Source organism: Lathamus discolor, chromosome 1 (assembly GCF_037157495.1).
Source record: "Lathamus discolor isolate bLatDis1 chromosome 1, bLatDis1.hap1, whole genome shotgun sequence".
NCBI lineage: Eukaryota > Metazoa > Chordata > Aves > Psittaciformes > Psittacidae > Lathamus > Lathamus discolor.
The window spans coordinates 58083269-58227447 of NC_088884.1; the positions used below are offsets into that span (position 1 = coordinate 58083269).

The 144179-nt window shown below is 41.4% G+C and overlaps 1 protein-coding gene and 1 long non-coding RNA gene across 3 annotated transcripts; one reads left to right on the plus strand and one right to left on the minus strand.

Annotated features, from left to right (window-relative positions):
* The first annotated feature begins 9277 nt into the window (after window positions 1-9277).
* On the plus strand, window positions 9278-106933 carry WNT7B (Wnt family member 7B). 2 transcript variants are annotated; one of them, XM_065672761.1, is made up of 4 exons: window positions 9278-9348; window positions 63310-63536; window positions 94255-94526; window positions 105644-106933. In XM_065672761.1, exons 1-4 carry the CDS (start codon window positions 9278-9280, stop codon window positions 106121-106123), a joined length of 1050 nt encoding a protein of 349 aa, XP_065528833.1. In that variant the 3' UTR covers window positions 106124-106933. The 2 variants fall into 2 exon arrangements, with proteins under 2 accessions (XP_065528833.1, XP_065528828.1); XM_065672756.1 differs by lacking the exon at window positions 9278-9348 and adding an exon at window positions 16181-16263.
* LOC136011111 (uncharacterized) lies at window positions 74351-78308 on the minus strand. Its single transcript, XR_010611212.1, has 4 exons — window positions 78245-78308; window positions 77512-77676; window positions 75629-75770; window positions 74351-74452 (listed from the first exon to the last, which is right to left on the minus strand). It is a non-coding gene; the product is annotated as an uncharacterized LOC136011111 (long non-coding RNA).
* Window positions 106934-144179: the final 37246 nt, after the last annotated feature.

Consider the following 144179-nt stretch of genomic DNA (forward strand, 5'->3'; position numbering starts at 1 on the left):
TCTGTATTAGGTCTGGCATGCACACAAACAAGCCCATAATGATTCTGTGAAAAAAGCTATTTATCACTTTCGAAGGAGTAACTTACTCAGCATAAAACTCCCCCGCATCCAGAAGCCCTGAAGACACAACAGGAAGTGGTGAGGAATATCCCCCTCACAAGATTTCAGGGCTCTACTCTGGATTTGGGAGGATATTGGGGACTAATCATTTAAGCTTGGTAACCAGCAATTCTGTGTTGTGATGCCGGCTTGGGAAGGACGAAGAGGATGTCTCTTGTCTAAACAAGAGACAATCGAGCAGTCAAGATTCCCAGATTCTTGACCACATTTATTCTCTACCTAGACCAGACCATAGCCAGTAAAAAAGGAAGAATTATCATTGGCTTACATGCATTGTCATGTGTATAGAGAACATGTCAAAATATTTCCTGGTGAGAACTATGTTACATTTATATTGAAGCATTTTCTTCATTCAGGATCCTATGAGTGAACATAGCTACTTCATAGCTACTCTTTAGATAAAAAATCTCAATTGATAGATTATGTTGTCCCACCATTTCCTACTAGCACAAGTAGCATTCATTATTAACGTTACCCTCCAGTTTGCTAACCCTTGTAGGAAAATGTAGAAAAAAGTCACTGTCTGAACCCAAAGAGGACTGAAAGACTTTAATGTATAGCCTGGTGTGAAACCTGTCCATCCTACAGGAACTGTTTATACTTCCTCCAAAGATGCTCCAGTTCTTCACTTTTTTGGAGGCACAGGTGTGGGTGCATAGGTACAAGCACAGTGGCACCTATACTTGTTTCCCTCCTTCTTTTAAAAAGGCAGAAAGATAAACTGATTCTAGAAGCTTCAAAGAATTGAAGATTTTGTACTAAGGCAGGATCGTGGAGATTTCATTTGCCGAATTCATTAAATAACTGATCTCTGCTCTTTGATTTACACGTTTTGCCATCATGGATGGTAGGTATCACAGAAGCACAGTACCTGCCAGCCCAGTGTCTTACAGGATTTGTTTTATATGCTTTCTTGGGTAACCTGTCCTTATTCTTTGCAGCTTTCAGGGAGCACACTGTATGGGGGGAGAGACAAGGGCTATGGTGGCCGTGTGATGATTTCAGCATAGTCACAGGATCTTAGAATGGTTTGGATTCGAAGGAACCTTTAAAGGTCATCACTCCAGTACAGGTGTCATGCCAGAAAGGCACACTGGGGAAGCTTCTGCCCTTTTGGGCCCTTGCTCAGTAAGCCTGTGTTTGGTTTGGGAAGAATTTTTTTAATATCTTTTATAATGCATGTAAGGTTTGGTAGGGCTGCACCCCAAAAAAAATGCTGAGAACCTTAAGGTCCAATGAAGGTGATGAAAGAGCAGAGGTAGTCAATACCACTTAAGATTTAGACCCTGGTCCCTACAGAACTCTTGCAGTGAGATTAATCAGACACTGGGTTCAGGCAAAGAGTTAAATCTGAAAAGTAAAGTATGCACTTTTAAACATCTCATAAATTGCTTATAACTGCACAAAATACCGCAGGGTGCATGTGAGCACCCCCACATGAAGCTGAATTGCAGCCAGATAAAATATCCTGCAGCTTTCGCTGATAATCCTGATGAAAGACAGGCTTATTGTAATAGAAAGAAAATGTAGGAAAGATTTGTAGATAAGTGCCCGTTATAATTCAGTGACCTGGGGGAGGACATGACACAAACAACATAATTTGATGAATCGTTGAAAATTGTAAAGGAAAGAGGGGCAAACCTTTCTGGATTATTTCCAAAGTCTGGCCATTTCTGTATAACTAAGCTAATATATCCAATGCAATTATATCATATAACTGCCGTGCAGCAACATAGCTAGGTTAGTCAAAACCTGATACACAGAGGCAAAGATTACAATATCACTGTAAAAGAGACAAATGTTTTGTAGAACAGATGAAGTGTGAACGAGGGTTAAACTTTGCTGGACACAGCCTTATAAAACTACTCACTAGGCATCATCTTCACCTGAAAACCTCTTTAATAGAGCAGGTTTTTTTAGATTTAGGACACTAGAAATAGATAAAACTCTTAAGAAGTAGGTTAATGAATGGACATGTATCTCAGTACTGTTGTTACTGTACCTTTAAATGAAATGCTGTCCCTCCTAGGTAAGAGCAGTAGATGGTCCTTGATGATGGCTGGGTGGAAGAGACAGGAAGCTAAACAAACCAATGTCCTCATGTTTGGCTTGGCAACATTAGTATCATCAATCCTATGCTTTCAAAACCAATGCCTGAACTCTCTCTCCTCCCACTCCCATTATTAGATTTACTTAAAAAATCAGGATAATTTAAAAAATAGCAATTCTAGATGTGTTTTCTTTTCTTAGAAGGACATAGTTTCTGGGAGGAGAGGAAAAAAAAAATCACATTTAAGAGTTTTTCTTGGCATCTCACGCATACGGAAAAAAAAAAATCCAGAGGTTTTCATCTCATTTGTTATTTAAAAACATCAGGCATTGGAAGGCATGCAATTAGCTTTTGAAATCTTGCAATGATGTACGGTCAAGTGTATATAAATATGAATCATCAGAGTAATTTTTAAAAATTACATACAAAAAATTGACAGATTATACTTTGATTCCAAGCAGGAGGGCACATATTCATACAGATTTATCTCAAAATGGTAAGCAGTATACAATAAAACAAATTAATAACTTCAGTGCAAACAAGGCCTATAAAGTCCTGTATTTTTATGCAGAGATGGTTGTCAAGTCTTTTAATGAGTTATTCTGAGGAAAAAAAAAATGAATGTTTAAAAGCTCAATTAGAATATACATATGACCCAAACATATTGCTGCTGTTATAGTTTCTTACTGGTTGCTGAAATCTGTTGAATATTTTCTTGATATGTAAGGAAAAAAATATGCTATTACATGGTTTTCTGCACTTACTCCTCATCTTTCAGGACGTTTCCCTAACAGAGGATGGCACCAGATAGCTAGAGCTGTTACAGCAAGAGACGGATGTGCACTTTGACTCAAGACCTGAGATTTCTGGGAAATGTAGTTCAGAAAGCAGAAAGGGAAAAAACCCACGGTTGTGATCTGTGATTTTTCAATGTCTTCTAGAAAAAGAGAATAGAAGAGATTAAAGAAATTCCTTTTTAAATAGCACAAAACCAACAGTAGAAGATGGTGCTGATTACAGATTAAATTTCTAAACTAAATTTATTTTATCTTAATTCCAGTATGAACCTTGCTGAACTCAATATTTAGTTTGCATTCATTTGGGTTACCTTATGCAAGCAGCAGACTTGGGTTCAATGAGGTTGTCTCACTGTGCTACCTGAAGGGTGGAATGAAAGCTGTTCACTGGGTTCAGTCTCTGAATTGCTGAGCTTTAGCAATGTGCTAAGACTCCTTTCATCAGGCATTTGCTTTGTGAGGACCAGTGAGAGCACTTGTTACTGCAAGATGGAATGGGTCACTTCATGAAATCATATCTAAAAGGAACCTTGGTGCTTGTAGCCTGCAGTAGGATCCTGTGCTACTAAATTTCTATAGATGTTTTTTTAACCTGATCTTAAATCTGAGGAAGATTTTGCTAATTCTTAAACTATTTTTTTCTAAATGCTGCTCAAATTCATTTATCCCCTGTGCCTGTGTACATCAGTTCCTTACCTTGCTATCTTCACAATGTGTTTTTGCACACTTGAAGACTGTTACCCTCCCTGCTCAGTCTATGTTTCTGTAAAATGAACAACTGATTCAACTTTTCTGCATGGATCATGTTTCTACTCAGCTTCCTGTTGTTCACCTCTGGGTTGCCTCCAGTTGATCTATATCCTTCTTGGAGCATACTGCCCACAAGACACAGTTAATCCATCATTCTAGATTTCCTACCGCTGCGGAGTAAAAGGATTAGTTCTCATACAACGTGTACATTCAACGTGCTAATTTATTTGGAGTAGTTAACCTTTTTGCCACTATATATCTGAGTCATGTTCCATTTTAACTGCTGAACCTTCTTCTGCAGAAAATCTTTCAGACTAACATAGTCAGTTGAGTAAGAAGCCAGTTCATCAAGAATAAAGAATTTAAAACTATATTAAGTCCAGTGCAACAAAGCTAGTAAAGATCTATTTAGCAAAGGGGGCATTAGTTAGAAAGTCTGTTAATTCCATCTCATGCTGATACTGCAGACATGTATAATATATACAATTATACATTTCTGTGGCTTGAACAATTCCTCTCAGCTTTGATGAAGCAAAGAGTAAACAAAAATTTCCAACCCAGGATTAACCTGAAAAATGTGAAACACGTGAAGCAACTGAGCCTGGACATCTATGTTACTTATTAAACTAATTTGGTGTTAAACTGATGAAATGTTAGCAGGCTTAGGAATTGCAGGAAGACAGATACCCTGAGAAGTAGAAAATATTCCAGGGAATGAGATGTAAAAGAGAGGGGGAAAAAGAGGGAGAGAAACAGGGAGGGAATGAAAAATGGGAAAGGAACTGAAATGAAAGCCAGTGGTAATCAAAGGTGTAGACAAATGCTGTTGTGCATAATACTGAGCAATGGAAAATTCAGTTGCTAAATAAGACCAGATTCAGACCTTGACATTGGTGCAAAGTTTTTATTGCCATTGATCAGTGCTGTGCTGAACACCTTGCCAGATATGTATCTCAAGAACATAATCACCTATGAGATAAGTTTCATGCCCTTCTGCAAAATCACAGCTCAAAGACCAGATGATTGAGAACAGGGTCTGGGATCAGCACCCTGAAGGACATCATGAGTCTTAAAAAAAGCTCTAGAGGCAGAGGGTGGGTTTGATAGTCTCTCAGAAAGAATGGACATCTTAGGCCTAGGAAGCAGCTGGGTAAATGAGAGGAAGTAATTTAAGAAAAGACTTCATGTGCAAAGGCCTGGTGACATACATACAAAATATTAAAGACTAGTAAGTGTATATACTTAGCATAGACATTTGTTAAGAACACATGTAAATTGTGTGTAAGTTCCTAGTCAGCTATGAGATATTTCTCTTGGTATGCTTCTTATAGTCATTCTTCTTCTTTTGATTCTTTCCTTTCTTTCTCAGCCACTATGCTCTCCATATTTTCCCTGAAGAACATTTTCTCACTTCGTGTTAGATGAAGCCTTCATCTACAATTGCGTGGAGCAACAGTGCCAGACAGTGGCTGGCTGTAATAAATGCAGCTGGATTTTACCTATAATTAAGATTTCTGGGACCTGTAACAAGCCTACTAGTTACCTGTGATTGACCTGAGCAGTACAAAAAGAAGAGAAAGGATTGTAAAGTAGCCTGTGGCAGAGGAATTATCCCTGTTGTCTGCATTCCTCAGAAATTTCATGGTATTTGTTCTGATTTTTAACACTACGCTTGGAAATAAGCTCTAGGGAAGATGATGTGAGCTGTGACCAACAGTTTAAAATTCCTTTCCCCTTCAGCACTGCTTATACTTCCATTTACAGAGCTTTACAGTGGGCTGCAAAACTCTCCTCATACTGTCAGGATTGCTCCTCCTGCTGGGACAGAGTCCCTGGTCTGTAAGGCCTTACAAGCTGTGGTAGGTCTGGTCAGGCTAACAGCGCTGTGTCCCTTGCAGCACAGTATGGGTGACATGCAGTCTGGAATAAAACAGTACTCATGGCTTGGCCAGAGAATCTCATTCCTGGCGTCTCCTTTTTTTGAGGAACTGACACCATAGTTACCCTTGAGTTACTGCACCCAGGAGTTACCTCCTGTTGGCTAAGCTGTCGGAAAAAGTCACAGCACACTGGTGACTTCTCAAGGTCTTCTCCTCCCTTGGTGCAGGTAAAACCTCTCCACTTGGAGTGGGAATAAATGCATTTGTGGTGGATTGGGGAAGATCAAGTCCAACAGGCCTTTGAAATATCTTGCCACAGGAGCCATTTTACCAAAAGGCTGTGGGGACCAGGCAGCAGTGTGGTTTAGATGAACTTTCCTTCGTTGGGTTTAGAGGAGCGAATGTTAAGCTTTGTCAGCAGAAGGCCAATGGGTGCAAAAATGAATTACTTGAATTTTCAATTGAGTATATCACCTGCCATGACAATTATTTTTGATGAGTAATAAATAATGGTTGTGTACTACAAGAGCATTCAGCAGATGGTTTCAACTCCCAATGCTTTTGTACTTATGGATATTAATTACAGTTAAACCAATATTTGAAGGAAAGAAATTTTCTCATTTTCCCCCAATCCAGCATCTGCAAATCAATTAGCTGCAGATAACAGTGGAGTAGGCGCCAAAACCACAAAAATATTATGCCCTGTAAACGATGCTATTTCCAAGCTAGTTTAGATGCAAACTAGCTTAGTTTCTATTGTCAAAAATTCTTGGGTTTGCATGGTGGCACGAGGAATACTCACTAGTTAGAAGAGGCAAGTAGGACACACTAGCATGATGGTTAGCGTGCAGTCACTGAGGAGGTGGAGGCAGTCTGCGGTCCTACTTCCACGGGTTTTGTGAGAAAAAAAAGCAAACAAACAAACACATCTAAGTGACCTTTGGAGAAAAATTCTCACAACTAATAGGCGTGTTGCTGAGCCCCTCACTCTTAATCTCCGTGGCCAGCCAGTGTCCAGTGCCTATACAGAAACCGGCACAGCTTCACAGGGAGGGGAAGTGTGCCCCTCCACGCCGGTTTCCACACCGGAACCCGGGTCCAGGCCGGGGCTCGGGAGCTGCGGCTCCATCACAGCCCGGCAGGAAGGAGGACTCCGCCATCGTTTCCCCCCACCCCTCCACCCGGCGCCGTTCCTCCCCACCAGTCCTCGCTGCTGCCCCTCGCCCCGGTCGCCGCCGCCGGCAGCCCCTGGGTGGCGGTGTTACCCCGCGGGACGCGGCCGCGCCCGGAGCCGGGGCCGCCCCGGCCCCTCTCTCCGCTGCCGTTTGCGGGGCCTGCGGCAGACCCTCCCGCGACCGAGGCCGCCTCAGCCCTGCCGCCGCCCGCCCAGGCCGGAGGGAAGCCGTGACTGCCCCGAGTCCGCCATGGCCGCGGGCAGCTCCCGCTCCTGGGCTTCTGGGGCTCTCAGGATGGATGGGGGACTTCGCCTTCAAAAGGCTTTAAAAAAGCTTGGAAAAACATAAGGGAGTGAGTGCTGCATCATGAGTGCACTTCTGGATGTTGGTCGAAGAGTTTGGATGGCAGCTCCGGGTGAAGTTATGAGGCTCTTGGAAAAATGGTTTTGCAAAAGGGAAACACGGCCTCATCCCACATGAAAATCCTTCAAATATGGTGGGATGGAGCGAGGGGGGATTGGAATTGGGTCAGTAGGGACGAAAGTGAGGGAAAAGGCCGTTTAGATACAAGAGTGTGAAGGGAAGCCCCAGCATTTTGAAAGGACAGTTTGTTCATAGTTAAGTATTAGGGAAGATGTAGCAGATGCAGTCTGGACAGGGGCTGGTTGCCTGCTGCAAGAGCCAGAGTGTTGAGTGTTAAGGAATAAGCTGTGAGGAATGCGGGGGGAAGGCAGAGTGAACCCCATCAGCAGGGATGGGGTGTGAAGAGGGCGGCAGGAGGAGGGCAGGCTCGGCCCTCTCCCTCCGGCCCAGGGGACTCGGCATGCACACTACAGCGGGGCCTTTTTCTGTCCTTCTGCTCCCCCTTTCCAGGGACAGGCTTGGTGCCCCGAGGAGCCCCTGTTTTCGGGAGCTGGATGGGTGATGGCAAGGTGCGGGCAGCCTTGGCTGTGGGAGTCGTCTGAAAATGACCTGCGATTTCACACTGCGTCTCTTCAACCACGGCAGCCTGGCCGGGCTTTCAAAAATCCTTTGTTTTCTCCGTCAGGATAGATACTTTACGATGAAGTTCTGTGCTCAGCCTCTTTTGCTTGCTTGTCACTGCCTGCTTTCTTTTCAGCCTTTGCTGGTGTGTGTTTAGCCTATTCTCTTTGAGAGATGCCTAGAGCTATCTATGCTTACTGTTACTACATGCATATAAATGTATGTGTATGAGAGGGCATAGGTGCACGGGTCTATCCATTTCTGTATAACTTACCACAGCCCACAAACCTGTATTTGAGTGCTATTTAAGCGTGCATATGCATGCATGCATATACCTCCAGACAGGCACATATTGTGTAGTAGAATGAAATAGATAACTCCACAGAATGCAGGAATAAACTGAGCAGCTCAGAAATCAGTGAGAAAGAAAGAAAAGACAGAGAGAAAGAAGTAAAAGGCAGAGAGAGAGAAAGGAAAAGCAGAAAGGAAGCCTTGCTTGACTTAGTGTCTGAACACAAAGTAAGGTTTTGTCTTGCCGATTAATCTCTGTAGGAGCAGCAAACTGAATATCCTAAACTCGTGTTAAAAGCCAAGCATATCTGTGTCTGAAAGGAGAAAGAATGCTTTCTTGCTGTGGAAAATGAAATCGAATTTAGTGACAGGAGTTTGCGTACAGCAGCAGGGTCAGACGGCCAAAGAGCCTGGACACACACCCCCGCCTGTTAGGCTATGGCGCTGTAAGCAAACAGGGGTTAATGCTGCCTCTTTTTTATTAGAAAGGAAAAAAGAAAAAGAGAAAGAAAATGAAAAAAAAAAAGAAGAAAGAAAAAAAAAGATTTTAACAATCTCTTTTTCGAAGTCCATACATTGCAAATCCAGCCGTGTTACCATGCTAGAGGAAATGAAAAAATGCTTCGGTTTGAGAGGACGAGTCCTTTATTTCCCTTACTGGATACGTTTCATGTGTTTTCCCCAACACTCCGGCTTAAGGACATGCCTTCTGAAACCCAAACACACGCATAGCTCGCACCCGCACATGCACACGGACAGATAAGATATGTATTAGATCCTGACACATACGGGGTGGGGGGAAGAGCAGGGGAGAGAGAGAGAGAGGGAGAGAGAGAGATCCTCCTACCTGGAGCCATAGATTGCAAGATACGTAGTGTTACCTGGGGAAGTCAGAACAAGTAAAAACACATTGAACTTCAGGGCTCTATGAGGCAGTTGATCAAGATCAGTGCTTGCTCATTTTCTCCCTCAGACTGTCTGTCTTGGGTTTTTGTTTTACCATTTTGAGCAGCTCTTTCTATTTTTGCCTCCCTCTGGAGCCTTCACATTGGAGCCGGTTTCGCTCACCATGGCTCTGGGAAGAGCTGCTTATCTGCACGGTGTTGATTTTTTACAGTTCGGCCGGCTCTGCTCCCGGGTAGCTTCAGTAATGCTCCTGACTGGGATTTAATCGACAAGATCAGTTCGGCTTTTCGTGCACTTTTTATGGCTCAGTCCATTCTCTAGATCATGCACAGAAACTTTCGCAAGTGGATTTTCTACGTGTTTCTATGCTTTGGAGTCATCTATGTCAAATTAGGGTAAGTCCTTCTGCACGACAAATCTCCTTGGCTTTTGGGTCACGTTGTGACGGAGTTGTGGACAAAATATTGCAAAGAAAAGGAAAAACAAAAGAAAGAAAGGAAGGAAGGAAGGAAGGAAAGAGAGAAGGTGACTGTTCCTCTCTGTCTGTCTGTCTCCCCCCTTTCCCGGGTGCCCAGGTGGTGGCAGCCCCCGGAGCTCGGCCGTGCTCCCCACCCCGGCCCCGGGGCAGCGCGATGCCCGGCGGCAGGGCGCTCCGGCAGCGCCGAGCCTGGAGAGAGCCGGTGGCGGATGATGACGGATCCTTTTCTTTTGTACTGCTTAAGCGAACTTAAATATTATCTCTGGCGTACAGTACCCTCCGTTAAAAAAAAAAAAAAATAAAAAAGGCAGCCTGACAGAGTTAACTCAGCCGCTGCTGCTGGGACAATAGAGCAGAGCTTAAGTATTAAAAAGGCGAAAGGGGCGGGAGGAGGGGAATCCCTGCTCTGAACCTGCACTCGGGGATTTGGTTTATGCAGGCCTAGACACAATTTGCGTTTCTATCCATCACGCGGACGTGTTGAAATTAACTTGACAACTGGTCCGGCTGCCTCCGCGCTGGCGCGCCCGGGAGGCCGGGCGGGCTCCGCCGAAGGCCCCCCCGCCCCCGGGCCCGGGGCCGGCTGGCAGCGGGGCTCCCCGGGAGCCCGAGGCTCTCTCCTCGGCCTTCGATCGCAGCAACCGAGCTCACTCTGTTATTTCAGTTACCAAGTTTCTCCCTCTCTGCCTCTCCCCCCGTACCTGTATGCCCTTATTAATATTGCTCGTCGCAGTAGGCTGACTTGAGTTGAATTTCCACATTCCTGAGCCCCAGCCGAGTCCTTACCTGTCGAGCTACAAACTCTTTAAAGCTCTTGTCTTTGCATAGCTGCGGGATTTTTTTTTTTTTTTTTTTTTTAATGATCAAGAATGCATAAGGTGAGTTGCAATCCAAAGAAACGCACCCTTCCCTCCTTGAAATCAATAAGTGGAGGAGGGGGGAGCAGAAGGGCAGCCCCCAAAAGGCGGGAGAGCAGGGGGGGCAATTCCCAGAGGGACAGGCCAGCCGACACCACGGCACAGAGTCCCATCCCGTCCCGTCCCGGAGCGGGACGGCAGCAGCAAGCGAGGAGCTGCCCGCCTGGCCCTACACGCCCCGCCGCCGCCGCGGGCGCTGCTCCGGGCACGATCGATGCGCAGCGGGGACGGCCCCGGAACAGTCCCGTCCCCGCTGTCAGCAGCCCCAGCAGAGGCGGAGAGGAGGAGGCTGCAGGGGGAGGGAAGCTGTGAGAGGGAGCACGCCAGAGCTCGGGATTAAGGTTACACCGAGGGGCGATTAAATCAGGCTCCTCGGGGATGAGCAGAAAGGGTCTATGCATTCCCCACCCCCGGAGCTCTCCCAGCTGTGGGCAGCAAGGGCAGGGCTACCGCGGTTGCAGGCACCAGTGAAAGGCACGGGCTGCCTAGCGGAGGGTCCGCAGCAGGTTGCTCGGCGGGAAGCAGCCGGGTGCATCCCTGCGCGTGTTTGCCTATTTATTTATTTGTTTGTTTGTTTGATTGATTATTTATTTTATGTCCCGGATCTCGGCCCGCCCCACAGCCGCAGGTGCAACCGCGGAGAACCCGCGGAAGATGAGCGGAGGGAAGGCGGAGGACGCCCTCCGCGCTGCCCCCTGCCCTGCCCCGGTGCGGGGCCCGAGACCACCCTGCCCCTGCCGTCGAGCATGACCGGGGGTAGCCCCAGATCCTGCCTGCTAGAGGCAGGAGGGTGCTTTCCGTGCTCTGATCCCCGCGGGGCCGAATACCTGCACCGCCCTTTGTCGGAGCTGTAGTCGGCAGCGATGGGATCTGGCGTCCTCTAGGCTCAGATTGACAGGGGTTTAGATGAGAAGTGAATCTGGTGAGCCTGTGTATCCATAAACGAAGCGATGACGGGGCACCCCATCTGCTTCAATAGCTGGAGGACTTCGTACAACACATCCCTCACAGTGAGGCAGGCGAGCTCAAAGAAAACGCTTTCCAAAATCAGGGTAATGATATTGCTATTGGCTTTCAGTGCGGTTTTATTTTCAAAGGGAACAGAATATTGGGCACATGTTAGAGTCTGGAAGGCAGATCTCTTTTCGAAATTACTTGTAGCTATTTTAGAAGGGGATTCAGAGCAAAAATCGCAAGAATGCCGTTGGTCTGAGCCTGGAAGTAAAACTGAGTGGACAGCAGAAGCAATAAAAGCCCTTACAGAAACCCTATCAGATCCATCACCATGGCTGTAAGGCGATGAGGATACTTCACTTTCTCTGAACAATAGGAGAGAAATTTGCTCTGAGATCCAGGGCTACTTCTAGGCTAGGCATGTGGGATGCAATTATTTCCTCTTTCATCAGCCACTGGAAGTACCATTTTGTTGAAACCATATCCTTTGAATGTAATGATACCTTTTCTAGTGAGCTCTTTGCATAGAAAAGAGAGGGGAGAGATGAAGTCAGATAAAACGTAGTTTGTCTTCCAGTGCATTAGGTTTATTTTGCAGCGTGAAGGAGAGAGCCGCTGTGCCCGCGGTAGCAAGGAGCTTACACTTGGAAGATCTTTTTTGTTTTTTTTTTTCTTTTTCTTTGCTGCTTAGCACGTGTTCGTATCTTAATAAAACGTGCTAAAAGCTCCATTTCCAGTGGCAAACATGAGACCGAGAGGAGAGAAAGTAACGCAGTGCATAAGAATTCACCCAGTTGTCGGACGGGGCGGGGGTGTCCCATGGGGTGACATAGCAGGGGACCATATAGCGGCTTCCGCTACATCCAGTTAGCAGGAGAGAGCAAGATCCCGCTCAGGTAGTCCTTCCTTTCAGGGAATTCCCGTTGTTCCCATTTCTACTTCCTATCCCAAGTTTGCTGGAGAGAGAGGCGTGAGGTGAAGCATCCCTTGACGTTTCTGTCGATGACGTTTACGTCCAGGCACCGAAGCGTAAAGCTGCTGCAACACTTACGGCTCCATGTATTCCCTCGCGAAAATAGATCACATCAAATACTGACCTCGGCTAGCAGCAGGATCGAAACAGAAATGTTCCCTGCGAACATCGCAGAGCCTTCGTCTCCTATTTACTTAATAAATACGTCTGAAGTTAAAAACCACAGCTGTACACAGATGCAAATCACAGCGGAAGGTCTGAGGATAAGTGATGTGACCTTCGGCGAGACGGAGCCACGGGCAGTGCCCAGGTCTGGGCTGTTGGGGCAAACCCCACACTTTTCCTCTTCATCGTTTTTGGAGGGGAAGAAGGGAGACAGCCGGGCCGGGGAGCCGGATTGACCCCCATCCCTGTCGGGCGGGAGTTCAAGGTGCGATTCGAGAGATGCAAGCGGCGGGAGCTGGCTCTGCCCAAAGGGAGCAAAGAAAGGTGCCGGCACCCCTTTGGGCGTTCCGGCCCAGGTTGGCCGCAGCACACTGCTCCCTCCCAGGACTCCCAGGGAAGCTGCAACGGGGAACGGCCCAGCCGACCCAGCTTCTCTCCCCTACGGCGAAGCTCGCCTTGGCTTTGCGGCGTTTGCAGCAAACGCCAACGAAATCCTGTGCCCCCCTTGCCCATCTCCAGGGCTGTCCGGTCGCAGGGAGCCCGTGAGCTCGTCCCCTCCGGTTACCCCGGCCCAGCGGCCGGCAGCGGCTGGGGAGCATCCTCGACGGCGGACACCACGTGCAGCACCAGGAGCTCCGGCGAGGCCCCCGCGAGGAAACCAGCGGGATTTACGTTCGGAGCCCCGTATGGAGCAGCTGAGGTACCAGGGCTGCCTGGCACTGTCCCTATGGCGGAACGACATGCTCCCCGGCCCTTCCACGGGCACTCTCCTTTGTGCTGCTACAGTCGTCACTCCTCGCCGCCAAGCAGACCTCCGCTCATGTTAGGAAACTCATCGTTCCCCTCCTTCTTTACGCCGGCACTAGACTTGCTGCTTGGTGAGGTACAAGAAATACCCGATTTAAAGCAGAACGGAGGCCGGTGGGTTGCCAACCGGGCAGACTTTCAAAACCCTTACCGGCTTCCGACGTGCTCTTGTGCCGAACACTCTCCAGATTTGGGGTAAAAAGGAAACCGCAGCTGGGAATGGACAGATAAAAGAGAGAGGAACAAAAAAAAAAAAGAAATTCTTTATTCGTGCCTGTTCTGCTTCATCTGCCGACTGTGGTGTCAGCAACCATTCTAGTGCCGTTCTGCCCCTATTTTGTTCCAAATACACGTGTTTGTGGAAGAAGGAACGACAGCTGCCGAAACGACAGGAAAGGGAGCTGCCATATTAGGTGTCACCGACAACACCCCCTCCTCCAGTGCCACATCATTTTGTTGACAGGAATATATTCGGCTTTAATCAACAAAACAAGTGCACTTCTCACTATCCCCGGCTGACATACATATAGAACCCGTTTGGATGGAATTTATCAGGTTATTTCTATCATCATCATCATTAATAATTTTTCGACGTAATAACTGGCCCGTGGTTTTAGAATGAAATTTAACTTCCCGAAAAGAAACAGCGCAATTTGTTTTGTATTTACGAATTTCCTGTCTCTACACAGCTAAGCTGTGGATAAAACCAGCTTCGATCCCAGAGCTGTGAAGATGGGTAAATTGTCTTTGTTTCAACTCGACTGGGTCTAACTCTGGTAGCACCGGTTCGAAGATTTCCAGCTCCAGCATCTACTTTGTATTTTGACGATTACCTTTTTTTGGACTTCTTTCCCCCAGACACCTCTTTAAAAGCAGATGTATATTTAAATACATATCCGAAGCCGAACAAATGCTAGAAATAAAACATTAAAAGGGGCTACGCCGTTATCGTAGTTCCCGTTCAGAGCAGATGCCCCAGCCCCAAGCCTGCACGCCTGAGAGGGAGAACGGGCATTACAGGACATTTCAATTTACGTATACATGCACACATACACTTACAGAAGTATAAATACGACGATTTTAGAATCTTGAAGAATTATAAGACGATTCTGTGATGACAATGATTTTTAAAGGCTTAATCTGCCGTCCCTTGTTAATCGACATTAGCAGTTTTCTAAAGGACTTTGACTGCTCCAGCGCCTGTGCTGGACTCGTAGATGAGGGTGGTTAAATGACACCAAACCCCGAGAAGATTTTTATCTCGTGCTGGGAGGCAGACAACGTTTTTACGCCGGTTCTGCAATTCCCGTTCCATCTGAGGGAGTATTTCGTTGTGTCACGGAGGCAGCTGCACCCCTGTGCTGGGACTGGCTAACAGAGGAGGTGTTCCCAGGATATTTGGAAGAGCACTTGGCCAGGAAAACTCCTTCAGTCATTAGGCAATTAACCTGAGACGAACATTTACGAACGCTACGGACCGAGGAGAACTCGGAGCCTGGTTCTCGCTGATGTCGGCTGCATTTGTGTTAAATTATCTGCGGCGCACGTTTCTCTTTCGGGGTTCGCTTTCAAGCCCTAACCCTGGACCCCCGCAGGGCACGTCTTTCTACCGTCTCCCCCACCTCTAAACCGTCTATTTTTTGTTTTTCCTCCGAAAAAAAAAAAGAAAAAGAAAAAGAAAAAGAAAAAGGACAATCGCCCGACGAAGCAAAGAGTAAGAGCGACTGTCTCATGCACGGTTGGGCTACACGGGGCTAAGGGATTCCGCCCGCCGAAGCGGGGAGGGTCGAGCATCCCTTGGCCTCGAGGAGCGGCGGGGCGAGGCAACTGACCTGCCGGGAAGCGGCTCTTCGAACCGGCATCTTCTCAGGAAGCAGAGAGGGAGAGGGAAGAGAACAGACGAAAGCTCTTCTTGCGGGAGCAGTGAGAAGTGCCGGGAGCCGAGAGCCCCCCGTTCCCCTCCTACCCCTGCTGCTTCACACCAGTCCTTTCCCTCCCCTTCTCTCACGCGAAATCCAACCTCGCCAGGAAGCTACGAGTGTGCATGTTTTTATTTCTCACTCAGGCGGAATACGACAACATATGAGCCTTTTGGGTTTGATTTTTTGGTTGTTTTTTTTTTTTTTTTGGAATGATTCCCCCTAAATCGGAGTTTAATTTTCACCAGCGGGGACAAGGAGAAGCAGATCACTGCCAAGGCTGAAGGGACTGTGGAACTCTTCAGGGGACCTGGGGCAGCCCCCCATAATAAAATAATTCAGCAAGAGCGGAGCTGGGAGAGAACTGCCAACTCCTTCGGGATCTACCCCTCACGGCGGACGCGGGAGCGAACTTAAAAATGCCCTGTGGTGCGGGAGAGGAGAGCTTGGGGAGCGAGGTGTGCAGCGAGAGCTCAGCCAGGGAGCGTGGACCCATGGCAGCCCGGGCAGGATCAGTGTCTCTCCATTGTCATCCTCCCCTTTAAAAAAAAAGAGAGGGAGAGAAAAAAGTAGGCGGATTGCAGTGTCTGACTGCCCAATGGCAGCCCCGAGTCTCAGGAGAGTTGCAGAGAGAGGGAGAGAGAGAGAGAGAGGCACTTTCTGCCATCCAAATCCCTTAAACCATCCTCATTCCAACACGAGAACCCACTGTAACAACTTCCAACCACTGAGACATGACAGGCAGGAGCCCAGAGGCAGCAGCAGCAGCGAGAGCCGCAGCAGCAGCACACACTCTGCACAGGGAGCAGCATTAGCACCAGGGGAATACTAGACACATCAATACAAACAAACAAACAAACAAACAGACAAAGCCCCCCCAAGCCCAAGGGACTGGATTCCAACTCAGATTCAAGCCACAGCAGACACCAAAAAGGGTGGGGAATTACGACCAGGGGGGGCCCAGGAAGGAATAACCAAGGAAGCGAACTCCAAGAGTGTAAACGGGATTCAGCCATGATCCTTTTTTCATCTCGCAGTGTGTTACTCTCAGTGTATTACCCTCAGATTTTCCTCATCCTTACCAGTGGGAGTTACCTGTAAGTGATCCAGATTTTTTTTTTTTTTTTTTTTTTTAACAAAATACTGTTTGCAATGACCCCGCTAGCAGCTACCTAAGGGCAATGCGCAAAACGAGCAAGAGGGAGCTGGGAGAAGCCAGCACGGGCGGCAGCTCCGTGCAGTGCGTGGTGGTGAGGATGGTGGTGGCTGTGGCGGCGGAGGAGGAGGTGCTGCTGCTGTTGTGCTGGCGGCGGTGCTGGCGCTGCCGGTCGGAGGCTGCAGGGGGAAGGTGCACAGCGCCAGGTAACTCCCGGGGCTGCCCCGCCGGCGCGGCCGGGGCGGCGCACCTTGGAGGGCGGCGGGGCGGCGGGGCACGGAGCGGCCGGCGTCTCCCCTGGGGACTCCGACCCCGACTCCTCCTCCTGCCAAACCGGAGATGGGCATCGCTTCGCGCTCGTCGGGGGGGAAGTGTGTTTCTGCGCGGAGATCCCGAGGAGCGCGGGGCCGCTGCAGCCGGCGGCGGGCGAGCCCCCGGCCGCGGAGGCGCTTTGCTAGCCGGCTGCTTTCGCTCCGGAGGGATCTTCAGTCCCGCAGTTAGAGCTGGCTCCAGGACCTTTTCCTTGTGAGGAAGGGGGTGGAGGTAGGGGTGGGGGAAATGAGAGTCGGTGGGTGGGACTGCAAGGAGTTTCGCTCTCTTTTTTTTTAATATCTGTATCTGTATGTAACATTGCGGTGGATAAGGAGCGGCTGGGCTAATCTGTGCGGGCTGCGGAGAGAGTGCTCGCCGCCCTGCTCCTGCCGGTCCCCCGGCATGTCTCTGTCTCCGCTGGGCGTCGCGTTAGGGGGTAGGGAGGTAGCGGGCCGGAGTCACCGCCATCGGCCAGCCGCGGTGCCGGGGGAAGCCGGGCCCGGCCGGGGATGCTCACTGAAGCCCGCAGGGGCTGGCAAGCAGCTTTCCCGGTTTTCTGCTCTTCCTCACCCTGAGAGAGACCTGCTCGCGCTTCGGGACAGGCGTGGGAAGAGGATAGCGAGGGGGGCGACAGGTCCTGCGGCCGGTGGAGGCGGTTTAACAGGGGAACCTTCTCCCTCCTTTGGGAATCTCCCCAGCGCCGGGGCACGCCGTGCTCCTCCGGTCAGGGACTCGGGGATCGGGTGCGGGGAAACTCTGGTGGGGGGGCAGCGGGATGGTCGGGTCTGGGTCGGACTGCCCTGGGGCCGTGGCCGAGGGGCTCCCCTCGGCCCGGGAGGGCTTTGGTTGAGAACGAGGAAAACCCGCCTCTGTATCCCCAGGCGGATCTCCCTTGTCCTCCACCCCCGTGCCGAGGTCAGGCTTCATTGCACCCCGGAGGGTGTAAAATTTCAGCTCCTGCCCCTAAACTGTATGTGCATCTATGTATATGTATATGTATATATATTATAGATATAATACCTTTTACACCTGTATGCATGCACGGAGCACATGCACATAAACAAGCACGTGTGCATGTGTTCCTGTGTGTGTATTTTCCGTGGGCTACGGAAAAATATAACTCACCGCTATGGGAGAAAAGTAGGAATAAACACACCCGTGAAAAGAAACTAAAAGCCTATTTTTACATTCTTAATTCTTAATGAAATGCACATGCCTTGGCTACCGATTTTTGAAGGCTCTTGGTTTATGGAAGCCCGTTAGATTTAATTCAGCCAGAGCTGCCTGTTTCTATTCACAGGCTGGATTATGTCTGCTGGTAGGTGACCAACAGCTTGTAAAAAATTGCAGTGCTATCTTATTTTTTTTTTTAACAGGAGGAAGAAGTCGTAATAAATAAATAAATACACCCTTTTAATATAAGCGTAGCCATATTTTTCTCAAACCCGTAGGAAATTACTATCCTACCAAGTTTTCCTTCTATAAATAGTGCAAATCTTAAAACAAAAGTTTTAAACCGCACACCAGATGCTGGGATGCTAGCGGTTTCCCTTGCTGTGTGACATAATTATAAGGTCCGAAAGCAAAAGCTATAGAAGTATAATAATAATACTAAGGCGACTGCTGAGGGGAAATACAAGGGAAGCAATGCCTGCTTTATTTAGAGCGAGCTGCTTGGGGATCTTCTGAGCGCTGCCGCGCGACAATGAGAAGTCGTTGCGGATAAATAACGCTCCCTCGCCTTTCCCGGTGCTATCCCCGGTTCATCATCCCCTCAGCGGCGGGTCACTTGGAGCTGGACCCACGGAGCCGGAGCCGAGGCAGCTATTGCAGTCCAGCAGAGCAGAAGGGAAAGGGATCAGGAGGTGAAACACAACAAAGCGGAGCCCCAAAGCAACGCGCACCTCCCTCTCTCCATCCATCCCTCCCTCCATCCATCACCCCAGAGGGAGGGAGCTGGCTGCCTCCCCAGGGAGAGACTGCCCGGCCTCCCTCTCCCTGCTCCCAGCTCCCCCTCCATGCCACCCCCTGCCCTGCTTGTTGCATCTCAGCCGTGACCCCCCTTTTCTCCCTTGCAAGCGGGGAGCAGCTGAAGGGAGAGCCTGACGAGCCGCGATGCTTAGCCTTGCTCCCGGTTGAAAGTTAAAAGAGGAGTTATTTCAGTGCTTAATGGATAGTAGCCTAGCGAACTTGTGGTGTTTATCTTGTGGGTAAATATACTTCTCTGGCTTACTAATGGTAGCTTTTGAAGATTAAAGCCTGTTCGAGCATTATCTTCTGGTGTCTGTTTCTGCTACCCGCGCTCTCTCTGGAGGGGAGGATGCTTCCCAAGCTGCTATTTAGTGAGCTCTCGTGGACTGTCAATGGTTATGTTAATTTTGCCCGAGATCTCTATCGTCTTCTGGCTGTGGGAACAAATCCTCGGCTTCGGAGCTGTTGGTCCTTTAGGGATAAAGACGCAACTACCAGGGGCAGTAAGTAGAGCAGGAGCGAACAGAGAGCGGAGTGTCCGTACGTGTTCGGTCTCGCCCGATGTGTGTGCGGTGGGGCGAGCACGATGCAGCTCAGCTATTACACTAGAAAAGCTGGAAAGCATAAGTCCTCTCGTGATGAAAAAGGATTTTCATGGCGAAAAAGACAATGATGAAATGAAATTTCATTTTCAGAATGAAAAAGGCTCTGGGGCCTTAGTGTTTTGTGTGGGGAAGAAAGTCAAGTTATTGTAGACTGTATTCAAAATTATTTTAAAGAACCAACTACTTTATAAAGTTTATTTCTATATTGTAAGTTTGCTATCTAATGAAGTGATCTTCTTTGGCTTGCCTACTAACATCTGCAAAAATGTAAAAGCCTTTGCAACCAGGAAAAATTGGTGTCTGACTTTCTGAAACAGAGCACTGATTGCAGCTAGAAGGGCTGGTAGTGGGATGACTGATGCATTTTAATGCTCTGGACATATTTTGGTAATCCAATTACATATTTAAAATATAAAACTGACATTCAATAGTATCAGTGTAATTAGTATAAATGTCTAAAACCCAGGATTATATCTAATATTGTCTGACACCATTTCTTCAGTGCATCTTTTGAGTATGCATGTGTCTGTACACACAGACAGATTTAGCTTCTTCTAAAGAAGATGGTGCTAGTCTAACTTTTCATTTGTGTACTGCTTTCACTGTTCATCTTTAGGGTTAGATGTATTCAACAGCAACGTGAGAGTTGGTTTTTAAGAAGCTTATTTGAGGGATTATCTGTGGGTACACAATCAGAGTTAATTCAGTTATTTGCTATAATGCAATCAGGAATAACTCATAAGAGAGTGTGTGTATGTAGGAATAGCAGCATAAATCTTTAAAGCAGCTACATATTCTAACATCACAATGCAGCAAATAGTTTGTATTAGTGAGAATATATTACTGGCTGGTTAGGAAATGTAGAGGGAGAAAAATCGCCTGCATGTTTTGCATCCGTCCTTGTTGATGCTCCCATGTGCTTACAATTCCACATCGTTTACAACAGGTCTTCTTCACGCTCGTGGAAAATGGCTTAGAAGGAACCCTTGTTTTTCTTATGTTTTAGGAAAGTACTCTTTCCTAATCCCTAAAGATTAGGACTGCTGGAGACTGTCCCTGAAGTTTGTCTCTTAATCTGTGCAGTGCAGAAGGGAGATGCCCAAGCAGAGAGCAGCCAGACTGCTCTGTGGTGAAGATTCTTCAAGGGGATAGTGGGCACAGCTTCACCATTAACATCAATGCTTCCCCGTTAGCTGATACAGTCAGGGCTACACAGGTTGGCCCACTTTTCCCATCCCAGTTAGATCAGCTGCTGTGATAAACCTGTCTGTTGTGGGAACAGGATTATCTCTGACTCAGTCAGTGGACTACAGCATAAATCCATTGTTTCCCTGCTTTTGCACCTCCTTCCTCTTATAAGTGAGACTGTGTACACTTTAGGGCAAGCTTACCCTCTTGACCTCTATTTGTACAATGTCCCATGCGTGGGAAGAGCTCAGTTAAGATCCTTAGATACTCCTTTTACATGGTACTGTAATACTAGCCATCTATAAGAGGTTTTGGAATATGACTTCAACTCTACTGTCTCCCAGAGATGTGCTGGCTTAAAGACAGAACAGGTGAACCTCCAAAGGCTTTTCAGGATCAGCTAAAGCCAAATGCTTTTCATCAGCAGAAATAAGAAAGATAAAGAATATTTTCATGCTGGGCTACCATAATCACTGTGAACTTGGCTTACCTGCCTGATACAGCCTATTTCCATATATTGAAGCAGCCACACAAAGATGGGAAAGGGATTGCGGTATGACTTCTTGACAGCTCTAGAAGATAAAGTCCACAATTTCTCTGAGAGACTCAGATTAAAATTCCCTGTCTAAGCTCAAGGGGCTCTGGTAAATCTGTGACTGGCCACCACTATCCCTGCCATGGTCTATGTCAAGCACTCAAGTTCTGAATATCCTTGAATCTAAATGCATGTGAGTGTAGACAACTCTCTTGATCCTTTGGGACAAGTAGGCTCTGGGAATTGAATGTCAACTATACCTTAAAATCGAGAAAAAAGTAACAACTTCAGTAATTATAAAAAAAAGTGGCTGCATCCATATTTTGTAGGATGACCACATGATATTATTACATATGTTGCATTACTAACATAATATAACAAGTGACTATAAAGCAACATGAAATATTCAGATGGGTAGGTAAGATTAAATGCAGATATGCTTGCCTATTAAACAAAGAACAAGGCTAATCCCTCAGAAGACAATCTTTCAAAGGAGGTGGTAAAGAGCTAAACAAAGTCAGCTGCAATTATACAGTTAGACTGACAAATACATTTTATGTAATGGAAAAAAGTGCACCATATGTACCTGGCAACATAGCATGCTAAAGGTAGAATGGTGCCAAGTGTTTTCTCAGTGTATGAGACTTCGCAATTTGGGCTGAAATGCTGCCAGAGAGATTCCTAACCCCCTAAACAATGCAGTTTAACACACTAGTCCTCCCAAGCTACCACAAGCAACAGAAAGCTGGGACCAGCTATAGATCAAAGGAGTTCTGCAGACTTGCTGACACCATGCGTTACAGAACTGGTTAATGTTGCAAGCTCGATTTCTTCAGCCCATAATCTTTGTATGGTGTTTACCCGCAGTGGACTTTCACTGGTGCCTTTCATGCATGTTGGCAAAACACCTCTACCTGTTAACTACTGGACAGGTGGATATTTGCAGCTTGACATTCACCTGTCTGCTCAATTCCTCTCATTATTTTTGCTCCTTCCTCCTTGATGCTTCACTGCCCTCCTGTATGGCATTACCACAACCTGCTTCAGGTTGGTATAGTATTTATATAGTATTACAGCAGCACTCTACATGGGAGAATTGCATGAGGGCCAGCCAGGCCTCTAGTCATGAGAACCATGAGCAAAATACCAATGCACAAAAGCAAAATCTCCATGTGTTCTAGGATTATGCAACACACGTGTGAATAACCTGGCAATGAATTGAACAAACTTGCCACTGAAAGCTTCAGGTTTACAAGCCCAGAATTACTTGGAAGGCTAAGAAAGACAAGGGGCTCGGGCACAGCAGTGCTCAGAAAGAAAAGCCAAGGAAGGCAGGTTCCTGGAGAATGTCTTTCAGTCCTTTAACGGTTGTTAGCACCCTCTCCTTCTCTTTTACCCTCCCTTCAGTCCTCCCCCAAAGATAAAAGGATTCATATTCCCTCCATTGTGGAGAGCTGCATAGGACTTACTGGCTACTTCTTGCCAAGACAACACCTATATGTTTGCTAATGCATAAGGAGCATTGTGCATGCTTCGATGTACAGCAAATGTGAAGTTCTAGATATGGAGATTTGAAGTATTTTCTCAGTAAGCTTTTCTGTCTATATGCAATATATTTTTATGACTTCTCTCCTACTATTGTTAGGACAAACCTATCATAAAGCACTGAGTTTTCTTTTTCACACTTTCAGGCTTTCTTTCTAAAAGGTGGTTTTCTTGATAGTGCAATGGAGCTGAAAGTTAGCTACTTCTTTCAGCTCTAATGGAGTATAGGCAGCTTTTCTAAAGATAGTTAAGGCCAAATAGTTGTTCTTGTCGTAAAAAAAATTTTCTTCCATGAGGAACTGACAGCAAGACGATTATCACCTATTATATATTTTACAGTGAATCATGCCTTCTTTAGACAATACGAAAACAGGCTAAATTAGGGAATTATTGTATCTTTTGTTGGACATAATTTTAATAGTGCATACAGTTTGTACCCATGTCAGAGTTACAGTTTTAAAATTTATTTTCTTTTTGGCCTATGCTTGTGGATCAGATTTCCCTCATGGCAGGAACCCACAAAGGATAAAATTCACGTTTATGCAAAAATCCTGCTTAATCATCATGGTGACATAGTCTTTGTTCCAGCTCTTTGTCCAAGGTCAAATTTCACCCTGAGTTCCTAAGTAATAAGAAAAAAAGGCCATCCAGTGGTACAGCAAGTGTGCAAATTAAGGCAAAAGCTAGCCTTGGATGTTTAACATGGGGCAGTAGAATTTTCCCCTGTGAAGTAGCACCAAATACACTTACCATAGTACTGCATGTCCCCAAATTTTTATCTGAAGTAGAGCCACCCTGTTGCTAATGAGTGGCACCACATTCAAAATTGATTGAACTCCAGGGACATTACTGGCTGATTTGTGGTGCAAAGGTAATGCTGATGAGTTGCATCTTCCACCAGCTAGTACCTGGACTGCACAGCAAAGGCATTTTAAAGCTATAAATCTGTGCAACATTTGGGGAAGCTCCTGTATCTTGTCTTTTCATCTCTGAGGGCCTAAGGCTTCTCTTCCTTGGAGTTATATCCACAGCTCAGTAGGTTAATAAAGCAGGAGAGACTCTGCTGCAGTCAACAAGAGTGATTCTGGTACAAGTGAGAGGAGAACCAAACAGAAAGCCAGGGCAAGCCTTGTTCTTCCGGTATCCAGTTGAATACAGACTTGGCACAGTCTGCCATATTACGCAAGTTAAAGGGAATGTGGCCATAGTTCCCGAGAATATATGGTGAAAACAATATTAATAGGAGACCATGTCAGACAAAACCCAAAATCAGTTCTATGTGCTATGGAAAGAATCATTACGGGCTCTGATGCCAGTTAGAGCTGACATAAAAACAAATGTTATCTTTTGAGGGGAAAAGCACTTCAAAAGCACTGCGGCATTTGCTTGTTATATGCAAGGCGTAGTGGGGCAGCCCAGCTTTCAAAGCTGGAAGTAAGCATAAGCCATAAAGATGCAAACCACTCTCTCCCTGCAAGTAGGGCCTGGAAAACAATTTGAGGTGTATCTAATTTAAAATTGTGTAAGTAAGTGCTGCAGTACTGGGCCTGGATATCATATCTACCCTCCTAATCTGGCTGAAGTTAGACATAATTATGAAATGTGATTACTATTTAATAATAGTTTCTTTCATTCAAGGATCATAAGTGAATTAATCCTCCCAGGATTTAAGTGAATTGGGCAAGGATCATTGCACTCACCTCTGGGGTGGAATGCAGCAGCTGCAATGTAGCACCCAGCAGAGCTGTATGGACATGCAGGACTAGCACTGGTCCTGTCATCCCTGGCAGCAAGGCAAGAAAGCATCTGAAAAAGTCCCTCTAAAGGTTATGCTTTTTCATGGCAGGTTTCACTCTATGGTGAAGACAAGCAAGGTTTAAGACTGGACCGATACTTGAGATGCTGAATAGCAGTATCCTGGCTTGTGCCTGCCTCCGTTTCCCACAGCTTTAATAGGCAATAACAATGCTGGCATGGCTTGGAGGTAGGGGAGCGGCAGGAGAGTGAAAGCTGCCACAGCACTTTGAAAACACAACACGTGGTGTAAATGTCACGTCATTACTTTCAGTGACTCTTTTCAAACCACAAGCAGCTGCAACAGCATGATTGTGTCTCATCTGAAACAGGGCATCCCTACCATCTACTTCACCACCATGCCCAGCATGGCCTTGGGGAGAAGGCAGGGGGAAAGCACTGCTTACCAGAGTCATGAGCATCACTTCTGACAATGCCTCCTCCTTCCACAGGAGCAAGCCAAACAGACACCATGGGCACAGCAGGGCCAAGGACTGCTGCTGGCCTTGGGGAGCAAGGTGGCCTGTGGCAGGCTGGGTAGCAGGCAGGACATGGTTAAGGGAGTGCTGAGGGGAATGGCAGCATCTCTCATGACTCCTTTGGCTGCTCGCCAGGGAGCCATGTGACTCCTTGGTTAAAAGAGTCCTCTCAACCATGAGACACTTCCCCCCCCCCCCCCCCCCCCAGTCATACCTTTTCTTCTCTAAAGTTAAAAGAAAACAAAACGTACCCACAAAACTTTCCACATTAAAGTTATATTGTAGTCTGATGACTCAGGGTGAGAAATTCAAGGGGAATGAAGAGGAAGGGGAACATTTCTGAATCAGACCCGTTGTCCTGAGCCTTAAAGGAGAGGAGGATTCTGCTGGATGGAGAGCAGCACTGCTGTACAGCACAGTGAGCAAGGAGCAAAGGATGGGGCTTAAATCTATTCCCTACTGCTGTGGACTATTGCTAACTCTGACAGAGCCTAAATCCAGTGGACTTTGATGATATCAAAATGGCTAAGGGTGGCAGTGCAAACAAGTATGGTTTCTTCTGATTCCTAGCACATTCCATTTTCTCCACTCCCATGACTTAGCTTTACAGTTTTTGGTAGTTTTTCTATTATTGGCACCTCTCATCACAGTATCTGAGCACTGCCCATAATAATTAGACTTGCACATCCCTAGCAGACTTCCTGGAGTCTTTTGTTCTTCTCCTTTCTCTGTCTCCAGGGAAGCTCTGCCCAGGGTAGGTGCTTCTGAGGGGAGGGATGGGGTCAGATTATTGTTGTTAGTGTCACTCTGGTTATGTTGTAAAAGATGTATCAAAGAGGAAGTTCTTGCACTGCGACCTAAAGGTCATCAGAGCCTGGATTAGTCTAATCTCTGAATGTTTGTTCCCTAGACAGATCCTTTCGACCGAGAGTAACTTACCTCTGGGCTTAGAGCTTTGTCTTGTGTTTTATGATCTTCGTTGTTCCAGAGGAGCCCAACAGCCCTAAGCAGAGGTCTGTTTGGTCTGTCTTTTCTTGCTGGGCAGTGATCCACTAATTTCTGTGTGGAGGTTAGGCTTCACACCTTGAACTGGAGATGAAAGGGAATAGGAGAGGTGAGGAGGACTTGCATGCAGAGGCAACATCCATAGCGTAACCACTCCTGGACACATGCAATCTACTTTGAAGTTGGTGTGCTGTTTTCATGGTCAGAACACTTTGGAAGTCATAAAGCCTGTGTGTCTCACTTTGGCTTTGTTCTGTTTTGGGGAGCAAAAGGGCAAAACATTTTGAAATTGCCATCGAAGTGGTTTTCCAGCCTCACCCATCTGTTTGGGTCTCTTGTAGGCTGCACTGAGGAGTTGCAAAAGCTGTGGCTGGTTCAGGGATGTCCATTCACCAGTAACTCATAATGCAAACTGTGCTGAGGGCAGGGGGGTTCTGGACTGGATTTAGAAACTATCTTTGTACCCTCCAAACACAGATATGCTTCTGAGCAGAACCAAGGCATCATCTTGGTGTAAATGCTCATTTTTAAGGAATTTGTTCAAGATAAAAATGTGTGCCTGCCCATGTGTGCTCCTCTCCCCACCTCAGCCAAGCAGTGTGCCAAAGCCAGTTCCTCAGCAACAAGACTTGGCAGGTGGCACCTGATGAGATAATCATGCCCCTGGGATATTAGGAGGCATGAGGTGCAGCTAGGTTCTCCTGATCTGTCCATGGGTGTGATTTTCTGTGGTAACCACACCTTCAAGTGTTGTCTTACTGCAATTAGGAAATTTGTTCAGTTTAGGTCAAGTACTTCTATTAGGGTGCTCTTCACATCTAACACGTGTTGGCATGGCAGGAGCATGTGGATGTCCAGGGTCACGCAGTGCATGGCACTGAGTGGTGTTCCTTCAACTAGCAGAGAGGAAAGGATCCTACTTCTCACTACTTTGCTATCTGCTTATTCCTGAACTCAGACCTTCCCTTTATGAAGACCCACTAATCGGAGCACTAATTCAAGTGCATATAAATCCGAATGGAAGCTGTTCTTGTGGTCTAGTGGAAGGTGTCCCTGCCCATGGCAGGGCAGTTGGAACTAGATAATCTTAAGGTCCTTTCCAGCCCTAACCATTCTGTGATACAATGATTTTATTTCTTATGTGTCACCAACAAGGAACCTTTAAAGGAACCTTTAAAGAGTTGGTCACTTTCACTTCCTGGGATTTCCATTTAGTGAGAAGTTCTATAAAACCATAACATATGAGGGCCTTACTGCAGCAAAGATCAAATAACAGTTTCTTCGAGCTAGGTGTTAAATCAGTCTCGTAGTGAAAAATACCAGGCAGACACCCATGTTCCTACCTTCTTTATTAAAGACTTGATGTAATAAGGTCCAACAGACAATGAGGTGCTCTGGCTATCAGAGAGGTAAATAGGAAGGGGAGGCCTCCAGCTGCTTGCAGAATTCATTCCCCATGTCTCCACTTGGGCAGAGCTGCCATTGCTTGTCATGTCTGCGGCAATACTGTAAGGGGTATGAAACAAAACATACAGAAGTGGCTTCAAGTACTGCCAGGGTCTTGGTGTGACTTTGGGGAAGCCTTTCCCACCTTTGTGCCATTGTTCCTCTTCTGTCATTGCCTGCTTGGGCTGCAAGCAGGGGAAGATCTTTCTGTGTCTTCACACAGGGAAGCACATGCAACGTCTCAGGAATTGGCCCATCACTCAGGCAGCCTAGATGCTGCCTCATTCAAAGTTTAAGTTTAAATTTTGGCTCCATCCAAACTTTGCCTGAATAACTGCAGGATTTAGCTTGCAGTATTTTGGTGGGATAGTGCTGTTTATTGGAAAGAGGGACTGGTGTATTTTACCTCTCTGAAAATGAAAAACACTTTTGGTGCTAACAAAAGTCCTGCTTTTCTTCCTATTGCAGAGATATGTTTTTTGAGCTGTATGAGGTCTTTGCTTACATGGTAGTTGCCATTGTATACCTAATTAGAAATCAGCTTTAGCTTTCTGACAATAGCTGGCACGAGTCATATTTCACTCTAAGACATCTTGTGAGATAATTAAAGCGATGACTGACAACATAGCACAGCAAAATGAATGTTTCTCAAAAGTAGAGCCACATTACAGGTTGTAACTGTACATATTTTGTTAAATGCAGCCCTGGTAGTAGTATAACTACTCTGACTTTAATGTATTCCCCAGAAGTTAATTTGGACCATTAGTTTTTGAGAGCAAATCCTGCAGTTCTCTCAGTTTCTGACTTCTTTTTAAATTCATGTTTAAATGCATGGGCATGGATATACTGCTTATGAAGGGTGCCTGAATCACAGCCCTGGAAAATGAATTCCTCTCCTTACCCACAAAACCAGTGCAGCACAAGCAGAGGGTGTGTGAGCTTCCCCACTCCACCCCATCCTTGTGTCTCATCCATGACCTAGAGGGGCAACCTCTAGCTAGGCATAAGCGGGTGGCTCAGTCTCTGTACTTATTTAATCCTTGGCCAACCTGCTAAGGCTGCCAATAAGGGTGCCAATTGTGGTGGTGGTTTCTGTGATGTGGATAGTCGTCCACTGGGAACTGGATTAAGATCATCAACTCATTTCAAATACTCTAGGCCACAAAGCATCTGCCAAACAGTAACCAGTTTTTTGGTCACTACTGACTTGGGTCATGTTTGGATCAGCGATGAAAGGCTCCATATCCCAGCACCAATCCCCTGAGCCGTAGAGTTTCCCAGAATACTTTTTTTAAAGAGGGAAAACATTATTTATTGTCCTGGATTCTACTTTGATCTGCTGATCCACTGTACATATTGACCCTTTAAGGTGCATAATTTTCCTTATTTGATTGTAGAGGGTTCAGATGCTGGAAAAGATTTTGGAAGATGACAGGTGGCAGATCCATGTGGTGTGATCCAAAATGAGCTCCCAGAGGCAGTGGTTACACACTCTGGCACCTCAGCTGGTATTGTATTTGGATCTAAAACTGATCTTACACCTTCAAACTTACCACACTGTCCCCCAGCATGGAAACTGCCATTAAATTGAAGAAGATCACATTGCTTCATTTGCTCTTGTACTTTCAGAGATACCTAGACATCTGTGTCAGATCTGTAACAGCAACCAGCTTTGCTGGTAGCTCTCCCAGCAACAATTGTATTGTCAGTGGTCCCTGCTGAACCCACCGTAAACTTTTGTGTATGCCCATGAGCAAGCCCATGTTGTTGTTGAGGCATGACCTATTTCACAGATGCTGCAGAACTGCAGGAGGCAGAGGCTAAATCGTTTGGCTCAAATCACACAGGCCAGCAGGGCAGAGAGCTGGAGTGGAATTTTCCTGATCTCAGCCTTGCCCCCACATTATTAGCACACCTGAGAGTGGAGCTGGGGCCAGCTGAAATTCTTAGTTTAGCTGGCAATGAATAATACTACTTGTTGTGGCAGTGTCTCTTTCCCAGAAGAGACCCAGTCTCAGAGAATGCCTGGGATGAGAAGCACATTGTCAGCAGGCTGAGGAAATGTCTCCCTGGTTTTTGCTTGGAAATACAAAGCTGTGCAATATTGCCATCAGCTCTCCCTCAAGCTGATGCAAATCCTAAGAGGTGATTGGATTTTTCTTTCCTAGGGGTAATTTGCATTTACGCCAGCAAAAAGGCACTACTTTGCTTGCAATAGTTCCTCAGAATAGTGAGTCACCTACCTTGTTCTCTATTACACGTGGAAGTGAAGCATGCTGTGATATCAAAGGAGTGACTGTTAAGATGATAGAAAATTCTGAGCAGATCCATTACAGCTATGGATGTTCAGAAGCAACAGATAGAGTTAAAAATTATATTAGAGTTGATGGTATTTGTGAGGCTGTGGTAGAATCTGCTTTCTATCACACAAGAAATGTGCCAGCAGCAACTTGTCAGTAGATACCTCCAGTGGTTTATTGGTGTTAGACTGGGAAACATATTTGGATTTCCTTTTATTTTGTTTAAAATAATAAAAAAAAATTGTTTTAGTCAATGTATCTGAAGGGGGGCTATAAGGATGCTGGGGAGGGACTCTTCATTAGGGACTGTAGTGATAGGACAAGGGGTAATGGGTTAAAACTTAAACAGGGGAAGTTTAGATTGGATATGAAGAAGAAGTTCTTTACTGTAAGGGTGGTGAGACATTGGAATGGGTTGCCCAAGCAAGCTGTGAATGCTTCATCCCTGGCGGTGCTCAAGGCCAGGTTGGACAGAACCTTGGGTGGCATGGCTTAGTGTGAGGTGTCTTGTTGGCCCAAGTCATGGCTCCATCACTTGGACAGAAATTTAATCACCTGAGAGCAGCTTTTTTGCAACTTGGCAAACTCAGCATGAGGACCACAGTCTGGACAGGAGCATAGCCAGGAACCAGGAGACAAGCATGAAAAGAAAGCACGAACAGAGCAACTCAGGAGAGCTCAGCCCAGAGGCCCCCGCTGTGCTGCTGAGGTTTATTTGATCCCAGAAAGGATGTGACTGACCATTGCTGGTCAGGAAGGGAGACACCAAAGGGCAGAGCACAACGCATAGCTGGCTAGTTTCAGCTAGCAGAGGATGATCCCCCTTTTGAGGAAGGGGGAGAAGTGCAGGAGAAGGAATGTAAAAGAGGTAAGAGACAAAGAGCAATTTACATCAATAAGAGAATTTGGCTCTGGAAGTAGATTTTCTGCATGGCTGCTCCACATAAATTGTGCTTAGCTCTACAGCTGCAGGATTTTGGGGTGTCTGGTGAGGGTCTTTAACCCATAAAGACAATTTTACTATTTAACTACCATCCATGAAACCAAAAGCCTTATATGGGTGCAATTTTAAGTTTAGAGATTTGGAAATGCTGTAATACCAATGGTTAAAAAGGACACGAATTAAAGTCTCTGTTTACAGGATTTAATCTGTGAATATTGGGGCAAATGTACTCTTTCACCTGAGAGTCCCCAAATGGAAGGCTTAACTGCAATACATAATGCTACAATTCTTCAGTCACAGCAGATGCTGTGTAACACTGGTGTAAAGCTGAACTGGGACAGTCATTACTGAGGAGATGCTCAGCCTTTCCTTCCTGTAGAGCATGAATTCGTTTCAAAACCCAAGATTTCAGGGGCTATAGCATTGTTTGTGTGCAGCCAAACCATGAAGGATTTTCTTCTCAAATTAAATTCAGCTCTTTTCTTCCAAACTCTAGAGCTAACTCTTTATATCAGCTGACAGGGATCCAGTTTTTAAAATATATATAGCAGCTATTGCTTGGAACAGAATAGAGTCATTGTTTTTTATAGCATCCATGCACTATCATGGTCTAGTTTATTACTTTGTAAACTATTTTGGGGATATATCTTTGTTTATATAAAACCAGGTCCAGTACCATGCATATTTCACATCATTTCTGTTGTTTTCTTCATGGACATAAATGTGTATAAAGGGTTTACAAGATTCAGAAAGACTCTGGAGAAGGTCCTTCATGACTAACTGTGAGTGGTTTGGAGATCTTCTTTTTAGCTTTGTTCAGAGTTCTTTTTCCAAAGTTGCACACAGTTTTACCTGAAATTGGTGCCTGATATACACATATGATTACAATCTACGTCTCACAAGCCTAATTCTCGAAGTTTCACTCAGCAGTTTTCACTAAGGACATATATGTGTGGACTTAAGACAAGAAAAATGTTAACTCAGGCTGACTATTGTATCTTATCCTTCTGAGGAGCTCAAATTAAACTTCCTGAGATGAACAGAGCAAGACTGTAATTTGAAGTAAACTATTTCATCAAATCTAATATCAGTGTAGTTGTGCCGGTTTCAGTCTTACAATCACAGAACCACATTTTTCTTTTTCTCCCACACCTCTATTCTCTCTGTTATTATTTCTAAAACAAAATTATTAAGGAAAGAGATAACTGCTAGACAAACGTATGAAACTGAAAGGAGTCTCAGGAGCCACTCATGGTCCCTGTCGTAGGATTCTGCCCTTTGGAATAAACCTCAAGTCAGCCACTTTTACCTGAGATGTGAACCCCAAAACATGCTTCCCAAGGACCAGGAAGTATCTGGCAAATACCTGGAGAGAGATTTGCTTGCACGTTCAGCAACACACCCTGACACACACGTGTAGTCACCCAGGCAGAAGAGTAAATGCTAGCTCCAGTGCTTCCAAGTTGAGAACACATATCTGGGCAAACATAGGTTATTATAGCTCTGGACAGCAAACCACAAAGGCATTCAAAGAATCACCACCACAACATTTTACAGAATATTATTACAACTGTCACCAGCAGTTCTGTCAGAAATCCGAAAATTGCAAAGGACAAAATTTAACTACTGAGGAGCAGGGAATTCTCAAAATTTGTCTGGCAGTATGCTGGCACGTTTCAGACCTGATAGAGAAATGCTGGACTTTCCTGCTAACGATCCTGCAGAGCACAGGGGAAAAACTAGTATCAGAACAATACTCATCTACATCTCTTCCTTTAAGATCAGTATTGCATTACCTCTGAGCTGGACTGTCTCCAAGGACTAACTCAAACACTGTTCTTTATTGAAATCTCATTAGAGCTGTGACTTTGGAAATCATAAGAGAGAGAAAATGGAGCTGTGCTCAATTGGCTTATACCTGCATCACCTGCCCTAGCAAAATATGTTGCAGTAACGCTTCAGTTCAGTTAATACCTCTGAGTTCACGTAAGTCATCTGGTTGGGCATTACTTTTCTCCATGCCTCCTTGATGCAAGAGGTTGTCAGAGGAGAAGTAGAGATTTGGATATAAGGATCTGGGAGTTGGCACTTCTGGAGCTTGGGAAGCTTCCACAGGAATGGTTTTGGTGGCTTGAACCCTTGGGATATCTCCTAGACCTTCCTTCTTCTAGGAAAGCTGCAGAGCTTGAATTCCTTCCTTAAGTCCCACAGCCAACAGCAGCTTCAAGTAACCTTTATCCGTACTGCAACCCTTTTAGCTGCTACTTTAGCAAAAAGTTATTTATGAGCACATTGCCTTAAAAGTTCTGGTTACACTACTAGGAGTGAAATGTTTAATCACACTAACTGCCATTTTTACCAGATTTTTGGAAAAGCAGTTTTTGTAGCATGAACTGTGCAGCTCACAGTTCTCTCAGAGCTGTAGTTTCAGGCTCCTTGCAAACTGAGTGGAACAGCAAGGTTACTGTAGGTTGTGTGTTGAAGGGCTAATGAACTAGTGAAGAAATTACTCAGGATCAAAATGGTGCCGCAGCTTCCAAATAGCTAACAAAGACACCTTAATGTCATTGGCCCCAATTACTCTGTGTGAGAGCCTCCTAATATATGTGTTAAGTGTTTCTGTGTGTGTGTAAACTGCCAGCAAAACACTGTTGCCTCTATCATTGTATGTTCAAGGATGTTTTCCTGAACACCCACGCATGGCACAAACAGATGCTGTGGGTGCTCCCCAATGCTGGGATGTGATTACAGCCAGACAGTGCTCAGAGTGATGCCAGCAGTGCCTACCTTTCGTGTTCCTGTGTGATGCCCTGTATGGAAAAAGGATTTACCCTAGAAATACCTGAGAGTTATGAAACATATTGTTTTTACTACTGCCCATTTCTCTCTAAATCCATGTGGTTTTAATACTGAGTTCAGGGACTTGTCTGTAATACAGTATACACATTATGGAGTTGTGAAAGTGTCCAGCTGTGCAAAATTCCTTCAGCTGGTGCTGCCCTAATGATGTGTCAGTTGGTGTAGATCTGGAAACTGAAGTTCAGCATCATGTCCTCTCTTTTTGGTTCCCATGCTGGATGGGATATTTGGCTATCTAGCATAGTAATTTATAACCAGAAGAAAATGCAGTTGTACTTTTGTAAGTATGAAAAAGTCTCCTAACCTACAGTCCAGAGGGCAAAGGAGATCGTGTCATTACAGGAGAGCTTTTCAGGCAACCTAACGCAACTACCTACAGAAAAGTGTGGATTGCCCCAGAGTCAATAAGTATGATTGTGTAAGGCCTAGAAATGGACAGAAGACAATTCCTAGCTCCTCAGTGGTACAGCACAATCCTTTCCAGCGGTAATGGCTTACAAGATGTTACACATGAAGCCTGTCAATAATCCAAAGCTGACTGCTGCACCTCTGACGTAGGAAATACCAATTGTGGGGAAATATGTTTATTTATGTACTAGTGGTTTTATAACTGCTGCTTAGGTTTGGAGCTTCAGAAGTAGCTCCAGCAAGCCCGGGTTAATGGACTGAGAGGTAGAGAGGTGCAGGATAAGTAATGTAGGAGGCATTTCCGCAGCATACCAGCTGATATCACCACAATGTAAGTGATATCAATGTATGTGCTGAACAAAGCAATCTGTTGTATTGGGCTCCCGCCTAGCTCAGTTCAGCAAGAAGCTGATGTTTTGTGGCCTAATCTCACCAAAGTACTTAAGGCTGGGAGTATCCCACTGGCTCTGGTTCGAACACAGTGGGAACATATGTGCGTTTAAAACTTTCCACATGCTCTTAAAAGCATGTCTAAAGCCCATGCCCGGTGTGCTCAATGGGACGAACACCAAAAGGCTGAGTGTCATCAGTAGGCACTGGTGACGTGTGTGCTTTGGTCACAGCATGCTCCCTCGGGTGGGCAGTTGCTTCACCAGACTGTTTTCAGTTACATATTTTTCCTGACCAAGGTTGTTTAGTTTGTCTCTTTGCTCTCAGAGAGACCTTTGCTTGGACAGCTTGAGTCACTTTTTAAGAGCTGCCTTTAATGCAGGAGCTGAAGCCGATTTGGGAAATCAGCCTGCAATCATCAAAATCAACAAATCTGCATATTGAACATGCTGAATGTGTAACATCACGTAGATACCTAAAGGAGATATGAGCTCTTTAGGAAATCAGACTGCTCCTGTGCTGGAAATCTGACTTTCAATTCTTTGGAAAGTCGGGATGCTGGACAGATTTCCTTTTAGTTATGTGTCTCTGCTGTCATCCCTAGCACTGTTAAAATCTCACTGAAAAGATATCTTCTTCCCTGAAAGCCTGGAGAGCATTCATTCATTCACTCACACTTGTGTGCTACTGTCCATACACCCAGCTGAAGATGTACACATCCCCCAGCTATGCATATAGCACTGGGTCCCCTCTCAGTACCTCTTCTCACAGAGCTGCACCTCCAGCTGCCTCACCATCCTATATGCCGAGATGTGTCATGACCCTTTATTTTTGGTTTCTTCAGCTCTGCTCCAGCGATGGTCACTCCTCCCCCAGCATTGTCCTTTCCCATTGCCATTCTAACATTTGCTATTTATTTATTTTTAACCTGGACCTCTGCTCTACAGCTGCCCATACAAAGTAGTTTCTGGCAGGGCCAATCACCACCACCAGTGGAGTTCCTCATCTACCACTATCTCCTGGTCTAGCAGGGAAGGGAAGGGGAAAACATGTGCGCAGGCAAGGTCTTGTGCAGGACAGCAACACTAAGGCAACAATAGTGAGCTCTGATACTGACCCTGGTTTCCTATACACATATTAACACCGAGGACAGTCACTTCTTTGGAGTCCCCAGAGACTCTTGTAGACTTAAAAGGACTTTGGCTCAGGCCACCTTCATCTGATACAGTCATTTGCTTTAATGGGATAAATTAAATTACTTCAATTCCTTCTCAGATTGAGGAACAGCTGATTGAAGGAGAGGGTGTGGAGGTTGCAGTGGGAGGGAGAAAGAGGGAATAGTCTTCTTTGAAAGCAAATAAATGCTACTACTTCTGCTAATCGCATAAAAGTCAAAAGCTAAGACATAAACAGGAGTGCATGTCTGAGATTACTTGATAGCCCTGTTATTCAAATACAGAATGCTCTATGAAGCAGGTACAGAAGAGCTTAGTGTTAGAAAAGGCTCTTATCTTCACTCGTTAAACCACTCAAGTGTTACAACAAGTCATCCCCAACCTAACAAAGATTAGTGCACCACAAGCAGCATGAAAAACTATAGATACTAGAAACTGTAACAGTGGACCCAAACGTCCCCTGGTCTTTGGAGAACTAACATCTCAACCCAGTCATATTTCAGACCCCTTTCTCATGAAACGTCTGAAACCTACCTGTCTGTATATACCTGTGAACACGTAAAGTACTCTTTTTGTTGTGAGAACTGACTTTCCAGTCCAATTAATCTAGTGAAGACTCCTGCTGTTTTCAATAGGCTTTGGATCAAGCTGAGATGTGGCTGATAATGCACATCGAGCATTAACATGTGGCCCAGAAGGATGGCAGATACTGCATCTTCTGCTTGTATTTTGTAGCTCCTATTATAGCCAAGGCATACCAGAGTGCCTCCTCAGAGATTACTTGCTGTGGAATGGCAGAAAATTGGCATCAGTGATAACATCCAGAATTGGTTTCAAAGTCAACTGGAATACATATTTGTGTGTAGGATTTTTCCTTTGAAAAATTCAATATGCGGAAACCGCAGTTGCTCCATGATAAGAGGTAAACAAAGAGAAGAACAAAAGGAGCTGTGAAAGGCAGCAGCATGTTGCAATCTATTTGAATGTTTATCTGCAGCAACATGCAGAGGTAGATTCATACAACCAAATTTAGGCAATGAGGAGAGACTGTCAAGTTAGGAGTCTGGTCTCCCTGGGTGCCTCCTATAGTTAATGGAGAAACAGGCATGTCCATGGGGTAATTCAATCCACCTCCTTTCTGAATCATCCTGGGAGGTGGCTGGCTCTTTCCTTGATGGTAGAGGGAACCTGGGGTGCCTGGTTGCCTAATGCAGGCACCTCTGGTGGCACTGTGAATGGCACAGAAAATGGGCCCCAGTGAAGAAGGCTACCAAACATCTTTAATTCCCATTAAAATGAATTAGACCTAGTCTGGCTGTCACAGAGTAACAGAATGGTTTGGGTTGGAAAGGACCTTAAAGCTCATTCAGTTCCAACCCCCTGCCATGGGCAGGGACGCTTTCCACTAGATCACGTTGCTCCAAGCCCCGTCCAAGCTGGCCTTGAACACTGCCAAGGACGGAGCAGCCACAGCTTCTCTAGATAAATTGGGCCAGTGCCTCCCTACCCCTATAGTGAAAAATATCTTCCTAATGTCTAATCTAAATCTCCCCTCTGTCAGTTTAAAGCCATTCCCCCTTGTCTTGTCATTACATGCCCTTGCAAAAAGTCCCTCTCCAAATTTCTTGTAGGCCCTTTTGGTACTGGAACAGTGTTATAAGGTCTCCCTGGAGCCTTCTCTTCTCCAGGATGAACAAGCCCAACTCTCTCAGCCTGTCTCCATAGGAGAGGTGGTCCAGCCCTCTGATCATCTTTGTAGCCCTCCTCTGGACTGGCTCAAGCAGATATACAACCCTCTTGTGTTTGGGGCCCAAGAGATGGACACAGGACTGCAGATGGGGATTCATGAGAGTGGAACAGAGTGGGAGAATCACCTCCCTTGACCTGCTGGTTATGCTCCTTTTGATGCAGCCCAGGATACTGAGATGTAGGAGATTTAGAAGGCAGCAAATGGGATGCTAAAGAGGCAGAGGGCCAAACTCTGCTCTGTGCCCATAATAACATGATATGCATGGATCCCAAGTACTGTAAAGGAAAATGAAGCACTGGCAGTCTTTGTACTCTACGGACTTTCAGATTGATGAATTGGAGCTGTAAAAGCCCCTCATAAATTAAAATAGTTGTGAGGTGCTGCAGCAGTAGCATCCTTAAGGCTGTTGGACCAAGTAGGGTGATAGCAACATTTTGTGGAAGGTGGGGTAGTGAAGGCTTATACCAACCCACTGCTGTTCAAGAAACAAAACAAACTTCTTAGCCTTTGTTATGGGTTGTCAGTGCCATGGTCAATGTACATGTAGGAAGGAGGCAGGGCAAACCCATTTTAATTCAGGAAAGGGACGCAGCAGCAGTTTGGGGAGAGGCAGCACAATCTCTAGAGCTGCTGAAGTGAGCTTGGGACTTCCAGGCAGTGAGGGTGAGTCACAGGGAGGGACAGAGAAATTGAAGCAAGCTCAAATCTGGGAAGGTAGAGAGTGTGGGTGGAAGGTGAATACCATGAAAGAGCAGAGGGCTGCTTTGTGAGTCAATTGAATCCTACAGACACTAATATTTATCATAAATACCAAAGAGGCTTTAGCAACCGCAAACTCTCAGAAAGTAGTAAACGAAAACTTTTTCCTGTGGTTAGAAGGACCAGAGAAGACGTGAGCAGAGGAAAAAGAGATAACAGGACTGTGAACGCAAGGAAAGGGGTATTAGGGAACATGACATAATGGAATAAGGATTAGCAGCAATTATGTGGCATGGACAATGAGATCAGATGATTAGCTTCTCCACAAAGATGGTGTGTTGTTTTTCCCAGTAATCTCTTACTAAAAGAGTGCTAGAACGCATGAACAATACAAGAAAACCCTGTCTTATTTTAGTGGCTTTTCTTTCCGTAACTCCGTGAGTTTTGGCCATAAAGCAGTGCAAGATATGTTCTGTTTTTTTTAAGTGCTACTTCATTTCAGTTTTATGTGTCTTGCTTGCTTTGATTTTCAGATGGCAGTGAATGCAAGGCTTACAATCTATGCAGAAGTATTTTTAACTCTGAAAGTTTCTTTTGGGGAGCGCCATCAATGTGGAGACCAGCATTTGACCCTTTAAATTTGCAACATAGTCTTTAACTTTGTGGGGTGCAATAGCCTGCCAATGATTAATTTCTCTTCTTTCTTCAGAGAATGCACTGGAAGGTGAGGGAAATTATAAGCATTCTAACAGTTTTCTTACATAGCTTTTTCATTTTAATAACAAAACAGACGTGAAAAAAAAAATGCATCTTTGAAGGTAAGGTAGCAGTATGATGCCTAGGACAACACAGATATTTTGCTCTGGCCCTTTCAGAATGTTATAAAATAAAGCCCAAACTTTGGGCATTCCCAATATACAATCATAGAAAATCACAGAATGGTTTGGGTTGGAAAGTGCCTTGAGATAATCTTGTTCCAACCCCTTGCCACGGGCAAGGACATCTCCTATTAGACAATGTTGCCCAAGACTTTGTCCAACCTCGCCTTGAGCACTATATGTTGCGGAAGATCAACGGACAGCACACTGATTAATGTAATCAGAAACTGACCTTTATTCACTTCAGAGCACTGCCTTTTATAGCTTCCAAGCTTGGTCCCGTGCTTAAGCTTTATAATGATTGGTTTCTACACATAATGCAAAGACAGCTGATTGGTCTCTACACATAATGCAAAGGCAGCTGATTGGTTCCTTCTTCAGCATCCGGGAGCAACACTAGCTGATTGGTCCCTTCTTCAGCATCCGGGAGTTGTTTCTCTCCTGCAGAACTTCCGCATACGTGGCCACAACTTTGCTCTGAAGTAATCTGTGAACTAGGCCGTTAATCCTTACTACAAACTCTAACCAGTGGCAAGAGTCCTGGATCGCTCACATGCCCGTTGTTTGTTAAAAAGCTCTCTAAAGTATGTAGAAGTGATATTCTCCACCTCACCCGCCATTTTCCGAAGGACAGTTTACAGTGAATTTCAAATATAATTGTCAATGCTGGACTCTAAACCTTCTCACATGATTCCTGAGGTTAAGTAGAGCACTATTGAGAATGGACGTAAGGGTGACAAATGGCCACAGCTGACATAACTTAGGACAACACATACAAGGCAAAGCAGGGAAGGGAGATTTTTATCTGAAATTATAGGAGGGATCATTATGCATTTAATTTGGTGTCAAGACTTTTCTGTGACTGCCTCACTAATTTCAGACAAGACAGTTCAGAAGACCTTTAGAGATGCTACAGAAAGGGATACTACCCTGACCTGCGTGACTGTTTCTCTCGTAATCTCTAGAGTGCTCTTGAACAGGAATTTGCAGTTGTGTCTGAATTTGGCATTTGATAGCTCCAAGTCTGGGTTAAAATTTCAGTTTTGAAATTATTTCTTTTTTTAACTGGAAACTGCCAAAGAATCCTGAATGTGGCTTCTGCCTAAGTGCGCACTGGTGTGTGATCTTTAATTCACGGTCACATTTTGCTACAGGATCCCTGCCTCAGGAGTGCATGCTCTTGGGCGTTTACTTCAAGGGACTTTGGGGTGGTTGGCTTTTCTGCAGGGCTGTGATAGTCTGGTGGGGAGTGGGAGGAGCCTTAGGTCAAGTGTTTGAGTGTTGCTGTTGGGACTGTCTTCTGTTCTTTCCCTGGCCCAACTGCCTGTGTATTACTAGATGAGTAATTTAAACTTCCTTCTCTCCCCGACAACCCTTAAAGTTAATAGTAGCAGTTCCTTGTATCTGACTGCTTGATTCAGGTCCCAGGATGTGATTTGCTGTGTTTCAGACAAAAAAAATTATTTTGAAGGCTGGGGTCCTCAGAACTGTCCAACTGAACTCACTGGATCAGTGAATACTTTATAGCTAAATCCTGCTACATTTCTAAGGTGGGAAGAATCATGTCTCCTCTCCTTAGAGGGATATTATGAAATGATTTTTCTGTCATTCTCTTGCACATCATGTTGATCAGCACTACGTAAAAGCCAAAGTCAAGCCCAGAATTCATCAGTAAAATAGAGCTTGAAACACTAATAAAGCCTGACGTGAGCATAGCAAACAAGGAGAAAGCAAGACAGAGTAATTCCTCATCAAGGAAATGCATCCACCCTGTGCACTAAGTGGACAGACCTATGGGAAAAGAGGTTGTGTTGTCATTGAACTGCAGGCTGTATCACTGTGCAGACACAGAAGACAGATGAATTAAAGTTTTACTGTCAGTTTTCATTCTGGCATTTCCTAACTTACGTGTGCTTGACCTTATGACCTTAAAATGTTAGTGTAGAGTCACTTTCTATCAGTTAATATTATGTATGCTTACGGTGGTTTAACCGGAGAGACTGATAGAATGAACTAGGATATGAAACCCTGATGCAAGTTGTCTTATTTATTTATCTATCTATCTTATTTTAGGGAACAATTCTTTCCATGTTTGATTTTCTGAGGCTTCTTCTATGACATATTATAATATATTGTCTCACTCTCGTTTATATTAGCAAGTTAATTGAAGCCTGTTAAATCCTAAAATTTAACAGTTTGGGATTTTAGAGGCATTGCCCAAATTCATCCCTCTTATTCCTCTAATGACTAATGACTAAGTGGTATTTAGCTTATTGCACACCTTTCATTTTGGAAGGTTAATCCTGCTAGCCTTACTCACAATGAAGAGATACATTGACTTGGCTTATTACACTGGACTCCTTTGTGTCGACAACTCAGTAAACGAAGAGACATATTTGGATGCCTTCGCAGGAAAAAAAAAAAAAGAAGAACTTCTTTGTGCTTGCCAAAGAAACAGAAGCATTCACAGGGCAAATTAAAACTTTGCCGCAAAGCTTATGGAAAACTCCTAAGCGATAATTTCACATGGCAGTTTGCTGAGTGCTGCAACCTGCTTATAAGCTCTTGGTTATATCCACCCTAACTCTTGAATTCTAGGTCTTATTAAAACAAGGTGTATTTTTAGATAAAGATGTTAGAATACACTGTGATTTTTAGAGCTGATTGCATTTTGCAAGAGAAGGAAAGCAAGGTGTATGGCTGGGTGGGTGTGAGCATAGGTACGTGTGCATGTGTGTGCAGGAGCCTGTAACACAGGTGAAGTTAACGATTATTTGAAAGAAAAGGAATCAATCCTGGCAATTTGTGGTTTGGCTTTGGTTTTGTCCTATGTTTTATTTTTATGAAAAAAAGACAACTTGTAAACTTGCAGCCTGCAAAGCAGTTGGCTGCATTAGGCCGGGGTAAATCACAGAATCACAGAATCACAGAATCCCAAGGGTTGGAAGGGACCTAAAAAGATCATCTAGTCCAACCCCCCTGCAAGAGCAGGGTAACCTACAGTACATCACACAGGAACTTGTCCAGGCGGGCCTTGAATATCTCCAGTGTAGGAGACTCCACAACCCCCCTGGGCAGCCTGTTCCAGTGCTCTGTCACTCTTACAGTAAAGAAGTTCTTCCTGATGAAGAAGGGTGGTAGTAAAAGCAGGATATCATGGAATACTTTTGAACAAAAGAGTGGGGTGACCTGAGTTTGACCAAAGCTCATGGAACAGAGATAACCCAGCTTCAAGGTGATCAGCCCAAATTCTGCTTAGGGCAGTGTTAGTTGGAAGACATAATCATACAGTGGCTGCTGGAGGCTTGAGGGGAAAATGGATGTTGTGACTTGGCAGCAGCTCCCGCATGGGTCCCACCAGGCCACTTGTGTAACTTGCAGCAATTACACCGCTGTTTCTGACATTAGCTCCAAGGCCAAGTGGCAGGCCAGGAAAGGTGTCCCTCTGAGAGGCCCTTAGGCTGTAGAGCTGAACTTAAACAGTTTGGGATTTTACAGGCATTGCCCAAATTCATCCCTAGTTCATCACTCGTAGTGAATGTACGACTCACTGGAGTACCCTCCAGCCTTTGAACACCCAAAGAGAGTAGGCAGCTGGGAAGAATATAAGCCACAAGAAACAAGGGGTTAAATTTACTATCTCATCATTTAACCATCCTGAGGAAAAGCACTGAGAATTTTTAGTGAAGAAAGAAGAGACAACTATGTCAGTGTCAAAGGGCAGAACTAATTTAATACTGCAGAGGTTTCAGTTTTCTTTTTGGCTGTCGTTTGCTCTTCTGTGACAAACGTTAGTGTCTGAATCAATGACTGGAAGCTCAAAACAAAATCACTCAGATTTGTGACAACAAATGTTGCAGCAGGAGTCACCTGAGCAAACCACTAAGGGGGAGTGATGGGCTGTTCACCTTGAGAAGTGTTAATGTAAAGTCTGGATCCTTTCTGGCATGTGCTTTAGTTCTGGGTTTCTCAGATGAAAAATTTGTGATTTCTTCAGGGATCAAAAGAGGATTTGGGTGATGCTACAAAATTCTAGATGGCAGCATGCAGCCACTCAGTTCTTCCAAAGAGAAGGAGTGAGAGGCAGTGCAGAATATGGGTGTCCCATGTCTGACTAGCTAAGGCACAGTGGTGTGGCTTCAGTTTATTTGTAGGAGCTCAGCTCCTCCACCTCAAAGGGAATGTGCAGCAAGCAAGGAAGGAAAGGACAGTGAAGCAGAGGTGTGTTATTGCCAAGTGAGGAGCCAACATAGTAAGCATTTATAAATTCACAGAACTTCTACTGTATTTATACTTGGGCTACATCTATGATAAGAATTTGAGATATAATATATTCCATATATTGTTGTCTTTAGCAGGAGATAATTGATGCACAGATTAACATTGACATCTTAGGCATGTAGATAACATGTTAGTTAATGTTAGTCTGTTTAACATAGCTGAATATGAAAATGATCTTTAAGATGGTACTACTGAGACACCTGAAGGGGACATTTAATATTTGCTGTACCTATACTTGTGTACCTTCTCTGGAGTTGTAAAACACTGACATCTGTTTGGCAAAAGTGGAGTGGATGGCTTGTTTTAGAATTACTACTTTGGGAACAACATCAGCTCAGCTAGGAAAAAACCTGTGTCAAAAACCAAAACAAAATCCTAGCCCAACATCTTCTTTCACGCAAATGAGTAACAGCAACTACTGAAAAACCAATCAGGATACTTTAAAAGAGTTTGAAAAGGATAATTTGGATGGCAGAGGGAAGCGCCAGAAATGATGGTAGTTTTAATTTTTTAGTGCCTCCCTTCTTTGCTCTCAGCTTGTTTGTTACTGGTGGTACCTATGTGGGAGTCAGTTGGTATGTGCTTCTAATTATATTTTTTAACTAAATTAATGCCTAGCACTGAGTCTGTACCATGGAAGAGATTACAAGAATGGGCAAGTCACTGTCCTGGCCCACATACTGTCTAGGAAGGTAAAACAGATGAATGCAAGGAAGCTGGAAAGAAACACAATGCAATGAACTGGCTTGCCTAAAGGAACAGAGCAAATCAGAGCCAAGACTAGGACCAGATTTTATTATTTTGATTGAGTATCTGAGCCACTGGACAAGTGGCTTTCCACCTCTTTTCTGTGGACCTCCTAGAAGACTACCTAAGCAAGGAAAACAAGCTTAGGCTGCTTTTCAGGACCATGAGACTTGATATCCTGAACTTATTTGATGCATCCCTCATGCAACCTGACTCAGGCTGTGAACATGGAAGTGAGCTGATACCCTAAATGGGAACAGAGCAGTGTAAGACCAGAGTCTGGTTGCGTGATTTTCTATGAGTCTGTGACTCCAGAGAACAATCTCTCAGATTTCCACTTCAAATCCTAAACTTATGGGATGATCTGGCTTATTATTTCCCTAGTTTGACATTATAGTGCTAAGGCCTTTCATACAGAAAGATAATACGAATGTGAAAGTGGTAAAATATTGCACTAAGTATATGCTAGGGAGGCTTCTCATGTAATTTAGAAGCTGTAACCCTCTAAAACATGGAGGATACTGAGGCAAACAACTAAAACCAGCTAAACTTAATCTAGTGTGCAGCAGCTGCTTGATTTTGATCCTATCTAAAGATGTATGTTTATTGGAAACTATAGCTAACAATTTTCTAAAAACTCCTATGTGGAGTTTTGGTCCCCTCCTTTTACATTGTGCTATAATAGCTGGCATCACTCAACCCCAAAAGTAAACAGGTAATCATGCAAGTTTCGATAAGTACTGATGAGCTGAGTAAGAGTTTGCTAGGTACTATCATGCTAGATACTGCATGTGAAAAAGTTAAAATGGTATGGAGCCATTTAAGATATTCTCCACCAACTTTTCCATTCAAGATCAAGAAAAGCTTTGTGAAACAGAAGATGTTTTGGTTTAATTGCTACATTCAAATTCAAAACAATGTGTTTTTTTTTTTGCATAGTTTTGTGCCTCAGTATTCACATTTCTCATCTATTGTTATTCTAGGATTTTTCAGTCCCTGATTTTTTAAGACCATAAGTTTTTATTTGTTTCACATAGGACAGGTTTGAAAATTATTTGGTTTGCCTGTGCAGTGTCTCACCATGCTCAGAGGAAGGCTCAGAAGGTGTTAGATCCCACCAACAGCTGATGCTAGTTAAGAAAATGTAATGGAAAATAGCATGTTGAAAAAGGTAAGCCTGGAGTAGCTGCAGCAACAATTATTTGATAAAGTTGCTGTACAGAAATCACAGATCTTTGATTCCTGGCTGCAGTAACTCACAAGATCTTCACAGGGACCTACTTGTACATGTTTGCTTTTTAGTCACCTATACCAGCATCAGGTTACTCTTTGGCTGCTTTCTACACAACCTTCCTTATGATTTAGCATAGGTCAGGACAGCTGTAAGCTTGCAAGTCAACAACTTGCAATCAAACACAAGGATCTCAGCCACCAGGAAGATAGTCTGTCAATAAGACAAAAATAAAGGTACTCAGTAGTTTACCATGCTTTGGAGTAAGGAATATTTAAGTCCATGCCTTCTAGCTTGAAGTAACAACAGTTTGAAAATATTACTCTTGTGTGAGTTCACAGAATTAAGTGTGGGTGATATTTGTGCAATTTGCTGTATTTTGTCCAGAATTTGAAACCCATAATGACACAAGGACATTGCAAAGAATCAGTGACCAGGGAAACAAATTGCTGTAGACAAATATAATCAGCTTTTTATTTTTAAACCATTGATTCAGATCATGATGAAACTAGTAGTTTTGAATGACATGAGTTGGACCAGCCTTGGCATAATTTCCAGCAGCCCAGAACACCACAGCTGCCATTATCTGCCTTTGCCTCATTGACAGTATTTACACAGAATTCAAAGAGTTAATGGTTATAGAAAGGGAACTACCTTTCCACCCTGAGAGAGGATTTTTCCATTTCAGCACTGAATACTGTGGTCATTGGCTGTGCATAAGGAAATACGGAAGGGAGAACATAAATTTCTAGAAACTTACCAAAAGAAATGTGCCAATGTTTTTTTATCTCTCATTCTCACATTAAAAAAATATACAAACTGTATCTTGGAAGACTCTGATGAGAACCTCTTCTATAACTGGAAAAAAAACATCAGGCAAACACCCACTATTGAATTGCAACTTTTTTCTTTTCTGTGTCTATGTAGAGTTCTATTTTCCTTTGTGATCCCTGTATTTGCCACACTGTCACCTAAGGTCAAGTAGCTTAATTGTCTCTGCCATACTGCACACCTTTTTTGGGGTCACTACTGCTATTGTAGCTGTTGGTGTCACCAGACCCTGCTTAGCTTAGGTACCAGTAGCAGCACAGTGTGGTGCTTGGCATGAACTAGAAGCCATAGGAAGAACAGATTCTTCAGACCAGACTGCTTTCTCTTCTGGCCCTCTTTACGTTGCTCAGTCTCTTGCATAGATCTTCTCATGCTGTTGTCACAGCTATGACCACATTATGGACATAGACAACACCCTAACAATAGCGGGCAGTGGGTTTGGTCAATGAAGTCTCTTTCTCCCAAGACTTCCAATTTTATCTGCTTTTTCCTATCTTATTCCTGGAAACTACTAGCATTTCAGCCAGGTCTTGCTGTAGATTTCAGGCAGTAAAACTGACTTTAGTAGGCTGCTGTGTGTTAGGACTTCATACCAGAAACTATTTTATTTCTCTTTTGGGCTTATATTTTTCCTTCTGAGTGACTGACTTTTGTCACAGGAAACATTTCTTTTTTTTTTTTTTTTTTATGGGCTTTTCTCTGTGTTAGAGTTTTAAGAAGTGGTACTGTGTATGGATGGATGATAGAGGATACACTGTGCTGAACATTTGGCAGAACTCAGAATAATGCCTTCATCGAGAAACTGATGTCAACGTTTATGTCTTTCAGTGAAGTAGCACAATGGTAGTTTTAAGCTTCATAATGAAACTGGCTAGGGAACTGATAATGATATTTATGATAAAAATGGTCTAGGGTATAAAAATCATTATAATGTCAAACTTTCTGATGTAAGTCTCCAGTTCTGTGAATCACATTTTCCTCTATTAGCAAACTGAGGAAGATCACCTTCTTCCATGCAGTGTGGATTTATTCGTTACCATTACTAGAAAGCCCTAATTCAAGTTCAAAAGTAGTAAGCCTTGTCTGGCTCTTATGCCACCACCAATGCCTCTGTGATAGCTTATGGCCAAAATCCATCCTGGCTACATTTCAGTTCTCTGGTCAGAGAGCATCCTAACAAAACCATGAAATCATACACCTTTTCTTTCTGAGTTAAAGACACATCCCCCTCCACTTTGAATGTGTTTTATGTAACTGAGTCATGAATATATGATATTTCTGACTCTTCTGAAGGAGTTCTAAAACAGTTGCAGGCATCTGAAATGTCTGCTCAATTTTACAACCATGGAATTTTTCCACTGTGATATAGAGTTAAATACCAAACCATGTCTAAATTCCTAGGTAGAGTCATGCAATTCTGAATCGGAAAATATCAGCCATTTAGCAGGAAATTACAAAATTGACTCAAGTAATCAGCAGGTTTCTTGTCCCCGACTTTACCAGAAATAAACTAGGATTGTCTGTACAGACCAAATCCAGAAAAACTGAACAGAAAAAGGATAATACAATATATGGTTAATACTTTGTGGAATTTTACAGACACAAGTATAGTTATCTCATTTTCCATCAGTTCTCTGATTCAAAAAATGCCAGAGGATTTTAACACCACAAGAGATCAAGTCCTCTGCTTCATCTCTGGGAGGCAACATCAAACTGTAGGACATGCGTCATCATTTATCACCATCTATTTTCATTGCGAATTAGGCATTTGATATTTCCAGAGGAACTGGATTTTGAGTTAGCATGAGATCGCATTGTTTTGTTCTACAACAAAGACTTGCCAGCTTTTGGAAGTTTATTTGCGGTGTTTGGATTGTATTATAAGGATCATGCACCATATGGGTTAGTTATCAGATTTTTCATTAAGTTATAGTTTACCAAACACCGAACAAAAAATGGGTGATTTTCTTACTCTTGCATTTCTGTATGACAGAAAGAATGCTGTGGATTTTTTTTTCTGGTGACAGGAATTTTTGGAGCAGAACAAACGAGATGCTCAAAAGAGGCCTAAAGTATACTTTAAGACATGGCATTAAGGTATTATTTTATACCACCTTTTTTTTTGTGAAAGCATTCAAAACATTTTCCCTATCAAAGTTACTAAACAAATATGTACGGTGGTGGCTCACTGCAACTACTTTTTCCTTTAAAATAAAGATCTTTACAGCCTTCTGGAAGTATTTTTGAGAACACACCAGAAGTCAGAATAAAAACACTCCACTTAGAAACCACTATCCACCACAAGAAGAGCCTTGGGAGGATAGATTTTGAACAGCATGAACTGTGATTTTTTTTTCCTGGATGTCTGTGTGGTGGGCTTCCCCACAGAGAAAGGCAGTTTGTGTCTCATGGTCAAATTTACAAAATAAAAGAGATTTCTGTTGACCCTCCAAATGGGTGGCCAACTCATCACAAAGAAATGTCTGTCAACTGAGTAGATTTGTGATAGGGGTGAGTGGTCCTACTTACGGACTGAACCCATGACCCCCTAATCCTATCTCATGTGTAGTGCCTGCTAGACTGTTCAATGGTCATTACACCTGGGTGAACAATTTGGACAAAAAAATAGAGTGATTCTGGGGATTAAAGATCCAAAGAAACCAAAATCCAGCTCTCCAAGTTTCTTTGGGCTTTCAGCTTCCACACAATTTTATATTAAAGTGATGTCTTTCCCATAGTACGTTTGTTCTGCCATGACAGCAAACTTTCATTCTGCATCCTATAGATCGAGCTAGGAAAGCTGGAGAATATGGTACAAATCCTTTGTGTTTGAGCTAGAGAAATTGGAGTTTAAGTATTCAGTTTGGTGGAATAACACAATGGTAATCCAATAAAATCAGGCACTTTGATTTTTACTGGGATTAAATGCTCAGAAATTGGATAAAAATGTAAACACTGGCTTAATTCTAGAACTGTTTATTTAAAGTGGTATTGGATAGGAAGCTTTATACCATACTCTATACAAACCCCAGGAATTATAGCAAATTCAGAAGCATCTAATGATTTGGACTCTCAATCTTAACTCCTAGGGCCCCTTGAGCATACAAAGAGACTGCATTTCAGCCTGCAACTGAAAGACACTTTTTGACCAACACATGTCATTCTTTACAACTGAAACTTCTTTGGCTTTGTTTTGAGACAGGAGGGAATGACCCAGTAAGGCTGTATGTGATGCCACCTCATTTCTCTTTGCCAATTCACAGATTTCCAATTAGAGCAATTCTTCTGTGCAGTTGTTCCAATTCTCAGAAGTGCAATGAAACCAAAACAGGTCAAGCCTACTTTGGCTACAGCTTACTGGTAAACTCGTTTTCTCTGCCATAATTCCACTCAATACTGCACCAAAACTTTGTTGGGATGTATTCAGATTGTGTAGCAGTGGGAGACGTCATATGCAATATCTTTAAGACTCTTAAAATAGAGGTTTTTATAACCTTTTTGTATTTTAATTATGTAGTGAGGACACTTTTACTTGCCAAAGTTTACCCTGTCTCCACAATAAAACCTTAAATATCAAGCATAATTTATGCAAATCATGTTTCTACACTTTTTACCTTACTTCCCCTCCATCTGCCCCATGTTTTCAAAGTCAGATGCTGCAACTCCCCTTATTTGCAATTCAAAGGAGTGCTGATAACTGGAGGCTAATTGCACAACTGCTATTCTTCCACTAATGAGGGGGTGAGACACAAGTTCAAGGAGTCAAAATATTTTTGCAGGGCCCATTTAGCACAGCTGCAAGAGAGCCTTAACACTGGGTCCATGCAGGAACTGAATTAGTCAGAAGCAATGGAAACTCACTGTAACATGAGGGCTAAATAGTCACTTCAGGTCTGAAGTCTGTTTCTTTCCTCCATCCACATGCACCTATTTTCAGATTTGGCAGTGTTTTGCTTCATTTTTCTCCTATGTCACTATGAAGGATACAGAGGAAGACCTCAGGGTTGAGCCAGTATTGATTTTGATACCCTTGATAAATTTACTCTTAATACGATACCAGTGATTTCTCAAATCAGCTCATTCCCCCTCACCTACAGCTGTCCCAGGGTGTGGTGGTTAATCTAACATGGGTAGTCAGGGAGCCTCAGTCTTATAGATGGCCTCAGGTCTCTGGCCCTTAATTAAGTCGGTGGAGTTGTTCATCTCCCTCATACGGGACAGCTTTCTGCTGTATCAAACACAAGATCAGCCCTCCTGCCTTTTCTGCTGTGTGTCTTTTCAGACTGTGAAGGAAGAAGGGACACTTTGGGGTTTGGTTTGGGATGGAATTACATTGGGGTGTAATGCTGGTGAGTAAGGAACGATAAGAGTATGATACAGAAGATACCCATTGATCACAGCTCTATTGAGGTATTGCCTAAATTAGAGCTAAGGGCAGCACACAATGAGTGGGTATCAAGCAACATCCAGAATGGCACTAAATGTGTGGGGTAGAAAACCAGTTATCTTATTATTGTAACCCTGTGAGGAGGAGAGTGCAGTGTGTTTCCTTCAGTGCCAGTCATGATAATCAGTTTATCTTCTAGTGCAGAAAAACACAGACCAGTGAGAGGAAACACTGAAGAGAGCAATAGGAATGATCAGAGGTCTCGTGCCTGAGAGGAACAGTTGAATGTGGACTGTTGTGCTCTGCAGAAGATTTATAAAAAATGCAAAAGACCGTACAAGACCTCTGGGGATGAAATATTCTGTTTCTGTTGGGAGTCGGAGAAGCAGCACTAAGATTTAGTTTTAGAAATTTGGGGAAAATTAAGTTAGAGTGTTTTTATTAAGTGTACTGAGTATCTGTCAGGAGTGAGAAAGGTGCAGCTGAGCCTGCCTCAGGGAAAGTGGAGGGACTACTGTTTCCTCAAGCTCGCTTTCTGTCCTATTTACTCCCTTCTGTTGTTAATACTGTGCCTTCCCATCACCATTCAGACAGAAGTGATTATCACATTGCTTTCTCTCAAAACTGTCTCCAGGGAATGCAGCTCATTCAGTCTCCAGCATTTGTGGTCTTGTAATATCCTAACGGGAGCCTTTCACTGTAAGCGTACAATGGCCAGCTCTGCACACTGCTGTGCATACTCCAGCAGAGTGCTTTGGCATGTACTTATGCATCATTCGATGCAAACATTCTGCTAGCACTTTCAGAAAGAGGCATTTACTTTATTTTGCGTGGGTTGGCTTAACACCATGTACAAAGGCATTTCACATCATCTGGGTAACTGTTGGGAGAAACTAAGGGTGCAGGTTGCAGGTTTCATACCTTAGAGCATGTCCACAGCTATCGTTGGCTGTAATCACAACCCTTCAGTAGGTAAAGGCCGTTAGGGCTTAAGGATATTCAAGTTGTAGGTTCTCAGGAAAATTTGATAGTTTCACAGCTTAATTATAGTCTATGGTGCTGTTGTTAGCTTTTCTTCTTTAGAGTGGTTAAGCGTAACTCAGACAGAGAGGTTATACTTTATCAATTTCTATTGCACTTTAGGATATAAAGGTTAAAAAAGTCAGTGGAAAAAAGAATGACAACATTGGGATAAAAAAAGAGTAAGTTATAAGCAGTGAAGGCAGATTTATCAGAGTGTGAGGCTGGCAGAAGATGAAGACTACAGTGTGCCTCAGATGTGGCTATTAAGCCATGCTTAACCTTCCCTCAGTGCTCACTGACTGACACTCCGTGTGCCACACCGTCTGCCTATATACCCTACAGATTTCATAAGATACATTTTTCTGCAGCTGTTTTAGTACCACCTCTACTGCCTCAGCTGTGAATCCCAAACATTTATTATCACTTGCTGCTTTGAATGTGTTCGCTCTTTGGATTACATGGCCATTAAAAGGGACTTTTTCAAATTATTAGATTTAGAAAGAGAACTGGAGGAAAATTTACATACAAGATGCCCATAGCCAACAGAATCTTCAGTTTAAAGTCAAGAAGCAGCTAGATTGAAGTCAATGTGCAACATAACAAAAATACAGGGAAATGCTTGTATGTGTATGATTGTCAGTGTGTGTGTGATCTTCTGAGAGAAGATTTTAGGAGGAGAAACATTTAATCCAACTGCTTTCACAAGCTTGTAGTGATTTGCAAAAGCCAGAGACACACCCAGCACAGGCCACTGGGATAATAACACAGATGCACGATTTTTATGGCTGCCTACCAAATTTAGAAACTCCCTCTGGAATAACAACTCGAAGTGGCTTTTGATAATCCTTCTGCACACCTGAAATAAGCTCAACAAGCCAGGGAACTTGGAAAGTTACTGTGTGGTTTGCCATGGCTTTTACATCACTCAAAATTAAAATTTTGAAATAAGCAGCTGAAAGAAACCTTACAAATTCATGGATAGCACTGCTGGGTGTTACATTGTTTTGCACCAGTGTTGGTGGTTCAGGTTACAAAGCACAGTGTTTCTGTTTGCAGAAGGTTCACATGCTAAATAAAATAACATTCTGGATGCCTGGAAGTCTAGGAGGGAGATGCATTTTGTATATTCTGCAGTTTCTAAGGGGTTCCCCACCTTTTTTTTTTTTTACCCTCAAGGCTTTCTCCGACCACAGCCATTTTATAGCAATATCCAGCTTCTCGGAACAGATTCGAAGGTCTGGTGCGTCTCATGGCGTACTAAGAACCAAACCGTTTCCTTCTTTTACTAACGTGAAAAACCTCACGTAAGCAAACTGTCTCACAGGGATAATTCATGTAAGGAAGCTAAGCATAAATTATCTATCCAATGGGTCAGAATTTCTCTTTGCATGATTATCAAGAGCCATTGGGTGTTTCTCTGGGTGCAAGGAATGAAGGCCTGATCCACAAAAGCAGCAAGCAGTTTTGCTTGTGGTTGGTTGTGATGCTGCAGAAAGGCTGCGTTTTTCACACTAGAAAATAAAGTTCACTAGACAGATTGTTAAGAGAAGAGGTGAGACTAGTTAACACAGTGATAGGCTATTAAAGAAAATATTTTGCAAGAGCAGTTCAGTTTGGTATTTGTTCAAAAATATGCTGTATTTTTTATTCCGCTTTTAGACAAATATTTATTAAAAGTATTCAAGACCTATCAAACGCAGCATCTCTGCACTCTCTTTCTTAGGTACCTGCCTTAGTTCAGAGCTTCTAGCTTGTTGATTAATTTTGGGATTTGATGTTTACTATGAAGTCTTCATGCAGGGGTATATTCTGATACATTTACTTAGGCTTAATAGCAAATTTACCACTGAAGAAGACAGGACTGCATGACCAGGAAAGCAAGAAGAGTGGCAACTGTGTATCTAGCATACTGAAATCTGTGAGAGATCTCTTGGATTTAATATGCTGGTCCTAACAGCATTTTCTTTCTTTAGATCAAGTCTTTGTAAGATCTTATCTGAGCTGTGCAGGCTGATGTGGGTTCTCAGGGCACCTTTGTCTGAGGAGTAGCTCACCTTGCAGCCATCCTAATGAGCTCATTTAAAGCTATCTGTCTTACCACAGCACAACCTCCTGGTTGCTATACGTGTCCTGGGAGCAGTTCAAGTGCCAGGCAATCAGCCCATGCCCATCTCAGGCCTATGGTGGTTACGCTGCAACTTCTGACAAGTCACCTAAAGCTACCCTGTGTATGTCTGCATGAGGCTGAGTTCACGGTTGGGTGACGGTGCAAAGTGCCTGGTCTGAGATGCAGGTTGGCTGTGTAACTGCTCTGCATCTTCAACACCAAGGACAGGAGGGAGGCTGTATCTGACATGTCACTTAAAACAGAACAGATGCAGCTTTGCTGCTTCCATTAGCTTGTGCCTATGTAATTTTCTGTTTACTCTCTTTCTGGTTTTGTCAACCTGACACTTAGTAATGTGACATGGTGTTTTGCTTACTGGTAGCAACATGACAGTACTAACCACAGAATGGGTGCAAGGTTTCTAAATCAATAGACAAATATTAGAAGAGACAAAATATCTTGATTCCAAAAGAAGATCACCTGGAAGAAACAGCTATGTAATTAGCTGCTCTGAAAAAGGGTAAAGATTGCCTGCGTTCCTGCCAGACCTGGAGAGGTCAGTGGTTTCTGCTTCTGGGGCTTTGTGTTTCTTTTCCAGGTTTTCCCACATCTCAGGAACAATGCTAGTGTGTTCACTGTAAATGAGTGTACACCAACTAGTGTAATTTGTGGGAAAGGTAGAAGTTGGCCACTGAGGAGGAAAGGTCAAGGAGCCAACACTTTGCCTGGTACACTTGCATGGGAGAAGCTGCCCTTTCCCTGATGCTGTGTAGCCCAAAGCTTGACCAGTTGTAGAAAAAAATCAAGAGAAGACCTCTTCATCCTCTTTGTTGGCAGACAACAGCCTTGCATTAAGTGGGATAATTAGAGCAGATGGGAACAGCAAACTACCACTGGTTTGAGCAATACACCCATTCCAGATGTAGAAACAGGCTAGTAAGTAAACCTGACAGCATCAAGCCTGTGGGGTTTTGGGTTTAATTTTTTTTGTGGATGTTATTTAATTTGATATTCTGATAGCTCATGGTCTTAGCAAATATTTACCACTACGAAAACAGTGGTGAGGAAAGGAAAAGAAGAAATAAATCATGACTCAGAGGGTATGGGTGTATTCAGTGTACAAAAATTTGGGATCACTGACGAAGTGAATTCAATTTTTTCTCTTCTGCTGCTAATTTAAGACCAGTCAGTTAGCTTGATTTGTGGTCATATATCTATGCATAAATAGCAACCTCCAGTGGCCATTTAGTCCAAATTGCACATTTTGTGCGGGGTCAATATGGCCTCTTCACCTTCCTCGTGTAAAAGGACCTCTTTGTATGGCTTTTCAGTGTAGCTTAGAGCTGCATATATGCTTTCATACTCATGATTAACAGCTACTGCAGGGTAGTCTTAAAATTAACAAAAGACTGAATTTTCTAACATATTGGATCATTAATAGATTTTCAGAATTTCTTCTCATTGACTGCTCAAACCTTGGCTAACAAAAATGAGTTCCTACCTGAACCATCATAGCAGTAAAACCAGCTACTTTCATTCTGGGAAGCAAGTCCTTTCCTTTCCTGTAGACCTCTTATTATATGTTTTCCTCTTTCAATTTTCTTATCATATTCAAGGAAGCCCTGTGCACGCAAAGCTAAAAAATTAAGATATATTAAGATATACTTAAATGATAAATGGAAAACACAACAAAGCATGTATTTGAAAACTTATTCTACCAACAGCCCATCTTCAAGATTTTAAATCCACAATGTGTACCTGCTATTAACAAAATTAAATTATTTATAATATTATTAATATTATTTAGTAATATTTAATAATTAGTATTTAAATAGTAAATGAATGACATTTTAGAGAGAGCTAACAAGGGATATATGCTTCTGTGCATGAGAACTGCTCTAGCATGATTTCAGGGCCACATCACGACTGTGACCAGACCACAGTTTTCATCAGATCTCAGAAATTAAGCAAGGTATTGTTTTGCCAAGTCTTGGACTTCACCTGAAGGACTTTCTCTTCCTCTTTTAACCTTTTCACAGGAGAGATCGAACTGCTAAACTTTGTTCAAAGCCAAAATATGCACTCCAGTTATGCTTAATTAAGTCTGGGAATTGAAAAGGTTTGTAAAACACCCATATATATACATAAATGTGACTAATATTCATTCTTATTTGTTATATGAGAAACGTAACAAAAGCATAGGTTTTACATCTTGAAGTGTGAAATGTTTATTTCTCCATGATATTGAACTGTTTTTTGTGTAGAGACACAGAAAATCTGTGGCTTATCTCTATCAGCTGTTCTGGTATTTCATAGTTGTATTCCCCCCCAAGGGGAGCTGCGATATCCCACCACAGTCATTCTACAAGGTAATTTTGCTTTTCACTGTGGTGGATCTCTATTTAGCAAACAACTGTAACTTTCTGTTATATATCAGCATGACTTTTTCTAGGGCTAAAGGAAAACAGAAATGGGGTGGAAGGCAAATAATAGCACTAGACATGAATACCAACTGCAAGAGCTCAGCAGACATCATGGCAGCCAGGAATGGTAATTTTTACTATTGGTGGTGGAAGCTGCTTGGTACGTTGCGCAACATAACACAGGCGTATGGATGCTTGCAGAACTGAAATGGTAGGTCCTGTTAATTTAGTTTATAAAGCCTTAGGGAGAAAAAGAAAAAACAAGAAACAGAAGTGTTTCAGTTTGATTTCTAAATCAGTTAAAATCCTGGGGTTTAAAAAGCATCAAATAATTTTATATTAGCACTTTTCATTAAACTGACTTGGATAAGTTCAGCTATGCCATGTGTGTCACCATCCTCATCACTAGTAAGACCAAAGCAGGAAAATTCCAGCCTTTCACTAATTGCCCTGTGCATGCCAGCAGAGCTGTTGCCTTCCTTTGCTTCCAACACAGGCCTATCAGTTTACTCTGGTTTAGAAAACTGAACACTTCTTGAAACCCAGATTGTTTTGGAATCAACATTTCCCACACTTCAGCTATTTTAACATCCTATTTTATTGATTTTTATATGTACAAGATGTGAATGTTTTCTACCATATAATAAGATGTCCCTAGAATGTGATTGCAGACAAGAAAGAAAATGCTTGTTATATAGTAGTTTGCTGTGTAAATTCAGAATGTCTGCTGTAAGACAGTAAATGGCCAATGTAAATGCCCAATGTGAATGCCCAATGCAGTAGGACATATGAGCCATGTGAGGCACTTCTGTTTTCCATGAGTCTCCCCTTGGTGTGAAAAAAATGAATACAGGTGAGCTAGAGATGTAACAGGTCTTCAAGAGATCCTGCTGTTATATATCAAGTTGTCCCACTGACTGATCAATAAAAATTAGTGTGGTGGACCAGGCATACACTAAGTAAGATATGTGTCAGCTTAATATCAGATTGGATTGCCATTTGGGGGGATAATTCTCAGGAGGCATCATGCCAGAAATAGAAATACTATCTGTGACAAAGAGTCACGGATACTTTTGCTTTGTCTTGCTCTGGCATGAACAGGAAGAATTAGTGAAAGGCTGGTACCAAGCACTGATGGATCTGTGACAGCTGGTGAGTAGGAGAGTCAGATTTTGTCTCTAATCACTCCCAGCCCTCCTACTTTGGCATAATGCTATTTAGATAAGGAATAGCTCCTGGGCCTTTGGTTAGAGCTTCAGTTACCTTGCGTTAGGAAGCCAAAGTGAGTACTGCTCCCCAGCTAGCCTTCATTTCAGGCTCAGGACTGCCAGTATTCCTATGGATTTGTACAGCAACTAAAGACACAGTGCAAGTAGTGGAAGGTGCTCTGTTGAGTAATGGGAATTTTACCATATTCATTTAGGCTCATAATGTTCACATCTGCACTACTTTTTCTGTTAGTTAGTGTAAGCTTTTCTGTGGTAAACAGTAGAAAACCAGTGGGGTAAATGCCACATCAGCAGGGATTACATAAACACATCATCTGCAAGGAGCTGAAAACAGGCAGGCCTCAAGGCAACCCTCTTCAGAGCCCGCACGTGCTGCTGCAGTGCAGCCTGTGAGCGTGGTCCTAGGGGCAGCATGCAGGCCACTGCCACACCAGTGGTGTGACCTGGGGACATCTCTCTGCTAGGCAATGTCTCCTTCCTTCCCCCTGAAGCCAAATCATTCACTGCTGGCTTCATAGCAGTCATCCTGTGCCTCCCAGCTGGCAGGTAGGAAAGGGTGTGAATCCAAGGCTTTGCTGATGATCCCTATATCAACATTGCATACAGGGATGGGGTCCTTGTTCCCACTCTGCTCTAAAGCAGGCATTTAGCCTGAGGCATGCTCTGCCCTTGTGTGAATCATCCCTCGACTTGCCTACCCCATCGCTTCCGTTTCAAACATAATCTAACAGGCTCTCTTTTTGGGTGACCTCCTCAGAGAAATACCTACCTTTCATTTGATGGGAGTAAAAATGTTGCTGTGCACAGCCCCCACATCCAAAAGCTTGTCTTGGAGCCTCAGCAGATATGAGTGCACCACAGGACAGTACCAAGCAGCCTTATTGGATTTCCGTTTCAATAACACATGCAACTGAACAACGATTTCCCAAAGCTGGCAGTGGAAAACAAAATTGAAAGCCTAAATATATGCAGATGGCATTCAGAGCCCAGGATGCTCCTGCCAATTTCTGCAACTGATACACTCTCAAAATATTTGCTTAGGAATTCTTAATTAAGTAAACCATTCGGCAGTGGTGTACTGTTTCAGATGTGTCGCAGTGTCACCACAAAATATCTCAGCGGTTCCTTCTAACAAAGAATCCATTATGGGGATTTTTTCATCAGAGACGGTGGGGTGAATTTTCTGTACAGTGCGCTGAGGTTTGAGCCATGAAGCTCCTTTGCTGTTAATGGAATTCATGTGGCTAAGTCCCTTCACTCCTTGCTGAAAATGAACCCCCTGCCCAACAGCAGCTTCAGGTGAATATCGAGTAGCATGGTTAGGGGTGAGATCATGGTGACCCTACGGCGCCTATTCAAAGTGCTTGCAGTAAGGCTGGATCAGTGACTCAGGGGGAAAATGTGCACTGTGCTGCTGTGCAGCCAGGAATACAAATGAGTGAGGGTGTCAAAAGAGAAGGTGTAGCTCCCGGGGCCACTCCTATTCGGCAATAAATTTTATTTGCCCAGGGAGCAAGGATTGCCAAGAAGGATTTTTAGGGCTTTCTTTTTTTCTTAACCAAAAGGTTACAAACAGCTTGGTTAAGTGCTTTACCTATATGAAATGTGTTGCTGGTTTAATCTCTCTATTTTACATCTTCTATTTTATGTCTTCTTGTTGTGTATTTGTCAGAACTGAATTTTAAGATCCTTGGAGAGATCTCAGTACACATCTGTGCCTGTGTTTGGGGAGAACTCTGAAGACAGGTTAGCTACTGCCATTTAGCTATACAAAAGTCCTATTTTACAATTTTGTCAAAATTCAGATTTTTCTAACAACAGTAAAAATAAGAATTTTCCTCAAGTAGTGCATGTAGTTGTACAACTGCCCATTGTAAGGATTTACTTTATGTTTGTCACTTGTGCAGACTCTAAGGTCCTCTATAAACTACAGCTCAAGTGTTGGCCTTTCTATATGTGAAATTCATCTGAAGTTGCAAGAACATAATAATATTTGAAATCAATGAAATTACTAATATGCTCAAGTTAAGCAAATGCCTACCTTTGCAAATATAAACTAGACACTCAAGAAAGCAAATATGAAAGAGGAGTACATTTCTGTTCTGTCAAGCAATACTGTATTAAATTTTATATTCTTAAAGCTCACGTGTTTAATTTCTGAAGTGTTTTCAAAGACATTTGTTTTTATTAATTGCTTGGAATCAATAGTAATTTTCATGGTTATGATCTTTCAATTTTTCTATGTAACTCTATGAAAAGGAAAGCTGTAGTTGTTTGGGTCCCAGAGAGAAGATACAACCGTAAAAAGGAAATGCATTTTGAGGGAAAATGTTAACTTTTTGCCACAGTAGTAATTTGTCTTTGGATAATTAAACAAGCATTACTTCAGAAAATAAGCTGAAAATTGTCTCCCACTGCCATGAACTTTTGCTTGCTATGACTGCAGTCATAGTTACTTTTTCCGAGAACGAAAATCTTGATGTTTTAGGATTCTGATACAGAAACCAGGCTTTTCAAAACATTGCTCACCAGGTTTAGTTTGTTAGAAGTTTGAACTGCATAGTTCTATCCAAGCCTAATTCAGTAATCCAGTGTCTTTTTAATTTGAATGTAATTCTCTTTATAACTATGAGTCAATTTCAGCACTGGTGTTTCCCTTGGATTAATGACTAAGTGATGAAGGAAGGTAAAGACTTTCCGTATGCCAGGGACTACTGTTAATTGCTTAGGAACTGTAACATTATTGCACTAACACTCTTTAGTTGGATAAAACCATGTGGATGATGTTTAGCTGGGTAACTCATGAGGATGACCCAGCATAAAACTCTGAAGCTTGTGAGGGATGAGAGATGGTTGCAATTACCATAAACTGCACCAGAAATCTGAACAGAACATTGCACTCAAGATTTCCTTGTGATAAGAATCAAGGAAGTTTGCACCGCAGAGAAAGATTAGATGGGAGAAGATGCCAAAATGTGGCATGTGGATCTGCCTTTTTACAGCTCTAAAGTGAAGTAATCTCTATCTAGTAGCAAAACATAATGTAGCCTCCAACCTGCCAAGGGGCAGAAGCATGGCACAACCCTCCTGAATGTGTGACAGATGCACAAACTGAGGGATGCCACAAGAAATAGTGGAGAGGAAGCTTGAAATGCTGTTGGGTGCATTTCTTTAATATAAATAAAGTTTTCCAAAACCTCAATTTCATGATTCAGCATTTCTTTTGGCACTGAAATTATAGTAACAATTTAAAAGCAGGCTAAACAAGTCTGAGGGAATATGCTGGTAAGTGCAGGCCAGAGAGAGGGAAGTCCCTGGAAGTAATAGTAAAAAACTTAAGACCCCCCTCCGCCTCCAATAGTTGCAGTTTCTTTTGATGAGGAATGTATTAAAGAACTTTACAAATGCATAAGAACGATAACATCCTTACAATACCTTCTGAGGCATATATGATCATGCTTCTTTTCTGGATGCAAATACAATCCTTTGACCAAGGTCTGCTCCAAAAACAATGGCAGACCAAACAATACACTTCTTAACCTAATTATGAGATAGTAGCAATGTATATAAAGGAAGCAACTAAACTGAGAATTATATGTGGGGTAGATACTCTGGCCAACTCTTTCTTGCTGTCTGGTGTCTAAAAAGTCATAATTTTTTGCTGCTTAACTTGAGATAATAGTAGAAACTGTGGGGGCTTAGCACTTTAAAAAATATGATGTCAGAATGTTATCTATCTCATACCTTTTATAATAGATTGTATTATTTTTATTTTTGATTAAAATATTTATGTAATATAAAATATTTTTTTATATATATTTTTTATCTGCAAGTTGGTCATGTGGGCTTAGTAAGTCAATGACTATTGGGCAGGCAGAAAACAGAACTATGGGTCTTGTGAATGTGTGCTGAACATCAACTTCAATTTTGCATGATTTTGCATGTCTGTTTCATAGGACCCAACCCTGTATTCCTTCAGGGTTAAGGTTTTCCTAGAAGGGTCAGTGTCTGATACAGCAAAGCCAGCTGGAGGGGATGGGATAAGGATGTGGCAAAGCCTAAAATGCACAGGAGAGCTGCTGCATATGCTATGCCAAGGAGGTGTTGCTGTCGGGCAGCCCTGGCTGTTGCTCTGCTCTGAAGAATGGCTGTAGAAATTCACCCTTTCCTCAGCTGACCTGCTGCCTGTGCATCCCAGCAGAGAGCTAGTGGCTGACTTGGCTTCCCTTCAGTCTACCTTAGGGGGAAGAACCATGGACTAAGCTGTAATGGCAGAGTCCCTTGTCCCTCTTGCATCTTCAAGTTACTTTGTACAAGATATCTTTCCCTTGTCATAACTTTGAAATCACAGAAGGGTCAGACCTGGATCCTAACAAAGGTCAGAGAATCTTATTATTTTTACATCAACCTCTTAATGTTGCTTGCTTCTTTTTTTTTTTTAAATGATTATCGTGCCTTGAAAAGTCTTGATTTAAAGACATCATAATTTAAATATTTTATTCAGCTGTTTGAGTGCTCCAGAAAGAAAACCTTTGATCAAAACTTGCTTCTTAGGGACTCAGTGGTTCCAACCAATGCTCCAGCTTTGTTGCTCAGTACCCAGAAGTAACGTGAACTAAAGCTACAGGTCTGAGTACTTCTGCTCCAAATGCTGTGAGTGGTCGGAGCTGCAGCTACATTTTGTTCTTATTTTTTTTTAATAGGTAGTGCCACAAGACATGCATGCTCTATGTTTGCAATACCTTGTCTCCATATCTATCAACACCCTTGCCAAGCCATAAATAAAAAACCACAATTGGTGAATTTCTCATGGTTTGTTAACTTTGGAAAAGATGCACAAATACCTATTAAAGGCAGAATGAATCACCATGGAATTTCCATTCCACAGTAAACGTGCTATTTCATTTTGGCCAGTGAAAAGTTCTCCATTTCACCCTTTTTGCTCTGGCTTTAGTGTAGTTTATTGGAATGGCAAAATGAAACACGCTGATTTCATTGAAATGTAACATTTATGTAATTTTGCATGTATCTTTGTGAAGTCGATACATTCCTATAAAATTCTTTAATTTTGTTGTTCAGTCAGCGTTTTCCAAAAGAAGCATTTCTAGAGGGAAATTTTTAACACTAAGAAGAAAGGCTTAAGTGAGTGTTCAAGATGGAGAGAAAGATAGCGGGGAAGACAGTCTGTATCCTGTTACTAACCTATTTATATATGGTGACTTCTGTTACTGTGAAACTCCACTTAAAACCAATGTTCTGCAGCATGATCTGAGCAAGTATCTTTACATTACAGAGGCAGTCAACAACAGGATTTGCTGGGCAAATGAAATTCCCCATATGATCTAATACGAGGCTGGAACAAGCTAAAGAGAGGAAAGGGCTTGTGGAGCTACTTTCTTGCAGGTGCTGAGAAGCAGTGATGTTCTCAGCACCCCAGCCAAAAAGCAGGATTGACAGCTGGGCAGCATGGCAGGGGCTTTTCCAAGCTTTGGTTGTGTAGCTGTCTCAGGATCCATTAGATCTTGCTGTGTAAGGCCTGAACACAGCTATACCGCTCCGGTCCTGCTGACTTGCTCAGACCCAGTTGAAGCATCACAGCATGGGCCTGGCTGGTACTCAGTAGATGTGACACGAGGCACCACTGAATATGTAAGCAAGTTGTCTTGTTTTTTCAAAATATTACTAGTTAAAATGTCACCTGTAACGATGTGAAAAACCAAGCCTGTAAAGATGTTGAAAAGTGAGCTGGAAAATGAAAAGTAAATACACTAAAGTGAAAACATGTGGCAGGTGCAAGTTATTTGCAAACTTTATAATGAATTCTGAAAATATACTTGAAGAATGAAAATACAAATGTTTCTAGCCCGGATGGCACATATTAAGGATCACTCCTGTATGCTCGATGGTATTTGCCAGATCTAAAAGTATTATTATGCTGGTGAACTTTCATGAATCACTCAATACCCTGAGTGTAATAATGGGTTGGTATCATCAATTCATTCTCTAAACTGTGCTTAACAGTTTTAAACGGGGGATGGATGAACTGGCTATAGTAACTAAAATGCTGAACCTGCATCTATGGAAGCCATTCAAAGCAGACATGAGTTTCAGAGATCCGTGGATGATCAAATATCACAATTTTTTGCTTTTAGATGTCTTGCTTTCCACATCTCATCATCTGATGGGTCTGTGTAGGACTGGAAGCAAAAGTGCCCAAATTACATTTCTCTGTTGTTTCTGGCACAAATCAGATCAGGAATTATTGCAAGATTTCCAGCCTTTTTTTGCCAGACTGAGAGGTTGGATAAGTCGGCGTAATTATAGGAACCCAACTTCCAGCCCTTGCCCTTTTGCCCAGAGCCTTGCCTGCCGTATGGCAGCACGTGGCAAAAGAATTTAACAACCTCAATTTGGTTATAACATTTCTTTCTGCTCTTTTTCTTCAGAGCTTTGTCATCCGTGGTGGCTTTAGGAGCTAATATCATCTGCAACAAAATCCCAGGCCTGGCCCCTCGGCAGCGAGCAATTTGCCAGAGCCGCCCCGATGCCATCATTGTGATTGGGGAAGGGGCACAAATGGGAATCAATGAGTGCCAGTACCAGTTTCGGTATGGGAGGTGGAACTGCTCTGCACTTGGAGAGAAAACAGTCTTTGGACAAGAGCTTCGAGTAGGTAAGGGTGTCTCTAATATGGTGCTGAAGCGATGTGTTTGGGCTGGTTTTCTTTTTAGCTTTCTCACTGCAGTCCTGGAAAAGTTTATAACCTCCTGGTATTTGCCTACTGTAGTTTGACAGTGATGCTCCCAGAACACCTCTGGTCTGTGTGTTTTCAGTCGTTGAAAAGTAACTGGCAAGAGGCATAGAATCTCTAGTGATCTGTAGATGAAGGCATTAATATCTGTTCAACTTCATACCCAGCAATGACCCAGATGCCTGCACAGGCATACAGGACACTGTCATCACACCTCGTGAAAAATATTTCCAATTGTTATCCTGTTAGAGGCTGCCATGATAACTGTGGTACATATTATGACCAATAAAAAGGGAACTAAAATTAACTCTAAAAATCCCTCTGCAGACTTCCCAAAAGCTTAAGCAATGAGAGAGTCTGATTAACTGATGGTGTACAAGACACTAGACTTACAGTACATGGCTGTGATACATATCCATTTTAGCACTGCTAATATACTGTAAAGAAAATACTGCAAGTGATTTGAGGTAGGAAACCCAATCAAAGAAAATAATACAGGACCCTGGCCTGACAAGCTGTTAGCTGGCAGAAGTTAAATTGATCCCTTTCCATTTATCCTGTATATGATATTATTTCATAGGGGAGATTATGCAAATGTTTCCAGTACTGAGATAATTATTTTCCTCATCACCCAGCTGAGTGTCCTTAGCTTGTTCCTCACCTTTCCTCTCTTTCCCAAGGGCTGCTCATTTACCCTTCCCCATACTGTCTGTTGCTCAGTGTCAGGATAACATTTTGTAGTGTGTGGCTCTCACAAGGGTGCTCAGAGTGATATCATCCAGCTTCACAGTGGGGTTGTAGCCTGTTCCTATGTCTGATCCTTCTTAAGGTGACACCTTTTTCCTGAGTTCAATGGTTTGGGTGAGTCTTGTGCCTTTAACACAACTAAATGTGGTCAGACATAAGAATTCATTAAAACTGCGTGAAAAAAAGGCATAACATTTCATCCCATCTGTGCAAAGAGGAAATTACATGACACTTTGGTTGTTACTGGAGATCAAAGTTTTTTTCTTTCCAACACCCTTGTGAAATGGACACCAAAAGATGAGGTACACTTGAGTCAATGATCAAAATAAATATTTTTCAAAGAATGTGCAAGTCTGAGAGTCTGGCTGAGGTCTGGGGCTTTTCAGGGCACAGTGGCCTAGCTGTGAAGTGTTATAATGAAATAAATCCATTAGCATCAGGGAAACTGACCTACACCCGTACAGAATCTGTCATATTCTGTATTACTCCACACCAAATCACAGAAGTGGAGAGGGTTAAAACTAATAATAAAAATGCTGAGTAAACCAAATCAATTGCAAAAGAAAAGCCTGAACTTTCTGAACTTCAGATAAAAGTTGGGTAGAATTTGGTTTTGATGCTGTAAAGCTGGTGGTGAGGTATTTGCTCATTAGCATCTCTTCCCGCATTTGTCCTAAGATATTTTAAATTCTGTTTAGATAACGCTTCTTGAATCACTTTTGTTTCTGACAGAGTGTGAGCGGAACACATCAAACATTCTCAAGACACCATGTACAGGAAATAACCTAACATTTGACTTTTACCTTCAACTTTAAATGAATCAATGAAACATTTAGCCGGTTGTCTTGGCTATTAGAAGCACAGGTCTGGTCCTCCTTGGTTGGCCTTATGCTTTCTTGTCTTAAGTTGATGTCCAAAATGATGATGTTGTCAGAAAATATATAGCTGAGAAGCAGGCTAGCATTGTACTTTTTCATGCTATGTTGTCTTGATCTGCCAAAGCTTGCAGCCATGCTCTGACCCTTGGACAAATAAATCCTCTTAACTTCAGTGACATCACTTACATCCTTGAAGTGACACACTCTGGAGGGTTGTACCAGAGTCGGTGTTATCACTAAGCTTCCTGGTGAAAAGGCTTTCACCACTTCTACTCTCCTTTTGAAGCTGAAAATCTTGTGGCACCTCATCAGCTCTGTCCTTGTACTCATGAGCAATAATCCTCTTCCCTAGAGACTCCTTTCATTCTCAGAAACCTTGAAAGTGAGTGCAGTCCAAATGCCTAAAGAGGACTACAAGTCATGCCTCTGCTATAATTCTTAGCATTTCTATACAAAATAAGAGCTACAGGGAACAAAAATTGTTTGGTGTCAGGATGGACTGGCTATCAGGCTGGTCAGAGTATACATAGTTTGAAAAAACCCAGTGTTTTCTTGAGCCACTTCTCAGGCCATGTTTGCCAAAATGTTCACCATATTCTTGACCTCTTCACCGAACCTGGGTGGTTTCTTGTAAGTCTGAAATGACTGATGTGGAATTTGGTGGGTTCTTTTATGGCTTAACCCAAACACAGATGAAACTTGGCAGTTGCAGCTGAGTTCTGTTTTGACATTTGTTGGGTGTGAAACCACACATACTGTAGTGGATGGAGGAGGTTTACATGACCCCTGCCAGCTAAGCCAGATGAGTTCCATGCAGGTCTATAAAGGATCCCATAATCCACATGTCTTTATTTGTTTTATTAGTGGAGTAGCACCCAGAGATGATGTGGTCAGTATCTAGGAAAAGGACAGGGTTTAGGAAGTGGTGTTATTACACTGGGGGTGGGGAGGGAATAAAAAAAGTACAGAGCTAAAAAAAACCCCAAAACTCACTTAAAGGTACCAGATACTTGTAAGCACATATATTCACTTGCATAACAAAACACATCTGTGTCTGACATGTACAGAAACACTAAACCAGACGTTTGGTTCTGCCTGAACAAACTGAAGAAAGGATTAACGCTAAAAGAGACAGGCACGTTTTTCACTTCACGTCAAAGGAAAGCTCATTTAGATTATTCCCAGAACTGCTTAGGGATATGAATGATCATAGAATCATATAATAGTTTGGGTTAGAAGGAGCCATCTTTATCTGTACGGGAAAGAGGACCTACTCTTTAGCCACTAAGCCAAGGCTCTACCACTAGCACTGACAAGTGCAGATTTACAGCTATTCTAATTTGCAACCCCATGCAACACTTCTCCCTCAAAATTCAAAGCAAACCTCCAGACTCACCCAACGTGAGGCTTCTCCAACAGCTGTGCATCTATTGCCAGCACCATTTCCTGGATGCCATTATGCTCCAACCATGCATGTCTTCCAGCCACACTAAGCAGCAGCCAGAAGGCATGACACAAGAGCAAATGTCAATCGTTGTGACTTGTGAGCATCCTACTGTGCCAGGGGAATCCCCAGTGAGTTACCTAAGCTGGATTAGTGATGAGCTATTTTTATAAAGAGGTGCTTCAGCGATTGAGGGCTGTACCACCTATATAATACCTGGGAATCTGTACCAAAAACAGTTGAAATAAATAGTTTGGAGGACAGAATAACAACTGTAGAAATTATGTTAGGCATGGGGTCTTCATTTTGGTATGAAAGATTTATAGCAGCCAAGACAAAAAGTGACAAATTAGTAGCATGAACAAAGGATGTAGCATGGGATGAATTAGCCAAGCATTGTGTATAGCTTTTTTGGTATATTTATAGCTGGGAACATTTCTGTAGTCTTGCCATCCCCAAAGAAATGTCACTACTACATTCACTTGACCTATCCTGTTGCTGTACGTACTTGTATTTGTCACCTTCCTGCACTCAGTTTTCATGCCAGCTTCTCACATAAGGTCATCTTTGCACTCTCCAATCATTCCTCTTGCTGTAAACCTCTTAAAAAAATTACTTCTGTAAAGATAACCTCTTGGGTTAAAAAATTAATTGGTTAATGCTATATCAATTGTTATTATTGATAAGTATAGTTGAAAGAAAATTGTCCTAACTTTTTGAAGGCAAGGACTCAGATCTAGAAAGCAAAGCCTCTGGCTGTATCAGGTTGTATCTCAAAAGAGCACTAGAGACTGGTGCCTATTTCCACAAATGATGGTTGAAGCAATCTGTCATGTAAGTAGCTATAAAAGTTACAGATAATAACAGCTGGGAGCAAACAACTCCACACAAAAAAAGTAAGAACTGCAGCTTCTGAAATATGGAGTCAGAATCACTTATGGAACTGAAATCTACTGTTGTTCCTTGACAGTGAATTATGCTGGCTAATTATTTGTGCATTGACAATTTCTGCTGGAAGTCTCCAAACTGATGTTCATATAAACAGACAGCTCTTACTAGTGTTAAATCCAAGGCAAAAATGAGGTGTTTTGAGAAATAAAGCCGTCAAGATATAAAAAGTAATTTGTAGATATCTCATTTTCAGACACATGATGTGGAAAATGATCATGATTTAGTAGTATTCATTTGGCTGTGCCGTTGATTTGGCAAATCATTGAACTGGACACCTGACAGGGAAGAATCAACAGATAGGCAAAAACCAAGAGCTCTGATTTTTTTATTTTTTTAAAACTCTAATGTTTTATATTGATCTGTATTTTTCTGGCACGTTGAAAGGCTGTATCTGAAGTGATGATACCAGGCTGCTTGCTGTGTGAAGTTTAGGAGAACAACATCTTAAGCAGCTTCCTGTCACCACACATTTGCTCAACTTTTGATCCACTTTCCAGACAGAAAAGATGAGGGCTGGGAGAGAAAAATACAGTTTTAAAAGCTGACAAAATCTGTCCATGGATTTTATTAACTCACAGGTGAAGAAGACTGCAAGTAGTTTTGAGAAACACAATCAGAAAATAAAGTTGTACTTCATGGTTATATACAAGCATGCGCTTATACACATGCATGCATAAAGTGCTAAGAAGACAGCATAAATTTGAACAGAAGACCAAAAAGGGAGGGGAACATCTTCTCAAAGAAAGATACTCATAAAAAGAGTGATTCCACCTATATTTGCATGGGAAGCAGGTAGCTAGTCCACATTGGATCCCAGTGTTTTAGCTGCAGGCCTGAAAGAACAAGGGAATTGGGCATGAAAGATACATAAATGGTGGCATTGTGAAGAAATGGTTGGCATCTTATCATACATGCTGAGGGGCTGTCAGCCACTAAATTATTCTTGGTTCGGGCCATATATAGGCTTAATTAAATTTGGATTCAGACTCACATATGAATCCAGTCATTTTTATTCTGGGCTATAATGGTGGTTTAACAGAGATGTCAATGTTCATAAAAACTTCCTACCAAAAATGGGAGGAGTAGACAGGCTCATTATTGTCCGAAAATGGAAATTTTACATCCAAGCAGATACATTAATCTAGCACAGTAGTGTCTAGCATGGTATGAGTTGGCCAACTTGGAAAGCTTCTCTTTCAGTATGAGCAGAAAACTTCCAACACATGAAGACAGGCGGCATTCTTAGGAATGCTTTACAATCATACTTGTGCTTTAATGCTATCAGCAAATCAATAAAGGGAACTATAAATGAATCCAGATAGTTTGCCTAAAGTAAGTACATTTCTATCCCACTTTTTGCCTTTCTTTCCTCCTGCCATTTCTTTTCTGTTACTTTATGTTCTCATTTTCTAATTTTTAAATCGATATATGCTCTTAGTTATGTATTTATTAATACTTAGTAATATTCATATATCAGGCTGACTGTATGTTTATTATTCTAACATCTGTGTGTTTATTATGGGAAAATCTATCTTTACAGACTTGCATTATATCCAATAAAAACAATATCGGGGAAAGAAAGGAATCGTACAGCTGGAAACAATTTGGAGGGGGAAAACTAGTTGGAATTAGATTATTTTAAATATGATACAGAGCAGGGTACACACTTCACTGACGGAAAGGCAGTAATTATCTTTGTCATAGCAGTAGGTGCTATGATTGCTTTAGGTATTTGTCAGTTATTGTGAACCTCAATTGCACAGTGGCTTTTGGATCAAACATGGAAAAATTTCTGGGGTTTTGTTGTCACATAGTATGGTCCAAGACAACAATGATGTCCTTTGAGCGTTCAAGCAACTGATCAGAAAGAAACTTGTTTTCAGTAATTTGAACTGGATAACTGCATTGGTACTAGGATATAGTAGAAGCATTCCGGTGTGAGAGGCGGTTTCTCAGGGGATGGCATTGGCTTTCAACTCCTAGTGCAGCAGGCTGCCTGGGATGCCAGGAGAGAAGTGCACAGGATGCATTCAATTAGCTGAAATCTGTATGTGGACTAGGACTGTGTGCAAATTCCATAAGATCACATAGGACCAATAAAACCTGGGACTTTATTACTCACATGGCTACCTCGGAGCAACTGCTGATGTCCATTTCACAAAGTGTCATGTGAACCCATTGCGTCTGCAAGTGTGATTTAGTTAAACTACTAGATGCTATAAATACCATGGCTAATTTAATGAGCTGTGGCTTATGCAAGGGTAGTTTTCAATAGAAGCATACTACTGTATCACAGGATGTATAATTCTTCATAATTTAGAGACAGAGTTTTCTCATTATAAGGCTGAATAAAAGTAAAAAACCCCAAGACATACATAGTGAACCACCACTGATACCAGCTGGGTAACTGAGAGGCAGGCAGAGGCAACTGGTAGAAGCAAGCCTCCACCAAATCTGATTGTGTGCTAAGTATGCTTATTTTGCAGGAAAGATTTATCACACTGCAAACACTCATTGCAAAGCCATCTCTTAAAATGTCTCAGAGCATTTCTTTTCACAACTGATGTGTTGTTGCTGGAAGGAGAAACAAAAATATCCTTAACCTTAAGGATATCCTGTATATTTGCTCTAGCTTATTATATATTATTGCAGAAGGATTTCAGTTATGTCAGTGACTGTTCCACATGTTGCCTTACATAGAATCATAGAATCATAGAATAGTTAGGGTTGGAAAGGACCTTAAGATCATCTAGTTCCAACCCCCCTGCCATGGGCAGGGACACCTCACACTAAACCATCTCACCCAAGGCTACGTTCAACCTGGCCTTGAACACTGCCAGGGATGGAGCACTCACAACCTCCCTAGGCAACCTATTCCACTGCCTCACCACCCTAACAGGAAAGAATTTCCTTCTTATATCCAATCTAAACTTCCCCTGTTTAAGTTTTAACCCGTTACCCCTTGTCCTGTCACTACAGTCCCTGACAAAGAGTCCCTCCCCAGCATCCCTATAGGCCCCCTTCAGATACTGGAAGGCTGCTATGAGGTTTCCCCTCAGCCTTCTTTTCTCCAGGATAAACAACCCCAACTTTCTCAGCCTGTCTTCATATGGGAGGTGCTCCAGTTCCCTGATCATCCTCGTGGCCCTTCTCTGGACTTGTTCCAACAGTTTCATGTCCTTTTTATGTTGAGGACACCAGAACTGCACACAATACTCCAAGTGAGGTCTCACAAGAGCAGAGTAGAGGGGCAGAATCACCTCCTTTGACCTGCTGGTCATGCTCCTTTTGATGCAGCTGGGCTGCAAGCGCACACTGAAGCCAGCTCATGTTCATTTTCTCATCGACCAACACCCCTAAGTCCTTCTCTGCAGGGCTGCTCTGAATCTCTTCTTTGCCCAGTCTGTAGCTGTGCCTGGGATTGCTCCGACCCGGGTGTACGACCTTGCACTTGTCATGGTTGAACTTCATATGGTTGGCATCAGCCCACCTCACAAGCATGTCAAGGCCCCTGTGGATGGCATCCCTTCCTTCCAGCGTATCAACCAAACCACACAGCTTGGTGTCATCGGCAAACTTGCTGAGGGCACACTCAATCCCACTGTCCATGTCAGCGATGAAGATGTTAAACAAGACCGGTCCCAACACCGATCCCTGAGGGACAACACTCCTTACCGGTCTCCAGCCTGACATCGAGCCATTATTGACCGCAACTCTTTGTGTGTGGCCGTCCAGCCAGTTCTTTATCCACCGAGTGGTCCATCCATCAAATTGATAGCTCTCCAATTTAGAGAGAAGGATGTCGTGTGGGATAGTGTCAAATGCTTTCCACAAGTCCAGGTAGATGACATCAACTGCTCTACCCCTGTCCATCAGTTCCTTAGCCCCATCATAGAAGGCCACCAAATTGGTCAGGCAGGATTTCCCCTTAGTGAAGCCGTGCTGGCTGTCACCAAGCACCTTGCTGTTTTTCATGTGCCTTAGCATGCCTTCCAGCAGAATGTGCTCCAAGATTTTGCCAGGCACAGAGGTGAGACTGACTGGTCTGTAATTCCCCAGGTCTTCCATTTTCCCCTTCTTGAAAAGGGGGGTTATATTTCCCTTTTTCCAATCGTCGGGAACTTCACCTGACTGCCATGATTTTTCAAATATGATGGCCAGTGGCTTAGCAACTTCATTTCCCAAGTTCATTTCCCATCTCCTTCAGGACCCGCGGATGGATTTCATCAGGTCCCATGGACTTGTGCACGTTCAGATTTTTAAGATGGTCTTGAACTAGATCCTCTCCTACAGTGGGCCAAAGGTCTTCATTCTCACAGTCCCTGCATCTGCCTTCCAAGACTTGGGTGGTGCGGTCGGAGCCTTTGCCAGTGAAGACTGAGGCAAAGAAGTCATTCAGAACCTCAGCCTTCTCCAAATCCTGTGTAGCCAGCTCTCCTGAGAGCTTCCTCATGTGGCCTACTTTGTCCCTAGTCTGTTTTTTATTTGCTATGTACCTGTAGAATCCCTTCCTGTTATCCTTAACATCCCTGGCCAAGTTTAATTCTAACTGGGCCTTAGCCTTCCTAACCTGGTCCCTAGCTTCCTGGACAACAACCCTGTACTCTTCCCAGGCCGCCTGTCCTTGCTTCCGCTTTTTATAAGCCTCTTTTTTCCTTTGAATTTTCCTCAGCAATTCCTTATCCATCCAAGGAGGTCTCCTGGCCCTCCTGCTGCACTTCCTTCTAGTTGGGGTGCAACACTCCTGAGCTTGTAGTAGGTGATCCTTGAATATCAACCAACAGTCTTGGGCCCCCCTGCCCTCCAGGGCTATATCCCATGGAACCTTACTAAGCAGGTTCCTGAAGAGGCCAAAGTCTGCTCTTTTGAAGACCAGGGCAGTGAGCTTGCTGCATGCTCTTCTCACTGTCCTGGGGATCTCAAACTCGACCATCTCATGATCGCTGCATCCAAGGCTGCCCTGGGCACCACTTTCTAAACAAGCCCTTCCCTGTTGGTGAGCATGAGGTCAAGCATGGCACCTCTCCTTTTTGGCTCCTTTATTATCTGCAGAAGGAAGTTGTCTTCCACACAATTGAGGAACCTCCTGGATTGCTTGTGCTGGGCTGTACTGTCATTCCAACAGATGTCAGGGTGGTTGAAGTCCCCCATGAGAACAAGGGCCTGTGAGCCTATCTGTCTGTAGAGTGCTTCATCCGCAGGTTCTCTTTGATCAGTCAGTCTGTAACAGACCCCCACAGTAATGTCTCCCATAGCTGTTTTCCCTTTAACCCTGACCCACAAACTCTCTGTCAACTGCTCACCTGTCCCTAGACAGAGTTCCATACTCTCCAGCCTATCCCTAACATAAAGGGCAACTCCCCCATCCCAGCCTACTGGGCCTGTCTTTTCTAAAGAGCCTGTAACCTTCTATTCCAACACTCCAGTCACAGGAGCCATCCCACCATGTTTCTGTGGTGCCTATTATATCATACTCCCGTAGACGTGCACACATCTCTAATTCCTTTGTTTGTTCCCCATGCTACGGGCGTTTGTACAGAGGCATCTGAGCCAAGCTCCTAATGAAGCCGGCTCGTTGGCTGGGGCAGCTGGAATATCTCTACATTGCTCTGAGCATTTATTATAGGTGTTGGCAACTGACTGGGTGTGTTGGGATGGAATGATGCCCCCCTCCCCCAGCACATCTAGTTTGAAGCCTCCTTGACCAGTCTGGCAAGCCTCCTACCAAAGCTGCTCTTCCCCTTTTATCAGACCAGCTCCACCAGCCCCCAGTAGACCTGGCCTACAAACTTCGGTCCCGTGTTCAAGACACCCAAACCCCTGACTATAACACCACCCTTTTAACCATTTATTAACCTGGATAATCCTAGCTTTTTTTAGGTCCTCCCCTGTGTCCTGGAGAATTGATGAAAAGACTATCTGAGCTCCAGAGCCCCTAACCACCTCTCCCAGGGCTCTGTAGTCTTTCTTTATGTTCCCCAGGCTACTACTATCTATATCCCTAGCACCCACAATAGTAGAAAGACCATTTCTGGAACAAAGCTGGCTATTCCACATAAAGACCCATAGAATCATAGAATAATTTGGGTTGGAAGGGGCCTTCAAAGGTCATCTAGTCCAAACCCCTGCAGTGAGCACACCGTTATATTAGATACCCTAGAGACTTGTAAGTACTATGAGGCATCCAAGCTGCCTTATGAGGACAGTATTTTTCAGTGCAATTCATCTTAATAGAAAGTTAAACAGTGGGAAAAAAGCTGCTATAATCTAGTAGTTACAAGGTAAAGTAAATGAGATTGCTATTTTAGTTTGTTTTATCACCTTTGGAGGAAATTAAGGAGCTGATTCAAACAGTTCATATTTTCTGAGTATTGAACGGTGGATAAGATTTTTACTATCACAAGTAGCAAAGCAAGACAGTAACCCAAATCCGAATAAGAAATAAACTTCCCAGCTGACGGTAGCTGAGTTTGGAGAGGATTGGTAAAAAAATTACGAAACAACTACTGTGCTAAGAATTTATATTATTTTGACTGAGGAGGCAGCCTCCACAGTGAGAGTGGTAGGTTCAGACTCATCTTCATTTTAGTAGGTTTCTGTTGTTTGGAGGTTTTTAGAAAAATAAGAATATATTTCTATTCTAAGGAAGCACTGTTGTTAAAAGAAATAAATACCTTATTTTGAGACAATGGAGGATTCCCAGCTTAGTGAAACAATTTGAAATTCGTAGATGAAAATTTCTTTGTACTTTAAAAATTTCTTAGACGCCAGAGCCTGATAATTATCTGGTGAGGCTTTCACACTGTTTTCACAACACTCTGTAAATCATAGATGAAGAGATAAATGTGAATGGGCAGTACCAATTGTAATTTATGAGTTGACAGGTATAAATTTTGTTTGACTACTAGAAAAGATGTAATTTTGCTACATCAGTATTATCATCTAGATCTCTTTGTCTCTCTATATACGCCTAGCATATATAATATGTATCATATAATCATCTCCAACCATGAATAGACAAATTTTTGTATTCCCCAATTTATGCTCTTTACTCTCTAGTCTGTTTGTAAAGTACAACTGTCTAGTTCAAGTGTATCTGAGTTGTGTTTTCTTTTTACTCAAGGGTCATGAGTTGGAAGAAAAATATAAGTTCTCTCAAATTAAAATGTTATTGCTGGCGTTTAAGTATTTACCTCTTTGGCAGCAGGCTTGCTTTAAAAGGCAGACATCCTTATTCTAAACATAGCACTAATACGTTAATACAATTATTTAACAAATTCTGCATGGCTTGCAACTGGATGAGAAATTGTAGATGTTGACCTGAACAAAATCTGGAATTTTTATCCTGAGGGAAGTGCTACCTTCTAAAACTTCTGTTTCATTTCATTACAAAAAATTACTTCTGTTTCATTTTAATACAAAAATGAAGATTTTCTTGGAATGGGTCCTTTTCTGTAGACATTTTTAAACTAAAAGGCACTGACATACTTGACTCTGAACAATATGATTTCTGTTTGTTAGAGCGCTTAATTTTAAATCAGTTAAGTGCATTGATATAAATTGATTCAGGGAACTGAAACCGGGGAAACTCAAGCCTCTCTATCTATCTGTCTCATGATCTCCACTTTTGCATGCTTCCATACATATTCTAATATATATGGTTTAATAATACACCACATGGCTTAATAAGAGACATCACATAGCATGACAAGCTGTCTTCTTGTGACCTTAAGCCCCAGGTGTCTCAAAAAACAATAGATTGCTGTGGGGATGCAGTTTAATACTGTGTTTCAAGGGTTCCAATCTAAGCCTATTTTTTACTAAATGAAATAGCTCCGTTTAAGTGTCAGTACGGAAAAGAAATATTGTGTTGGAGAAGGGCGGGTACATTGGGATTTTGGCATTCTGAGATCATCCTAATAAATATATAATTAGCTGTAGGGGACAAGGGTACTGTTATGTATAACGGGGTTTTATAGAACATCTGTAATTACCTGTATCTCTGATCATTTGCTCAGCATTCACTAGAGGAAAAATCCTCCTTTTCTCTTGCTTTTAACTTTGTCTTTAGCTACTCAGGATAAAATTTTCCATGTCAGTTTTCTGGTTTGCCTTGGGATGAGTGAGTCAGAGGTCCTGTGGGAAAGATAGCATACAAATTCTAGGCTGTTAGTTAACTGAATACTGTACCAAAATTTGGATACAACAGTGCTAACTTGCATACCAACATTAATTTGGGCATTTCCTTACTTCCAGCTTCCACATTAATGTTCTTTTAATGTAATTTTTTTCATGTCACTATGTAATAAAATTGCTGGCTGTAAATGCTCCATAGCATGCTTGACTCAGTTACCACCAGTGTCCTGGTTCTGTTGGTCAACGACTTACAATGTAATCCATGCTTAAAACAGGAAGGCAAATAACATTTAAAGTTAAATAAAGAGGTACTGGGCTTAATCCAAAATGATGGGGGTCAAATTCTTATCCTATTGCTGTCAGTAGCTGTTTTGCCACTGCTTTCAGCAAAGCCAGGATTTCACAGCCACTAAAAAGGCTCCTGGTTTTTGTGTACAAGCAGAAGTTCAAAATGGAGCTGCTTCTCATAGGAAGGACTGAGCTAAAACCTAATTAGCTAAATGGAAATCAACTATAAAACGTTTGACTTTATTAAAGCACAGAGTGACTTTGCAAACAGGCAGGTGCTGCCAAGTCTTGCCACTGCAAGGAAAGTTCTTTATGTAAGATGACAGGTACTGTGGGACGGCAGCTAAGCAGCTGGTATGCAATCCTGTGATAACTTGGGGTTCTAATGACTTTGAGATTCCTTGAGCTTTACTACTGCGGTTAGCTATGTTGTCAAAATCTCTTCCCTAGAATTACAGATGATAGGTTTGGTTGTCTAGTTCAACCTCTAGATCAAGCAGGACAGGCTAAACATAACATTAGACTTCAGAGTTACATGTGTAGCAGCATCCCTCCCTTTCCTCCCCTGTTTTTTGGGATACATTCTGTTTGGTAAACCATCTGTTTCTAAATTGAAAAGCTTGAAATGCACAGAGAGCCATTTACAAACATTATGAAAAACACAGCATTTGTTGATCTGTACATTTTGGTTTGCAAGCAAAAGTTTTAGCATTCAGGTTTAGATAGCCAATCCGTGCAGTTTGCTGTCTTGCCTCTAGTCATGAGCGATTTCTTTTTCTAATGAAGTAGCTGGAGTATTCCAAAATATTACATCTGACAAATACCTTATTTTGTAATTGACAAAATTTCCTTCTTGAGTATCGTGCATGACTTTTTAACATTGGATTAAATTACCCGTGACTGTAGTGTATTTCTTACTGCAATATTGTATGACCGTAACTGTGAAGTATAATATTATTGTTCCTCATATGAGTCAAATTAAGATGAAAGAAATAAAGCAAGCAAGCAAGAGGACTATATAATTTATTATTTGGAGGTTTGAATAAAATGAATCTAATGTGGTAGTGGTAAAGTAGTTCTTCTCTCAGGATTCAAACTGGCCAACAACTTTACTCATGCTCTCAGATGTGCTTAACTTTAAACCCTACATTTTAAGCCCTATTAAAGAGGCTTTGAAAGTCGTTTGCTTTAAATGCATGCCTAGATGTTTTGTAGAACACAGAAGCAATAGTGAAAGCCAGCATGCAAGATTGTGGTGATGATGGGTCCTTCAGCTAGTAAAAACTGTTGCACCTATATAGTTTTGATCAGATTTAGCTTTAGGATTGAAGTGTATCTAGATTACTTTTAGCCACACGTGCAATATGTTGCTATCTCTAATGCTCTCTCCACTGCAGAGGTTCAATCTCTGTTTTCTGGGATTATGAAAGAAAGAGGATTCCTAATACTTAACCAGTGTTGTTGTAAAAAGTGGGTTTGGATTGCTGAGGAGTCTAAGTAGTCTTTTTTCACCCCAGAAAGCTCACTGGTGCACTGAGAGAAGACACTTTCATCTGTAGATAGAAGTTCAACAGACATGGTCTGAATTGCTGTAGACTGGAAAACTCTGTTCAGCCTGCTGAAATGAAAAAAAGTTTACTCATGCGTCATGTTTTGTTTTTACCTGTTCACTGATTTCTTCATGACTACATAGAAACTTGCTTTCTGTCTGATTCAGCTCCCACCCGTCCTGTTCAAAAGAGGTCTCTATGCAAAGTCCCATTTGACATGGTCAGTGCAACCTTACAGTTTCTGAAGAGAATGGTACAAGAGGTAACAGAGGTTTCTGTCACTGTTGGTGAACTAAAGGTCTTCAGACAAAGGCAGAAAAATGAGGAGCCCCTTCCTCAATTCTTTCCTTTGGCCCAGTTTCATACCACATAGCTCCAGGCATTTACACGAGATGTCTAAGATAGGAACCTAGTCAGCCTGTATTCCTTGTATGGTCAAAGAAGAGAGAGAAGCACTTCCAGAGGATGATTTGGATCTTAATTTGACTGCATGATTGTCTCTGTTGACTATCCTGGGAGCTTAGATTCCCTATTTATGTATCAAGTTTGTTAATATCTAATTTTTGTTTGTGAAATTTTTCCACCTCTCCATGAATGTTTCTTAGGGGAGCATGTGGTCCTCTCATAAAGTCATACCTGCTCTCCCTGCATAGCAGACATGGAAACTTGATCTTCATTTAAAGTCCTAGTTATTCTTGGTACTCATTCACCAGTCGTACCTGCAAAATTTGCCTTAGCTGACGACTTTCAGACAGATACTGGCTGAAAAAAAGAAAAAAAAGTTGCAACCACAGGCATAACTCCACCAGCGCTATTTGGAAATTTAAGAACAAGTGGGAGTCCAAAATTACCACCAGATGGTGCACCTATTTAGCAAGTGACAGAGACATGTTCCACAAGAAAGGGTAGCCACAGCCTCCAGCAACCCATCAAGTTGCTTCCCCTGCTGTTTATTCTCAGCTAAGATATAAATTGAATGTGTTTGAAACATGGACCTGCATGTCATACTATTCTGTTACATTTAATATGGAGTATGTTTTCAATCTCCATGATGGAAGCCTTTCAGCTGCCTGGCTAGGGACCTGAGGAAGTAGGAAAAGTCTAGCAGGCCTACGACTACACATAAAGGGAGAAGGAAAGAAAATGAGGGACCAAGAGCAGGAAAAATTGGTGATGGTGAAGGGCAATGAGCAGGCTCCAAAACTAGAAGTGGTCATCACAGAGCATTTATGCATTGCTGTTTCATTAAGTTGGCTAGTTCTGGCTATTAGTGGTAGGTAGCTGGGAGAAGGCTGAGGTCAGTGCATTTCTGAAGGATACTCTCGATGTCTAAGTATTTTGGAAAACTGCCAGTGCCAGTATCCCAGGAGAAAACACATGGGGTATTCTATTAACTGCATAACAAAGGTGGTAATCTTTCCTAAACAGTGAAGTGTTCTTTGTTCTCTAGCTGCTTCTCATTCCTAAGCACTTGGTGGTCCATACTCAGGGAAAGACCAGCAAAAATGGATAAGCATATATTTTCTGCCATATTTCTCACAAGACCATGTGATTCAGCTGGATTTGCTGTAAATCAGTCCATTATCATGTGTGGGATATGAGTAGGCTTTTCTTCCCATTCCACTGTACTTATTTTGAAGAAGATTCTAAAGTAATATCTATGTTCCTGGCAATTGTCTTTCATGAACATTATAGAACTGATGCAGAAGAAAATATTGTGAGTCTCTCATTCATTTGCATAGGTGTATCTTTTACTGCTTTTTATTGTTTTAGCATGTTTTAAAGGATGCTGCAAATAGAATTTAACATATTCCCAGAGAATGATTAATTAGAAAGGTTGTACTTTTCATTGCAACTTGATCAGTAAAGAAACATCTGAACTGAAAATTTCCTCCTAACAAAAATGAACACATTTGGATATTCTTTAATCTGAGAAGTACTCATTCAGAATGGATAAAATAATTCTTCATTCTCTTTGTCCAAGCTGAGAAGAAGGCGTCACCTCAAGAAGCTCAATATAATTCCCTTCCTATCATTTTTCACATACCCTGTGGCTCCTAGTTCTATGTGAGAACTATCATTTTATGGTTAAAGCATGGACCAGGAGATAATGGACTTGGACTCTGTTCTCAGCTGTGCTATATACTTTTCTTGTGACCCTAGGAAAGTCACTTCATACCTTGCTGTCTGGAGACTAAAGATGACTGATTTTAGTGGGGAACTGAAAGGCTTAATTAATGTGGACTGACCTTCACTTAAGCATTCATGAAGTACTTTGGGATCCTCAAACATAAATGGTTGCTGTTAAAGTCTTCTTATCCAAACAGGAAGCAAAGAATGTAGATGTTGTGTAGGGATCTGGTCTTCAAGAAAGCAAGTCCACGCCTGCAAAATGACCACACTAAAAAATCTCAGTAGAACATGCCTGGTAAGATTATTAGCTTAGTTTGCATATGAAGGAAGTTTGGAAATGTCAGGCAGCTATCCACAGAGAGCCTAAACTCAAATTTCAAAGAGAGAAAATACTTATGTGTTCAGTACTTACATGTGATGCAAAAAAAAAGTATAAAGCCCACAGGGAGAGTAACTGCTGGTTACTTACTGTGTGCTCGCTGTATGTGTGCTGTGATTCTTTGAGTAAATCTTCCTGTCCAAGACCCTCTTTTTCTAGCTACTGGTGCACAGTGACATCCTGACACCAGTGATTGAATATTTTTTCCCTCCTTCCCTTTCTTTTTCTCCTTGTTGTCTCCCATTTTCTTTCATTTCAGCAGTTCAGTAATGCTGAAACCAAGTTCCTTTCCCTTTTGTTTGCTTTTCCCTTGTCTATTGATCAACCATGTTGCTTTGTTACAGACTCTGTAGTATTAACTACAGTATAAACAGGAGCTCTTAGCAGGAGAGCTAGTTGGGATTTCCCTGCCCTCTTACACAACTGAAGTTTCTGCAACACCACTTTCTTGTTTGCTTTCAGGGATTAGTGGCAATATTCCACATACTGCTGACATAATGAGGCATAAGCTTCGCTCAGAGAAGACGAGGCACCACTGATTTTTAAAAGACCCTAGACTGCTGCGCTACTGAGGATGGGCATGGAAAGTTTGAAAGGCAGCAGACTACCCTCAGATCTGAGTGGCACTAATATTGCTGATGGGTTTTTGCACAGCGTGAACTGTTTCCACGAATACTGTGTCCTGCTCAAAGTTAAAATCAAAGTGTCTGTATGGAATATCTCATATGCATGTGTGTGCTGTCACTGTGTTAGTCAGAGGAACATGACATCATGTGACAGGCAAGAACACTACTTTGTACCATATATCCTAATTCAAGACTTTTCACGTGAAACATTTGTTTTGTTTTGGTTTTAAGACATTTGCTTTTCTAACTGGTCTGTTTTAATTAGAGCTCAACCTGAACCACAAACGATAGATTTGAACTTTCCCAGAGTTCAGTGGTGTTCAGATCTGGCTTTTGGTTTGGCCCATCACAAAGACAGGGGTCAGCTTCAGAGTTCAGATCTGGAAATGGGCTGCTACAAAGCAGGGGGCTGAAAAGATTATTTAATGAGACCCATGTCTCACTTTAATGGTGGATTTGTAGTAGAGACACTTAATGAGTTTTTTAAACATACTTGTATGTAAGCAGCGTCTCAAAGACTGTTGTTAATACTCATTTATTTATTTAAATACTCTTGTATTTATACTGCAGAAAGGGACATTTTCCTTCTTTCCTGCTCACAAGGCCTGGATCCTGGTCTGAACCCGAAGTACCTTAAAAACCTACATATTTTGCTTCTGATCTCTGTTTAAAACTCATCCTTCAGTTCTATCTAGGTTATCATACTTTAAACCAGTGGAAGCTCTTTGTGGGCTAGAAATGTGATCTTTTTATCCTCATAACGTTTAGTTTTTTCAGCTGAAAGAGCAGCTAACTCACAGAACTGGCATCTGCTCATTTGTCAAACTCTTGCAGGCATGGACCAGCATTTTAGGTGAGCTTGCTTAGTATACGGCAAAACACAAGCTTAGCACAACACAAGAAATAACAACCACTGTTGTTATACTGGATAAGATAACCAGACTGGTACGGTTAGCTGGACAGGTTCAGATTAAACACTGATTCAGTATTTAATATGAACATTGATTAAGTATCTTTCATGAATCCTAAGACTCATACGATTCTTCCTCGTTAATGTGAATCTTGTCACTTCCCAAGTCCTGTCAGGACCACAAACTCCAGAGCTGAAAAAAAGACTTTGCTCTTGTGATGCTTCCAGACTCATTTTGCAAACCAGAGAGGTTTGGACCAGAATCTAAATTTTGTGTATTTATCCAAAACCCTATGAGCTCTTTACTCTTTTAAATCTCTTTCATATGTGTGATTTTTGCCGTGTCTTGTTCACTGGGTTTACAAATTCAGCTAGCAGATACTACACTAAGAAGAACAGGCATCATTACTTGAACCTAGCTCTCCTCCCTGAACGATAGTCAGGCAAGATAAATGTGTCAGAAATATGAATGCAGCCACACAAGCAGTGTTGGAGCATTTGGAAAATATTTAGGCAAATTTGAAAGCAACTTTCATTCCAGCCTTTCCACAGGAACTTTCTTATTTGCTTTTCACAAAGGCTGAGCTCCGATGAGAGTGACTTATAGGGTTAGTGCCCAACTGTTTGCCCTGTGCCTGGAAGATGTGACCTCTGCAGTGGAATTAGCAGAGCACAACACAGGCTTATACTGAAGATCTACAAACCCAGCCTCTCTGCTGCAACCACCAAAGAAGTGCTAGTTTGGACTGGATTGTATGCTAAAGCCGATGAGGCATAGTCCTTCTGCTGCCATGAGAGATATCAAGGGAGTGATAACATCCTAAACAGCCACATCAAGACTCACCGCGTCTCACCTGCCAAACCCTACTTTGCCAAGAATGTGCCAGAAAAACACATTAAAGCCCACACACCTAAAGGATGAGTGGTGAGTCACCAGTGACAGTGCTCGTATTATAGAATTGCTTGTGAAATTTGACATATTAAGTTGGTCCTCTAAGGTATCCTACCAGGTATTAGAAAACCTGCCAGGAACTTTTGTAAGCAACAGATGTGTAGGAAAACCATAATAAGCAATATACAGAATTATCCTCCAGGAGACAATCCCACAGCAAATCCCAGCAAATGCAACAAGAACCTCTCTCCTATGTTCCTGTGCAGAATTTTACAGAAAAGACAACATCCTGGTACATTATTTGATACAAATTATTTTTCCTGTTTTTTTTGTCAGGCTTAAGAAATAGTCTTCTGTCTATGTTTACACAGTTTTGAAGAATACCTTAAGGCCACCTTGAAATGCAGAGTTACTGAACAAGATGAAAGCATAACAATTTCTGTGTCTGGAAAGCACTCTCTCAGGCACACAGGAGCTGTTTATCCATGATCAGTAGTCTGAAATGCTTTTCAGAGGCCTTAGCCTGGGTGTCACCATTTCTGAGTGGGCAGTACTTCCTCCACATTCATTGCTATTACCACAGAAGGGTGTGTAGATCAAGGTAATTCCAGATGTCATTTAATTCGTAGCTATTTGATATAACAGTCCTCTTGTATTGCTGTTGCAGTGAAAGCTGCAATGTGAGGACAGTTATTTCTCTGGATTTAGATTGGAAATCTGACAAATATTTAAATAAATATTTATTTTTTAGATCTTGTCTTGACGACATAGATGCCTAGTATATGAAGTTCAGTTAAATGAAAGATACTGCTGCTCTGCATAAACCTTATTTTACAAATGTCACGACTAAGCAGAATTAGTACCTTATTTAATACGAAAGGATTCTAATTCTGTACTTGATAGAATCAAGTTAAATGATGCTCTGAAAAAAACCCATAGAAAAATACACTAGAAGAATTATGTTTAGTAGAATATCTTTATCCTAATCAGTGAAACCAAGAAAGTCATCTTCTGTCTTTTAATGTAATGAAATCTTTTTTTCCCCAGTCAGAATATAAAACAGGATAATGGACTGATAGTGGAATGTTTTAAGGGTGGGATCTCCTTTTCTAAAACCACCATATACCCTCAGCAATTACACTTAGATGACTGCTGCCAGCACAGTTGGAAAGGCTCACTGTGCAGCAGAATCTGGCTTAACTCTCTGGTGGGATAAGTTTAGACTCTCTCCCTCTCTTTGCATTTTCTGCTCCCAGTTTTGGGCTTCCCCATGCAGTTTGATGGCTTCTGGAAGTCTTGCTCTTTTGGTGTCTGATTCTCTCAGTGTTTGGTAAGTCTGGATTCCTATCCCAGCCACATGGAAAATACTAGGTGGAAGAGTATCTAAAAGACAGGCTTTAGAGCCAACATCCCTTTGCAGATTTAGCTCTATTTCCCTAGCTCTTGCCCTATAGATGTAATTAAGCTTGTATACTATAAAGATTGGCATCTAATATGAAAACAGTACCTCATACCTGCAAAATGTCTTGGGCTAGACTTGCTAGACACTGCAGTTGCTTTCTATGTTGCCAAAAGGGTATTTCTAGATTAATACGTATATATATATATATTTATATATATATATAAATATATATCAAACAATTGTGTTGGCTAACATAAGAAGCGAGTACGAATAAAATGTCCACGCTGACAAATAGAAGAAACCAGCTTTTAAGATCCTACTTAAAGTTGCACATATCTTGCTAGTAGTCAAGAAACATCAACTCCAAACCGGGACATGAAAACATTTAGCATGTCTCTGAAACAGAAGCAAATGCAGCCTCAGCAAAACTTAAGGCAATTAATTATTTTTGCAAATTAATAGTAAAGGAAAGATGTGGATCTAATGATATGCTGGTATGGTGTGTGAGTGCAGAATGTTAAGAGTGGACTCTAAATGCTGTGTACTTCTCTGGTAGGCATGGTGATCCTGAGCATTGCTGTGTCCAAATCCCTTTATGACTGGCAGTAGATGACCAGTTCAATACTATGCTATAACAGAATGTGGAAGAGCAGAGCAGAGAGGTCCCAGTACCATGAGATGTTACTTTTTTCTTTAAGTTCTCCCATCCCACCATGAAGCTGCATGGACATCTTCCCTGAATTTGTTTCAGCTGTTGGTTGAGAAGTGTACAGCTAAATTCGTCTCTGGTCTTCTCACAAAGAGAATCCAACAAGAGGACAGTTTGTTCTCTTGCAGGTCCTTCCGCCATATGCCTTAACCTCCTTGTGCCCCAATGAAAGAGGGGAAATAGTGTCTTTCTTCTGTTGCCCTGTCTAGTTGAGAGATGCGGCTTCTTAAGACAAGGACTACTTCTTTCATAGCCAGATTTATGTCTAACAGCAATTTCAGCTATGTATGATTTAGTACATTTGATTTAATCATTATGGCAAAGTGGTACTGCCCCACTAGTAGGGTTTGTGCAATATATTGAAGGAACATTCATGATTTAACTAAACTGCCTGAAGAAATTCTGAAACAAGAGCTGAAATTTCATCTGTAACTTACACAGATACACACAGACACCCACCCACAGACACTTTGGCATGCCCAGGTATAGGAGCTTAGTGCTTATAACTACTCATAATTCAGTGAACCCTTTAAAAGGTGTTATTATTTAACATGTCTCTACAGCAAAGCACAGGTGTGCACAGTGATTTACAAAAGAATACAGACATGACCACTGCCCTCAGGGCTTTGTTATCTAGGTTAGAAGTGACATAAGATAATACAGGAAAAGATGACTTCATGCAAATGGCAGCACAGATTTACTTTGAAAGAGATATTCTTCAACATAGTATATTTATGTCAGACCACTGAAATGATCTCAGTGAGCTAATTAAAATACTGACCCAGACTAAAGTCCACTGAGAAGGTCTGATCCTGCAAGGCAATATCTTCTTAATATTCATAAGCATGGTAGTATGGATAACAGAGTATTTGTGAAATTGGGCCCATAGAAAAGTCAAATATAATCACAGAATCACAGAATAATGTAGACTGGAAAAATCCTCTATTGACCGTCAAGGAAAACATTCATTCTGAACTGATTCATTCACTACAGGCTCAATCCACATACATGAAATTCTCAGTGACTAAAATGGTTTGGTAACAATGGTAGCAACCTATCATGATTTTCTCTTTCTTAAATCAGAGTAGACAACATTTCCCTTGCTGAGTACCACACCGGTATCTTAGAATATCTTTAAAAGGCCATATATTAGTGCAAAAACACTGTCAAGAGCAAGCCTAAAAAAAAAGAAAAATATGTGCTCACATAGCTATAGATTCCCTTCCCTTTTTCTTAATTATTGCTTTTATTTCTCCCTGTGAAAGGCCCTTGAAAAAAGAGATCATAATGCGCTGGCAAATCCTACATATAAGAACTGTTACAGTAAATAGATTGAGGCAGTCAAATTATAAGACTAGACTAGACTAGACTAGACTAGACCAGAATAGGTAACAAAATCTGCTTCCTCATAACCCCATTTAACTTAAGAACGTTAGCATGCTTTAGGACCTAGTTTCTCTGAGACGTGTTCAGGAGTCTATGCTTTCCAACAAGCGGTGCAAAGAACCTTTAAAAAACCCAGTATGCTGCAAGATACCTCCAGCTGAGCTTTCACATATTACGATGTATCAAACCATTAGTCAGCATTGAAAAGAAAAAGCATCAAACATTCAGCAGGGAATCATTAAGTCCCACAATGGGACGTCAGTAGGTCCAGAAGAGAACACAGGCAGGAGACAATCTCTCTGCTTCAGCTATTGCTTCCCACACATTACTTTGATAGTATTAGCAGTAGCATTGTGAAAACACAGCCGGCTGTGACACTGCGCAGGCTTTTTTCAACGGTACAGTGTATCTGGGAACTACCCCCTCATGTGTACTGTGTATTTCTCAAGCCATGCTCTCGTGCATTCTTTAAATGAGTGCTTAGCACCATGTTCTGATTAAACCCTGACAAAAAGAAGCAGTGGTGTTTTTGGATCAAGACTTATTTTTCCCATTTTCTGTAAGAATGAAATACAGATTGTTTGTTAGGGCTGAGTTAGTAAAAAATACTGGCTACAACTAATTTAGTTTTTTTTAGGGGAGAGACCAAAAAATTCATATTTCTTTGGGCACTTCTAAACATCCTTTCAAAGATCACAGCTAATGCACTAACCTCACAGGAGCTGTCCCAGAAAACTTCACCAAGGGACATGCTGCCAAAAGACAGTGAAAAACACAACAGAACTTTGGAACAGAAATGCTGACTATTGTTTACAGTTGCCAGGAGTTAACTGAATATGTTTAGGGGGTAATTAAGTAAAAAAACCCTGCAAATTGCTGGAAGCCTCGTTACAGACATCACTGTGGAAAGTACCACCAAGCCTTTAGAAAATAACCATGAAATTGGAAAAATGCTTGAAAAAATGTGAAAAGCAGAGGCGTAGTAAGTAGCTCTTTTTAGTAGACACGCTTCCAAAAGTATATAAATAGTGACAGCAAGGAGCTGCAAAAGGCGAGTGTGAAATATATCTGGCTCATGCATAGCCCATTCTAAAATGAAATTTGACAAACCCACATGTGCAGCAGAAAACAATCCAGTTGACAGAGTGACTCTAGACTGACAGCCAAAATTCTGGCACCTCCAGCCATAAAAACTTAGTGGGATTCTAGAAATGAAAAATGCTGAATAAGAGAAAAGTCTGTAAATATTACAAACTATTATGCCATAGTACTACACATTCTTAGCTTTGAAATCAGCAGTGTTCTCTGTCCCAACCATGTCTGATCAGAAATAGACATCATGAAGACATATAGGAAGAAGCAGCTGAAATCAGGTGCAACTCCTGCTCTAGCTCTAGTCTGACTAAACAAGACTATTTTAGTTAGACCATAGTAGAAAATAGGGTTTTAGGAAGGAAAAGAGGAATGAACAAATATTGTAAAGAGAACATTACTCAACATGACCACCAGAAGACTCCATCAGATTTGACCAGAAAGTCCTGCCACAGTAACAGATATTCAATCTGCACCAGATTCATCACTCAGAAGTATATCTGAGCACAAGTGCTACAAGAGGGACCTTACAACCTTGGGTAGCTATATAGCTATGTGGTCATATATAGCTATATGACCACAGGCTACAGAGTAATCAATCATTCAGTCAGTACTTTGTCAGAAGAAAAAAGCTGGTCCACTTCTCAGTGGAGTGGACTCCTGAGGAAAATGTAAACCAAGAACAATGTCAAGAAAGCCAAATATTTCTCGCATGAGCATTCACTAAAAAGGTCAATGGTGAATTGATGGTTATAGAACTAATACCATAGACAGAGGAATATCACCTCAGCATTAGACAGAAAGAAGTATTTATCCAGGCTGAATGCTTTCCAGTTAGCTGCCCTCTCTCTGAACATTTAATGAAGCCATTTTAGAGCTGTTTGTCCTCAGAGTCACTAGTGCTGAAAAGGTATGGAGAACTCTAATTAAGAAGAATGAAAAGACAACTGTATTGTCTCTGTCTAAAAGAAAATGTAAATGAATTATAGGACCAATCAATTTAACTTCAGTAAATGAAAAAATATGGGAACAAAACCCCATTTATAAGCTCATAACTGAGAACAAGGAGATGAGTAATAGTCAACAAGGATCTGTCAAGAACAAATCATGTTAAACCAATCTAATTTCCTTCTTTTGCCACCCAGGGTCTCAGAGACAGAAAAGCAGCAGTTTATACCATATATCTTGGACTTACGTGAAGCTTTTGACACTGCTTTATATGACATTCTCATAAGAAAACTAAGAAAATGCCAAATGGGTACATATCATCTGGAAATCATAATTGAAGGGTATTTATCAAAATAAAATGATGTGCTAACTATGTTTCCTTCTGATCTCTGCTGGAACTGGTACCAGTCAGTATTATACTTTTGACTTGACCAAGGAAGTAAGCGGTACCTATTGAGTTTACAAATGATATCAGGCTGGGGATGACTGCAAGGAAATTGGAGGAAGTTTGGGTCAAAATTGAAAAATATCATGGAGAAATAGTCTGGAAAAGAAGAAAAAAAGAAAAAAGACAAAAAGAAAGAGGAGGCGGATCAGAAAGACAAACACAAAGATCTGTACGTGGGAATAATCTGTTACACAAATGCAAAATGGGAAACATCTGGTGTGATAGCAGCTGCACAGAAGACTACTGCAAACTGAGTAAAAGTGTCCTGCTGCTGTGAAAACACCATGCTGGCATGAGTAAACAGGAGTGTAGCATGCAAGACATATGAATTGCTCCTTCTGCTCTAACCCTGAGCAGGGAAGACCTCAGCTGGAGCACCCTGTCACATCTTCAGCACTGCACTGCAAGGCACAGGCCAGCCAGCTGGGAAAGTAGGGGGAATGATCAGAGCTCTTGAAAGTGCTCTGCAAGGATTGATGATAGAACACATCTAGGAACTGGTGGAAGTCTTTCAATGTTTAAAGCCTACTGCTAGAAGAAAAGAGTAATCAGTTCTTAGCATCTGTAGAGAAAGAAGTAATGGGTTTGCATTCAGAAAGAGAGTTTCAGCTTCGTATTAGTAAAACATGTAATAGGGGTCCTGAAGCATTGGAATAGACTGTGGAACCTCTGCTACTGAAGATCTTTAAAAACAGGATAAATAAAAAGCTGTTGTGAAGGACATCTGCATGTAGGACATTAGCCTACATTAGGGTTGAGAGTCAGACTAGAAACCCTCTTGAGGTTCCTGCCAGCCCTGCATTTCTGTTTCTTTTTTTCTGCTTGTACAAATTGATTTCAGTGGTCTATGCTACTGACATGCAGCAGTGGGTATAGTAAAATAGAGGCATAGAGAAATTAAACCAAACCCTTCTTTTAGATTATAAACCAAGAAGCCTAAAATTAATTGCACTGAAAATGCAAATAGAGAAAGGATCTGTGTCAGACAGTAAGAAAACTCTCACTGACTACTATTGCTCTTGGATCAAACCCAAGGAGAAGAGCTTGTAATATTTTCCTTGAGAATTGCTAATGAATGTGTTGAATGAAATACAAAATTACAAAGGAACTAAACTTGTCCATATCTCTTCATCCAACCCTACTTAGGGTGCTGTTGTTTGAGTTTTAGTTTACTCATCTAGATGCATCTATTGTCTTTTGCCCATAAAAAATGACTCGGTGTGTCCTCAACTTTCACTTACAAAAGAAGACTTGCTGAAAAGGATAGGTTTGGCAAAAAATCGAACTTCTGCCTGTAATGCTTTCATTTCTTCTTACCACTGACCTATATTGTATTGTGTCATATAATCAATCTGGTGTCTTGTGTAATTTGTTTTGTTTAACATCAGTGTATTGTCTTTTTTTTTCTATTATTGTTGATACAGGATTTAGCAAATTACTGTCTAAACAGTAATAACAGCTAAACAGCTGCAGACATAAGACATTTCAGAATGATGTGTGGAATAGCAATATTCTCATATAGTTACTCAGAAAAATAGACGCCTTGCTAATACCTATGAAAGAGTTAAATTTTAACTCTGCACTTATAGAATCATAGAATCATAGAATAGTTAGGGTTGGAAAGGACCTTAAGATCATCTGATCAAAATATATATTTAACAAACATGATTCTCTGCTTGTTGTGGTTACATGTTGAAAATACACTGCTGAATATATGTATGTTCATGTATAGTAAACTACAGCAATTATGGAACATGTAATAATTTCCACGTCAGACCATACTAAATTTAGTGCTCAGTTAGCAGTCTGAAACTTAGTCTGAGATGACATCTAAATTAGGGGTAAAATATAGTCTGCTCCATAACTCCAACAATGGATAAATAGGGTCCTCTCACCCTATCTGCCAGAAATCACTCGTTAAGGAAGCAATGATCCAGTATCTGCCTCTGGATACTGCCCACATTGCTGGGTATTAGAGCACTTTTAAAATAGAGCCCTCAGTTAGAATGCAAATGAACTGGAAGACCACAGGCAAGACTTTTCTTATGGCCTAGCAGATTGCGAGAAGTGACCTTCAGCACCTTCGCCAAAGACAAAAGCCTTCATTTTAATTATCACTGGTGGTCATCTTCTATTAGATTTATTAGATCAGGCAGTTATCAGATCAGACAGAGTAATATTCATGTTACTCATGACAACATTCATTCAATGTTTTGTGAATTAAGTCAGAACTGTCTTCTTTGACACCAAAGCAGACACTCCTAACAGTGAAAAGGGTGAATCTAAGGGTTTCAATGAAAGCCTAACCAGTCTTTTCCCCTCAAAATAAAGCCTTGGCAGAATTATTCTGGTCTATGTGACAGAAAACTTTAAGAAGTCGAACAAGAATTTTTCATCTGAGACACAGGTGATGGGCATATACAGTGCCAAATAACAAGATGCCCAGGATGCTCGCTGGAAAAAGAAAATTCTAGCTTCAAAGTTGCGTCAAATCCCAAATTTGCTGTTATTTATAAGTATTTCTTCATTTCATGAACATTTCTAGAAAGACTTGTCTCTGTTTTGTTGCAGAACAAGAATATTTTTGAAATCTCAGAAAATTCCATAAAATGAGATTATTGTTCTCCGTTCAGGTATCACAGTAATCATTACTTAAATATTTTTAGCTGCCTAACAAAGACTTGCTTAGAACTGATTCCAAGTGATGACATGCTAATGGGAAGCTTTGTGTACAGCAGACACATTATTTGAGCACAGAGGTTCCACTCCCTCCCTCCCTCCCTCCCTCATCAGTATTTTCTGATAGGCTCTACTGATCCCACGACCATAGAGAACCGCTGAGGTAACGGTTACACTGAAGTTCAAGGGAGGTTTTGGAACATCCTTAGTTAAAAAACCTAAAGCAACCCCCCCTTAATACTTAGCAGGACAACTTAGCTTGCAAAAATAATCTGATTTTCAGCCAGTTCCTATTTCTAAGCCCTACTTATTTTGGAGCTGCATTGAAACAGAAGAGTAATCTCTTGAGTCAATATGGTTTCCATTTGATATTATCCCATGAGTCGAGATAATTTCATCACTACTATAGCTCTCTAGTGGGTGAAAGAAAGATGTTTTCCTCTATTCCTGAAGGTAATCAGGGGTATAATGGGAACAAGGAGGGGCAAAAGGAAGATAAAGACAGGATGTTCTTTGGTTTTACAAAACTCATCATGGCAAGCACAGTGTGAAAGCTCATTGACATGATACAGTTACAGTGGGATGATAAAATGGCTTACCTTCTACTGTGGATACATGTGGAGTATATTGAGCTTAAACATAAAACGTAAGCAACCTCTCTCTGGCTAATCTCTGAGTAAATCTACAGAACTGTAGGTCACAGCTGCTATGTTTCCTGACGGGAATATATTTCTGCTTGTTTATAAGCCATCCTACATGTGTTTCAAAGGTGTCTGAACAAAAATTTTCCTGGGTCTAATTTTGCATTCTCGTCTACCCTCATCCTGAAGAAAAGGAAAACATATTACTATGTATAGTTTCTATTACATCTCATATTTCTAATCTTTTGATTTATTGATGAAGAATAGATTAAAAATCAAACCAAACCAAAAAGCAAGACGAAGAAAGAAATCCTTCAAGACAAGACACATGTTAAAACATGGGTCCTAGATTTGACTTCAGCTGCTGGGTAAAGAGGAGTCAATATCGATATGCGTTTTTAGAGAGCACACTAGGAACTAGAACAGTGGTTCCCAAACTTTTTTTGGATTGCTCTCAAGCCTCAGAATTTCTTGTGGACCACCAGACATCATTATCATCAAACTTTTAATTGAAAACACTATTAAAAACAGTGTTTAATACGGCTCTGTGGATTAGCTGTGAACCCTTCACCGTGGCCTCCTGGACCACCAGTGTTCTGCGGACCACGGTTTGGGAACCACTGAACCAGACTACACACATCGTACACCCCAACAAAACACTTCTGTGTCTGAAAGCAAAGTCAGTCCTCCTATTGCGTGATATGCTTAAATAATACACAAGTCACTTTAACTTTCTTGGTACCTGAAGAACACAGCACCCTTTTGTTTTTCTCTTACCTTAAGTTTCGGTTTTTATTGCTTTGGAGAAACAAGTATATGGTGCCAAAAAACAGTTTATGATTGTTTCTTGTAGGATCTTTCTCATATCCGGCAGCAGTGTAACCTTTCAGGAAGCTAGCTACGAAAATAAGAAATATAAACCATAAATATATATATATAAAAAAACCCCATAAGCCCCCCACACTGTGCACTGGTCATTCCAGAATAGTTATGATATCTATGAATCCTAAAATAAAAAATTAGAAATAGCTTCTGAGTTGTTTTGGTCTGTGCTTTTTTTTCCCTCCTCTGGAAAATTTGTTCTTTATTTTCCTTCCCAAATCTGTTAATGATGTTAAAGCTCTGTGTGTGGTCAATAAGGCATTTCAGCAATTTTCTCAAATTCTTTACAGTTATTCTTTGGCTCCACTATTACAAGATTGTCTGTTTATCTCCAGATAAACACACAGAAGAAAATGATGATAACACTGAGAAGGGAACTTGTAGTGGAATGGTATAAATAGGAACATCAAAACACCAAAGGCCATGATCCAGCCCTATGTTAAGTCAGTGACAGAGTATAGTCTCACATGAGAGCAGGAGCGGACTACAGCATCCCTTTCAGTTGCTCAGCCTCTGTATCTCCTTGCTTTTGTGCACCCCGCAGGCAACTCAGCCAATCAGTGTCTAGTAAAGAAAGAGGGCTTATTTACCTTCCTTCATATCCTCAGTCTCAACAACTATAAAATGGAATTGGGAATGAGGAAACCTGGGAAGTAGTGGATTGTAGCAAAAAAAAAAAAAAGAAAATTCCTAAAAAGACTAATTTTTTTTTTTTTTTCCTAAGACTGTGCTTCCATGAGAGTATCTCACTTGCTTTGGACACGAAATAATGCAGCCACAGGACTTCCATAATTCTTTCATGTTCAATAGGCAAGGTAATGCAGAGGTCTGAGTTAGAGTGGGAGTGGAAAAGAGTCATTACAGCAAAACTAATATGCAAGAGAAGTCAGCAAGGGAAAACAGTCGTCTCTACTGTAGCTTGAAAGAAAACAAAACCTACCCAGCTGTTTTCACACAGCAATACTTTTCACACAGCATCACTAATGAGTTACTGGAGCATTTATAAAGGTAGATTAATAATCTTCCCTTCTGTCCTAGCCCTCTTGCACATTTGAAAAGGTATAGTATTTTTTAATGTTGTCTGACTGCTTTTCTTTTTCCATGCAGTGCAACCAATTAGAGGTACCTCCTGCTTTCCAGTGGGCACTGCCACCAGTGACTCACTTATTATGCGTCTGAAATACTTAAGGTTCAGCTTGCAAACCTGACTAGACAGTGTAAAAACAAATCATGTTGCTTCACCTCACCACTGTCCAGACTCATTGCCAAATTCCCCTCTGGCAAAGGGGGTTAGGTGGGACCATCAGGTGGCTTGTGCTTGCCTGTGGTAATATGCCCCAGTTGCACCAAGCATTTTAAATATGTATGTAATTCAGTAAGAATGAAAAATATACACTTAGTAGTAATGCCCTCTTCACATTGCTGCCTGACACCATTGCTGTAGATAACATGTGTACTGTTTTTAGTAAGTGCATGCTGCTTTTCTGCCAACCCATCAGCTTTTGGCTTCTCTCCACAGGAAGCAGGGAAGCTGCGTTCACCTATGCCATTACTGCTGCTGGTGTTGCACATGCTGTCACGGCCGCCTGCAGCCAGGGCAACCTCAGCAATTGTGGCTGTGACCGAGAGAAACAGGGCTACTACAACCAAGAGGAGGGCTGGAAGTGGGGAGGCTGCTCTGCGGATATCAGATATGGCATTGAGTTCTCCCGGAGGTTTGTTGATGCCCGAGAAATCAAAAAGAATGCACGGAGGCTGATGAACTTGCACAACAATGAGGCTGGAAGAAAGGTATTCCAGAAAGGAGAAGGGATGCGGGGAAATGTGTGCTGGAGGATGGGGGGAGGCTGGCTTGGTGGCAGGAGGCATTCCCTGAGAACTTACCCCTCTCTCTGCTGTTATCCCATACCCACATCAAGTTACCTGACAGCATCTAATGTTTACATTCTGTTGCTGGTTTTTTTATTCTGAGCTGGCCATGTATTATAGATGCTGTCCTAAATGATTCTGCTTCTTAAGCCTTCTTTCCAGTCCCACCCATAACAGAAAGGGCTTTGCTGGAGCTGTTTGGCATAATGATAAACCTCTGCTTTTCATCTCCTTTGCAAAAACCTAGCAAGAGATTGTCAGGGCTTGTGATGTGACAGGACTGTGCCTGCATTGCTGAACATCCACAGCACTTGAAGCTATTTATTCCATTCAAAACAAAACACTTCTTTGACCACAGCTCTAAAGAAATACACACTTCGTAGCAAACGCACAACTGTCAGTTTCTCACTGGCAAGCTACAAATGGCTGCATAAGTGTCCCTTTGGAAGAAAAAACAGTTCCGTATTTGCAACCATAACTGAGTTGCTTGCAATGGAAACAATAACCATTGTGGAGCTATGCTGATTTATGTCCATTGAATAACAATCCCCAAAGCTTCCACTTTAAAAAGTGTAACAAATATTTCTGCCTAATATATACCTACCTCAGGAGAGATTTTACTATACCCTTCAAAGTATTTTCCCCCAGGTAAATAAATGCTGCTTCTACCCTCCAGTGTTGTAGGAGACTCCAACATACCACTCCTTCACACCTAGCCCCCAAAGTTGGACTGAAATATTCTCCTCTAAAACAGTGTGTGCTTTCAGTCCGACACTGAGCACTAGCTACTGAGGTGGGCAGAGACAGCTGGACTGGTACAATTCATGGCTGAACTGGCGGAAGTAGTACAAATATCTCACTGCCTGTATTTTGTTTTTAACACTTAGTCCATGCAACAAAACCTCCTGGTGGTTTCAGTTGACTCTGCACTGAAACTGAAGGTGGTGTATGGACAGTTATTCATTGGAGTGAAAGTACTACATAAACACAACATGGTGAAAGAGACCAGTTATGGGGCGTAATCTCAAGTGTAGAGACAAGATCAATACTTGAATGATGGTTGATACCAAGGCCTTCAGATAGCTGACTGAAAAGGCAGACAGAAAAACATCCTTAAGATGTTTTTTTCCAAAAAAAATATCTTTTTTTCCAAAACTTGCTACCACAGGTGTAAGAGCACCTCAAACACCTGTATGAGGTGCTCTTGGAAGACCAGAAGCTTGGAAGACCAACTCCAGGTCTGACCACTTCTCTTAGCCTAAGTGTTTCACCTCAGCATCATGAATTTTGTTTGGATGCAAAAGAAGATGGAAGCCACATGTTAAACTTGCAAGGCAGCATTTATTCCCAACAGATGCATTATTAATCCTGCTTAAACTGGCAGCCTTCTGTAGTGGGCATTGTGCCACCCCCACAGAGATGAGGGTGCATATGTCCTAGTTGGAATTGGTTACAGTTAAGATGTGAAAGAGGGACAAAAGAGCAAAAGTGCATATATAGATGGAGAACAGTGAAGTCCCTTGCCCATGGACAGAAGGCAGCTCTCTATGAGCCAGACACTGATCCTAGGTCCCTCAGTTCTAAATATAGCCCAGTAACCACTAGACCACATTGCTGATTCTTATTAAGAAAATTATATTTTTACTTTTCATCAGAATTTCATAAGCAGGGGGACATAAGCAAACCAAAGAAGTGTCTGCTTTTACAGATATTTCTTGTAGCAGCATTAATGCAAATGCATTTCTTTCAACATTTCCAAAAACTTATTTTTTTACAAGTGCTCTTACAAAACCAAATGATAACACTCTCTTTCATGTTTTTGAGACAGGAATAAAAAGGCTTGTAAATACTGGCAATATAGGTGGGGTTTTTCCCAATACATTTTTTTTATAGATACCATTTAGGAATTTACCCACTTTTTTTGTTGTTGGCATTTTTCAGTAGTTATTTATACCCATATATATTGACTGTAATCACTAATGCATCCAGTCACTTTCAAAAGCTAAGGATGACTGAAAGGATTTAGTGTAGCTTTTTGTTTTTAAGCACAATCCATCAAATCCCAAGGAATGTGCTCACATAAAAGATGGTTTGGGGGTCATGTTTAGAAATAATGTTGGTGTTATGACATACATTCCCATGAAATGAATATGAAAAGTTGTACTGTATATAATACTTAGTGATTTTGGTTCATCTGAGATCATCTGCTATTTGTATAAATAAGACATTCTGAATTTGAAAATGACTGAAAATTAAGGTTAGAACAGAACTCTGGAAGTTAGGATATGTTTTCTCTGTTTCAGAGTTGGACCTTTGCAAAAGCAGCCACAGAGTTTTATGCAATTTCAATGTGAAATCACATGTCCCTCCTGAGAATCCAGTCAAACTTGAAATCTGACCTATGCCCACCTAAATTTGACAGTTTTGAGGGTCCAGGACAAACATGGTTTGGATTGTGAGCCTGACACAAAATCCGAAATGAGGAGATTTGCTTATATGTGATTGTCATTCTGACACTCAAGTCAGAAATAACTGCAGTTCTGTCCGGAGACTTTCTGAATCTCAATACTAAACCTCCATTTTTCTTCCCTTTCCCTTCCAAAAATCTTAAAACACAGCCAGGAAAAGCTTGTCCCTCCCTGAGTAAGACTGTAAGTACCTTCCTGCTGACCTGCACGCAACTTCTTTTAAAATTTGGAAACAGTTTGGAACCAAGCTTCTGGTTCATAACTGCTATTATTAATGGTAAAAGTAAGGATATTTTTCTCTTGTTATGAATAGGAATAAAAAATAAGAAGGAAACCATAAGCAACTCAGATTTTTATTTTTTTTTTACATCTTTTTGCTTCAGAAGCTCTCAAATAATCTTTTCAACATTAAGGTAGGAATGCCAGGACAGTAAAGGAAATATAAGCATTTTTACCTTCCTAAAGAGATTTAACAGTACTTTAAACTGTTAAAAAAAAAAAAAATTACATTTATATCTATAATGTTAAGGCTCATGGTTCTTATTCAGTCTTACCAAATCGGCTTTTTGAGTTAGGTTGAGAACAACAATAGTTAGCCGATAAATCTGCTATCTTTATAATAGTCTTCTCTTTAAATCCCAGAGCCTCCTAAGACAAAAACATGAGGGAAAAAGGATACAAAGAACTCCCAAACCCACTTACAGTTATTTTCAACTTGCTTTGAAGTCAGTGGAAAGCCCTTGATGACCTCACTAGACCTCTACCAGGTGGCCAGAAGATCATTGCTAGGATCATTATCCATGACTCTGACCACCAGTTTTGCCCCCAGAGCAAAACTTGGTGCATGTGCACCTCTTACTCCATCACATGGACTTTTGCATGTGCCAGCGCAGGAATCTTGCCCACCCTCAATATCCCCCAGCACTTGTCCCAAACATGCCTGGGAGTCAGAGGCATTTGTAACTATAGCAGTGACTATAATGTTTTGCTCTCATACGAAATGGTTTAAAAAGCTGGCCTGCTGGTATTTCACTGTTGTTAAAAATAGAGTTCTGAGGAATCTGTCTTTGAGGTAAAAAAAAAGCATGCTGAATAAATAATTGCACAAACCTTGCAAACAGATGAGGGGGCAAATAGGTCTGGGGGCCTTTTAACTTGAGTCTGGAGCTGAGATTCTCAACACAACACTGCTAAGGTACCTTCTTGGAAAAAAGACAATATTTAGGTTTTCAGGGAATTTCTGATGACTGCGGAAGGAATGAATCCTTTAATTGCTTTGCATTGCATCCCCTAATGGCTCTGCATTGCATTTCTGTAAATTGTTTCAGCTAATGGCAAGTTTGTGAAGTTTGTAATAAATTTGTAATGAATAGCACCAGTAACAAAATAATAAACTTGCCCTTGGTGCCATTTGGAAGAAATTAATGCTTAGTGATTCCTGGTGACATGAGATGCTACTGATGGAAAGTTTATGGTTTGCAGAAAAACAGCGCCATGCTGTGTAAAAGACCGAAGCAGCTGGCTTCACCACCGGTTTTTAAATGTCCACTATGATTCAGGATGGAAAGTACAAGTGTGGTAAATGAAAACAAGCCCCCAAAGGGAGACTAGTGTAAGTCTAATGCAAATGTGACTGAAAGAATGGCATGTTGCAGATCTGAATGTTTACAGAGAGATCTGTGGGCAAAACTTTGATAGAGTAATAAAAAATTAAATACCAACAAAACCAAGTAAGCTTTGATGCTGCTTTATGAGACAGCTTTCCACCATGTATTTTTAGAAACAAGTCTCTTTATTCTGGGATAAATGAACTTAGAAAGAGCAACATCTGGGAACGCACACCATTAATCTTAAATTTTTGTTGAAAGCTTCAAAACAATGACCGGCTGTCATGGGGAATCTCAATTATAAATAAGGGGTTTTCTGTTTGTTTGTTTGTTTTTAAGGGGGCAGCTACAAGAACAAGCTGACAAATTGGTAGCAGATCACAGCTTTTACCAAAAACAAAAAAAGAAATGTTTCTAACAGTTTATCAATCAATTATGCTCTTATGATAGACAATGACTGCGGTTATGCAGAGAAAAAGCTGGCCTATTTCTTTCCCTTCCAGAAACACACCCATTACACTGACTGCCAGCAATTCAGCCTGGTACCATCCCAATATTTATTTCTTTGTAATGTTGATGGGTTTTCCTTGTTCTTTTTCTGGAGTGCCTGGAAGATGATGACATTTTATTTTACATTTGAAACAACTAGAGTGTAGGGACAAAAAAAAAAAAAAGTAATTCAGAGTCTCTTTGGAAGAGATTATTCAGTCATTTGGGACAACATTTCCATCTAAGCCATGGCTTGTTCTCACAGTTCCTGGTGCCACAGGACTGTGGTACTGGGAAGGGTTTTTTTGCTGATATGTTTTGGCTGTAGAGCAGCTAATGAGGTGACCTGTTGGTCACCGTTCATTATACATGTATATATATATACACCACCCCCCCCCCCACATGAGTATATGTAGAGTGTGTGTGTGTATGTTTATGCATATTTATACATATTTATATGCATTGTCTGTACATAAAATATATAAGAAAATGTTGGCTCATTTCACCTCCCATAAAACATTTAAATTAATAAAGTCACTTCTGCAAGACACGCAGCATGACCTAACACATTGCAGCCTGCCCTCACTGTCCCCCAACAGGTCACAAAAATTAAAAGCAGCGCTCAGAAAAAGACTGGATAAAATACTCAAAGTCACTGTGGAGGCTGAATCCCAGTTTCAAAAGTGAAAGCCAACTAAGTTTATGCTCCTATAAGTCTAAAATACTCTTAAAAATCTGACTTTGTTTCCTAAGTCATTTCAGTGATTTCAAGAATGTGACTTTCCAGGTTTTACAGGCCTGAGTCCATCATTCGCTGAAAGTTTCTTTCTCTGAAAGAGAGAAACTAATTCACTGCACACCCCTTGTGAGAACACTCATGAAAGAAAAGCTTTTGATAGTTCTACTTCATAGCATACTTTCCACTTTCCCACTAAAATTGATTCGCAGACAGATATAAATCCAATTTAAAAAAGTTTGGTGTTACAGCTTGGGTGGGTTAGATGGATAGCTAATGCTTATCCATATGTCCTGAACATGCAAGCTTTGGCTCAAAATCTCATGAGGATAGTTCTCTTGCTTCCAGTTGGGCTGGATTTACTAGCTTATTTTTTTCTTCCAGAAACACACCCTTAACACTGACTGCCAGAAGCTACATCTGGTACTATCCTACTTTTTTAACATTTTGCCTTAAAATTAGAGGAGGGGAATAGCCAAATATTTCAGGACTTGCTAAATGGTTTTATTCTAGAAATGCACATGCCCATGCATACAATGCATTGTGTGCAAGACACATATCATCCCCCTAGTAAAAAATCACTGCGTCCCTGCAAACCTGACCTCTCTATAAAGGCTGACAGAATAAAACCATCAATGAAATACTTTTAACCGTTTAAGATGATATTTAAAATTTTACCTTCAAGTTTCACAGCAAATTCCACAGAAAAGACAGTGAAATACTGCAGTCACACTTGTTTTGGGGGTGATGTGAAGACTGCTTCTCAAGATTTTTGGGTTCTTTGTGATTCACTGTAAAAACAGAATTCAGAATGTTTTAACCAATTGCAGCAGTTTATTGGTCAAACTTAGCAGCTATTTTATCTTCTTCTGGAAGGCAGGAAAGAGGCACAGATGAGTTAGGCTCTATAGCCCATCTTCATACTAATAAGGAGTACGAGCCCATCTCAGAATCGCAGGATTATTTTCTTGCAAGCTGAGAGAAGAACTTGGGTAGACAGCAGTGGGCATTCTTCAGTTTGTTGGGCTTTTTTTATGCATTTGATGGGGATATTCTGGGAAAGAGTGCCTTACCTAGGGAGGCAGGTGAAGGGTAGGAGGAGGTGAACTGATTTCTCTTGCAGCTCAGGGGGTCCACAGCCCTGCTGAGCTCTGGTCACTGTCAGGAAAAAAAAAATCTCATGCTGTGGATGGATACTGACCTGCTGCAAAGCAAAGGCTCCCTGCTCCCATAAAACTAAACAAAAAGGAAAACACGAATGTGAAAAGAGGCTCAGAAAACAGTAACTCACTTTCTCATCTCCCATCCAACAACGTATAAATACTGTTTTGATGCTTGATGGAACAACCTCACAGAGGAGCAGAAAGAAAAATACATCAACTGAAGCACCCATTTCCTGCTGGCTCCATGTTTTCTCTTTCCAGGGCTGGGAACAGCCCAAGGAGTCATGGCATGAACTGCTCAATTTTGGGCTCTGTGAGCTGCTATTAATGAAGAATATTTTCAGGATATTTGTATTGGAATGGCATTACACCCTGATAGTGTTGGTTACACCCCTGGCTATCTGAGTTAAAAAAACAAACCCAAAATCCCCAACTTTGTTTCCCAGATTGGTCCATGAGATCAGCATTTTGTCAGCAGTTGTGGACCTTAGTCTGCACTGAGACTGAGGTTACCCAGTGCCTACACATCATCATCGACAAGCCATCAGCTCTGATGGCTGCAGCTGCATGAGTATCAAAGGGGTGGTGACATCTTGTGACCAGGATCCATCTCTTTTGTTATTATTATTACCCAAAACAAAAATTGATCACTTGCATATTTGATGGGGGAAAACTGAAGTTTTCTATTTCTTTTTGATGCTGCAGTCAAGAAGTAATATGGATTTTGTTACATTCAACATCTGGTCCAAAAATGTGCATTTCCACTAAGGAAAACACAAACCAGAAAAAGGCAAGCCAAAACACACACACACAAAATGTTACTATTGTTTCTACGTATTTTATCCAGATAGGATTTTTAATATGTACAGAAACTGTATCTGATGTTATGCAGTTGGGTCTAGATATGGAACTTGAAAGGACGAATTTCTTTTCATGAGTATCGTTTTGCTTTATTTCAGCCTTTGCTAGTCTTTTTCTACTTAACTGGCAGCGGACAACCCTCAAATTGCATTTTCAGTGTATGATTTATATAGGTATAAAAATATGTGGGATAAGAAAGCTTTAACATTATATTTCACAATTCATTTAACAAAGTAGCAGTAGTTAGAAAATTTTGCTTGGCAAGATCATACTGGGGTGGGAGTGGGCCTGTGTGTGGAAAAGGGACTTAAGGAATGTTCCTACCATTAGTCTGAAGCAGTACAGTCCAGCGATGGGAATTTGCTCTGGGAGGTAGATCTTGCTGTAAACCATTCAAGATTAGATATGAGGCACTGACATATGACAAATGAAACTGCTGAGAGAGTGGGTTGCACGAGCTAATGATTTTCAATCTTTAATCAGGCACCTACCTTGGCATAAGGTATTAGATTTGAGTAAATAAATACCTTTAAGGCTCAGGGTCAAACTTTGATGGGAATTTTGCTGAGGAGAATAGAGCAGGAGGGAAATTGAGGAAGAAAAATGTTATCATCTGCTCTTCATTCACAGCATTGAGCCAACAGGGACAAATCCTGGCACTTTTGCCAGTTCGAGTGGCACCTTGCTTAAAGTGGGAAGCTGCTCGAGATACCTCGCAGACAGACATACCTCTGTGAAAGTCAGACCATGCTGGCTTGTCGGCAAATGGAATACTCCACTGCATCTGGGTGGAAAGAGAGAAAAAAGTTGCTTAGAATCTGCTTAGTTTGGGCCTTGTATTCCCTGACCTCCAAGTTTTTGGGCACAATTTTATACCCACAGCTGACTGTGGGCACACAAATTATAGCATTCAGGAATTTAACTACCTGATGATTGGGCCTGTGCTCAGTGTTGTAACCCCAAGCATTCCACATTCATGAGAGAAGCCTCCAAAAAAATAAAAAACCTGCGAGATCGGCTTCAAGATCATGAATTAATACTTCTTGAAAGTTCTGCTTTTTTTGAGCCTGTGTGGTTTGCATTTGCAAGTTCTTCCACCATCATAAACAGTGGGAACCTTTGAAAAAATACAGCAGTGAAATCAGATTTCTGCACAGCAAAATGACTCGTGAAACTGGACCTTCAGAAAGACAAAACCAAAAACAGAAATCACGGCTTAGGATAAAGTTGCTGGACATTGTACTACAGAGGATGCCAGGCAGTGCTGTGTATAAATGGCAGCATCTTAACCAAATACGCACACAGAGGAAAACGTACTCGCACAAAGGCAAACATGCACACACACATCCGTATATAAATGCACGTATACAAAGGTATCCCTAGGACACCAGAATGATTGACATCTTTGTCTGTCAGGAACAAAGGCATTTTCTGTTGTATTAGGGAAGCACATCAATGACAGAGATGAAGGCTCTTTGGAACAGTGTCCAGTGTGTTGAACCCACACAAGAATAAAGAGTCTCACAAGCTTCACCTCCTCCCACTCTCTGAGCAAGTTACTGACTTGGCCTTTTCAACCAAATAACAGACATCAAAAATACACAGAGAACATGACAAAACATGTACTTTTCACCAAGATTTATTACTTGGGGAAAAGAGCAGCATGAATCAGATGTGGCAGACCTATCCCATTGGCAATACTTTCCTGGAAGTCCTTAGATCTTAGTACTATTTGGCAAAGGTGTAGAAAAGGTTGTCTTCATCCACCTTTTGTCATGGATTTTGCTGCAGTTCCTGTGGCTGCGACTGAATGTTGACTAGTGGTTGAGAAAGCTGTAGAAACAAGCTAGCTAAAAAACCCCATATTTCAGCAATATAAAGCAAACCTTACAAACACTTTTATACCTCTCTACATGCACACCTAAACACCAATAGAATATATTAAGCCAGTTTTGTGGAACATCACTGGAATCTTGTTTGCAGATCTTTGAAAAATTATGTCCTTTTGCACAGGCAGAAAGTAGAGATAGAGGAGACCATGGAGGCCCCAGAAAGATCCGCAGTTTCTCACAAGGCATTCCTCTATTCACTGACACTGAAATGCTGCATTTTCTTTTCTAGAGTAGTTGCAGCTATAGGAACTTGTTCTCTAACCTGATAAACCTTCCTGGAAATCAAATTTTCTGCCTCTGAAAGGTTAACTTGACCTTGACCTGGGAAAAGCCTGTGGATGCAGAAGGTCTAAGGTATTCTTGAATAGAATGCTCAGCTGTCTTGTACTTGCTACTGTATGTTGGCAAGGGAGAATTAAAAACTAAATATTCTCTTTAATATTGAAACCCCAGAAATTTGGGAAAAAACAAAACATACAATTTAAGTGAAACTCTAACAACTCAGGAGGGTGCCCTCTATTTGCAGGGATAACCAGATCTGTACAGCTTTTATTTTAAGGCCAGTTTCTTAAGCAGTAAGCATTTTTTACTCCCTTCTACTTCATTATGCCATTGTACTCAGATTTCGGCCCTTTTATCCTTTGCCCATTTCAGTCATGTTCTGGGATCTGCAATGAAACCACTACAGGAGATGGTCTGCAGCATCAGTAATGCTTTAAGACAAGCTTGGTAGCTCATATTTCTTTGTTAGCATCCCATTGCAAAGGGGAAAGATCAGTTTGCTTTGTTCTTAGGCCTTGATTTTCATAAGCTAATGATGACTGTGGATGCAATTATGGTCAGGCTTCAGTGGTAGCACAAGGGCAACAAAACAGAAAGGCGCTTCCACGAGGCCAGTTTCCCCTCTGCCATTCACAGAGAGTGAGAGGGAATCTGCCTGTCTTCCCTTAGGCGCACACCCATGCCCAGGGAAGGAGGGATGTGCCAGCCATAGCACAGCTTGGCTGTAGCAGAAGCAGGAGGTCCCTTCTAGGGAACATCTGATGCTGGATTAACCTCCTTGAGATTAACCTGCTTTATCAATAGCAATAAATGCTCCCATTTCTTTTCAGCTTACAGCTGAGCAGGACCCTTTAGTGGATTTTTCCTCTAATGTCACACAATCATTGCTTCACTGCAAAAAATGTCTGAACACTTGCATGATAGTCAGGTAGATATTGAGATAAGCGCCATTTTAAAGGGGATGGTATGCTCTGTGGGTTGAATAGTCAATAGGTATTGCCGCTGCCAGTATAGGCAACATTTTTCATTAAGCAGTGAACACAAATGCCTATTCAGCCACACAGTATATGTTAAAGCTTTGATATTAAAACTGCTCATTTCTTTTTTTAAACGCCTTTTGAGCGTTACTGAAAGCAATTAAGATTAAATATTCTGAATCACTTAAGAAAACATTTTTTTTCCTGTTTTCAAAACTAAAATGGTTTGAAGCGTGTTTTTTTTTTAAGTCACTGCAGTCCTATGAGTTACTTTGGCTCTAAAGACACGTCTTCTGAGATTTAAGTAAATATTGTCCAATGTTTGGAAACAGAATGAAAACGTTTTCTAACAAAATGATAAAACACTGCATTTCCAAACAGGCACCATGTAAAACAAAATGTGTTATGAGCATTCTGCTTGGTGCTGAGAAGATTTGTAAGCATGCATTAGAAAAATTTCAATCAGCAGTCATGAATATTCATATGAACTAACATACTGAGATTTAGGCAAGTTTGCAATATCATTTTCTTGCAGTAACAATATGCAAATGTCTGTACACACAGGTTCTTGAAGAAAGAATGAAATTAGAGTGCAAGTGTCATGGAGTTTCAGGTTCCTGTACAACCAAGACCTGCTGGACCACACTTCCTAAATTCAGGGAGATTGGATATATTTTGAAAGAGAAATACAATGCTGCAGTGCAGGTGGAGGTGGTACGAGCCAGTAGACTAAGGCAGCCAACCTTCCTGAAGATCAAGCAGATTAAGAGTTACCAGAAACCCATGGAAACAGATTTAGTGTATATCGAAAAGTCACCCAACTACTGTGAGGAAGATGCTTCCACAGGGAGTGTCGGTACCCAGGGACGACTCTGCAACCGTACCTCACCCAATGCGGATGGGTGTGACATGATGTGCTGTGGAAGAGGGTATAACACACACCAGTACACCAAGGTGTGGCAATGTAATTGCAAATTCCACTGGTGCTGCTTTGTGAAGTGCAACACGTGTAGTGAGCGGACAGAGGTGTTCACCTGCAAATAATGGCATCATGTGCGAACAAACAGAAACAATCACCATGAGTGAAGAAAGTGGAGTACAACCAACGACGACAGCATCATTTTGCACATCTAATCTTCGGGAAAAAACCCCAAACACCACCACAACAACCACTCCCTCCCCACTACTTACACTTCAAAGGATGGTGCATTTTTGCTGGCTGGCTGTTGTAACTGCTTTGGAAACAAGGGCAACAGGATTAAGGTGATGTTGACAACCACATGAAACTTTTTTTTTAAACTACAATCTGGGTGTTGCAGATTTTCTTGTGTTTTAAGTTATACATATCAGAGAAGCTGATCGCAGTGCAGCTCCCATGAAATTTAAAAGAAAAAGACTATCTCTCCTATTTTACAACAACAAAACCACCGAGCCCTGTGCAAATAAAGACTTTCTTTTTTTTTTCTTTAAAGTAAATGAAATCTTCATTGACTAGAACACAGCAGACTTGCTGCAAAATCCTAAATTTCTATGAAAGCAGGTAAAGAGAAAACAACTGGTAGGGAGACAAAATCTATGGCGGAAATACTCCACTATCAGTTTGGAAAAAAATAATGTTCACAAAATTACATCAGCTGCCAGTGACACTGGAACTCTTTGAATGAACATTAAAAATAATTATTTATGTTTTTAATAGTATCAAAAAATTCTAAGCACTAACGGGTAGCTATGTCTTAATTCTGTACTAAATGTAAACTTATTGGAATTCTGACTTTATGACTTTTGTATTTGGTTCTCCCTAAGTTCTTCAATGCTACTGATCTGTTGTCACTCCACTATTAGAGTTCAATTACTGTAGGCCTTAAGCAATTACCAGAATTGAGCAGAAAGATCATGCGAAACTGTGGTTGCAAATGCTTGATAAAGACTTTTCCCACTTGCCTCCTGATTAAGAATGACTCTTTTTAGACTCAGGCTTGAGGCATGGAGCACCTGCTCTCAGCTCCTTGTAGGGAGTTTTAGGATACAAAGACATGCTTCGACAAATATCAAAGGTTTTGCTTTGCTGTTAAATGCACTGGCAGAATCTTTCAAGCATTGTGTTTTGCCTTTACTGGTTGAAAGTTAATATTACCAGTAGTTTTAAATAACTTATGCTCAGTATGAACTGAGAAGTTAATAAAAATATGGTAGTTGAGCTCTAGGTTGCTGCAACCTCTGAGCTGTGGTGGCTTCATGAACATGAGAAAGCTAAAATATGGGTTAGTCTGCGTTGTTGTTATTCTAAGGTTGGAAGTAACATACCCTGTGGTAAACACATGAATGTTAAGGAAGAAGCTGACTTTTTACACGAGCACTCAGTTCTAATTTACACACCTTTTCCCTATGAGAGATTTAAAGAAAGTCCTCAGATACTTTACTACTGTAAAATCTAGTGTTTGTAAACCTAAGAGCCAGATACGCCCACTTATAACACAGTGCATTTAAGCACATAAATGTTTGCTTGTAGCAAGGGTCCCTACCTGATTTTCTGAAAACTGGGATTAAAAATTTCCTAACATCTGCATATCTGCATTTCTAGATTTTGTTTCATTTTATTACTTTTTTTGAGGGGCTGCACAGCCATGAGCCCTCCTCACCTGACGTGGGAGCACTTGCCACACTACACAGTGCCCTTGGGGCAAGGGGCCGGTGAAGCTACTGCTCCACCAGCTCCCATGCTGGATAAGTGTATGAGCCAGGATTACCTCCACATTTTATGGGCCTGCATTATCAAAGGTAGCTAAATACTTGGGGACCTTCACTGAAACACTCATGAAGACCTGCCTTTCTGACCCCAAGCACTTACCCTCTGAAAATCAGAGCCCTTTGATGAGCCTGCCATGGAGCAATCCAAAGTTGAAAAGCTCATTTTTTATATTGTTGCTGTTGGTTTCTAAATGCCAACCATGATGTGAACAACCCCATAGAAGTCAACAGGGGCCCCCAAAATGCTAGAATCACTCCATATAATTTAAAGTCCCTTTGATTCATGGGTATTGTTGTTGAATAATAGTGATATACTGTACTTTCACTACATTCTTGACAGGAAGCAAATAAAGCTCCCAAGCACAGTAATGCACAGTCTTATGGTACTAGATACTGTAAATATATTAGAATAGTATTTGTTAAGTACAATTGAGGAATCCAATTAAGTTATATTATTGTATATCGTTTAAATGTCTATAGAGTATTTTAAATTATTGTGAACTACACTGCGTTAAAAAAAAAAAAAAGGTTATATATTATAACACCAACCACTCCGAAAAGTGGACCAAAGTGACACTTTCTTTTTTTTACATACCCCTATTTCAAATAGCTTTGTCAGCTACTGAAATACCACGGTAACAGTCCTACGATTTGATTAGCTGTTTAGAACATAACGTTTCAGAGCACCCTATAAAATTTTTGTTTGTGTGGGTACTGTATGGCACAAAGCAGGGGATGACCATGGGAATGCATGGATTTGGAACTTTGTCCCAGGAAAAAACAGGTTTGGTCAGAAAACACCGTTACCACTAATATACTGAAACATCCCCCCCAAAATGGCAGCCTTTTAATGAAGGTGTCTATGAACTGAAGTGGGTTACACACAACTTTTATTTTAAAAGATGTAGTTTGATGTCAAAGAACTGTGACAATACAGGTTTGAATGCAACCAGCAACACAACATGGTTTAACCACACCTTAGCCATGACAAAACTCATAATACTGTATGTTATTAAAGAATTTAAGAGCAAAGATCAATTTGTTTACTATGTTAATGTTTTATGGCAAGCAGAAAACAAAAGATGAAATGTGTGTCCATTAAAACTTACTTTTTTCCCCTTCTAGTTCCCTTTCTTTTTGTTTGTTGTTCATTTAGAAAAAACAAAGAAAACATCAAGGCCTTATGCAAAAGCTATTTGCGTGACGGCTTCTCTGGAAAACAAATGATAGGCAGATTTCAAGTCCAAAGCAGTTTTTGTGTTTTGTGAGAAATAATAGTGATCGTGCCTGTGTTTGGTATCACAGTCCAAAGTCAGCTACTTACACCAGTAGTACCAGAGAAATTGCCACAAGCACCACCAACCTTGCTATTGCCAGAGACTTTGGCTGGCTTAAATGAGAAAAATATAAATGTTTTCTGACATAAAATGTGGCATCCAACACCAAAATGGTTCTTGACCAGGAACCTCACATAACAGCTTAGTGAACAGAGACGAGTAAGAAAGAGACGTAGAGGAGCAGCTTGAAGACCCTGACGTCAGCGCTTGCACATGTTCTAGTTCACTCAAGCAAGATACGGACACATCTGACAACCCTACCTGAATCTGTATCTGAATCTGAAATATTTTACAGCATTTACCTTGATCAGAATAGTAGCAACCTTTTTGATACTGAGAATAGTGTCTTCCTATAAGAAATCTACAGAAAAGGTATAACCTTTGTTGTATTTGCCTCTCAGGGAAGATATCCAACTATAGATAAAGGTATAGCCAAATTCCACATGAACTAAGTCCAAAATAACTTCATTAAAATGAACTGAGTTGGCCTGGGTTTATACAGCATTTTATCCATGGATGCCAAAGAAAACACTACACCTTCTTTCTAATTACATCATGGGAAACTTGTTAATAGAGCTGAAGAATTTTTTATTGCAAATGGTAATATTACATTTGTTTCTACGATGACATCTGGAAAATAGATAAAACTCATCAAAGGTTTGCAAATCTTTTAACAAACCTAAAGCATGTTGCGAGTAGGTCACTTGAAGTTTTAAACATATTTCCATGGATTTCTTTCTCAGTTTAAGGTCAAAACCCCAAAGTGATACTGAACATAACAAATCAAGACCTTCCCTTGTACCATCTCTCCCATATAAATAGTGCATATGCCTTTCACTACTGAAGACACAATTGATATTCAACAGAAAATGCTCTCTATAAAGCTTTCTATCAAAAAAAAAAAAAAAAAAGAAAAAAGAAAAAAAAGCTTTTCTATAAAAACCTTCCTGTGAAATTTGCATTCATAGTGATTTTCATAACTGGACAGAATGACTGCACGTTTCCTTTCCAATCGTCCAGACCTTTTGTTGCAATGACAGTTCCTGCAGCGAAGGCGGTACAGTAAGTGGTACAGTAAAGACCCAATACTCTTCTGAGTGACTGCCACAGTAAGATGCTAAAACACAGCTAAAACCATGTATAAAGGAAAAAAAAACATCAAAGTTGGAAAGGCAGGGGAAGTTGTAAGCAATTTCAGTTTATGACACTGTAATATTGTAAGAAACCTCCTGCATGCAAAACAAACAGCATTGTAGGCTGAACCCACAAAAGTTTTTCCCCTCAAATCCAAAGTTCCCATCTACATCTCTGCACATTCCGACTGTTTCATTGGAGAACAAATATACCCAACGGCTGGCAAGTATTTTCCTTTTGGTGTTATACTTGCTATTAGGAAATTGTAGGGGATCATTATCTGACAGGGGACATGAAGTTGAAAATTTAAAATCTGCATCTCATTTTTTAAATAAAGATTCAGGGTGTTTTTTCCCTGCACATTCCTGCAGTACAGATGCATGTGCTTTAAAAGATTTGTTTGGTGAAGAATGAAGACGTCAGTTTACACACAATACGTGATTGTTGTTTGTATGGTGTTGCACAGAGCACTGAAGCAGAGGCAATAATACTGCTGTAAATTCAAAATCTTTAGTTGTGCTGTTTTTACTGAAAGCAATACACTAGATATTACGTATTTGGACACCCGAATGCGATTCCACTTCATACGATGGTCCTTTCCATAAGCTGGCACTATGAAAGGCCAAAAAATTTTGATCAATAAACTGCCAGGTCCTCTCATTCACGCTGTAAACAAACCATACATTCAATACAGAACCAGCTTAATGACAATTAAACTTATTCATAAGTATTAAAAACAATTAACACATTTGTTTCATAGGCGATCCCAAACAAATGACACTGCAACATTGGAAATATTTGCATTGAAATCTAGCTATATGATTAGCCTCTGCCTTCATTTGGCCAGAAATGTAGGGGAAAGCCAGCATTTTAGATCCCATGCAACTAAAAGGAATTCCCAAGGAGATTACACGATTTTGATCTTATTGTTTGATTCCTGCGGCTGAGAATGAAAAGGAGCATTCCCTCAATCTTTGGGTAAAAAGAAACCCAAAGGCATTTTGAAAACTATTCACACCACTCAACTTAAAGGACTAAAAGACAGGCTAAGTGAGCTGACAGCCTCTCTGGACTTCCTCAATAGGGAGAGCAAACTTGCTCTGGGGGAGGCTTTAGCTCAGCTCTGACAGAACCTCTTTTCCTTCTCAACTGGAGAAAAACCCCAGGGAGACACACCAGATAATTTATCCACTGAAATTAAGTACCAAAAATTGTGTCATGTGAATGAACTCCTATTTCCCCTCTACCGTTTGCCTCAGCTGCTCTTGGGCACTAATTATATTTCCTTAGTTGTTATTTTTTTTTTCCTTTTTTTAACTGCAAGCTCTATTATTTTGTGTGTTGTGGAATAGATACTCCATTATGTCAGTGAAATTGGCTTTGCTTTTCCTTTTTACTGCCACCCTGTTCTCGTCTCTTCCAACTGATCTCCAACTCCTGATTTTATGCATGAACTATTTCCCCACAGAAATTATTTCAAAGAGAATTCTAAAAAGCCAGACTATTATCCTGTGATTTGATGAAGCAGTTTCCGACAAAGCAGCTTATTTATGATTTTGACTTCCTCTTAACATATGCGCTGTGCAGAGAAATGTAATCCAAAGGGTGAATGTTTAATAGTATTATGATACTGGTTGTGAAGGATCCTAACGGCTGTGCGTTGCAATGCTCCCTTGGTTATTTCATTGGAGTGCATCCAGGCTGCTGTTCATCTCATCAGGCTACACCGAAAGGCTCTTGCAGCAGCTGAATCCCAATTACCTGCATGGATTGCACCCTGCCATTAAAACTGAGTTCAGCCTCCGGGTTAGGCTTGCTAAAAAGGCAGTGAAATTTAACAGTCACATATTTTCTGTAGTGCTAGCCATCACACAGAATACGGTTACTTGTCTCAACACCTTTCTGAGGTATTATATTCTTTAAAGAAATATATACTTAGCAGTACTCATAAGAATTAGCATACCAAGACAGAAGAAAAAAAGGCACTCCTCAAATTGTATCATATAACCCAAATAAAAAGGCTAAACTGCACACTTATCACACACGCATTTCCACACACATGTAAAAATATATCTAAATATATTTTTAAAAATATATGTGTGGGCATATCTGAAAAATACACACTGCAGATATTCAGAGCAATTTCCTTCCTCAATTTTCCCCTTTTCAAAGAGAGTGGATTTTGTGGCCTCTTACTGAAACAAGAGGGATACAAATTTTCCACATTTTCTTCCAGATGTACTGTGTCAGCAGCACCATAGTAACACCTGATAGCACTTTCTTTCATTTGTAGGTCTTTTTGTTTGTAGGTCTCTAAGAAAAGAAGAAAAGCTCTCATTTTGCAATGGGAGAAAGTACAGATGTGTGAAACCTTTTTCCTCCTTCACCTAGTCAGGAATAGGAGGCAACCTAATTTAGTTCTAAATCACTTGCCAAAGGCCCTAGTACAAAAAAAAAAAGTCAAGAGTTAGGGCCACAACTCAGATGTTCTGGTTTTTGGTCTGGGGCTCTCATTACTAGCCCTACCCACCCTGGTTACTACAGTGCATGGGAGTGTTAGTTGTGATGAATATACGTTTATTGGCAAGCACCTCACAAACCTTCTTCCTTATCTCTCTCTTTAAAAGATAAGCTACTTAATATTTGCCCCTGGCTGGTATCAACAAATGTGTCATGATATGCACTTACTTTGCACCCATGTTAACCTTTTGAGCAGACGCAGCACTTTCAGTCAGAAAATCATCACCGGTATGCTCTATTAGTACATTTACAGTAATGAGTCAGATAAATGCTTTCTGTTTTTAAAAGGATAGAAGCAATGCAGCAGGACAGGTTTGTCCACCCACTGCATTTTGTTCCAGCAATTCTGGCACAGAGCTGCATCTGGGATCAAATAGTCTTAGGAAGCCAACATGCCAAGCTTGAACAGTAGACTAATGTAAATATATAATGGCGTGGGAAAAAATCTTTTGTTTGTTAATATTAGGTGATACAGAATATCTGTTGTTCAGGACAAGGAACCAGAGAACTGTTGGATTATGTTCAGCAATACCCAGCTGTCTTTCTTTTTTTCCTGGTGCTTAGGTTGCTTTCCTCTCTGTGCATTTGTATATGTGCATACATGCAGAGGGACTTGGGAAGCACTTAACTAAGTCAATGAGTTAATAAACTTTTAATTTCATGGATAAAAGAGGGGGGTGGAAAAAAATAAAAAGCATTTAGTGGGAATCTAAGGAAGAAATACCTGGAGATGAGTTGCAGCAGCATGGTAAGAAAATATGTGCTTTGGAAGTTTCAGCTGACTACCTAATCCAAACCACTCCTGGAGGAAGGAGAAGGAATGAGGAAGTCAGTTTGCGGTCACCAGCTTCTCTGCCTGTGATATCCAGTACATAATTATTACAGGGCTACAGTTCAGCCAGCTTTTGACAAATGAACTACCAAGAGTTTTCTCTGCATGTTTTCTATTCAAGTGTGTTTAGTCATAAATACTTGGTTCTAATGGCATTTTCTTAGTCAAACAGAGCCACTCCTAAGCATTGATAATACATTTTATTCTTGGTATAAGCCTCTGAACAAGATTCTTTTATTCTGGTTGAAGGTCTTTTTACAGAAGTGGAATATCATGGATTTTTTCCACCCACACTGATTCTGACTACTTATACACCTAGGTCTCTTCATCTCCAGATGCTTTGCAACAATCCATATAGTCTGCACTCAAAAGTTTCCATGAAATAGAAATAATCCATGTGATAGCCAAAAAAATTATTAAATTAATTTTATAAGAGGAAAAAGTAATAGCAAAAGGACACAGGCATCAGGTCAGGACACCAGATTTCCTCATTCCCAATGACCTTACTCATACTCAGATTCTCTAGTCTTCAGGTTCATGAAACAGAAACTCCTGAGTGCATGTAATGCTCCCATTAGCTCATCTAGAGGCATCCCCATTTTAAAGGTCCCTGTAAATACCAAGTTTCAGTCCCAAAGATACGAAGCAGGAAGCAGTGAGCTGTAAACAATCCCTGGTAGTGCTACCCTATGATTTGACTGTATGTGAAAACTTTATGCTGAAATGATAATTATGAATTATTGAACCATTTTTGTAGGGTTTTGACTCTGTATGAACAATTCATGTATATGTACAACACATCTAGTGAAAGTACCAGCACTGACAATTTTTATTTTCAGGTACTCCTGAAATTTTCTCCCCATCCCTAGCTGCTCACCAGCAAAGAGAACACATAGAAATCTTAACACTGCCCCCCCACAAACAAAAACCAAAACCCAGTCAAATAGATGTTTTTCCAAGGACCTGCATTTGCTCTCCTTTAGAAACATTACCCACAGTTTTCTGTTTAAAACCTTTTGCATTCAAGAGATGCCTCTTTTCCCCAGATGGGTTCACTTAAGCTTCTTTCTCTACTTCAGCTTTTTAGTTAGCTACACTCCCTCACAATCTGATGCCTGTTCAAATGTCTACTCAAGCTGAGACAGATCCAAAAAGTGCTTGTAGAGGGTGTTGGCCACAGTCCTGAAAGCCTTTCTGCTGGCACTTCAGAGCAGTGAAGTGTTTGCCTGCTCCCATCGTCTCCAGCTGAAAGAGGAGGGAACTGAGCTTACCCTTCAACCGTGAATGGCTGCAAGGTAAGACGCATCAATTTAAGGAGCAGTAAATTAAATCAGACTCTACTCAAGCTCCTGGCCTGAAACTTGTGAAAGGTGGTGGTTTTCACCAGAACTTGAGGATGCTGTGACCTAAATGAGAGGGTTTTCTAAGTCCAACTTCAAAAGTTATTAAATCCCTCTGACTCTTGAACACCTCATTCTAAATATCCCGTTTCATTTCTGAAAATTTTGAAACGTTTTGTTTGAAAACTTTGTGTTTAGCACAATTCCCATGTTCTACCACCCTTCAGTAATTCAGCTATTGAAAATAGACCTCTCAACAAGGGATTTTCAGGATTAGTCTTAAACTGATAACAGCTCACACACTCAACAGAAGCACCAGGAAGAAAAAAAAGCCAAACAAACCATAAAAGCAATCCCATAAAGATTAAAAAATGGAAAGAACTGAAACGATGAAGTCTGCGACAGACCATAATTTTGGCACATATCCTATTCCGTTTATAATTATAACAGTTACGAGGCTGGCATGGTTGCATACATCCATATTCATGCATAGTTTTCAGGGTTCATTTTTGTTTGTGTGTGCGTGACAAGAAAATAATTTTACTCCTAGCTTAAGGAGTATGTTATCTTTTTGAACATTTCTGTTCAAATAATGCCCATAATCTTTCTTTCCTCCTACCTCAGGTACAAAACCTGACCATGTGATCGTGGTGGAGTTTTCTATTTCAGTTGCAAAAGAAGACAGCTCCTTCTTTCTCTTCCCTCTAAGCCTTCTCAGATGTACACTATATATTATAAGATGTCATTCTTCCAAGTTCAGACATCTGAAACAAACAAATCTGGAATGTACCATCATCTTCTTCTCAGATAAATATGTAAAGCCAAAAAGTGTTAAGAGCAATTCTGTAAAGACAGTGGAAATATAAATAAAACAACACCTACACAGAAAAAATATGATGTTACTGGGTGGACGTAAGATCTCATTTCTGAAATACTGCCCAATGGCTGGCTAGTTTCCCTTTTTTCTTCATCCAGAAAACCTTCATAAAACTCAGTCCTAAGGTCAGGTGTAACAGCAGACGTGTCAGGGAGACCAAATCAAACCTGGGAAGCCAGGGAGCATACGCCAGGTGTAGCAATGCACAGACTTAGCAGGCTTTTTAACTTCACCACAGCCATTTGCAAAACACAGTTATACTCGTACCATTCATCAAACCATAGGCAATTTATGTCTGGAGTTATTTTCAACCATGAAAAGTGCTTGACTTCACCACACCATTGGGCAGTGACTACTTCTGCATCCTCTGGGGGAGGAAAGGGCAGAAGGCAAATCCCCAGAAGTTAGCTTTGAGAGCTACAGACAAACAACTCTGGTATTGGTGTGCTCATTTCTCCTTATCATGTCACCAGCTCAGGAGAACCCCTGGGGGCAAGCAATGGAGAAATTATTTAAGAGAGATGTAGTTAGTGCCGAAGCACATTCTCAGGTGACACTGGTCTCTACTGAATCCTACAATATTTAGCCTCTGTTATTTGGAAAGCCTGGTGTCATAGTTGATTTCCTGGTGCTTTATCAAAAGCCATTGGTGTCTTTCTTTCCAAGACCAGCAACAAACCTGTGCAAAATAAAAGCACTGCTATGAGAGTATGCTGTTACACATCTTCAGCACGGGTTGAGGAGTCACCCGAAGTGTGGACGAGGCAAACAAAAAAACACTCCCCCCACACCTGATAAAGCAAATATTCCATTTGTGTCATTTTGGCGGTGGTATGTGTCAGGAAATCAAAGGCAGATCCCATCCACTCAGGGGACTGGACTGGGATTGCTGCCCTGGGTAGGCTGCTCTGCAACTAGCAAACAGCCATGGCACGGACCAAGGAGCCGGAGAGGCTTAAGCCCAACCTTCAGCACACCTCACTGCCTTGCTTGCAGCTCACGCTGAGGAGATCATGTTTGCATACTCAGGGCATGAATAAAGGCAAAATTTTCCAAACTATTTTAATGTAAATACAGGGGCGTCCACAGCTAACCAGCACGGCAGTTTGACTGGGATGACTGCCAAGGAACAAATTTAATGCAATGTATTTCATTTACTCCCAAACAATGGGTAAATGGCACTCTTTTGCTGTTTAAATGGCATACCCACCGCTGTCTACGTGTCTGCCCACAGGTGTTATGCAGTATGAACACTTACCGTCTGTTAACATAAATTTGTTCGCTTGTGTTTGCTTCCCTCTTCCAGCCTGGCTGCTAAGCCTATCAAAGGTCCCAAGCTAAACAAGTACAAACACCACTCGCAAAGTGTGTAGGCAGCAATTAAAGCACACCGAGGTAGGGTGCAGCGTTTTAATCACACTGGCTGATGGCCAAGGAACTGCAGAAGTGAACCGTGCTTCCCCAGCCATGGAGGAGGAAGGAGGAGGAATTCCCTTCGTGCCTCTAACGTGTTGCTATCTACACTACTTATTCACTTCAGAGCTGCGCCCTTGTCCGTACCTTTTTACCTGCTGGTGGATATTCATGTGCCTATGCTTAAAATGTCCCTTCACCACAACTATTTTTGCAACCATATTAAAGAGGAGTAATAGCCCATTTTTTTTTTTCCCTGACAATTATTTGTGACCAGCAAACAAGCTGCTATTGAAGTGAATATACTGCCTTATTTGAGCACATGCTGACAGGTCTTTTTTAGTTTTGCAATGAAAATTCACTGCCAAAATAAAAACATAGAACATATTATGCTATTACACAATTACAGGGGAAAAAGTAATTTTAAATCACGGAACTAAGATATTTTATCAGTTTACAGGATTAAAAATGAACATGCACAGAAACTGTTTGTTGGATTGTAACCTTAATGGTTTTTACCTTTTGGGACAAAACCCCAGTAGACTAATGATGGTGGGCAGAAAAAAAATCTGTTAATTCTATAAGGCTTTCTTTCTAGTACGTGTATACATTACGATAAGGAAATACATTCAGCTCATGTAGTTTTTCCTTTGGATGGAAACGTGGACTTTCAGCTTTCTGCTTGCTGTTTGATTGCTGTGAAATAACTAGAAGTGCATCCTGGATATTAGCATACAAACAGTATGTATAATTCAGTCTAAATGAAATTGTTTATAAACATCAAAACATTATTTATCGTTCTCTCTCATACACACACGTCACCATGGAAACAAGGTAATTGCTATACTATTAGGATGCAATTTCTCTGTGCAGTGAGGGAGAATGGCAATTTATCTGCATCTGGGTGGTTTCACGTTACTGTTTGTGGTCACAGATCTCCCCTCCAAAGCTTCTTTGGGATGTGAAATTAGTTTTGATTACTGAAGAAAAGATTAGATCAATATAAGAGTGAGACGATTTGAAACAGAAGAGCACATGTGAAAACACTGCAATTATTGCACAGGACTGACGTGAGCTATTCAGTGATGGGGATTCAAAGACAAACCGAGGAATTCCAAGCCCAGTCGAAGGTCAGTGTAGGCCAGCGTTTCCCATCTCGCCTTTGCCGATGGTCAGTGGTTGCTGCCATCTGCTTGCCAGCCTAAATGAAGTAGTACTGATTACAGATTCAAAAGGTAAAAAAAAGGCATGAAGAGATATCCTTCTTTATAATCTTTCTAGTAAGGTCAGGGATTGAATGGACCAGAGATATTCTTTTTCCTCTTGAAACAAAACAGAGTATACACAGTACCAATATTTAAAGATAATCAGAGCTTTATTAGAAGAATATAGGAGCAGAGTTTCTAAAGGACAGATATCCCTGCATATAGAGATAGGTATCTACTGAGAATTTTTAAAAATATAAGTAAGAATGTAAGGTGTCAAGACCACTGCTTTCCATCTTGCACTTGAAATGGAGGCTGTGATGCAAAGAAACATATTTTTAGCCTTAATAATGTTAATGGCAAGATTGTCACACATTGGCAAAAACAGCTTCCTACTTGATCATCCCTGCATAACAAGAGCACTTTAAGAGAGCTAACAGAAAATGGATGATAATTCATCACACCATCATATCATTTATGTTTCAACACAAGAAAACATAATCAATTTCTCAGCCGAAATTATCGGTCCTCTCAATCAAAACATTCACAGATGAGCTGACAGAATCTTTGTAATTTTGATGAAAGATTCACACCAAGGCTAATTTTGCAGTATTACTGCAGGCAAAACTCCCAGAGATGTTAAGTCAGACTCGCAAGGTTACTCCAAAAAGATTGCATGTAGAAAGTCCCATTAATGCATGAATCGAGTTTATTCCCCAGCTAGATTTCCTAGGAACTGACCTGTATTCTGTCTCATTAAAAAGTGCTCCTGTATTCAGAATGGAAGATTCCTTTGTGCAATCTGTCTAATAACAGTGAAACCAGAATGGCTTCTGTATTTCTGACAGAGGCTCTTTCTCAAAAGGAGAAAAAAAGAGTCTTCTCTCTCCTTGCAGATGTAAATGCTGAAAAGTACTTTGGGAGCCTTTAGAATAAAAACCTCTGCTCAAGTAAACACAGGGTATAATTATCATCATCTGTCATCTCTGCAAATCCATACATTTTATATTCCACTTAAAACAGAAAAAAAAAATCCTCGGTGGGATGTCTTCCAGCGAACCAATTTAGCTAATGAGAGTGAATATCAATGACTGCTGGCTAATCAGAATGGTATTAGCATAAATTTTACTTAATGAGGACATATTTGCCTGCTGCCAGGAGCAAAATGGTACTGAGCTAGAGTGTAAAATGCAATGGATGGGTAAGTCTCACCTGGAAGAAAAATAGCAGAGCAAATAAACAAAACTGTATCTGAGGTTACTGCTGCACTAGCGCTTTTTATGCAACCTGGGATTTTAACCTCACATGAAGCCTTTCAAACTTTTTCATTATTAGAGAATCTTATCCACCCTTTAACTGTGATGAATTAAACACCCTGGGGAACAGCTTGACAAGAGATTCAATTGAACTCTTTTAACCTCATGTTGGTAGGTGGATCACTGAAGGAACTTGCTTTCTTTTTAATTTAAAGCACACAATACATGCACTCTGCTGCACAACAAAAGTATGTTTTTCCTTTGTGCATTGTGTAAGTCTCGCTTCTGAAAAATGCTCAAATATTACGTTCAGCTTCAAAACCAGCAATGTTACATTGCCCTCTGTCTGCCTGTGAGCGATCTCAGGCGGAAAATTCCCTTCGGCCACTATTGTCTTGAAGGAGTTAAGTCCCAGCAGCATCCCAGTGCTGTTGTGCACACTGTGTTTCTTCCTCTCTACACAGGCTCCATATTAGACAGTCTGAGAAGTCTTGATGAACAATATGAAAGATTTTTGTCTATAGCAACGTAAAGGGGTTAGAGTTCAATGCTCTCACAAAATATTTAATCTTGTGAAATGTTATTTGTAGTGTCATTCTTGTATATACCTGCTTTGAAATTCCTAACCTTAGATTCTTCTATGTAAAGGAATATAGGGCACAAGTGTTCTTACCTTTGATATACTATAGGATCTAACAATATTTAACTGGTGAAGTCATTTTTGTTTCCAAACCTGTGTCTCAAATATGCTTGGGAACGTGGAAACTCACAATGCCCTTATTCATGACATCAAAATCAGTTCCATGGTAACACATTGTGATGACAAAATACACAGATTGCAAGGTCACAAGTCACACTTAAGAACAGGCAGGGGAGAAATTGTTAGTTTAATGAATAACACTAGCCAATTCCAATCGGAATAAAAATAAAGAAAAAAATAAAGTGCCTAAAGTAAACACCCTTAAATGCACTTCAGAACCATTTCATCTTAAGTAGTTCTTCAAAGGCAGAAGGCTTCTACAGCTTTCACCTCTGCGGCAAATAGAAGCCCACATTAAAAAGAAAAACAAGACGCCGTACGCTAATGATGGCAATAGCAATGCTTTCCCTCTATATGCACAGAGAGAAACAGCAACTGCAGGGAAGAAGCTCTAAAAGAAAAGGAGCCATGTTAATTTTGGGCTAAATCCCCCAAAACATGATTCTTATGCTTAGCAAAGGCTGGGTTTTCACACACAGTGACGAGCCCACTTTTGAAGATTGCATTTCTTTGGTCTGTAGCCAGGTATTTGAAATATTTCTGTCACAGAAGTCAGCAACGGCAACTGTGGTACAGATATTTCTAATGATTTTGAAGTGATTCCTCCATTGCTTATTTACTGAACACTGTGTCACAAGAAAGCAATTCAGATTCACAAGATTTGAATGTACACAGGCCACCTTAGAAATTTAAGCTGCAAGGACCCTAATATACATAGGTATGAGAAATCACTGCAACTAGATCATCACCTGCAGAAGAAGGAGAGGAAGGAAAAACACAGATGAGAAAATTGCCAGCCCAGTATCCAAACAAATGCCAGACACCTCTAAGACTTTGAGATCGCCATCAGATTTGTTTGTGACTTCTCAGGGTAATGACAGGAAAAATTTGGAGTACTTCAAGGAAATGAACCAGAAAACATCGTGGTTAAGAGAATGTTCTTGCATATGGCATGTCTTAGGCATTAGGTGGTTGGTCCACAAAGTTACTGTTCCCTTCTGACTCTTACATCAAAACCTTCTCTGAAATCATAACTAAAATGTATCACATACAATTTGTTTGATGTGACTGTGTCATAAAATTGGCACTGTATGTTCTCTGCTTACCACAGTCTGAAAGGTCAATGGAGAGGATAGATTTCATTTAACCTCTTGTTTAAATAGCATCTTATTTTTATTAGAAAAGATGTTCTTTTTTTTTTTTCACCAGATCATGGCAGACAGCCCTATCCCAATACATCCTTATATAAACAGTGACTGAATAGCCAAAAAACAAATTGCAGCTTAAACTCTACAAGAAGAACCTCAGATTAGTTTTCTTTCCATATATCAGAGCAAAAGATTTCGTAGATTAGAGCATTTCAAAATAGATCAGGGAGCAGCATCTTTGATTTTATTTAAATGACATAAAATCACTGGATTATTAAAAAAAAAATGAAGCATGCTTTGGTAGGACATTAACATTTTTAACATATTCTTGCACTCTGGCAGCAAAGGGGATGTTGAAGTTCCCCCTATATTAAATAAAATTGCTTGACAGTTGCATACACACTTAACCACAGGTGGGGGTTCTTCTTAATCTGGTGCCTATCATGTGATGCTTCATAAGCAAAGAATAGCAGGCCATGCTGCTTTATTCAATTGGGTTATGCTTTTACTCTTTCTTCCTGCATGTGAAAAGCATAACAGAGAACTAGCAGAGCAGAAGTAAGATGTGTTTTGTTAGTTGTCTGAAGCCCTGGGGCCCGGAACCGGATAAGTCCTGATATTATACCCTGGATTGAGCAGAATAAATCCATTTTGTTTCCTCCAAACATTTAGCCATTAAAAAAATATGAGATAGAAAAACAGACTTTGCTGTCTGCATGCCTTCTTGTAAAGCTTGTATTGTGGAAATGTCAGAATCATTAGGTCATTGGCATATATTTTGCAAGCTAATGCTTCTACTTTAATTCTCACTGGGGACTGCATGTCTGCTTTTCAAATAAAACCCAGACTGAAGAAGGTGAAGAGAGCTTAAAATGATGCTGGTAACGCTCTGTGATGGCTGATAATTCTTCTAGGTATGAATAATTAGGAAATATCAGCCAAGGTTGATACAACCACAGCTATTAAAGTACCAAGCCCCACAAAAGTAATTGGTAAATGCTAAAATTGCCTTGTAAATATCTGTGGCTCCTTTTAAATGCACACAGAGACACGTGACTGAATAAAGTTTTAAAATAAATACAAGAAATAAATTTAATATGTGAAATTGTGCACATAATAGAAGAAGCATGGACGGTTATACTTCAGAGAAGACAAGTGGATGAATTCCCTCCTGAATCACCAAAGACAGATGCAGAAGAAGTGGTTATGGAAACACAAGCCCCATTCCAAAAATAGCTACTCGCCTGTCAAAACATATATCGCTGATAAAATCTGGCACGAGTTGAAGAAAGAGGTTAATACTAGTAGACATAATAAAGCAAGTAGAAACACTCTCAACTCACAACTGGATAAATAAGTCTTGAACTTGCAGCAGTTACTCTTCTGCCTGAATGTATACTCCCCCTTTACGACACACAGCATGCTTTCTTCTGCGATAGAGCACAGAAGCGCCTCTACCCCCGAGAAAAGGCAGATTCCTCCACTTATAGTCCTGCCCTTGCAGAAGCCAACATGGCTCCCGCAGTGTTGGCACCTCTAGGCTTTCTACCTTCAGCTTGGGGCAATAATGAACTCGAAATAGCCGTTCAAAACCCAGCCAAAACCACCGAGAGCTACCTTGTTTTTATAGCATGGCCAGTTTAAACCGTACGAAACCACAAGTTTAGTGTGATTTTTGATACCAGTTTATAAATCAACCCAGGTTTATCTAAAAATGAATTTAGAGTCAGTAGGCAAGTTAGTGGACTTGCACAGACTTTTGGACAAACAGTTTGTCAAAAGACAAAACAATTTTTAATCTGAGTTTTAAGCAAATCCTCAAACCAAACAAATCTCATGCAAGTTTCTGTTTTCATTGTGGACATCTTGCACAGCCCTAACTAGTTGCAGATTTCTGGGTCCATTTTTATGTTTCTGATCCATATTTTGCGGTTGCATGCTCCATAACAAACCTACAGGATATATCCTGACTGACTTTCACAGGAACTTCGTGTGCTGTGACACACTGGCTTAGAGTTACATTGCTCCAAAACATAGGAAAATCAATGTGAACACTGAAAGATGCTATTTCACCTGGCTATCCCTTTCAAGCTATACATTTAACTTGTGAGCACTTTAATAAATCAAAACTTTCCTGTGAGCTTCTTTAAAGTGTAAACGCAAGATCTAAACAGATCATAGGCAATGAATAAGCAGAACTCTGTAGCTATCAGATCAGAGATCTGTAAAAACTAAATCATGCTCTGATGTAGAAAGACTTTTCAGGCTTTGCTGATCTCATTCTTTAACCTGTTCTCTTGCGTATTATTTTAATTAAAATCAGTCAGGCTGTACAACCTATGCTATGTGTTACAAACAAATAAATAAAACTTGTGCTGTGTTGTTCCTCTGAAACTGTGCGACAGTTGCATTATTCTATGCAAAAAATTAAGAGAAGTTTAGTCACTCAGCTTTTACCTCTAAGTGCCTTCTTCAACTGCAAAAGAGGGCGAGATGATCACTAGAAAATTAGAAATGCAAAATTAAGTTTTGCTCAATTCTGTTGATGATTCACTCTTGTCCTTCAACCAGTATTTGAGCAGTTCAAAGCCAATTGGGAAAAGATGGATTTCCAAAAGCTTGAATACTGGAATAAAATAATTTTCAAAATGTATGTCCCAAAATCATTAAAAATATAATCTATGCAATGTAAACAGTCCTGTTAAAGCAGCAGTCTCTCACAAAGAGCGGAATGTCATCTTAAGTATAAGCACCTTCAGTGAATGTCTGTGGACTATTCAGAGAGAAAGATGGTTCACAGAAAAAAAATGGAGAAATCTGAATTAATAAAGTTTCTTCAAAACATTGTGTAAGGCAAGTAAGTTTAGAAACATTTTCAATAAACAAATACATATTTTCACAATCCGCTTTGCATATAAATTTTGTCTGATTATTAGCTCAGTGGTACATCTATTTATTCTGAACTGCTATACAAAAAGGGTTTGCCAAGTATTGGCCTCATGCTTTTTCCTTTCTAGATCAAGCACAAAAGAAACTGGAACAGGATTAAAATGAAGACCATATTATTGTTCTTGTGAGAACGATGGCAAAGTTTCTGTGGATTAGAGCAAAAGAAGACACATTAGTGGATCACAGAACTAAAACTGAAGAGGAAGACTGATCTAAGTACTAAAAGGAAGTCCACAGAAGGTGGAAGCAGAGACAAACGGCCCAGGAGGAACAGAGACACTGCTTGGAGCTGGCAGGGATGGAGCTGGGAAAGCCAAAACTCAGCTGGAGCTGGCACTAGCAAGGGATGTGAAATACAAGAAGGATTTTTTGTAAATATGTTGCCAGCAAACAGCATGGGCCTATTGCTCATTGGATCTAATGACAAAGAACATCTAAAAGGCTAAGTTATACGATGCCTTTTTGCCTCAGTTTTCGCTGGTAGGCTTTTCCCCCCCCAGACTTCCCAGGTCCATAAGCCTCACAGCTAAGTCCATGGGTATGAAACACATGAATTACACACAGGAGAAGAAGGTGAAGTTAGGGATCACTTAACCCACCTGGATATACAGAACTCATTAGGCCAGAGCAGATGGGTCTGAGAGTGCTGAAGGAGCAGCCCAACGTCATTGCGAGGCTACTCTTTGTCCTCTTCAAAAGGCCATGGCAGTCAGTGGAGATTCCTGATCACTGAATTGCACTCTGCAAGGAGGCAAGGAGGATGGTCCATGTCAATTAGCTTACTTTGGTCGCTGGAAAGTTACGGAGCAAATCCTTATAGAAGACATTTCCACGCATGCGAAGAGCAATAAAGCGACCTGTACAGCCAGCAGAGATTTACCAAAGGCAAAAGATGATGACCAACCTTCTCTGGCAAGGTGACCAGCCCTGTGGACAAAAGAAGTGGGAAGGCAATGGATGTTGTATACGTTGGCTTTAGCAAGACATTGGCATAGACAAACCCCAGAACAACAGCAGAAACCCCCCCAATTGCGCATGCCCATACTGTGAAAATGAAAAGAGGAAAATGTTGTGTGACTTTTCATACAGATGTAGAACCAGTACCTGAAATACTATGTTTTTATAGGTTAGATTTCAGTGCATAAGTTATTCTCACACTCAGAGCGTGTATAGGCTACTAGTTAGCTGACGTTAAAGAAATGGTTTTGAAAAGAAAACCTGTTTATAGGAAAAAAAATTGATAAAAGCTTTCTTTGATGACACTAGAATAAATTCAAAACTTTATGTGTGGATACAAACTCCATGTGAAAGTATAAGAAAATCTTGAAGAAATAACATTTATAATTGTTTTCTTATAAAACATTTTCAGGAAAGGGAGTACTTAAGGGGTGAAAATGCCAGATATTAGGTTGTTAAGAAAGTTAATACAGTAGGAGGACAGAAACCATTAAAAGGTAAAAATTATATTCTCAGATGTTTTTAATGGCATAGAAAAGCTATCGATGGAATACAAAATACAGTTAACAGAACTCAATTTCCCTCTTATACATGAGCCAACACATACTTAGAAGTGTACTTAGATGAAAACTTAAGGAAGAAATTAGACTTCTTGCTCTGAGTCTAGCAGAGAGCACTGATGCACCTTTTAGAAGGAGTCTTTTCTCTACCAGCTCCAGGAAAGAAAATGGAAAACCTTTACCTACACCTGCCTCCCAAGGGGCTGAGCAAAAGTCTTTCTACAGAACTCCACATATCTACCAGGAAAGATGTTTCTTAATAAATCTATTTTGCCCCCCTCCCTCTCATCCCACCCTAAGTACTTCAGAGGGCTTGTGGAAAATTTCTTTAGAAGAGGAAATTGTGTCTGTGATATTTTAACTTATGCTCTCTGAACACAGTGCTTTACCATAATTTTTAGGCTATGCTCTGCACCCATATAATTCACAAAAGGATATCCAAGCGTGGGAAGATACTGAAGTTTACTGATGGTATTTTGCTGTAAGTATAAATAATGGAACTCTATCGTGGCCATGGACTCAGCAGTGTAAGCTTGGAACTTAACAGACAGTGATGCAAATGTAGGGGTGAATAATTAACTTATGTAGGAAAACTAGAACTGATCTAGGGGCCCTACTAGGCCTTGGGGGGTTATAGATGGTTATCAGTATTTCTCTACTTAAAAAGGAGGAAAGTACACAGGAATGATGAATTTGGCTGAAAAAAAAACCTATCCAATCTGGCTGCTGTAACTGTTGATCTAAAAACTTTATTCTGAAAAAATGGACAGTGTATGAAAGACGTTAATCAATCACAACAATTAGCCTAAGCACAATTTATAAAGATGCCCTTCCTATACAAAATTGGCAACTGAGCCCGCTGAGGCCTCACAACAACATTTTTGTGACAATGGGAATCACCAGACACTAGTTAATGCTGCAGGAAACCTGACTTAAGCTGGATGCTAGTGAATATCGACAGGAAAATTAAAAGTCTCTGGTGCTTATGTATGCACAAAAGAACCAGTTCCTCATTTGCAGAAGCAGACTGCAAACCGCTTATGATGATGATAGAGAAAAGTGTTTCACAAACACAACTTTCCTTGAAAAGGTTATTCTGTCAATTGCAGATGGATGATTTATAGCTAGAATATAAACCAGGGAAAGACCTTGTGTCAGCAGACATTCTGTCTGAGCTTTTAATGAAAGAGAGGTAGTACAAACACCAGAATCTGCTGTTGTTCATGTAAATAGGCTTGAGAAAATGTCCTCGGTCTCAGGCAGGATGCGGGTTGTCACTGCAAGAGACCATAATGCAAAATTGAGACTTTGCGAAAGGTAATACCAGTGATTAAGGTTGGCTGGCCTTCCAAATGTAAACCTACTCCTTTTAACAGCTTGGAAGGAGAAATTCATGTTGCAGATGGTACTTTACTCAAAGGTTCTAGATCAGTAGCATGTAAAGTTTTAACATAGGGAATAACAAAAATAAGCACATGAAAGGTGTGTGGACACCAGAAGCTGAGAAGACTAGTTAAAAATACATGGTATTTGCCTCAAAATTAATGCAGATACAAGGACATCCCTCCCCATCCCCCCAAAAACAAACAAACAAACAAATGTCAGAAATAGGGATATTCAGAAATTGGGGGAGAGGGAAGAAACCCTGATTGTAATTTTAAACAAACTTAGACCTATGGGCCACATGTGGTGCATATAGGTTTAAGTACATAAACGAGTAACTATTAATGGTTTTGTTGTGGATTATTATTCCTAATTCCCAAAACCATCACCATTAGAGTATGCAACCATGAAATATGTGATCTCACTTACAAAATCTCTGCATAGAACTTACCTGCCTTGAAAAACCAATGATGACTGCATTTTTGTAAATATTAATAAATACATTCAAACAAATTGAAGCAGCAGACATACTGTGACAGTATGTCACGACTTAGTCTTTGTAGTCACAAAACAGCACACACAAGGTACCTGACAGAAATGCTGTTGTAAAAATCACTTGCTTCCTGTAAAACAAGTTTATTAATTTCTCTGAGAAGAGTACTAAGAATGTCCACACAAATAGCACCCATCTAAAACCTGCACAAAAGAAAGAGGAAAGACAAACATCCTGAGGCTCCAAGATTCAAACTAGAGCAGACAAGAAAAGAGAGAGGATGTCAGTCAACATTGGTTTAAGGGGTTGAACACAACACTTTGGAGAGCTACAAGCAAATGAGCACCAGCTCAGAGCCTGATGGAAAGCTACACAGAATTACTTGCATTGTAACTTAATTTTTAACCCTCTCCTTCATAGAGAAATGAAAGCCATTTGTGAGATCCAGCACCTTATTTTGCCTACTTAGCTTACAGCTATTAAGGTAAGCAGCCTGACTTTGACCAGGGATCCATCTCCCTTTCTCCCAAACTCTTCCTTTGAGCAGTCATTAGCTTACATTGAAAATGCCAGGTGGTTTGTTGGCCATCACCTGAAGACACAAGATGAGCTTCACAGAACTTACAGTTAAGGTAGACAATGATAATGATGATGGCAGATGGCAAAAGGGAAGAAACTGAAGCTGAATATTTAGAGAGAGACAAGCAGAGGGAAAAGTGACATACTAATTCCTTTCTTACGTTACCAGAAATTTCTCTTTCTACCTCCTCTAGCATCTTTTTCCAAGACAGTTTAAAGAAACAGGTCATCTTCTGGGCAAAGTGAACTTTGAAAAAGAGAAGGTAAAAGACAGTCAAGATACATAGTGCATATATTAATCTGCTTCAAGGAAAATTGCCTTGAAACTATGGGGTGCAGTCATCCTGCAACGTCTGCTCCTGCTTAGCTGCATTACTTATCCAGAATTGGTAGTTCAAAATCCCTGAAGTAAATTTCTAGATTTGCAAGCAGGGACCTATGGTTTCATTATAGCCATTTGGCCTGTCTTGACCTCTCCCTAGACCTCTGCCCCATTTTTTGCATTTAGACCTCAATGGAGGAAAATAATTTATAAATGTACTTAACTTTAAAGAGGCGATTTAAGTCTACAGACATCAATAGCAGGTAAGCACATAATTACTTATGTCTAAAATAAAGATGAGATTTGTACACTTTAAGTGCATTCCTCAAAGGATTTCTTATGGGAGATTTTTAGATCCTGTTTTGCTCACCTGAAAAGAGTCTAGCACAAAGATTTCTGTAAAGAAAAAAAAGCAGAATAGTTTCCTTGGCAGGGATGTTTAAGAACAAAAACAACAGTTTGTTTTGCTTGGAACACACGGTATTTTATTGTATTTTAAATTCTTCAAGCATTTTTAACATCTATCTGTGAGAAGAGGTTTTCAAGTCAGTGTAATCTACTTTTCTTTTGTTTTTTTTTTCAAGTATAATACCTATTCCTCTACTTTTGGTTCAGTCACAGTAAATAAGAGAGCTTCCTTCCCTTTTTGTAAGGCCTGTTTGATTCTGTTTCTTGATCTTGAATTAGTTGTTGACTCATATCAAATGGAAATCAAGCCCTTTTACAGTATGAATCATAGCTGCCCTTGGTTAAGGGGGTAAGAAGAGATGAGAAAGGAAACATTACATTTCTGGACAATACTGATGACTGAGGGCTGGTGTGACTCATACATGAGAGGGCAGATAACGCACTTTCAAGTCAACAATTTAGGAGATTAAGAAGCAAACTTCAAACGGGGTTTTCAAAGGGAGAAGAAAACAGGAACTGGAATATGCAACAAAGTAATGCACACAGCCACATCCTGAAGTCCTCACTGATGCAAGATTCCCATTTACATTAACTTTATGGTTTGTAAGCACTAACCTTAGAGTTCATGGTTTAAGACTAATCATTAGTTATCTGGGAGTTTCAAATAGCTGCAAGTCCACACTCAGTAGAGTTTTAAAGCAATTAATTTTTGGTCAGATTTTGTTACAAGCAGAAATCCACAGGGCTGGATGCCATTTTCAGCAAAAAAAAACAAACAAAAAAAAAAAAAGAAAAAAGAAAAAAATAAATAAAGTTTCTTTCTCATATACATGGCATTGTTAGAAAAACTGTGGGCATATCTGTGGTACAAAGAAGAGGATATGGAGGGGGGCCTTTCCATTTGCTGAAAATCAGATGCGGAGGACAACTCACAAAGAAGGAGCAAACAAATTATTTTTGTACCCAACCTAGTTTTCCTGTATACGGGAAATGATTGTGGAATTAGAAAAATGTCCACGCATGCAGCAAAGCACCTCTTTGCTGATGAGAGAGACAAACATTATAAAATCAGGAAGCTAGAAGCATACCCACTTTTGCTATTTATCATAGAAATAACTATTTCTTCACAAACACAGGGCATAATTTTTCTTCAGTTCACTAAAAGCTGAAAGATTTTTTTTGCTATTCCTTTAAAGACTGTTTTGGGGAGGGTGTTGTTTTATTTAATCAAAGCTTGTTCCATGCATTACTCTCCTACCTACCACATACATTACTGCACATGAGCTCCTTTTGTGTTTGGCTACACCAGATTAAATTGCAGAACCTATACTACTCACTTCAGAGGACAAGGAATCAACATGTCTTTTGTGTATGAGCAAGATTCTGTCTTAATCCCATAATAATTTTCTAATTCCATTCATATTCTTGTCACTGGTGCTTAAGACAAAAACTTGGCAAAAGGCTTTGAAACAAAGTCAAGGTATTGCTCAACTAGTTAAAAAAGAGAAGGAAGAAGAGAATCACTTATTTTTAGAGCTGTAACAGAACAAATACTTTTATTTTAAAGAGTTCAGATGACTTGATTAAGAACATTTTGGATTAAAGAACAAACACAATTAGGATTACTTGGCAATTACACTGTGGTAATCAGCCAACGATCCTGCACAGAGATACCCTACTTCTATCACTTTTACCCAAAGGAGGGCATTGTACTGAATACTGATGATCCAACCAGTGTCTGCTATCAGCTGGGGTCCGTCCATCAACCCTCCTCCAAAATCTCTAGCTGAAACTTCACCCTCCTTGTCCTCATCAGGCTTTCCAGAAGGTGGGGATCCACAGTGGGGCTTGGGGTTTCACCATCTCTGGGCTTCACCTGCCATCCTTCCCACTCCTCTAGACAGCACCAACCAACTGTACTAAGCCACATGTTCTGATATGACAGATTAAACACCAAGAATGAGGAAATCAAACAGCACACGAAGTCCACCAGGCAAATTTGCTGGACAAGTATTCCCAATTAACTCTGAAGCTGGGGCCAAGTTCACTCTGAAGCTGGCTCTGCAACCAGAAACCTTGCAGTCGGCCAGACTGGTTTTGTGTGGCTGGGCTGTGCTGCATGCAGTCTGGCGGTAGAGAAGCTAGTCTTGGGGAAAGGACATAGCAGGAGGATCATAAAACTGGGGGCAGTGTGTGCTTCAGGGCTGGCACTCATCTTTTTTTGGTTGCCATTTTAGCAGGCAAGGCAATGGGAATCTGGAAATGCAGGTGGTACCCAGGGACCACAACACAGAGATGCCCCTGTTGCTTCCTACTCTGAGCAGACCTTCTGCCTCAGCCCAGCTTTTCTAGGACAGTTTCATATTCATTGAGCATGGACAACACAGGAATTAAGCCATCTGCCTGACTTACAATGTTAATAAGCTTAAAATCTTCTGTCTGTCAGAACCACTCTCGAAGACAAGTCAAGCACTCACAACACATTCTTCCTTCAAACCAACATCAAATTTCTGTCTTGCCAGACCTTCAGTAACTGCATCTTTCAGGTTTTGGCTAGCACTGAAACAATTTCTGTAAAATATACCACAGATAGATAGCTTCGCATTTGAAAATATTAGCATGAATAACAATATGCTTGATATGCACTCAACCAGTTATTCATTGGTTAAAAGAGTAAAGCCTCTAAGAAATATTTGAGAGAATATGCCCACAGAAGGGACCAGTTTGCATTTGTGGCGTTTATTCTTGTCTGCTTAAAAAGAAAATAGAAAATCGGATTGACTAGGTTTTCCATTTTAATGCAGCTTTCTAGCTATCATGATTTCAAACTGCTGATTACACACCGGTGGTGTGATAGTCAAGTGATGAAAATTTGAGGCTTGTGTTACAGAATACTTACAGTTTTGCATAGATTTCAACATTTTCCAGTGAGCAATGCTATGCCAGATTTACAATGAGATTTACAAAAAAGAGCCATAAAGTTAGGACCCCAAATTCCCACTTGCAAAGAAACAGGCACAAAGAACAGCACTCCCACTACCCAGTATCTCCTGTGCTCCTCAGATCAACTTCTGATGGAACTGATGCATACTCATTGTTCATTTAAGTAAACTCATGCATCGGGGTTTCTGCTATAAATTTCTCTTTTAAAACATTGTTTCAAATATTTTAACATGTACATGGAAATGCTGGAGGAATAAACTCTTAAAAAAAAAGTGTATTTTGGCATATTTTACATAGTAGTTTTTTCTATTTCTTCAACCAAAATAAGATTAAAACCTCCCCTGCACCAGCACACACCCACACACACACACACACACACTCCTTCCTTCCTTCCTTCCTTCCTTCCTTCCTTCCTTCCTTCCTTCCTTCCTTCCTTCCTTCCTTCCTCCCTCCCTCCCTCCCTCCCTCCCTCCCTCCCTCCCTCCCTTTCCCCCTTTCCCCCTTTCCCCCTTTCCCCCTTTCCCCCTTTCCCCCTTTCCCCCTTCCTTCCTCCCCCTTCTTTATATCACACCTGGGTAGATATTTATTAAGGGTATTTAATGGCTCTTTAGTCTTCTCTTCCTCCACCTGCAGCAGCTGCTGCAGTGCATTGCACTGGCTCTTGGGTTTGGCTCTTGGATTGCTGTGTGGCCAGATCCAGGCTTTAGATGCAATAGGGTGTATGGCATCTGCAAGCCCTGACAAGCAGCCACTGCCATGCCCGCGTGGGTTGGACACATCTACAACTCATGGGCTCACTACAGGATCCTGGTTACTCCACGTTCACTGTTTGTGACCCACGCCTGCAGATGCAAACTTCTGAATGTTAAACAGGGCTGCAAGCAGCCATCTATTCAGGCCGCCATATGCAACTGATTAACAGAAAAGAACATTTAATATCAACATCCCCTGTTCAGGTCATTCCAGCCTAGTTTTCAGATTCATTCACAGTGAGCTCCAGTTTGGTCCTGCATTTGTCCACCTGAGATGCCATCACTATTACTTGAGACAGGGATCTCACTGCCTTAGGCCAAGGGCACATACACAGAAACAGCAGCAAGAAGCAGCAGTGCTCCAAAAAGCTGGCAGCCTGAACATTAGGAGAAGAGGTGGGATAGGAGAAGAGATGGGAAGACAAACAGACAACACAGACAGAACAATGCTCTGAAAGGCTGAAGTAGCTTAGGAGCAGAAGTCTCACTTACTTTCAACAGTGCTTCTGAAAACTGCATCCAAATTGACTTCTCCAAGATCACATAGGAAGTCAGCAGAGAAGCTGATAAGAGTCCAGTACCCACAGGACCCCAAAGCTCCTGCAGAAAGGCTGGAGGCAGACTTCAGAGAGTATAGATAACCAAACTGTGAGATTAAATTCGAGTCAGGAAAAAAGTTAAATAGTCCAGCAGTGCTGCTGAAAACAAGCAATATGGCACTGGCGCAAATGCTAGCCTCAGCATCCAAACCACTGAAAAGAAAACCATGGCAGCAAGGCTTGCAGAAGAAAGGGCTCAAAACCTCACAAACAGCTATGAGGGAGGGGGAAAAGGATCTGCAAACTCTGCAATCATCCATACAAAACTGCATCAAGATGTATGGGTAGCGAGGTCCTTCCTCATGGTGTGATGAACAATACGCACTCCTGGATCATGACTTAGTGCAGGCTTAACATGAGAGAACTGCAACTGGGAAAGAAAATGAATGTAACCAGCAGAAATTGGAAAATGGACAAAGGGCTAAGGGGGAGGGAACAAACCCAAATCCTTCATTTCCCTCATGCAAGCAATAGTAAGTCCTAAATTTAAGCAGCAACTTTGAATTCTGGTTTGAGTTTGACTTTTCTGTTTATGTGGGCATTTTTACATTTTTTTTTTAATTTTTTTTTTTTTTAGTATTTTTTATTCTAATACTTTGCCAGCAATAACAAACTATTGGCTGCAAGAGATAGCTGTCCAGGTAAGTAACAAGGTGGTAAAACAAGAGTTCCTAATGCCTCAGACACCTATCCTGCCAAAGGGGAGGCCTGGCTCTAAAGTGCAGAAGAGCAAACCAATGTGGAGGCAAATCAGTTCAAGCCTTCATCAGTCAGTGGGTTAAGCACAGTCCAGTGAAGCTATAAAGACTTTTCTAGACATCCCCAAAAGACCATGTAGCAGAAATGTTCATGCTGTGCTTGGAGAAAGAACCCAGTGATCCAGTTTGCTGCCCAGGTACACCACACACCTGCAACTGTGCAGTCCCACACTGTCACTCCATGACAAAGGGGACTCTGCCCACCTGAGGAGACACAGTGGCTTGATACACTGCCACGTATGACTGGAAAGGCTCTCTGCAGGGAAGCACACCAGAGTTGTGTGTTGCACTCGTGGCTGCTCCCAAGATAAGTCGTTAAGAGCTCTGTAGACACTACTATGCGGCAGAACAGTATGAGAAGAAAACACTCAAAACTCCATGCAAACACTGCAGAAAATGGCTTTATCTTTAACCTGCATCTTCTCAATGAAGCCATATAGCTATATTCATGTTCTGGGCAGTGTTTATTACAAAGGTTTTTTGCACGTGACTCACAGCAGTCCCTTTTCCCTCCACAGACGTAAAGGTTAGGTCTTCTCTCCTGGCAACAGTCTGAGCTTATTTATCCTCCCAGAAAGAAGTCTAAGGGAAACAAATATCCTTTGGCTCTCAAAATCAAGCTCATGAGAGGTTTAGGATAAACAGGCTTTGTGAAAACTCTCTATATAGATGAGCATTTCACAAAGTCCTTAGCTGTACCATGCGCTCCATGCAATAGTAGGCATCACTGCTTTTCACATTAAACAACTCTGCCCTTGAGGTATGGGAGGGGAAGAGGGCTGGGGCCTGAGTTATGGGGTTTTTAGCACCTAGGTGACTCTAGGTGACTTCCCACTGCAAACTGGAGCTCATGCTGGTTGTTACACCTTACGCTACCATGACTTTCGTAGTACCAGTCACACAAAATGCCAGAGTTCAGAAATTCTAGTGATGAAAGAGACTACATAAGTGATGTCATACTGATGCATTAACCAGAGAAGCATGACACTGAGATGCACCTGCCCAGTCTCCTATCTTAAACACCCTAAAAATACTTACAAGACTTTTAAACTGAAATGTTATGTTCATTGCCTCCATGACCTTGCCCTGCAAAAGGTGTTTGTCGTGGTTTCTGTCGTGAGACAGAACAGAATAAATAGATGAAAAGCAGTTAATTCCCCATCTGAACCCTGTGTTGTTGCAGGGTGCATCTTCAGGGGTTTGCTTGCTTTTACCATCATAATTCTGCTTACAGTGAGGTAGAACCTATCTGCCTTGCAACAGCCTCAGCACATCTTGAAGTCCCTCAGCATGCATCTGCCCCTTCCCCTTCTTAGAAGCCACACACTCCCTGCTGCTTTACAAGTCCCCTTTCTTGTGCTGCTTTTTCTACCCCTTGGCTGGCACTTTGGACTTTGCAGAACACGGGCTGCTGTCCTGGGAATTCTATGGGCAGGATAAAAAAAGAAGGAAACCTCTTATATTGTTGTAAAAGATGATTCACAACACTTGCAGGTAACAAAGTACAGAATAATCATTGCCCTCATTAAAAAGTAAAGACCAACTAGCAATTTAGAACAAAATAAAAAAAAAGCACAATTTACTCACTTTCCTAAGGGAATAAATGCAAAAAAAATTGCAAAGCAGGGTGCTTCATGACAAGGTTGACTCAAAAGCTGAATTTTGTGGAGCAAAGCTCCCCTTGCCTAGTGACACGGAGGGCATGGTGAATTTAGCAAACATCTACATGTTTTGGTAATATTGGGAAAAGCAAGTGGACAGCAGAAGGTATGAACATGGAGATTTCCATGAGCCGACCTGAGCCAGAGCTTTCAGAAAATGGGGTGAAGAAATGCGGACCTCCTCTGGTGATAGTGGCAGTCTCTCCAATACAGCTTTGCACTAAAGAATATTCCCAATTTACACCACCAGTTTCTCATCTCCATATAAAAGGTTCATACAGTCATAGCATTAGCTCCACTAAGCTACACGGAAACAACTCAGAACTAATGCTCTTCTCTAAGTTGTCCTGTTAAAAAGACCCACAACTACTAATTTTATTCATTAAGTTTCCAACTATATTACAGTCTGTTAGTCTTGCTGCCTCTTGTTCAGTCACCTACATGATGGCAGTGTTCAATGGGAAACGTTCTTTTCTTTTCAATAACAGCAGGTATGTTCCCTTGAAAACTCCAGTCCTGCAATTTGTTTTTGCTTCATGCATGCCAGCTGTCAGGAAGAGAGGTTGGGGGATAACCTTGCTGTGGGAAAGACAGGTTACTTTTTCTAAGAGATGTTTAGAGCCTAGGGAAAGTGAGTAGAAGAAGCATAAAATCAGCACGGAAAATAATTCAAAATAAGGGAGCATTTAAAATCCTTTCTTTGGCTAACACCAGCAGTAAACATCTCACTTGAAATATTGCAAGGCAATTCAGCTTGCCTGCATGGGAGAGCAATGGCAGAGCAGGAAACTAAATCCAGTAACTAACAGTGAGATCTTAGCTCTGACAACGTAAACATAGCACAGCACAAAGAACTTTCTAATATTTTGCATTTCTCTATAAGAACCAGGGCAGAGTTTAAAATAATGCAGCGGAGTTGGGTGAAAGTTAATCATTCAAGGGCAGCTCCTAGCAAGGATCCTCTGATACTCTTTTGGAACTCTGTGGACACGCACGTCTACATGAGTAGGTCATGTTCTGCAAAATTGGTGCCTGATGTCCTGGCTGAAAGAATTCAGCCTTACTGCTTATGCAAAGAGTGATCTGAAGTAGATACAACAGAATTACAATGAAAAGGATACAGGACTTGCCTGATCATTCAACCGTAAGGGTGTGCTGAAAGATTTCTTTCTGAGCCTTCCCCGGCACAACCCCACAGTGCAAGCTACTGCACTGGGTCTGCAGAAGCCTGATTACTGTGCACACCGTGAACCACCTCGGCAATGAAGTCATTCAGTAGTCTGACTAAAATAACATCTTCTAATTCCCTTTTTGTTGTAATTTACAGTCTCTCTCCTTTGGCTGAACCTGCCAGCCATCCTGGAGGTGAACAAAGAGAATGTGATAAAGTTGCCAATTCTGGGGCCTGGTGTGAGAGAAAGCTTTTATTCCAGAGGTTGTATTTACTCTGGAGACATTTAATCAAAGCTCTGAAGAGCATTGTAATTCTTCTGTTCCTTTCATACGGGTATGAACTTTCAGCGTCTGATCCCTGCGACTCTCAAGTCCCCACAATAAGCTCACTCCAAAGTGTCTTACAGTAGGCCTGCTTAAGAAAGATCCAAGCTTTTTCAAAATGGCTTTGAATAATTAAATTACATCACCTGTGTTGTTGGATTTCATATTGGCACCATCGGCACCAGCTAACACAGCTGAAATGAGTTTCAGGACTCTTTCAGCAGGACATTTAATGCTCAGCCCAAGAGAGGACTTAGATGGAGCCAGTTCCATCGAGGAAGTGAACATTTGGGACAATATAGTCATGTCATATGCTTAAAGTAAAATCAATGGACAAGACACAGAGACATCCAAAATGAGCAGGTGATATAGGTGTGTGTCTCAGATCTCCTGTTTTTCTCAATTTGCTATTAATGCTCCTCTAATAATCCACATTGCCTCTGACCATACATGAAGACTACATGTAAGGAATCAATGACTGGTAAGTAATTTGTCTTTCATTTAAAAGTCACACGGAAAACTCTCTAAGGTACTCTGGTGACACCAGTAGACACTTTCTATTTTCAGGTATAGCTGAACAAAATGATAAATCATTTCAAACAGCTAGGTTCTTGATTTGGTCTTACAGCAAGCCTGGAGTCTATGGCAAAGCAAAACTACACTGGAGCTACTTGTGCTACTGAGAGTCTGGCAAATTTAGTTGAAAGTTTTGTTTCAAAGAACAACATTCTGTTTTCAGCTTAGAATTACACAGGGAAGAAACTTTCTTGATAAAAGAAACTGTGTGCTACTTAACATGCAAATATTATGAGCCTCTTTTGAAATACAGATACTTGAATAAACAGATTCATAAAGCCAGTAAAGGTTTTTTTTTTTAGTATGGACATGGATACCATTTATCCTAGATAAACATGAAATATGAAGGTCACTCATTTATTTTTAAACTGTTATTTATTTTTTAAATGATTCCATTACACAAATGCAAACAAAGCACACCAGAAACAGAGTGCTCTGAGACAACTCCCCTGAGCACTGCCTGCGTGCACATAACAAGCCCAGAATATGCCTTATGGGCAGTGAACTGCAAATAATTTCAGCCTATCATCTCCTTGGAGAGGATGCTGCTGTATCTGGGTTCTGGGTGGTCTCCAGTTGCATGGAGAAACAGTTTTAATAGAGATAATTTAACATTGTAAACTATTTCATGACTCTGGGGAATTATGAGAGTGAGAAAACTGTGGTATTTAACCTTGTTCCTTCACCATCTCTATGAGATGAACCACACCAACACCTACCTATGTCACCTTCAGATTGTTTAGGCTGAACTTGAGCCAGCATAAGCCAGATACTGAAGCTGGGAAAGGAGCACCATACACCAATACACCACATTTGGTGGAGAGGGCATCAGAGTAGGACACAGATTCACTGACTTGTGACCTTGGTTCATTTTGCCTCTACTTCAATTTTAGCTTTGGTAATATTCCAGCATGCTTTTGTAGAAATATCTGCAACTTCAGGCAAGCCAGGGTATCTTGTGTACTATGGCACCAAGTCTAAAGAGCAGTAGCAAAGCATCAAAGAGGCTGTACAATGAACTACTGACTGGAGGTTCCCTATACACCGAAGCACAGAAATAGCTCAGAAGTCAGCCAACCCCCTTTTGCTGCCGGGAAATCATCAGCAGTACAGCTACACTCCACATTCCCCATATTGTGGTCTACTGAGAATTGCCTCATCACATGGCATGTGCTCCTTGACTTCTGAGCTGTGGAAACCATGAACTGATGATACCCAATATCTTTTCTGCTTTCTCAGTATCACGTTTCAATTAAAATCATTGCAACAGATACTACAGAAGGACAATCTGTGCTCAGAAACGGTAGGAAAGGTGATCTGTGACACAGGCTTTGTGTTAAAATGTAGTCTACCACACACATGAAATCAAGTCTCTGAAAGACAGCTGAGGAGAGCAACGCAACCCCAGCCTACAGACCAGTGCATTCAGATGCATTAACAAAAGACCATGGCCAGCTGTAAAAAAATACTTGAACACAAAGCCCTTTTGTACCATCAGAAGATGATTGTGATCTAGTAAGTACAGCTCAATATCCACCTGAAGCACTCTCAATTTGCTTCTATGCTTCCTCACTCTTGCTTTCTAGGATTAGGTCCACCTCAACATCTGCAAGAAAGCTGCCTCTAATTAAATGTGGAAAATCATATCCTGTGAACTTAATTCATACTGTGCTAGCATACTCAATGCTGATAAAGTAACAGAAGTGATTCTAAGCCACAAACTGCTAAATGGGGCCTCCTCTGCTTTGCAAAGTGTTGCTCTTTGAAGTGGCAGCATTTTGACTTACTCTATCTAAGACTGTGCCACTGAAAATCTACAGTGAAATCTGTGTCCTATTGAATGGCAAAACTCCCAGCAACTTTCGCAAGGCCAGGAACAGATTTCATCTCCTGTATCTATAGCAACTCAGAGGCATAAATTGCATCCATGGGACCTTAAAAGTCAGAAAGCAATGGGTGGCAGTCATAATGAAGCTGATTTTCCCAGGATTCTTAGAAAACAGTAGACAAATAAATAAAAATCCAGAATATTTTAACATTTCATTTCCCAACCCCTCTTTATGAGCAGCTACAAGCCCTCAGAGTTTCCCACTGCCAGTGGTCAATGATATCATTCACAGTGATTTTTCTACACCCTTCATTCGCTGGCCTTTCTTAGGGCTGCTACGGTTTCCTGTGAGCTTTGGTTTGATTCATGTTTTTCTTGGCCATAAGCTGACCTGAAAATATGAGGCTATTTCAGGCAAAAAGTATCAAAAAATAAAATAAAGTATGCTTTTTCAACCCCTATGGCCGCACCCCTGTGCCTTCTGCCATTCTGCCCAGTTAGCATTTTTAAAACACATTTTAATTTATTTATTATTTATTTGTGCATTCAATTCAAACTCAAGGCAACCCGACTATAATTACAGAGGCTGTAATTTGGCAATAGAAATCAGGTTCTTTCAAAAAGTACTTCAAGTCTATGGGGCTGGATGGGATCCATGCAAGGGTACTGTGGGAGGTGGGGGAAGTGCTCACTAAGCCATGTTCAATCCTTTACCAGCAGTTCTGGCTAGCTGGGGAGGTCCCAGTTGCCTGGAAGTTAGCAAATGTGATGCCCATCTACAAGAACGGTCAGAAAGAGGACCAGGGGAACCACAAGCCTGTTAGTGTGACCTTGATGCTGAGGGAGGTTATGGAGCAGATCATCTTAAATGCCACCAAAAGGCATGTACAGGACAACCAGGTGATCAGGCCCAGTCAGCATGGATTTATGAAAGGCAGGTCTTGCTTGACTAACCTGATCTCCATCTATAACAATGTGACCCACTTAGTGGCTAGGGGAAAGGCTGTGAATGTAGTCTAAGTAGACTCTAGTAAAGCCTTTGACACTGTTTCCCACAGCATTCTCCTGGAAAAAAACTGGCTACTTATGGCTTTGATGTCCATACTCTTCTCTTTGTAAAAAGCTGGCTGGATGGTTGAGCCCAAAGAGTGGTGGTGAATGTAGATAAATCCAGTTGGTGACCGGTCACAAGTGGTGTTCCACAGGGCTCAGTACTGGCCAGTTCTGTTTAATACCTTTATCAGTGATCTGGACCAAGAGATCAAGTGCACCCTCAGGAGTTTTCAAATGACAGCAAGTTGGGTAGGAATGTTGATCTGGAGGAAAGGAGACTCATGGGAGACCATACAGCTCTCTACAACTACCTGAAAGGAGGTTGTAGTGAGATATCAGTCTCTTCTCCCAAGTAACAGGTGATAGGACTAGAGGAAATGGCCTCAATGTGCACCAGGGGAGGTTTAGATTGGATATTAGGAAAAACTGCTTCATCAAAAGGGTTGTCAAGCACTGGAACAGGCTGCCCAGGAAAGCGGTTGAGTCACCATCCCTGGAGGTATTTAAAAGATGTATAGATGTGGCACTCAGGGACATGGTTTAGTGGCAGACTTGGCAGTGCTGGGTTAACGGATACACTCAGTCTTAAAGGTCTTTTCTAATCTAAATGATTCCATGATTCTAGAAGTTCTTGCAAAAAGATGCAGAAGCTGTGCCATGACTGGTACCTTGATTTCTCCTGTCACACAAAAGATGCCTCCAATCGCCACAGGATGCCACTTCACACCACAGCAAGGCATGAGTTTGGGCTGGAAGACCAGACCTCCCAGGATAAACAGGAGCACCTTCCTGCACTGCCTGGGTGTTCCTTTGGGGTTTACTTTCCCATTGCTTTCCCCATGAGCAGGCTCTGATGAGATGGCAGGATTAGGTGTTACTGCAACACATGCTAAAGGCTGTCCAGCCTTCCCTTTTCTTCTAAGGAAACCTTCCAAGCTTGCCATAGTACAAATTGACATAGTATTTCAACAGACTGCCTATGTCTATGTGGATAGCCAAACATATAATTGAAGGAGTATTCTGAATATTCTAATATTCAATTAGTCATATTTTTCAAATGGCATGAGTCTAACGCTGTAATCACGTTATTACAGGACACTTGCACAGTTCCATGTGGTCTTTTTCTAATAATATACAAGGCAATGGCATCATTTTTCCAACTGAAAATTTACATGGTGGCACTGAATCTCAGATTTTCCAGTTGCTAAAATGAATTTCATCATTCAATGAAGAGAGAAGAAAAAGCTCCCAAGTGAATTGTATTTCTAATGCCTTGAAAGCTGCCTTGAAACCAAAACAACCTACCACCCCAAACCCTGTAGATTTATTGAGTCCTTCTTGCATGCTGAGGTACAGTCATGAAGGAACTCTAAATTATTAAGGGTAAAACTACAGTTATTGTGACTGATGCTTCTCAGAACTGCATTACTTCTTACTGAAGAAAAACACATACTGAAGTCCAGACCACCCTAACTGCTGCAAAACTACTTTGAACTAAATGAAATAAAGTGATTAAAACAGAAAAAAGAGTGATAAAAACAGAAAACAATTTTGCCAGTGGGATATGGGAATTGCAGAGTGCTATGGATTTTGTGCATTGTCTTCTGACAGATGTGCAGGGGAAACCCCTAATGCTTTGATTCCACAAAGAAGGTGAATATGAAAACAACCCTCTGTTGCAACAGAGCTCATCAGAGTCATCGTCACCCAGGTAAAGATGACAGCCTTAGAGGGTATCCATAATCTGGGTGATTCCTGGAGAATTTTAGCTCAACTTACAGTTTATATTTGTAACTGTCCACCCATAGAAAACTTGTGAAAGGGCTATTTGGGCAAGGCCAGTGAGACAAAGGTGTCTCCCCGCCCCATACAGCCAAATAAGCAATACAACTGGTATTTGGCAGCCCCTTGTTCCCACAGCCAGTCATTACAGATGCATGTCCAAATGATTCTTCTTGCTGTTGCTCTTACTCACCTTGCTTCTGTTCCCTACTCATGCTAGGCAGCAGAGGAATCAAGGAAGGATTAACATTGGACCATAAGAAAGTATTCAAGTCACCTCTTCACTGAAGAGCCCATTAGGTCCTAAGGTCAGAAGAATCTCCCCTGTGAAACAAGCCAATACCCCTCAATTACCCCAGCACTGGAGTTGGTACTTTATGTCTTGTCAGTACTTTTCTTCCAGAAGAGGCTTTGTCTGAAGACATTAGGAGACTGAAGACACCCTGTTTCCTTTAGCATTTTGTTGCAACATGCAATTATTCTTCATTTAGTCATTTGCTTCAACTGCTCCAGTGACTCATTAGAAAATGAGTGATATTCACCCACATGAATGCAAGCTCACAGGGCTTCAGAGAAAAGTATGCAAAGTTTTTTATCTCTGCTTTTCATCTGCAGCTGACTTCTCTCCAGCCTTGCTATGGCTGCTTTGATTTCACATTGGCTGCCTTCCATGCCATCTTTCACTTTTTTTTGGGAAGACTGTCCTGTTCCGTTGTGAGAGTGGTTTTATGCCAAGCTTCTTCTGTTCAGAGATGAAATTTCCCAAAAGTGGTGCCTACTTCTCCATTCCTAAACCCTTTTTTGAAAACTTTGGTAATTGGCTTTGATTTTCTAAGATTTGGAGTATAAGGCATCTCCTGACAAGAGATATCAGGTGCAGGCCCAGTTTTATGGAAAACATAGATCTTGTTTTCATGTCCCTAAATAGCAAATTAGAATTACAGGCTTTCATTTGTGGGCTTAAAGATCTTGACAAGAATGCCTATCCACTGGATTATAATTCCACATCATTTGGCAGCAATTGCTCAAGTTGTCACGAACAGTTTAAATCTCCACCAGTCACACAATTTCCTCATTGGGAAGCAAGTAGCTGGTTAAAACCAGATGGCACAGGATCAAAATGTCAAGAGATATCCGCATGGGACAAAGTTGGGTCTAATGGAAATACTTACGAGACCTCTAAGTGGTACCAGAAGTAGGTGTGTGTCACATAATGGTTCCATAACTTCATCAACTTGCTAAGTATTTCTGGACTTTAGAATATTACTTTAGAATGGGATTCCAAACTTTCATCTATTACATTAGACCTAATATATTAGATCCACCATCACAATAATCTATTTTAAAATATTTCATATACTTAACCTTACCTATGTGAGACACTAACTTTTAGAGTTAGCCTGGATTATTATCTTTACTGTAGAGTAAAC

Coding starts and splice junctions, on each gene's coding strand:
- WNT7B (XM_065672756.1), top strand. CDS start 16,181: ATGATCCTTTTTTCATCTCGCAGTGTGTTACTCTCAGTGTATTACCCT. Junction 63,537..94,254: donor TGGACAAGAGCTTCGAGTAG/GTAAGGGTGTCT, acceptor TTCTCTCCACAG/GAAGCAGGGAAGCTGCGTTC. Junction 94,527..105,643: donor ACAATGAGGCTGGAAGAAAG/GTATTCCAGAAA, acceptor CTGTACACACAG/GTTCTTGAAGAAAGAATGAA.